This window comes from Sinohyriopsis cumingii, chromosome 7, assembly GCF_028554795.1.
Source record: "Sinohyriopsis cumingii isolate HCF-2022 chromosome 7, ASM2855479v2, whole genome shotgun sequence".
In the NCBI taxonomy this organism is placed as follows: domain Eukaryota; kingdom Metazoa; phylum Mollusca; class Bivalvia; order Unionida; family Unionidae; genus Sinohyriopsis; species Sinohyriopsis cumingii.
The window spans coordinates 114,649,343-114,793,521 of record NC_142967.1 but is presented as its reverse complement, the minus strand read 5'-3'; the positions used below and the strand labels follow the sequence as shown (position 1 = coordinate 114,793,521).

Genomic DNA, 144,179 nt, shown 5'->3' with positions numbered 1-144,179 from the left:
GCAATCGCGGTCATACTTAGCGATAAAGCCATGTTACTTGAAGGTGGTAGTGGTCGAATGAGAGTCGTTGACGCACCAGTAGAAAATCTTTAATTATTCAGAAAAAATATTATTTATATAAAAATGTCGTATAGTCATGTTAATGTTACTCTGACTCCCGGTCAGATCAAAAAAGCTTCAATCAAAAACCGCCAGCAAATGCGGAACTAAAATATCACTAAAACGAGATCAGATTAGTGGTGGTCCAAACAAATTATCGCTGACAAATAATCAGATTAAACATTTCAATAAAGCTCTGGAATTAAAAACTGGAGTTCAAATACATCTCTCTCCGAGCGCCATCAAAGACATGATTAAAATAGGTGGATTTTTCCCACTATTAGCTGCAATACCAGCACTACTTGCAGCAAAAGCAGCTGCGTTACCTGCGATAGCCGCATCTGCTGCTCCAGCCGTAGCAAAAGCAGTCGCGTTAGGTGCTGCTGGAGCAGCGGGTAAAAACATTTTTGATAAAATTACTGGTGGACGATATAGCAAAAGAAGGGACGCGGTCTAAGATTGCCAGGATCTCGTTGGGGGAGAGGCCTAAGGCTTCCAGGATCACTTCGTTAGACGTTCCAGCATCAAATTTTGATTTACTTGATGCTGCTAAAAAATTAAAAATAAAAACCTTTAGAGGTGTTTTTATGCGAGATCAATTACCGAAACAACCAAACAAGCTCGAAACAGGTATTATTAATCTTGACGAACGTTCCGGACCCGGTACTCATTGGACCGCATACGCGGTTGATCCACGTGGAAATGTTTATTTTGATTCGTACGGGTTAGCCCCACCCGTTGAATGTATCAAGTATGTTGCACCACTTCACGCAACAACCAAAGTTTGGTATTCAACGCTACCCACACAAACAATGACAGATCCGCCAATATGCGGCCGTGAAGTAATTAATGTACTCGACGCTATATCAAAATCATCCAAACCACCACATAAAGTTGTGCATGATTATACAAGTAACCAATTCGTTGCGCGTAAAGCGTTTTAAACAACAGGTCTTATTATAATGGTTGACATCTACGGAAGAAGATCTTCACGCGTTAAGAAAAAAAACCGGTGATGTTGATTTGTCAAAGTACGCGACTAAAGATGACCTGGCTGATATCATGAACCTGGCTGGAGTTGACCCAGATGAGGTTGTTATTTTTCAAGATCGATATGGTAAACTAAAAACGAGCAATATCAAATGGAATGATATAGTTCGACGAGTACTTGGTGCAGTTACGGATAATATTCCCGTGTTTACTGATAGCGGCAAAATCAGAGATTCAAGTGTATCATTAGCAACAATTAGAAATGAAATTGCAAGAAACGTTGCTAATCGTGTGAAAAACACCGGTGACACAATGACAGGTGAACTCAGCATGAACGGAAATAAAATAGTAGTTTTAAGAGATCCAACATCTGACGAAGACGCAGCAACAAAAAAAATACGTCGACAACGTGGATGGAAAACAATCCACGCTGCGAGCCGAGTATGATGTTCACGTGGGCGCGTTTACAAGACTTCGAAGAAATTTTCAAAAAACCGACGAATCCATTGATAAATTCTTTGGCACTCCGCACCCCATTGATATAAAACTCGTTGATATCAAAACTAACCTAGACACGATCAAACAAACACAGCAAAACATCGTAGCGGGAATTCCTGAGATTGTCAATAAAACCAGTCTGATTAAAATTTCAGCTGGAATAACTCCCGGACATATCACAAACATCGTATGCACGGTATCATCGGGATTTGCAACATTGTCCAAACAAAATAATACTATCAAATATACCGCAACAGTCACTGGCGTGTACAGGCTGTCTCTGTTTAGTGCTGCAAAATTTGAAATATTTACAACGTTTCCATGGCGTCATTCCACAGACAGGTTTTCCGGGGTTGTATCTGTTATATTAAATAGCGGAACCGAAGAAATTTTTATCCTGGAAGCAGCTGATGAGAAATTAACCACAACATCTTACTGGTGGTGTTTGGAATTTGTAGCTGAAACACCTCAATTGGTTACTGCATAAAATTATATATGGACGGTGCACAATACAGGTACAATCAAGCACGTGAATGGCAGGCGGCGCTAAAAGATCAAGTCGATCAATATACAGAAAAAGTAAAAAAATATCGACGACGATTAGTTATCGTTGATGTGATTGTTTATTCAGTATCCGCTGTTGTTGCTGGAACCGGTGTTATATTATCAGCGATGACAATGATGGCACCAATAGCTGTAACTATTTGTATTTTAGCAGCAACAACTATTGCAGGTGTGCTTAATATCATCACAAAAAAAATATGTACTTGCACGAACGAAAAATTATCCGATTACAAAATAAAATTACATACAGCGACGGTAGCATACTCGAAATTATCCTCGTTGTTATCAGCGAGTCTCAGTGATGGAATTATATCTGATTTCGAATTTTCAATGATGACCAAAATATACGACGAAGGTATCGGTATTAAAGATACAAGTATTAATAATGACAGAATTGTTCCAGCAGATCGTGACCAACACAACTCCGCCAAAGATAACGATGATCTCGGTAAGTTCGTCTAATCCTGAATTTAGTGTTAATTGTCCTACTGCAATTCCAGTAAAAGAAATAGCACTAGCGAAATTGCGAGTATATTACAGCTGGCCAAATATCAGATCAAAATCATTTAATGGTACACCAGCAAATAATTTGCTTGTATTTGCTAACAAGAACAAACCCAATGGAACACCTGACTGGGTTGTTGTTGGAATACCAACTGGCAGTTATGAGATTGAAGAGATCAATGAGGAATTTCAACGTAGAATAAAATCAATAACGGGAAAAGAAGCAAAAATATCAATTAATGTTCATGAACCGACCCTGTCCTCGACGATTGAAATAAACTCGCCTGATTATGCCGTTGATATTTATCAATCCACGATAAGATCCGTACTAGGTTGGCCTGATATCATGCCAGAATATCATGGACCATCAGAACCGAAGTTAGGTGAATTTCTCACGGATGAAGCAAAACTTATAACAGTTCCAGGATATCGATTTTCTCGCCAGTATCCAGCATGGAGAGATTCTGTTGCTGCTGCTGGTGGAAAACTTATCACACCAGTATTTCCTCATTTTGTTGTTGTTGATGTGACAGCTTCAACCACAACTGTTGGTGAGGAATATGTCAGGATTATATCCGACGAAATTAAGGCCGAGTTTACAAATACATTAACGACATTAACACAGTTGTTTAAAAATTATATCCTGGAGTATCCTAATAACAATCTGAAAGAAAAAATTATTGAAACAATACAACATCTGAATCAAATTATATTAGATCTTAAATACGTTAATCGATATTTTATTGATGTCATAAATGAAAGTGTTCTTCCGCTTAAGACGGGTAAAAGTACTAGACAAACCTATCTTGATCATTATAAAATAACTGAAGCAGATTTGTTAGATTTTATACTACCAGGATTTGCCACCAACGACTTGACAAAATCACTCAAGGATCTTGCCAATGAAAACTTTCCTAAAATAACCGATGCATGGAAAAAATAACTCCACCGGAGTTTTTTCTCAGATATGATAATGATCCGCATGGCGGCGGGAGACACGTATCTCCGGGAATCGTTAATATAACGTCGACGATCGCGGTTAATCTAGTTTGTGACGTAATCGAAGGCAGCTATCAAATAGATCTCGGAAGATCAAATCAGGCTCAACAAGGATACATCCTATACACGTTCACACCACAAGTTTCCCCTGGAAGTTTAATCGTGCAAGAACCAACTAATCCTGTGTATCCACGGTGTCACAATAATATGTTAACACGAATAAATTTTAAGCTCACAGACCATCTTAATCGCTTAATTGACATACGTGGAGAAGAACTTGTGATAAATCTGTATGTGAAATCTTAATACCAGCACGTGAGGGTTTTTATACACGAGGATTTCAGACTCAAATTTTCAGAAAAAAAAATATTTTATTACTAGTACAAATTTGTGTTTGGTACAAATTAATCAACCTTGTAAAAAAAATATTTTTTTTTCTGAAAATTTAATTCTGGCCCACACGTGGTCAGCGTTGACAGGGACCCCAGTTACCAAAACTTTCATTTTCATTATCACCAGTAACGAAGTTACTCTGGATCGTTTCACCAGTAACGAAGTTACTCTCTGACATAATTTTTCTTAATTGTCTTATACGAGTACTAATTGTTTTCTTTGCCTCGTACTCGTGGGATAATAGCGATTTAATTCTTTCTACGGCGGCAGAGAGAGGAACGAACTCCTTCACATGATCATCTTCTACGGTAGCTAGCGACTGAAACATTGCCGCCTGAATCCGTTTCATGAGCTTGTATTCAGATGATAGTGTGTGTGTTCCCTGGTTTTTACGTTCTTGTAAAATCTCAAAGTCAGAAACTATTTTTTCAGGATTTAGTTCATCGGATATATTAATTCCATCTTTTTTCAATTTTTTAATAGCAACAATTACATCATTGATATTTTCATGGTTCATTATATAATAAATAAGTCTTTAAAATAAAAAAAAAATTATCCCTAGAACCCCTATCGAGTCTTTAGCGAGTTCGTCGGGATGTTTCAAGGACAGCACAACATATACAATGAATGAAGAGCCCCTATCGAGTGTATTAGCGAGCTCAGATTATGAATGAAAAGCCCCTATCGAGTGTATTAGCGAGCTCAGATTATGCATTGGACGGCACAAACATATAACTTAATTAAGGAAATGGATATATACAATGAAATGGATATATACAATGAAATGGATATATACAATGAAATGGATATATACAATGAAATGGATATATACAATGAATGAAGAGCCCCTATCGAGTGTATTAGCGAGCTCAGATTATGCATTGGACGGCACAAACATATAACTTAATTAAGGAAATGGATATATACAATGAATGAAGAGCCCCTATCGAGTGTATTAGCCAGCTCAGATTATGAATGAAGAGCCCCTATCGAGTGTATTAGCGAGCTCACATTATGCATTGGACGGTACAAACATATAACTTAATTAAGGACAGTACAAACATATACGCTCAGCAAAAATCCCGCCCACAATAATTAATCTAGTGGGTGATACGAAAATGTATCAACCACCAGTCAATATTGTGGTTGAATTTTGCTGAGCGGGGGGTTTTGCGGTTCCCCCATTATTATAAAAATCGCAATTATGCGCACCACCGACAAATTGTCAGCCATGGGGATTCGATCCTGGACCGCGAGCGTCACAGTCCAATACCATACTGATTGAGCTATCAAACCTTGTTACGAACACATGTTTCGGAAGTTAATATATAGCCAAGGAACCAATATTTACACTAAAACAGCGGTTTCTGAATAATAACAGTTTCTGTATTTATAACAACAGTTTCTGAATATAAAACAGCGTTTTTCCTAAGCAGACTGCGAATCAATAATAACAGTGGCATGAACACACCTGCAAATCGATTTATACCATGACAACGGTTTATGTTCTGTACCTGTATTACAGCTTCCTTGCGGATCAATAACATTATCATGATTTCTCGTAATGTTGTATGATGGGAAGTATTTAAAAAACATAAATAATGCTTCTACGAGTAATTAATTACGATGTAATTAGTTAAACTGACTAATTACGATCATAAAAAATAAAAAATCTACGAAGAAAACTATATATTACAAAGTAATCTCCATTTTATATAATCAAAAATTCAGTAGTATACAATCAGACAGTACTGGGTCCCCTCAAATGATGATATAATTCAATGTGGTGATGATAATTATTGATACTGAAAGGTAATTTTCTGTTTATATTTTTTCGAGAAAGTAGATCTGGTTATATTTTCTGCGACGTATTTTACCACACGCGAGTCAATACCAAAATATTTAGCAGCTGAATACATTGAACAAAATATAATTTTTTCGCCAGTTTCTGTGTTTGTAGAATTTACCGCCCTTCTAGAAACTGTCTTACATCTTCCTGTATTACCACATGCAGAGTTCACGCTTCGTGTGACAACTCGAAGGTTGTGCAGGGAGTTATTTTGAGGATCCCCGTCAATATGATCAATAACAAGACCGTCTTTGATCACTCCGAAGAAACATTCGTAGATGAAACGATGACAATAATAATGTTTCTTCCTAACAGTAAACATTAGATAGCCAGTATTAGAAACAACGCCAACTGGTCTCTTCAACTTGCAGTGTCTGATGATACCATTAATATTTGATTCATAGTTTGTTATGACAGGATGTGGGACAAATTTATTTTGCTCCATTATAATAATATTATTTGTTTAAATCATTGTTTGTCTGAAATCTTGATATATAATCCTCCACGGATTTTATAGCGTTTTCACCGCTATTATTTTTTTTTTGTCATAATATCTTTTAAGTTCTCTGAACCGCTTTCCGCCGCACTTTCCACATAATTCTGTTTTTCCTCGCACTCCAATACCACACCGCAGACATGGTATTGGTCCTAGACTTCCTCGTCGTATGTTTTGTGAGTGCATCCAGCAAAATTCCTTTCTGCAGGATTTGTTGCATCGATTTACTGAGCCGATCATCAACCATCTGCATTGAGACATTGTATATATAATATTTTTTATTTTAAATATTTGTTTTAATTATATGAACGAATTTGAGAGATTATCCCAAACTAGGCCTGTTAAATATAAATTCAACCTCGACAGATTATCTCCAGACTTACCAGTGCGAGATTTGGTTGATCCGAAAAATAAAAGTCTGATCTCGAAAATTCACGACGCCAAGAAGGAATTTTGCACGGATGGTGCATCTCATACATGGTCAACGTTCAAGATCATACGCCTTGACGGAGTCAAGAAAGCTGACAAAGTCACGGACGCCAAAATGAACGACAAGCGATCGGCAACTATCATTATCTACATCGCTGAATACGAGGGCAATCAAAAATATTTCTTCAGAGTAAAATTTATTGTATTAACAGAAACAGGTAGTTGGATTATCCGTGACAAATATGATCCTGTCCTTGGCAATAATAAAACTGTCATATTAAGTAAAAGTTCCAGACCGGGTCTACTGACGGGTATTGACAAACCGTATTATGAGCGAGCGTATCCTGTAACAGCGGTTATTTATGGAATCTATGAGATAAATAAAAAACCCAACGTTGATAAACTAGCGCCGATGAAATTTTCAAGGTTAAATTGTGTAGCCGAGCGAGTAATAGAACACTTTACAAACGCGATGCGTGGAAATGGATTAACTGATTTAAGGCGTGAAAAAATAAACTCGTGGGCTGATTCAGTTAAGGATACCGGTGCTACAATAAAAGATGTTGCTGAACTAGGAAAACTATTAAAATTTCCAATAACCGTAGCGACAATAACGGGAGAAATTCTGTACGAATCTAAATATAAATCGAAAGGAGCTCCAATAAATATTATCGATCATAACGCGCACGCATGGACTAGTGCAGTAACAATATTTCCACGTGATCGAACTGTTAGATTTTACTCCGAAGGTATGTTTGATTTTATTAAAGAAATAAGTAAAACCGATCCTGTATCGGTATGGTTATTTAAAAGTAATGAAGAAGGTGAATTTGATCAGTTTGTCAGACCAAATGGTGAAATATATCGAACAGAATCCCTCCATGACGAGATGAAAAATCTCGCGAAGTTTTTAGAGTGCAAACACGCGGAAAATACTGAAAAATTACTAACTAATTGTTTTACCGTTCCATCTGTTGCGGCTCATTTCGCTAGAGAAAGAAATTCATGGAAACCAACACGATTTGATTTACTAGAGGACGTACGCGCAAGTTGCGTCGAATACGGACATGGCGGATTATGGAATACCAAATATAATTACAATGATGTTATTTCGGTTGATATGGTTGCATGTTATCCAGGAAGTTTTCTGGGATACGGAGATTGTTCTGTGTACTTTGAAAGATTTGGTCACCCAACAAACGAGATGACGCGAGTGGCAATTAATGGACCATTACCTGATTTTGATCTGACTAGATTCGCCTGTATTGAATCATTCGAGTTTAACGAAAATCTTCACAAGATTTGTTATGTTTGGTTTGGTAGACATTTTTGTGAAAAACGTTGGGCACCTATAGTTTTATTACGATATATGCTAGATTGTATGATACTGACATCGTTGGTGGTCAGTGAGGCAATTATATCATATCATGCACAGACCAAAGTTGGGTTGCCCATGTCAGATTCTGAAGTTATTAGCGAGTTTAAGGATGATATTCCTAATAAACTCAAAACAGCAAAAGATCTCGGTAGAAAAATTATAGGTAAATTTACTCAAGGTGGTGCATATGATTATAAAATACATCATGCACGATTAATTCTAGATGATGCCGAGTACGATTTTATAATCGCTGACACAACAGCGAAAAATATATTTGTAAATCGAGAAAGTGTTTATTTATCCGACGGAACAAAATTGGGTACGATCGTTAGTTACATAAATGACGTATCCCCGCAATATACTCATCTAAGATCTTCCATGTTGGCTTATGTTTCTATAAATTTATTATCGATGATTAATAGATTTCCTGAGACCGCAGTCAGAGTCGCAACAGACTCATTTTATATTTCAAGTAAATATTTAGAACTTGTTATGAAATTTACAAGTAATGATGAACGATGGGGTTCGTGGAGAATAAAAAAGGAACTGTTACACAATTATGCAGAATCAGCAGATGTTCCAATGAGAGATTTTTATCGTAAGGGTAATAAAATATCAGAAATGTCGAAAGCACCATCGTTGAGTGATCCAATAACCAGATATAAGACAGCATATCTCAATGGACCTGGTGGATGCGGCAAAACGACTCGAGCGATTAATGTTTTTAGAAATTCAGATATAATCGTGCTGACACCCACACATAGACTTGCACGTGAGATGAAACAGCGGCAAGTACAATCGTGTACGTATCATAGTTTCTTTCGGTGGCGCGGAGATACATGGACTCCTGAACGGATGGGAGAAAAATATATACCTAAAATAATTATTTGGGATGAGATATGCACGGTGTCATTGGATACATTAAAAATGTTTCTTGATTGGTTGTTGACGAAAAATACCGCTATAATAATGTGTGGCGATCATGGTCAACCGCCGCCTTTTGTTGGACCATCTCCACATGATTGGTTAAAAAATTTCGTTGATTATTATGAAGAAATAGATGATGATCATAGAGCTCTCGATGCAAATTTGAAGGAATTTAAAAAATTAATCAGATTACAATCAAACAAAATTCAGTGTGAAATAATACGTGGAGTGATCTCAGAGACATCAATGAGTGATTTTTTGAAATTATGGAGACCCACCGATTTGATCGTAGCAAGTAGAAAAATAATCAGAGACGCTTTACAACAACAGTTATTTCAACTATATAAAGAAAAATACTCAGAATTGCCCGTACCGTTGTGTTATAGACCATCAGATACACGAAAACAGAATATTAATGTTGATATTCCAGGACAGACTGAGAAGCAAAATCTCGTATTAAATGATATTGTCGCTGTTGATATCAGTGTGGTCGAAGAAGCAATACACGCTGACAAATCTCCATGGGTGTTGGGATACGCTATGACGATCCACTCGTCTCAGGGATTAACTATTTCTGATACACGAGTCTGGATTGTAGACGATCGCATCATGTGGTCAAATTTAGTTTATTTAGCGGTATCGAGGGTCAGAAATATATCTCAATTACGTAGAATTATAATTCCTGAAATCGTTGATAAATTTAACATCATCGATGATGATATAATAAGAAAAAAATTAATCGATACAAACAATCTGACAAAAAAAATAAACGTGACTTTGATCTTGATGTTGAATTTATTATTGAGTTAAAACAGCAGCAGAACAATCATTGCGCCAGTTGCAATTATATAATGTTATGGCGATATTCGAGTAATGATTCAAGACAATTTACCGTAGATAGAAAAGATAATAGTCGCGGTCATACACGAGAAAATACCATGTTAACCTGTCTTGAGTGTAATCGACGTCGGAGTGCAGGCACCCTTGGCGCTAGTGCTAGTTAAGTGATCGAAATCACTGAAGTGATTTTGGCGGTAGTTGTGTATCCGCGGAAATTATTTGTAGTTGTTCACGTGTAAATCCACGCTGAGGAGCAGCCGAATCTAATCTGTAGATTGCAGATCTACCTGAGGATCTTGTCACGGTAGATATTTTGTGTGTGGTAACACTCCAAATAGGATCAGTCGCTCTCGCTTTACCACCTTCAAGTTCACCAGGCTCATATAAATATCTAACTGTAACATCACCTAATATTTTTTATTTTTCAACATCTTTTCGTTGTGTTGGTATATTTGTTTTTGTAATTGCATTAATGGGTTTCATGTTGGTTGTTCGTGTAATCTCATTATTTAATGCAGCTATCACGCTTGGTAATCTTGCAACCCATTCGCGAGATCTTTTATCCTGAATAAATTCCCTCGCGTATTGATATCCAAATAACCGCTCAGCAAGTGTTCGATTAAATCGCTCAACAATTGCTTGATCACGGTGAATTGCAGTATGACCTCGTCGTATTTTGGTATTATGTCGTTTCATCAACGATGATACTGGACCAAGAAATTCCTTACCAGGATCAACCTGCAATAATTGTGGCCATCTCAGACCACCTTGTGGTCCGAGTCCTCGCTGATAAATTCGTTTAAACGCATCGGCTACTTCAGATGATGTTTTCGCTGATAGCGGCTCTGCTTCTTTATATCTACTTGCAACATCAACTACGGTTAACGCGTATTTGTATGTTTTTCCACGCACAGTATCATGCGGTAAAAACAGAATATCAGCTTGATGAACTTCATTAGGAACACTGACATCGAAATACGCGTACTGAATTCGTTTAGGACGTGGTAGATAAATTTGCCATATTGCTTGTTTGGATAACCACGTTTTAGCAGTAGAATGTTTAACCGCTGCTGCATCAGCAAGTTTACCAATTGCTACTTTGCCTCTCCAGTATCCTCTTGGTGAATAATAAATCGATTCCATTATTAATTACCAGCCCCAAGCGCTAATTTACCTTTCATCGAGGATCTTACTAACCAATTAGCTAATGATTCTCTAATATTTTTATTTTTTATAGAATTTAATGCATGAATTAATTTCACATCTGCAATATGTCTATCTTGTAGATTTTGACTTTTATAAGCTACATCATGAGCATGACAAGCTCGATCAATAGCGTTTATTGGTTCCTCGCCTGGTTTTGGTTGATCTTGATTATCGAGCCTGATATCAAGTCTAGTACCAGGACCGCAATAATTATATCCCGGTAGATGTTTTTCTCCGCTGTATTTAGCCCATGGAACACCTGGAAACTTTGACATCAAATTAGCAATATCACCACCGCGCTTATTAGGTAAAAACGAAAATTTCTTTCTACCGCATACAGAACATTTTCCACCGTACGCTATTTTTTTATTTTTTGTTGTAACCGTAGCTAAATCAGTAGTTGGAGTTTTAACTCTACAACGTAAGCAATATAAATTCATGTTATAAAATATATGGATATAATTGACTTCTCAGCAACAAGAAAACGAGAGCCAGTTAAACACCACCCTGCGTTACCAAATTGCATCAGAATGATTATCATAGGACCATCTGGATCGGGTAAGACGCAGTTATTACTTAATCTGATAATGAGATGGTTGAAATGGGATAAATTGTATTTAGTAGCACCATCCGCTGATGATCAACGATGTTATGATGTACTTAAAGATTTCAATGAAAACGCACGATTACTGGATGAAGGTAATGATGTTATAGAGTTTATAACTGATATTGATGAAGCACCATCCGTAGATTCCATAGACGGATTTATTAATAATTTAGTTGTATACGACGATGTGATGCTAGATAAACAATCAAATCCAGCCAGAATATTTTCCCGAGGGAGACATAAAAATACAGACGTGATCTATGTTACTCAACGATATACACAAATTCGGAAAGTGATCAGAGACAACTGCAACATTTTAGTTGTGTTTAATGGCGTAGACACACACACACTTAGAAATATTCATCAAACTTGGTGTGATGGTGACATGGATATAATTAATTTCAAAAATTTCTTCTCACGAGCGCAAGCTACTCCACATGGATTTATAACAATAAATTTACATGATCCAAGAACAAGATATCGTGTGGGTCTTGATAAAATCTTTTAACGTTTCTGATGAGCAGCAGAGAGGGGCGTCTACAATTCTGTTTGGGACAAACAATAATCGTAGACGTGGTATTGACCTCTATGAGTAGTCACTATTTTTTTTGGTCCAAACACAAGGGTGACCACTCCCTTAAGTGGTCTGTTCACCCTCTCAGCTGCTGTTGTTCTTCCCTGTTTTTTTTTTTTTTAGTTCTTCCTCTGTCACTTAATGTGCTAATTGTCGCTCCCATAGGCGTGTATATTAATCCCATATATTGGACGGAGTCGTAAAATAACGTCTTCTTACGATTTAAAGAAATCATAGCAAAGCATCGCAGTAACGGGCAAATAAATCGCTAAATATAATTGTATAAGTGTAAGGGAGATAACTTGACAGTGTATATCGATCTTAGCCCATGGAATGTGACTAGTTGGTGTTTTTGTCGCTATGAAACACTTTGTTCTGTTTATCATGAGAAGCTATCGAAGGAGTGTATACAAAAACTTCTTGCTTAATGCACATGATTATTTGGAACATTTATTAGAATTATGGATATTTATATCAGCTGGTATACCAATGTCAAGCAACAGTTTTTAAATGAAAACATCAGACAGTAATCGTATATATTATCTATAAGTACAGATATGACTCCGACAATACCACTTTGTTTTCTCACCAACAGATGATACCTGAAGAATCGTTGCAACCTCCGCCTTACTTCTAATGTTTCCATTCGTTCTTGAAGCAGCAGGCATCTGTCTGTTTTTGTTCAAACTGAAGACTTTGCAAAGCAGTTGCTGAGGTACTTGTATAGTTTGCATCTTGACATGCTGCATATGGTTATGAAAACATTAAATATTATTAAGACTATATGGTTTAAAACTGTGCAACAGAAAGAATAAAACCAATAACGTTAGCAAAATTAGCAAATATTTTATTTCATAATATTGGGAATTAAATCCCAAACAATGGTAAATATCCTTTCACAATCCAAACATTATACAATGATCCGAAAGAAATCCAATAGTCTTGAATGCACTGATGTGCTCCAACTATACAATCATTAATGTATTTGAATGCGTTCTCAATAATCTTAAAGTAGTGTTTTAGTCCAACAATTCAACCAGCATTTTAAAAATCCAATTAAGATTTTTCATTACATACTTCCTCACAAAATGTATCTAAACACAACTGCAAACTCTCATAATTGATTTCCAAAGACTGGTGTGAAACAATGAATAATTTGTTTATCACGTTGCATATGAATACAAATTTCACTTGACATAAAACGGAATATAATGTTCTTGAATTCCGTAGAGGAGATTCGTTTCGATTGAAAATACCGTCAAATTATAAACGAGTTCGCTTCCAGAACATTCTAAGCTCGTAAATAAGGTTAGGCATTGCGCTTAAATTTTAATAAACATCTTTGTACCACTTTCAGTTAGGACAAAAGTCGGGTAGGCAAAACTCCAGTTACAAGCATCCAGTACAGAAAAGAAATATACGAACGCATTATAGATATGCAAGATCAAAATTTAGGCAAAGGCTTGGTCATCTCCTGCCTCCTGTATTGCTATCCCAGCATAGGGATATGGTGTTTCCTGTATTTCTCTCCCAGCATAGGGATATGGTGTTCCTTCACAAAACCTAACCTTAAGGGACGTACAAAAATAAAAATCTACAGATAATACCAAATGGTATTATATGCTGTTTTTTTTTATTTATTCTGTCGCTGATGCTGAATATGATATGGTGCTAATGTTATCACAATAATTACAATAATGAAAATAACTAAGATGATGTGCGTGATTTTTATTTCCGATGTTACGGGTTCTAAGATAGCTGATGTCACCCATCCCCTCACTCGGGGCTATTATTAGTATCCCCCACATAGCCACCCACCCACTTGCTATGGCCTACGTTATGACGAATACCATACACAAGAAAATACGTGTATTAGATAGTGACTGGCACGAACGAGTCAACTTACTACTGACTGTGACCAATGACCACTAGCCGCGCACCTACGGTAATAATTAATACTGACCAAAACCCAAACACCTATGATAATATGCACTATTGACTACAAGCCACATGCCTACGGTAATATAAAATATTGACCACTAGCCACACGCCTACGGTAGTACACACTATTGACTACAAGCCATACACGTCCGGTAATTTACAATTTACACTCAGCCACTTAATAAGTCCCACTTTGTAACGATGGTCATGTACATGGAAATGCGTGTCATTAGAAAGTGACTAGTAAGCATTAACAGTCTTACTATTCTGACTATAGACTACCTCATTATTTAGAATTTAAAACGCACCATCCTTCCTGGATCAGCTGTGACGAAGGCCATCCATTATAAAGTAAGTATCATTTGGACCTGACCGCTAAAGTCTTGCTCATTATTACCTGATCTGCATGAGCTATTGATAAATTCAATCCGGCAAATAAATGAAGACTGAAAAAATACAGTCCAAGAAATACATCGGGATTGTAAAATGCAGTCAGACAAATAAATGGAGACTGAAAAATACAGTCCAAGTAATACATCGGGATTGTAAAATGCAGTCAGACAAATAAATGGAGAATGTAAAATACAGTCCAAGAAATACATCGTGATTGTAAAATGCAGTCAGGCAAATAAATGGAGTCTGTTGTTGTTGTTGTTGGGTTTAACGCCATTTTTCAGCACACGATAGGCTATGTATGGCGGCCAGTATTAATGGTGGAGGAAGAACCCTGGAAAACCCCGGCAAGAACCACTGACCCTCGAGAAACTTCCAGCAAGCTTTCTCACATACCCACATTGGTCTAAATGGAGACTGTAAAATACAGTCTAAGAAATACATCGGGATTGTAAAATGCAGTCAGGCAAATAAATGGAGGCGACAAGGAAAAGAAGATAAAAGAGATGAAAACAGTGAATAAGAGCTCGATACAGTGCTCATATCAACGATAAATTGATTGTGGGTATTATATGGTTTGTTGTTAATAATAGGAATTCATTCTTTAGTAGCATTTCATAACAAATTATCAAGGAATTATGGAAGGTTTAATACATATGTATATGTCGACAAACATTGCAAAAGAAAAGTATGCGAAAATTATATTAGAGTAAACTCATAGAAAGTAAAAAGGAAAAGAAGTATCAACAGCCTTAAATATTAAACGCAGGGATAAAAAAAAAACAATAAAAATTAAATAGAGTTTTATATAAAAATAAAAGATTTAAAAAAACCGGAAGAAACTGAATGCGATATAGTTCATAATTTAAATGAAGTATGAACGTTATTGACAATACCTAACTTTTGATACGGCATTACACCATCATCATTTAAAGAACCAGCTAATTAAGACATGGAACAAATATAAAATATGTATTGAGATATACTTCTACTACACGGGCAAATTTAGTCCAAATACATATCAATTACTCATAGAAATGGAATTCTGCTACAAAAACTATATTCCAAATTCGTATCAAATACTCATAGAAATAGAATTATACTACACAAACAATATTCCAAATACGTATCAAATACTCATAGAAATAGAATTCTACTACATAAACAATATTCGAAATGTATATCAATTACTCATAGAAATATAATTCTACTGCACAAAGTATATTCCAAATACATATCAATTGCTCAGAGGTGGAATTCTACTACACTGGTAAGTCTGTTCTAGATGCATATCAATTGCTCAGAGGTGGAATTCTAAAAAAAAAACGGTTAAGTCTATTTCAGGTGCATATCAATTATTCAAAGTGATGGAATTCTACTACACGGGTAAATCTATTCCAAATACATATCAATTATTCAAAGAGATGAAACTTTATTACATGAGTAAGTCTATTCCAAGTGCATATCAATTGCTGAGAAGTGGAATTCTACTACCCAGGTAAGTCTATTCCAAGCGCATATCAATTGCTCCGAGTTGGAATTTTACTACACGGGTAAATCTATTCCAAATGCATATCAAATGCTCAGAGTTGGAATTCCACTACACGGGTAAGTCTATTCCAAGTTCATATCAATTACTTAAAGATAGAATTCTACTACACGGGTAAGTCTATTCTAAATGCATATAAATTGATCAAAGAAATGGAATTCTACTACACGGGTAAGTCTATTAAAGTGCATATCAATTACTCAAAGAGATGGAATTCTACTACACGGGTAAGTCTATTCCAAGTGCATTTCATTACTCAAAGAGATGGAAGTCTGCTACACGGGTAAGCCTATTCAAGTGCATATCAATTACTCAAAGAGATGGAATTCTACTACACGGGTAAGCCTATTCAAGTGCATATCAATTACTCATGGGAATGGAAAACTGGAAAATATATGCCACATATACGCCTTTAAACATTTTTATACCTTTAATTTAAGTCTTAATTGTGATCTGTATGCTAAGAATATCCTTGTAAATACTGAAAAAATAAGAAATATGAATCTCGTTGCACGTAAGTAATGACATGGAACTAAATTTGCTTATATAAGAATATGAATATTAATATGGTTATTAATATGGTTTTATAAGCGTATTAATAATAAGGTGGTACTGGATTTGCTTCAACAGGTATATCAATAATAAGGATAGCTGTCTTTTGTTTTGACGCCGTTGCTGACGATTTAGTTTTTGTTTTCAGGCAACGCTGTGGGTTTACAAGAGCTCATGCAGAATTTGCACGGCTACTGTAATACATTGAATCTAATTATTAATATTGTTATACATTAATTATGATTATAGAAATGTTGGTTCATTAAGACGAGATGCAACATGAAATGTAGATTGGCGTGGTAGAAAAGTTGAATTACATCGATCTTGTTTTCTCGCAAAATGGAAAATTCTTTAAAGCTCAACAGTCATTGGTTGATAAAGCACTCAAGGCAATGAAAATGTTTACTTGCTATATGATAAAATGTTACTTAAATTATAACGAATGTTAGAAGCTTTTTATGTTTATGTTGTTGTAGGCTTTAATGTTTTGTATAGAATTTCACCTGGCAAATGCCATTGAAATTCTACAACACAGCTTTTAAAATGTTAAATATAAAAATAGCTACAACTAACGTCAGTGATTAAGCAGCCCTGGCCCTAGGGCAAGGCAAACGAGGCAAATACTTTGGGCCCCGCGCTAACTCGCAATGCAATTTTTTTTTTTTGTTGTTGTTTGGGGCCCCGCGCTCTACGCTTGCTGACTTGGGCCCCGAACATCCGAGGGTCGGGCCTGTGAAGGTGAACTTGGAAAAATTCAGCTTAAATATATAACGCTGGTTAAGTTAGTTAAATGTATGCTCAGCACTGCATATAAACAGTTATGTATTGAACATGAATGAAATAATGATGTCAACTGGGATACATTCCTAAATAATACTTCGAAAAACAACTTTGGTTTCGGTGAAGTGTGGGTGTATCCTGATTCTATAAATTGATCAATTTTGAACCAAAGACTTACAGATGGCTTTCTATCTGAATGGAATAATAGATTACAAAATTCTACAACACTATCTTTATATAAACATTTAAAAACTAACTTCGGTCTTGACGATAATTTTAATTTTTGTGTAATCATAACCATCAATCAACTTTGCCAATACTCTGTCTCCCCATAATTTAATAATTGAAACTAAAGGACATTTTCAAGTTTGAAGTGAGTTTCGGAATTTTTTAAGGTGGGGCTGTATTTTATAGCGTGAAAATACAATTTGGGTTTTTAAAAAAAAATTGTATTCGGAGTTGAGTGGTTTTCTCTTGGTTGACCAGTGAAAATGATGATATCAAATTAGGAAATATTCGGTACTCACAAAATGTTAGCATTGAGGGGATTCGGTATATTGACGTTTCATTTGTGATTAATTGCAATACACACACACACATCTATCATTTGTGATTTCTTGTACATTAAAGATCTTGACAGAGTTTGAACTGTCACACGTCTTGTGATCATGAATTTTTAAAATAATCGTTTTTGCCCTCCTAACGAAAGCTAAACAATGTCATTATACCTGTATCAAACAATATCATTATACCTGTATCAAATAATGTTATTATACCTGTATCAAACAATGTCATTATAACTGTATCAAATATGGGACAGGCTGTCTTTAGTGCTATTCAGTCCAGAAGAAGAAAGATAATGTGCGTGTTATAGTCACTCTCACACGTAAGGATCATCATCGACGTTGTCGTTGGACTCCTCAAAACAAATACGTTTATATTATATGATTTAGATTGTCACCTTAATGAGAGAGAGAGAGAGAGAGAGATTTCGAGTAGGAGATATACACACAAAAATATCATGATCGATAATACTAGTGAGTATGACATTACCTTTTCTGAAACATACCCTTGCTCTTAACATGCACACACCATTTGAAATGAACAAAACGCAAGCCAATTCAATGTGAACTTGTTGTGATACACCATTTGAAATGAACAAAACGCAAGCCAATTAAATGTGAACTTGCTGTGATACACCATTTGAACTGAACAAAACGCAAGCCAATTCAATGTGAACTTGTCGTGATACACCATTTGAAATGAACAAAACGCAAGCCAATTAAATGTGAACTTGCTGTGATACACCATTTGAACTGAACAAAACGCAAGCCAATTCAATGTGAACTTGTTGTGATACCAAGGCTCGTCTCTCTTGCTTTTGCATCCAAGAGTAGCAACATACAACTTTTTGGCAGGTGGAAGTAGGAATATACAACTATTGGAAGGTGATAGTAACAGTAGATAACTTTTGTGCCCCAAACCTTTTAAAGCAGACAAAGGCTTCATGTTCCGCATTCTCGCCGAATCTGGTCTCATACTTTTAAAACTGGTAGATATATATATATATATATATATATATATATATATATATATATATATATATATATATATATATATATATATATATATATGTGTGTGTGTGTGTGTGTGTGTGTGTGCGTGTGTGTGTGTGTGTGTGTATATATATTCTCTGGTCAATTTCTTACTCTATTCAAATAGTGTTTACTTGTAAATAATAGTCTGTGTCAGCTATGATAGGAGCCGCATATCTGTGGAGGTGAACATGCACAAAGTTGAAAGTATTACATTCAACTTTTCAACCGATAATATGTCAAGCTGATTTAATTTTTTTAAAAAGTTATAATTTATAATTAGTAAGAAAACAATATGATGTTATTACAAGTCGGTCGCATTCCGGCTTACACTCTATGATTACTTATTACATTTCCCTGATAATCTAAAATAGGGATGTCTGCATATATGAAACGTACGTGTTGAAATTCAAATATGCTCAGTATATTTATATCAACGATGAAGGATGTACCTGCACACTGTTGACTTCTTGCCCATAATGATGGACACATCCTGGTTTAAGAGACTTGCAATGACTTGACAGTATTTTTTCCTGTGTACAGCTGCTTTGCCTGTGGTATGTCATGTATACAGAAGCAATATAACTGTGCATAATATCTGGTAGACTCTACATGGCCCACCTACTCAATACCATTTGTAATTCGTATAAATGTAGCGGCACAAAGCCCATAAACGGAACTGTAAACCATGTGTTACTGGCAAAATGTAGGGGCACATGGCTCATACCACGTACTCTACGCTTTGTAATTGGTACAAATGTAGGGTCAATTCAACGACAGAGGAAGATTGAACAGGCGCATCAAGAACAAGTGATAGCTCAGGAAAATTCTTTGCGTCACCGGATGTCAGAGGATTCATACGATCAACGCAAATGAAAACAACTCTGAGGACACTATCTTTTCTTCAAATGGCCTAATTTTTCCGGTATAAGAAAGAAAGACATAGAAGGAAACAAGAGCAAAGACGTTACTTTAAAAAAAATATAATTAATTTGTGGAAAATCGAAGAAGAAAAAAATAAACACAGGTTTACCTGCGAATGAAACTGAAAGCATAATGACAAACGGATATTTAGGTTTTAGATTAGGATTTCATTTGAGAGAATCTTGCTTGTAGTAACATGTACCATGATAGGCAAAATATGCCACTTGCCAGCAATAGCAGAAATACTATGTAAAATTGGTCATATAGTTAAAATGGGAATCGATTTATGGGGCAAAAGAGTTTATGGGGAAAAACATGCCACCTAGTGGCAATACCGGAAATCCTATGTTAAAGAAGTCAATAGGTTTAGTATGCCAGATTCTCTTGAGGATCGAAAATGATATGGGATAAAAGAGTTTAATAAACGGGAGGGGTGGGGTAAAGTATGAGTTGAAAACATACAAACACACAACACAGAGACAAAAATACATATTTTTGCAAAAGTTAAATAATATCTTTTCTAGGCATGTGTGGGGCCCTGTAATGGGTCGTTGGGGTTAACTAAATCTTGTCAACATAATCGGCATCTCAAATTGATTCTTCATTTCCCCAGTCTTCCTCTCACAGCAGGACGTGGAGCAAGACTCTTCAACCCTCCCTATCTTTCCACATGAATTGTTGTATTCCAAATAGCTGTATCCGTAATCTTGTCGAAGACCCATGATGATTCAACATTCATCTGATAACGTTGAACAGCATCCCGATGTGAGTATTAATGCCTCCATGCTTGCTAAGATGGCATGTACGGCTTGGACTCCAGTGGTCAACAGTCTTTGCAACTGGATCACGGTTAAGAACAGACGAAACCATGAGACGTGTCGCTGGTATTTATAGATTAAGTCCGAATCTAAACGGTTTGAAATGTTTCACTAATTCAAAGTCGCGTTACAAAATTCAGGCAGAGTGTGGAGTCTATCTTCAAATCGCAAGAGAGCGCTGCGTGACATCACATGCAGTATATAGGTGCACAACATTCGTGTTTAGTGAATCGATGGGACATAGTTTGAATATGGCTAACACTAGGAAGACGATGTATTAGGGTCGATACGACGAGTGATGGCACGCTACCAGAAGAGGATGATTTTTGTTAGTGGATTTTCTTTCGTCTTCCCAAGAGTGCTTTTACCGGCACCAATGTCTTTACCGCTTTCTACCTCTTTACCTTTGGTAGATGATTTTAGACAGAGACAGAAGGAAGAATTGGAGAAATGTTTACAACAACAGAAAGAAGCAGAAAAAGGCTTTGTGATTCAACAACAGCAAGAAGAGGAAAGAGGAAAACGAGAAGAAAAAGAAAAAACAAAGTGCGAAGGATCAGGACAGAATAATTACATTGAAAACTAATGGTTTTGTGTGCAGTAAAACATTTTGACAGAATTAGGTATATGAGACAAATGTACCAGACATTTTTACCTCGCCCGAAGAGAAAGAGGCCTAAACGGGCCATTCACTCCAATACGACCGTCACTATATCTACGCTGATTAATACTGAGATACCATCATCAACACTGACTACCAAATTAGCAGAAGAAGAAGTAGGACTTGGTAAGAACTTAAGACTATCAAAATCTCTCCGTGTCATGTCCATGAATTTGTAAAAAAGGCATCGAGAGGTCATTTTCAGGGCTGCCTACACCTCTTGAAAAAGATACTACTCAAAGATTGCCAAGTCAAGTAAAACGTAACTGCTTTTCCCATAATGTTTGAAAGGTATGCGTATGTGAGTGCGTGTGTGTTTATCCATGGTATGAATAATCAAGACAAAAAGACACTTACGTATGGGTATATTTTCTTTTTTGAAAACAAAATTAAATTTCACAATATATCTCATAAGTTCATTTTCTTCTTATTTCACTCTTTGTCTCTCTCTTTTGAATTTCTATACCGGCACGGGTTTTTCGACGCTTTCACTTATTTCTCGTGGCTTGCGTCTCATCTTCCTCCTCTTGTTTCTTTTGTTTGTTCTTTTCCTTCCTTAGATCACTATGAAATCCAATGTCTGTTTTCCTTGCAATAATATCAGGTATCTTGGCCTCCTTTTCTTCCGTCTTTACTTTGGTTTGACGATGTGGGTATTCTGGAGCCCAATACTCTTTCTCCGGACAGATATAGCAAGTATCCAGACGTTTATCTTTAAGGAATAGTATGTCGTTTTCTCAAAAGTATACATTCGTATGACGCCCTTTAAAGCCTTGATCAGATGTGTTACCTCTTCCATCCTGACTATTTGATAGCTGGATTAATAATCTGACTTTTAGGCACTAGCCCTATATACAGGGCCCATTGTAAAATATAGACAAATGAAATATTTTGCAATCAAGATGCAACTTTCGCATCATTACAGTGATAAAGCAAAAGGCAACGACGTGACATGTCGCTTTACACAATGGATGAAGTGATGGTTCATATCCATGTCAGCGATTTCAAAGACGACATGAGCGAGCCCGAACCAAGACCCTCAACTTCTGCCTGAAGACTAAGATAATCTGCCTCCATTGAAAGTCACTTAGTAGCTCTCGGACATTATTACGACATTCGAGAAACGCAAAAATGCACCTTCAGGAAATTTACAAACACGGCACGCACTACACGATGAAATTCAATGAGTTCATGTGCCGCCCTAGAAAGTAATAGATTTCATCACCGATTTATGAGATTCCATTTTTGCCACATGGAAACAACGATGCCAAGCCAAAGAGGACAATCGTTTGAGATCCTCCTTTCATCACGACAGTTTTAAATCGCCTTTGTCGATAGAGTTCGACACCCCAGCAGAATTTAGACCCTTCAAAGTCATCGAAAAAATTCAAAATGTTCAGCAGCCTGACGACCAGTTTCACATCACCGATGGATATGCTATACTTTACATGACCCACGTTTTCCCTTCGAAAGGAGCGGACGCAGAAAAGTGTTATTGGTGGACGACATATGTAGCAGGAAACACAGCATCCTTCATATTAGGAAGTTCTAAGACTAAGTGTGAGATATCGTTGTCGAAGGAACATATGCTGATAAGAAAGCACTTGCAGAATGGAAAAGGATTTAGAGAATATTCGAAAATCAGACAGAAGCAAGCAAAATAAAGAAGAAGAATTACTGTTACGGCAGGCAGGCGTATAGTAATAAAATATGACAAATACTCTTTTAATCGGGAAGAACACAGTTACTGCGGAGAGAGATGCCATTATTGTTTAGCGTCCAAACCCTATCTTCTTGAAGGACAAGAGCGCATTAATTGTCCTTCTAGCCAGGAACCTTACTCAGTCCTACCTGCTTCGAAAACCAGCACATGACGAAATAACAAAATAAAAAAGTCGTTGACAATTATTGCGATCGTGTTCAGCCTATTGAGATCTCATGTGCAGCAATAACACCAAGGCTCACTTTTCAAAAGGAAAAAAAAAAACACAAAAACGATTTCATCTTTATCGCCATCTCGTGTGACTTTGAACTTCAATCATAGATCCCAGGATATAAAAAGCAACAGGAGAAACTTGTGAAGACCAATAAAAAAATGGCACAAGTGGATATCATCCAGATAAGACACTGGAGTGTTTCTGGGGATATTTTGGTCTCGTTTGCAATATATAGTTCTGTGTGAGGGATGTTTCCTTCACGTCCGAACATCATATTTATGAAGAGATGCATTCATTAATTGTACCAGCTCTAGCTATTTTCACCGGCACTCTCAAAGTACCTCCTTGAAAGAAAACAAAAAGAAGATCCTAACCGGAGAACTTGCCTATAGGCTTCGAAGAGATGTGACTCTAAGTATGCGACGAGGATTTCTATCCACGACCCCAATCACTTCCTACTAAAATTGTCATTGAGAAAGGCAACTAGCCCATTAGACATTAATTGGTCTCTAACGATCCAGGGGTCAAAATAATCCATGAACTATAACAAGCAATTGGCAGTTACTTCTTCAGAACAGAATAACTAGTTGAGCAGATAAAACTAGTTAAAGGTAGCGAATCTCTCACTCATAACTCCGGAACGAAACAACTGCAAAGTAGAATTTGTGTGATCCATCACATATCGATATTTCTGAAAATGAAAGGGCCAATAAATATACCAAACGCAGAAACATGATCACAAAGCCCTACACATATCATGTATTCAAATAACTACGGTATTATAACAAACGTAATTAATCGCAAAGAGGAAATGTAATGGGACAATATGAAAAAGGGCTGACATCTACATTCTATCCAGAAGGATGTTACCAGAAACATCACAGCTCCAAACCTTAACAACCAAAATGACATTACAATATAAACAGACAGAAATCTCGACAAACTTACCTAGTGTGTAGCTTTGAAATGATTTTACCAGCAAATAATGCAAAAGGATTTTACGGCCTCCATTGCTATAATTCTGAAAAGCTAAATTTCAGAGATAAAGAGAAATGGAAACTTTTACTCTCCTGACAGCATTTTAATCTAACTCACCATGATATCCATCTATATAATAAGACTAATTACTTGAACCCAATATTAATGTTCAGAATAAATTGTATAAATAGATATAATATTAACTCTAGACCCAGTGAGCTAGTCGAGGAGAAAGGGTGACCAAACGGCCAAGGAACGAAGCAAAGTGTGACAAGTTATTAACACCTGATATCTCCAAAGTGTATCGAACCCATCCTCATTTGATGAAAAATTCCTTGAAATGGGTCAAAGGGTTCCATATTAACCAAAATGTTAACTTTAAGTTGGAAATATATACTATAACCTTTTTTTAACGGAAAATTAACGTAGGAAAAATAGGCATTATACAAATATTTTAAAAATATATAAATAACCTATCAATATTACCCTTCGGTCTTATTAAATAGACCGCTCCGGTGGCCTAAGTGGTTAGAGTGTCCGCCTCTTAGGCGAAAGGTCTCGGGTTCCATCCACCGTCGTGTCATATCAAAGATTTTAAAAGATGGTACTAGCAGCTGCCTTGCTTGGCGCTTAGCTTTAAGACTGGTCGGCCTGGTGTCAGAATATTGTGACCTGGTGGGACAAGATGCTTCATGTCTGCAGCATGATACCCCGTGCTAGACGTTGCTATAAGCTGTCACACTGCAGATATCGTAGCGATTTGACTGATAAAATGTTATAGCAACGTTTAAAATCCAAATCACAACGCACACACACCAACACATCTTAAATAAGTACACAACTGACTGGTGGTCGGATCAAGCTAACAAAAACGTTAGCCAAATGAAACTATTTACCCAATAAAACTTACTATAACAATAAGGCGGTCCAGGCAGTACAAAATGGCATAGATTTACATTCTAAAATAACTAGCTAAGATGGTATCTTGAAATTGGACCTGAACACCTTAATAATTAAGATGGTCTTAATCCCTGACCACCATGACCTGCCGCACAAAGTGGCAATCTTTTTGATAAAACTTTAACAGTAATTGTAATGTTACCAAGATATTCAATACGATTGATAAAGTTCCCCATGTCCAAATGCACAAGGAGTTATCTAAACAACAGTTATAAAAAGGCACCAATTAAAGAAACAAAATCTCTACTTAATCCCCAAAATGATAGTCTGGATAAAAACCATAACCATCAGGGCCAGCAGCACAAAGTGGCAATGATTATTACACAAACCAATAATAAAATTATACAAAAGATATGGCGCAAGATGAGACTCCAAGACGTTAAACAAAGCAGTCAATAGACACGTGTACATCAGTTTAAAAAGCGACAACATTAGAACCAAAGATCCCTGAATGGAGTGGACTGAACCCCGATCGGACGTTAAAAAAGAAGATTGCGTGAAAGAATGAATCCTATTCTTCAAGTGTTTTTATTCCTTTAGGACAGACAGACAGTCTTGCTATTCGTGGTAAATCCGACCAGACTGGCCGCATCTCACCCTTGTTAGACTGAAAAATTTCAGGAAACAGTCGATATTATGGCTGGCCTAGAGCAGCTCCTGGAGCAAGTGTAGTAAATGTTATACTCAAAACCAAGTCAGAATAGAAAAGAACTTCAAAGAGACAAGGATCTCATTGAAAAAGTGTTGGTAGAGGATACAGAGAAGTTTAAGGTTCAAGGGCAGATAATAAAGAAAACAACATCCAAAAATGGAAGGGATTTTGAACGTTTAAATATCAGCTGGATCAAAGTCCAGGAAAAAACACTCCATGGATAATCCTGAGTGGATCCCTGAGGAAGCAAAACAATCCACCCAAAATGAAAAAAGCAAAAACAACAAAAAAAAAAAAGAAAAAAAAAAAAACACAAACGGAAAGTGAATTTCCTATTCAGTGTAAAGAAAGGGTGATATACCTGGAGATCGGGATGAAGTAAAAGAAACCCCAACGGGTCTTGCCAGGGTCCCTCACACGCATAGCAAAGATACTATTTTAACAATTGCCAAAAATATGTTTATGTCCCTGTTTTGTTTGTCTATGTTTGTGTGTTTGTGAATGTTGTCAACTCACACTTAACCATTACCCTTCTTAGACAATTTTAATCCATGAACACTTTTGACCCTCAAGTGTTACTACACATTGCCAATGGACTCCTTTTGCATGTGATTTACCGTATTGTTCCAAAGTGGAATATTTTGCACCATAAACACTTTGCCTCAGAAATTCTTTCCCTTGATAACCATATCGACCACTTTAACATGGCACTTTCCGTATTGCCATTACTTGTCATATTTAGCCCTACAGTGACAAATATTGCTACTAGTGTTGACGTGGATAAAGCGTTCGATTCGAGACCAGAAGGTTACGGTTTGGATTCGATAAATAAAAACAACACTAGTGATTGGAGAATCGCCGTGCGTCTTGTTCAAAAGGAAAGACTCTTAATGTAAGTGTGCCATGCATCACACACACACACACACACACGAACATACACACACACAACAAATCAAAGTGTCATTTGGCCGTTAACAGTTGTATCTAAACCTCAGTGCATCACCCTCCAACATTGTAGTGTGCTTTTGTGACTTTCGTTACATCCTTTTCTGTTCATCCATTCTGACTATATTTGTCTGTGATAGCTTCTAGTCGGTTGTGAAAGGTAATCCACGTTTCAAGTTTTTACACATTTTTATAACCTCTCATTTTGTTGTATATTTGTGGGGGTGGGGTGTTGGCATTATCGAACAAGAGGAAACTTAAATAAACTGAGCAAACCTTGTTTCATACGATTCTTTTTATCACATAATTTTATTTCTGTAGAAATTATTTAGATAAAAGGAAGAATGAATAATTATTCATTCTGACGGACGCAGTACCTTTCAATTGTTGTGTGTAAAAAAATGTCCCTAACAAAGCTGAAATAAAAATAGTAGATTATACAATTTTGCTAACTATTAATGAAAGAAAAAGCGTCCAAGTACACAGAACATTTTACAAAAGACAAAACATTTTTCAACACAAAATGTCCAATGCGAAAAATATCATATTGGTTGATAAGGTGCAACGTATCTGTTTGAGTTGGCCTAGACAACAGAGTGCCAGTGTTAACCTTGAAAGTCTACATTATAACTAAACATTGCATTGTTTCGATACGTTTGTGAAAAGAAGATTACTGGATGCAAAAATACACATATTTACTGTAATGTGTTTGTGACTGGATATTCGCAGTATTTGATTTTGAACATTAGATTGGACAGAATACATCAACAAATCTCTTTTGAGTCGGAATTGCATCACATATTTACCATGTAAATATGCTTTGGTTGGATAAAGTTCTGTCAGTTGGGGAGACCGATTTATGTTGACATTCTTTTGTGAACACAGGTGAGTTTATTACTTCAGCAAGTTCCCATTTAAACAAAGCTTGTATATAGGGTATATTCCATGCTACAGATAAACAGCCCAGCCAACCCCACCCCCACACTCTTAATCATCTAAGCAATATCGGTAGTTTTACTTGTTGCAACTGTTCCTGTCTTGGAAGTTTTGCCATTTTCATGTCATGATATTATATACATGACATAACGAAACCCTGTGGGAGTAAATTTGCCATATTGAAACAGACGCGACCATTTTTCCTCAATTTCCACTCGCGAGTCGAATAAAAGAATGGTGGCCAGAAATGTTCAACGAAAACAAAACTTCCAGAGGGCAGGGTTAAAAAATGTTTTCCCATCATCGCAACCAATATGTACAGAGGATACTACACAATAATGTCATGGTCTTATATGTACCAATCATGATCACATAAAGTGATATATTAACGTGTGGTAATATCAGAAATGTGAAACTGCACATACTATAGGAATACTATATCTACTATATGATAATTCAATCTAACACACATGGAATATTGCAGTATTACATCAATAATGACGTCATGACTTAACAAATTATGGTGTGTAAGACATTAGAAAGTACTTGAATGTAGATTCACTATATTAGTGTACGGTTTAGTTAAAAAAAATTGTGCATTTTTCTTCGTGTGATAAATAAAATCTTCCTTTTGTGCTATACCAAACAAATGAAATATTATCTATGTACTATAAAAAAACTAAAACTTTAACTCGAAAATCTTACATTTCCGCTATTTCAAATAAAACTTGTCAACTAAATTATTTCCTATGTTCTGTATCAAAGAAAGCTTTGACTTGTCAACTGGGATGTTACCTTCGTGCTGTTAAACCCGAACTTCACCTGGTTTGATAAAATCTTTCATTTGTGTTGTATCAAACAAACATTTAATGTTCCGGTCAGCAAATAATCTGAATCAAACATTAAAAGAAATGTTAAATAAAGAAGTTCAACTTGTCTAATTAGTAAATCTGATATTTTTAAACTGTTTGCTCTATCCTTATTAATGCTACGAGTAAAGAAAAAGTAAACAGCGTATGTTTCAATATGACCTGTAGTCTCCCCTTGTTCTGTTACCTTATGCCACACATTTAGAACTTGTGATTCATGTACGTTTCAGCATGGCAATTAGTATCACAATCGCCCTGTTGCCAGGAAGCACATAACACAGAGGAGCAGTGATGCATCCTGTCTATCAGGTTTACACGAGGATAAATCTTATATGCAAGACACAAATACACTTCTTTAAATATATAATGTAAACTTGTTCTCTATCTCTCTTTCCTAACATGTAAGATCACACGATAATGTGTATGCATTTAAAACACAATACAGTGTTATCATTTAAAAAAAAATTGCATGGACCATTTCCACCTATTGAAGCAACACCTACTATTTAATTTTTACAGTTGTATGTACATCCATCCATCTGCATTCGCCATACGATTATTTTAATTCCTTGTTTGATCAGTCCATTTGTTTTATGCCACTATGTCAATTCTCATCCTTTAAACTCTTATATTAAAGCCACGTATTAAATTATCTTTGCAACTTGATCTTTCTCCCTCTCTCTCTCCACTACCTTTTCCCTTCGCTATCATACCATCCTTTCTGTTTCCCATACCAACCTCTTCAAACGGGAGTTAAAAATGATGATTAAAAAAAACCTACGAGAGGGCCTCTTCGCAGTAATAAAACGCTAAAACGGTAAGCATGCATTTCTGTGATGGGTTTAGCTGCTCTAAAAAGTAGACAAGCAAATGTGAATTTGTTGAGTATCTCCAACTTACATATATAATACAAGTAGAAACGTGCAAAATCGTTGACTGCTGTTGTAGGATATCATATAAGTACGTCTCATTTGCATATTGAGTACCTTATAACAAGACTTTCTCCTTGATAAACTCAACAGAATTTGTGTGATAGAGGATTCAATGTGGTGATGTCGTATTTTATTTTTCTTACCTTGTTATTGACTGGATTATCAGGTATGTAACACTGTTGGTACACTATAAGGGTTTGATAGACTGATTTTCGTTTAACTGACATCAAGAAGTACAGCAGCAACAAAGTGTGTCCACATTAAATTAGAAGTCAAGAGAAGGATATTGTTGTGATATGGCATCAGTCACATCCCGATCCTCTTTTTTCATTATTAACATCAGCAACAGCAACAGCAATAGTAGTAGTCATATTAGTAGTAGTATTAGCAGTAGTAGTGATGCAATATTTGCAGAGCAATATTTTCAGACTGGTTTATTGTGAGAACGCGTATCTGTCAAAGCTTTGCCCGTCTGTCTTTCTGTAAGTGTATTGACAGAATTCTCTTCCTCTTAATTTATCGCATATATATATATATATGACATCTTTATAGTGCAATAAATGTATTCGATAAATTTACAAATTTACTATCGCATTGCTCACCTAGTGTTATGTACTTATTCGAGACCTTTAATCCTGCATTATCTACATTTTTGTCGTGTACAAAGCTTAATTTTGCTCTTTCATGAAAACCATTCTTTATTAATACAGTCGTGGAGTTTATTCACATTTTATTTGCATATCTGTCATCTTTGTGTGAGTAAATACAAATCATGATAAAAGTACAAATCATGATACGACAAGTACAAATAGTTATATGACAAATAGTGCCGGATTACCAAATAGACATAGTAGGTACCGGCCTAAGTGTCTCGCGACAACGGATGAAAATAATATTGATAAAGCGTATTAGGAGATAATTTGCGAGAGGGCCCCCAAGATTTCGACTGCCTAAGGGCCTAAGGGGCTCCACAAGGTTTAATCCGGCACTGACGACAAGTACAAATCATGATATGACAAGTACAAATCATTATACGACAAATACAAATCTGACAACATGCATCACATAAAGAACGCAAACATAAAAATATTTGTCTAATTTGAATATCTTGATCATAAGCAAACACACAATTCTAATTAATTAATCTTCCTATGAGATGACACTATCCTCATTACTGACCCAAACTGACTTGTACTGATTATTATGTTATCGCCATTATTAATCCAAACTGACCTGTAATGATTATCCTATGAGATCATATTATAGCCATTATTGACCCAAACTGACATCCGCTGACTACCGCTAACAATATGATACATTTCCTGTGAGATCATATAATCCCCATTATTGACCCAAATTGACCTGCACCGACTAACGTTAACAATATGACACGTTTCCTATGAGACCACAATATACACACTGCTATATGAAATGCAGACCTATACAGTACATATGTACATATAAGATCTTTGAGGGGTATCGTATCATTTTAGCAGCAGTGAATGGCGTGGGGAAAATATTTTCTGTTATTATTTTCGTTAGATTTTGCCCTGTTATAATAAATTTTCAAATTGCGACTTAAACTATTGTGTTATGATTCTTGTCTAAGATAACATATTTTCTCGTACTTAGCACATTCAGTCGGTGGTAGAGTAGTCATCGTCATCGAAGTTATCAATATTAACATATTTTGATAGAGACACGGTGTTGCAAGGAACCCTATTTTTATATTTTGTAGAGAGGAAATTGTAAAACAATGCCTACTTTGGTATTGGAAATGTAAATACTAACTTAATTGCCTTCTTGCACCATTTCATATCATTTGATAGCGCATATATCTATGATGGTTTGCAGGAGTACACCATTTCGTATCATTTGATAGCGCGTTTATATATGATGTTTTATATGAGTGCACCATAAGCAAACACACAATTCGGCCATATAACACAATTAATTTTACTATATGTTCTGTACATTTGTTTCTCAGTACTGACCTTTCCACTGTGTTGCAATCAATACAAATCATATGTTAATCTAAAATACCTTCAAAGATGACTTCACCGTGAAATTGGTGTCAAAGGTTGACCTGCTCTTTATTTAGACGCTTGACTGTCAACAGAGCAGCATGTAAACAGAACACAGATTTCGCTTCCGGATCATCACCAAGACCTTATTACTCACAGTGCACTGTCGCCGAAATACACACGGACAACCACACCCTGAGCTCATATTCTCAAGAATAAACAACTACCTTTAAATCTCTACCAAAAATGCATAAATAAAACGCTTCTATTACCACCAAAATGAGAGCAGAAAAATTGTTCCAAAAAATAGACTAGAACTACTTTCTATGTACTGAACTGGAAGTACTAATTGTGACCTGATTCCAAGTACAAATCATGATATGACAAGCACAAATCAGTATACGACAAATACAAATCTGACAACATGCATCACATAAAGAACGCAAGCATAAACATATTTGTCTAATTTGAATATCTTGATCATAAGCAAACACACAATTCTAACTAATTAATGTTCCTATGAGATGACACTATCCTCATTACTGACCAAAACTGACTTGTACTGATTATTATGTTATCGCCATTATTAATCCAAACTGACCTGTAATGATTATCCTATGAGATCATATTATAGCCATTATTGACCCAAACTGACCTCCGCTGACTATCGCTAACAATATGATACATTTCCTGTGAGATCATATTATCCCATTATTGACCCAAATTGACCTGCACCGACTAACGTTAACAATATGACACGTTTCCTATAAGACCACAATATACACACTGCTATATGAAATGCAGACCTATACAGTACATATGTACATATAAGATCTTTGAGGGGTATCGTATCATTTTAGCAGCAGTGAATGGCATGGGGAAACTATTTTCTGTTATTATTTTCGTTAGATTTTGCCCTGTTATAATAAATTTTCAAATTACGACTTAAACTATTATGTTATAATTCTTGTCTAAGATAACATATTTTCTCGTACTTAGCACATTCAGTCGGTGGTAGAGTAGTCATCGTCATCGAAGTTATCAATATTAACATATTTTGATAGAAACACGGTGTTGCAAGGAACCCTATTTTTATACTTTGTAGAGAGGAAATTGTCAAAATATGCCTACTATGATATTGGAAATATAAATACTAACATTATTGCCTTCTTGCACCATTTCATATCATTTGATAGAGCATTTATCCATGATGTTTTATATGAGTGTACCATTTCATATCATTTGATAGCGCATATATATATATATATATATATATATATATATATATATATATATATATATATATATATATATATATGGTGTTTATAGGAGTGCACGATTTCATGTAATTAAATATTGTATTTATCTAAGACTTATGCACGAGTGATTCATATTATATTATGGACAGTGTATGCATATCTGAGTTATACACCAGTTCATCATATTATATCGCGTGATAGTATATTTATCACTGATTTGTGAATAAGTTATTCATAATGCATAATTTTATAGAGTATATATCTCTGAGTTATACACTAGTGATTCGGTTCATTCTGTAGTGTATATATCTCTGATTTGCACACGAATCATTCATATCTTTTTGAAGTGTATTTATGTTTGACTGACACACTATTGCTCATTTATATGAATGTACATAGCTAGTTGTAAATCAGTGGATCTACATATAACATCAGTTTACTTCGTTAATTTTATCACATAGAATCATTTCTTATAAGTTCGATTCCATGCCAAAGGATTCTGTAAAAATAGGTAGTGAATGAACAGGAAAACCGGAATTAGATATTACAGCGTCCCAGTCCATAATTTTATGATTATATCCAGATGTAATATGTACGTGTTTTATTATATGCATGTATGTCATCTAACATGCTGAAATGTGTATACCTGTAGCAGCCGAGGGGGCGAACAGACCACTTGTCTGAAAACTAATTTGCTTAAAGTATAAGCTTCTTCCGAAATAAAATAAAAAAATTAGGTCACTACTAACCTGACCGAGAGTTGTGTTTACATAACGGAGGTCCCGCCCCCTTTGCTGCTATCAATTTATCCAAAAATGTTATCAAGTCAAATACGATATTTTGTTCTAGGATCATGTAAATTTATTGTTATAAACCCGTGCTGGGTTGATTGTGCTTGTGAAAAGAAATTTCTGAATTTAATTATATCCATGTCACCGCTGCACCAAGTTTGATGAATATTTCGCAACGTGTGCGTATCGACTCCATTAAACATAACTAAAATATTACATTTATTTCTGATTACTTTTGGTATTTGTGTGTATCGCTGAGTAACATAAATCAAACAGTGTGTTTACGTCTGCTACGTGAAAAAAATCTGGCAGGATTTGATTGCTTGTCCAGCATCACATCATCGTATACAACTAAATTATTAATAAATCCGTCTAAAACATCAACGCTCGGCGCTTCATCAATATCGGTTATAAATTATATAACATCCTTATCTTCGTCCAGTAATCTTGCGTTTTCATTGAAATGTTTCAGTACATCATAACATCGTTGATCATCAACTGATGGTGCTACTAAATACAACTTATCCCATTTTAGCCATCTCATTATCAGATTAAGTAATAACTGCGTCTTACCCGATCCAGATGGATCTGTTATTATCATTCTGATCGAACTGGGCAACGCAGGATCGTGTTTAACTGGCTCTTGTTTTCGTGTCGCTGAGAAATCAGTTATATCCATATATAAATAATATGAATCTATATTGTTTACGTTGTAGAGTTAAAACTCCAACTAATGATCGATCTACGGTTACAACAAAAAATGCGAGAATAGCATATGGTGCAAGACGTGCAGTATGTAACAGAAAAAAGTTTTCTTTTTTACCCAGAAAAGATGGTGGTGATATTGCTAAATTAATGTCAAATTTCCCAGGAAGCACATGGGTTAAATACCCTGGAGAAAAACATCTACCATGATATAATTATTGTGGTCCTGGTACTCGACTTGATATCAGGCTTGACAATCAGGATCAACCAAAACCAGATGAGTATCCCATAAATGATATTGATAAAGCATGTCACGTTCATGATGTGGCTTATAAAAATAAAGATCTACAACATAAACATATTGCAGATGTGAAGTTGATTAATTCGCTAGATTGCATAAAAATAATAATATCAGAGAATCATTAGCTAATTGGTTAGTAAAGTCTGCAATGAAAGGTAAACTCGTATTATAGTCCAAGGGGATACTGGAGGGGTAAAGCAGCAATTAGTAAACTCGCTGATGCGGCAGCTATTAAACAGTCTACTGCTAAAGCGTGGTTATCCAAACAAGCAATATGGCAAATTTACCTACCATCACCGAAACGAATTCAGTTCGCGTATTTCGATATTAGTGTTCCTAATGAAGTTCATCAAGCAGATATTCTGTTTTTACCTTATGATACGATTAAAGTACGTAGATGTCAAATAACATACAAATACGCGTTAACTGCCATTGACGTTGCGAGTAGATATAAAGAAGCGGAACCATTATCAACGAAAACATCATCTGAAGTAGCCGATGCGTTTGAACGAATTTATCAACAAGGACCATTACGATGGCCACAACTATTACAGGTTGATCCTGGCAAAGAATTTCTTAGTCCAGTATCATCGTTGATGAAGCAACATAATGTCAAAATACGACGAGGACACACTGCAATTCAGTTCATCGTGATCAGGCAATTGTTGAACGATTTAATAGAACACTTGCTGAGCGGTTATTTGGATATCAATACGCGAAGGAATTTATTCAGGATAAGAGATCTCGTGAATGGATTGCAAGATTACCAAGTGTGATAGCCGCGCTAAATAATGAGATTACTCGAACGACCAACATGAAACATATTAACGCAATTACCAAAAAAATATACCTGTACAACGACGTGATGTTTCGACACAGCCAGTACTGTGTAATACCACTGTAAGATATTTATATGAACGAGGTGAACTTGAAGGTGGTAAAAAAGAGCGACTGATCTTATTTGGAGTATTACGAAACACAAGATATCTAGCGTAACAAGATCCACTGATAGACCAGCAATCTACAGACTAGATTCAACTGCTTCTCAACGTGGATTTGTACGTGAACAACTACAAAGAATTCCCGAGGACACTCAATTACCACCGCAATCACTTAACTAGCACCCCTGCGTCGATTACACTCAAGACAGGTCAACATCGTGTTTTCTCGTGTATGGCCAAGATGGTTATCTTTCCTATCTACGGTAAATTGTCTTGGTTCATTTTTCAGATACCGCCATAACATTATGCAATTGCAACTCGCACAGTGATTATTCTGCTGCTGTTTCAGCGTATTAATAAATTCAACGTCAAGATCAAAGTCGCGTTTATATTTTTTATCACACTGTTTATAACCAGCTAATTTTTTTCTTATTATGTCACCGTCAACATCATCATCATTGATCATTGACTCGTCCAGGATAATCCTTCGTAGTTGAAATATTCTTCTGACTCGAGACACTGCGAGATAAACCAAATTTGACAACTCGATACGATCATCGACGATCCAAACAACTGTATCAGAGATAGTTAATTCTTGAGATGAATGAATCGTCATCGCATATCCTAGCGTCCACGGGGGTTTATTTGTTTTTAACGCATCTTCAACAACATTGACATCAACTGCGACAATATCATTCAACACTAAATTCTATTTCAAATCTGTCCTGGTATATCAACATCAATATTTTGTCGTCGTGTATCTGCTGGTCGATAACATAACGGAACTGGCAACGTTGGAAACTTTTCTCGTTGTAACTGAAACAACCGCTGCTGAAGTGTGTCTCTGACTATCTTTCTACTTGCAACTATCAAATCGTTTGGTCTCCACGCGCTCAAAAAGTCGTTCATGGGTGTTTCTGAAATCACTTCACGCATTACTTCACATTGTATTTTATTTGGTCGCAGTCTGATTAATTTGTTAAACTCCCTTAATTCTTTATCAAGTGCTCTATGATCATAAGTCACTTCTCCGAAGTGGTCAACAAAATCTTTTAGTCAATCATGTGGAGATGGTCCAACAAAAGGTGGTGGTTGACCGTGATCTCCACACATTATCACAGCAGTATTTTTTGTTAATAGCTAATCAAGAAACGTTTTTAAAGTTTCTAACGGTACTGTACATATTTCATCCCAAACGATAATCCTCGGAATATATTTCTCACCCATTCTTGAAGAAGTCCATGCGTCACCCTTCCATCGGAAGAAGCTGTGATAGGTACACGATTGTACTCCTCGTTGTTTAATCTCTCGCGCGAGTCTATGTGTAGGAGTTAAAACAATCATATCTGAATTCTGAAATAATTCGATTGCTCGAGTCGTCTTACCAGACCCTCCCGGTCCGTTCAGATAAACGTTTTTATTTCTGGCTATTAGATCGTACTCCGGTGGTGCAGAAGATAACTTTAATGTTTGATATTTTTTTTACAATAAATATCTTTAATTGCAACACCAGCGAATTCGGAATAATCGAGTATGTTTTCTTTTTTTATTTTCCACGAACCCCACTGTGCACAAGTATCGATATGGAGTTGTTCTAGCAATCCTGAATATTCTTTATTGATATAAAACGAGTCCGTGGCAACTCTGACAGCAAACTTAGGAACCTTATTTATCATCGATAACAGATTTATCGAAACATATGCGAGCATCGATGATCTTAAATGAGTATACTGAGGTGACTCACCTTCCATGTAGCTCACAATTGTACCTAGTTTAGTTCCATTTGACAAGAAAGCTATTTCTCGACTTATAAACGTGTTTTTCTTCGTTGTGTCAGCGATTATAAAATCTAACTCAGCATCGTCCATGATCAATCTTGCACAATGTCGTTTATGATCGTATGATCCTCCTTGAGTGAACTTGCCAATTATTTTTCTGCCAAGATCTTTCGTAATTTTATTATCGTAATCTGTTTCATCCGGGTTTTCATCATCAGAATACTATTTTTGTTGTGGTAACCAAACTTCAGTCTGTTTCCGATACGATATAATTGCTTCGCTAATCGTCAACGACATTAGCATCGCACAATCATGCATATATCGTAACAGTACTATTGGTACCCACATTTTTTCTGAAAAATGTTTTCCAAACCAAATATAACAAATTGGATGAAGTCCCCATAGCAAACTCGAATGACTCGATACGAGCGAATCCAGTCAGGTCAAAATCCGGAAATGGTCCATTTATCGATACTCGTGTCATTTCATGCGTCGGATGACCGAATCGCTCAAAGTACACAGAACAATCTCCGTACCCGAGAAAACTTCCGGGATAACACGGGTCCCTATCAACCGAAATGACATCTCTGTGATCGTATTTAATATTCCATAATCCACCGTGTCCGTATTCGACACAACTGGATATTATGTCATTGAAAAAATCAAATCTAGTTGGTTTCCACGAATTTTTCTTTCTAGCAAAATGAGCCGCAACTGACGGAACAGTAAAACAGTTGCTCAATAGTTCGTCAGTATCATCAGTATATTGCAGCGGAAGATTTTTTATTTTCTCGTGGAGAAGATCTTTTCGATAAATAAAGCCATTAGGTCGCACAAACTGATCAAATTTATTTTTCTCTTCCACGCATAATTCGTCATTAGAACTCTGAAATAACCATACTGACACAGGATCGTCTTTACTTATTTCGTTAATTAAATCAAATATATCTCCGCGGTAAATTTTAACAGTTCGATTTCGTGGAAACACTGTTACTGCGCTGGTACACGCGTGTGCGTTATGATCAATAATTTCGATCGAAGCACCTTTTGATTTATATTTTGATTCAAACAATATTTCTCCTGTTATCATCGCTACGGTTATTGGGAACTTTAGTTTTTTCCTTAGTTCAGCCACATCTTTGATTGACGCCCCGGTATCTTTAACCATTTCTCCCCACTCCTTTATTATTTTACGTCTTTTATCCGTTAAGCCGTTTCCACCAGTCGAAACGGTAAAATGTTCTGTTACTCGTTCAGCCACACAGTTTAGTTTTGAAAAATTCATCGGCGCCAGTTTATCAACATTGGGTTTTTCATTTATCACATAGATTCCATATATAACCGCGGTCACAGGATACTCTCGCTTATAATACGGTTTGCCAAAGTCAGTCAATAGACCTGGTTTGGAATCTTTACTTAGTACGACAGTTTTTTTCACCCTTGTGTACAGGATCATATTTGTCACAGATTATCCAATTACCTGTTTCTGTTAGGACGACACATTTTATTCTGAAAAGATATTTGCGATTATCAATGTAGTTAATGATAGTTCCTGCTCGTTCGTCATTCATCGTAGCGTCGATGACACCGTTGTGTATAATCTTGAACGTTGACCATACATGAGATGTACCACCTGGGTGAAATTCTTTCTTGGCGCCCTGAAGTTTATTACTCAAACTTTTATTTTTCGGATCAACCAGATCTTTCATCGGTGGGTCAGGAGATGTCCTGTCGAGATTAAATATATCTGCGCTCCAGGGCTTGATTCGGGACAATCTATCAAACTCGCTCATATTATATTTCAAACAAGTATTTAAATGAACAATATTATATATAATGTCCCGATGCAAATGGTTGATGATCGGTTCATTAACTCACGTAATAAATCCTGTATAAACGAATTCTGCGGACAACACTTGCAGAGCGTTCACCGTTGAAGCTTGGGACCAATACCGTACCTGCGATGTGGTGTTGGAGTACGAGGAAAAACACAAGTATGTGCACGCTGTGGTGGTAAGCGATACAGAACTTAAAAGATAGTATGATAAAAAAAATAATGACAGTGACAGATCTATAAAATCCGTACAGGACTATCTAACTAGGTTTTCAGGCAAATTATGATTTAAACAAATATTATTAGTATATAAATGAGCCACGAATTTATGAAGCATCATATAATAACAAACTATGAATCCAATCGTGATGGTCTTATCAGACACTGTCGGTTGAAAAGACCAGTTGGTACTGTTAGTTATACCGGTTATTTAATGTTTACTGGTGAGAAGAAAACTTATTATTGTCATCGATTCGTATACGAGTGTCACAAGGGGTTGATCAAAGACGGTCTTGTGATTAATCATATTAACGGAAATAAACTTAATAATAATTTATCTAATCTTCAGGCTATTACACAAAGCGAGAACTCTGCACGGGGAGGGAGGGGGAACGGGTAAACACCCAAAAATCCATAGAGCTTTTAAATCCTTCAATACACAGACTTACGAAGAGAGAGCGTTTAAATCAATATATTCAGCTGTGATATATTTTGATATTAACTCGCGTATGGTAAAATACGTTGCAGAAAATATAACCAAATCCGCCTTCTCTAACAAATATGAACATAGAATCATCTCCCAATATCAATGATGGAGATAAATCGTCAAATTACCTAGAAATATATTTATTAACTATTTATTTAATATTTGGGTCTGTAGTATACGAGTACACTACTTGCCTGAAGAAGGGGAATAACTCCGTTGAGCATACTCATGTAATTGAGTTACTTCCCTTTGAAAACGCAGACGTGTTTACCATCGTAAGTGGAAAATTGTTGCACATAAATATAAATTTGTAAATAATATTTTTTCTGTGTGTTTCTAAAGTCAGTTGAGTTCGACAAAACCGTATTTAATTTTGATCTGTATAGGGCTGGCTAACGGGAAGAATATCAGTTATTTTCTGTTGTCTTACAGGAATAGTATCAATTATCTCCCTTATAACATTGACTGAATTTTGTACAAACAATCTATTTTTTTTTATTAAATTCGTTCGGTTTTCCTGGTTCGCTACGATGTCTACAGCCTGGCAGTTAAAATCCAGTAATGGTCCATTTATCGATACTCTTGTTATAGTGATGTATGTCTTCTGCGAGCCAGAACGTTTTTTCCGGTACATATATTATCCAGAAAAATAACTAACTTTTTAAATCTGACTTGTACGTTTTATCTGTATTCAGAACTGAAAAGTTACAGAAATAGTATCAATTATCTTCCTTATTTTATATCAGAGTGACTGTATATAGCACACACAATATATTTATTTTATTAAATTCGTTCGGTTTTCCTGGTTCGCTACGATGTCTAGAGTGTGGCATATGTCTTCTGCGATAGCAAGTAGCCAGAACGTTTTTCAGGTACATATATTATCCCGAAAAATAACTAACTTTTTAAATCTGACTTGTACGTTTTATCTGTGTTCAGAACTGAAAAATTAGTTATACTGGGTTCATTTGTTTTATCGAATGATTTAATATTAAATTTGTAGCAATAAGAAATGTAGAGATAAATACCCAGTACTGATTTCTTCAGTGATGGTTAACTATATAATAACTTTTAAAGCGTATATAATGAGATTAGGAACCATGGCGCAAATGGTAGCACAGCTGACTCTCATTATGGGGGTCTGCGGTTCGAATCTCGTAACGGACATACTGTCGACGATACCTATGGTAGGGTTTCTCCTATATAAAAGTGGGGGCGGCATCAGCCCATGTACATCTCACACTACGAAACCACGTAGGGTAGATGCGATTTAGCAACCCCAGGTTTTCTCCTGGGGGTGTACATGGCGCATAGACAATCTTCTGAATATTCTAGCATTTCGTTTCGGTTAGAAAAATTCTCCGGAGATATGTCTATGATGCCCTCAAAATAAACAGTAGTGTTGATGTATAAGCTCTAAGTCACATGGGTACCCACAAAAAAAATTTAGAAAAAATGTTTGGCTAAAAGAAACGATCATGGGATGCCGAGAAAAGACCATAAGAAAGGTCTCAACCGAGACAAAGTCTCGGGACAAAAGTCTCAAATAAAGGATCCCACGGAGACACACAGGCCAGTGCAAGAACCCATGAAATTGATTAACGCTCATCTTTGCTGCTGTTTATTTATTCTGAAATATATATATTGTTTAATTCTGAAATATTTTTTTATCTGATCGATTTGAGTACCAACCACCCCATCAGAATTAACAAACTGATTGATTTACATGATTTTGAGTACCAACCACCCAATCAGAATTAACAAACTGAAAACTTTACATGATTTTAAGTACCAACCACCCGATTAGAATTAACAAACTGATTGATTTACATGATTTTGAGTACCAACCACCCAAAAAGAATTAACAACCTGATTGATTTACATGATTTTAAGTACCAACACCCCATCAGAATTAACAAACTGATTGATTTACATGATTTTAAGTACCAACGACCCCATCAGAATTAACAAATTGATTGATTTACATGATTTTAAGTACCAACCACCCCATCAGAACTAACAAACTGATTGATTTACATTAATTTAAGTACCATTTACCCAATCAATTTCTGAATCAATAAAACATTTCTGAATAAAATATTTCAGATTATAATAATTATTTCAGAATAAAATATTTCAGATTATAATAATTATTCCAATTTGCACAATTTTAAGTACCAACCACCCCATCAAAATCAACAATCTAATTGATTTGCACGCTTTTGAGTACCATTTTACCCGTCAAAATTAACAATCTGATTGATTTGCACAATTTTGAGTATTATTTACCCCATCAATTAATGAATAAATAAAATATTTCAGAATAAAATATTTCAGATTATAATAATTATTTCAGAATAAAATATTTCAGATTATAATAATTATTGCAAAACTGATTGATTTGTACAATTTTAAGTACCATTTACCCCATCAAAAAAAAACAATCTGATTGATTTACAAGATTTTGAGTATCATTTTAGCCGTCAAAATTAACAATCGGATTGATTTGCACGATTTTAAGTACCGTTTACTCCGTCAATAATAAAATGTTTCTGAATAAACTATTTCAGATTATAATAATTATTTCAGAATAAAATATTTCAGATTATAATAATTATTGCAAAACTGATTGATTTTGCACAATTTTAAGTATCAACCACCCCATCAAAATCAGCAAACTGATTGATTTGCACAATTTTAAGTATCATTTACCCCATCAAGATCAACAAACTGATTGATTTACATGATTTTGAGTACCAAACCACCCCATCAGAATGAACAAACCGATCGATTTGTACCAAACCACCCCATCAATTTCTGAATAAATAAAATATTTCTGAATAAATAAAATATTTCTGAATAAATAAAATATTTTAGAATAAATAAAATATTTCTGAAAAATCGATAAGATTTCACATACAGATTCACAATCAATTCCTCTCCCCGTAGGTCAATTAAGTGTCCAAGGTGGTCAGCTAGTTTAAAATTTATTCGTGTTAACATATTATTATGACACCGCAGATAAACAGGATTGCTTGGTACTTGCACGATCAAATATCCAGGGGGTACTTGTGGTGTGAACGTGTATAAAATGTGTCCTTGTTGAGCCTGATTTGATTTTCCAAGATCTATTTGATAGCTGCCATCAATCACATCACAAACGAGATTAACCGCGATTGTCGATCTTAAATTAACGATTCCTGGTGAAACATGTCTGCCGCCGCCGTATGGATCGTTATCATGTTTGAAAACAAGCGGAGGTGGGGCTATTTTTCTCCATGATTCGATGATTTTAGGAAAGTTTTCGTTGATAATATCGCTGAATGATTTTACTAGTTTGTCGGCATTAATCCCTGGTATTACAAATGCTGGTAATTGTTGTTCATTTATTTTGTAATGATTGAGAAACAACTGTTTAGGGGTCATTGTTGTGCGTAGTTTTGTATAATCACCGTAGTAAATCATATTCCAAATGACAGTTTTATTGGCGTATCTAAGGTCTGATATAACCTGATTTAGATGTTTTATCGTCTCAACGATTTGTTGTCTCACATCATCGATGTAGTATTTTGTGATGTCAGAAAATAAATTTTGTAGTTTGTTGATTCATTGTCTAAATTCAGAATTAACGGGATCGAAATATGACTGAATACATTCTTCATTGATGATTGGATTCATTTTATCATCATGGGTATGCAAATGTCTTATTATTTCAGGAAGATGTTCACCATCAGGAGCAACAGTAATTGCGATAATTCCAGTCGGTCTACACGGGTATTTGCCTCGATATTTTGGAATTGTTATAAATTTGTTTTCTTTTATTGTAAAATCATCCCGACGTGGTTCCGGTGGTCCATGATATTCTGGCGCAATATCAGGCCAACCTAGTACTGATCTTATCGATGATTGATAAATATCAACGGCATAATCAGGAGAATGTATTTCAATCGTTGCTGATAAAGTTGGCTCATGAATGTTAATTGATATTTTTGCTTCTTTTCCCGTTATTGATTTTATTCTACGCGCAAATTCTTCATTGATCTCTTCAATCTCACAACTGCCAGTTGGTATTTCAACAACAACCCAGTCAGGTGTTCCATCATCTTTATTTTTATTAGCAAATACAAGCGAATTAGTTGCTGGTGTACCATTGAATAATTTCGATCTGATATTTGGCCAACTGTGATATACTCGTAATTGTGCTAGGGCAATTTCCTTTACTGGAATCGACGTTAAATTCAAGATTAATCGAACTTACTGAGATCATCGCTGTTTCCAGCAGAGTTGTGTTTGTCACGATCTACTGGAGTAGCTCTAGTGATGTCATTATTTAATATATTTGTGCCTTTAATATCAGCACAGTTGTATATCTTAATCATTTCTGTGCACTCAAAATCAGATATAATTACATCATTAAGACCTGTTGATAACAACGAAGATAAATTTGAGTATGCTACCGTCGCCGTGTGCAACTTTATCATATAATCGGATAATTTTATGTTCGTGCAAGTACTTATCTTTTTTACAATGAAATTGAGCACACCTGCAATTGATGTTGCAGCTGAAATAACAGATTGTTACGGCTACTGGCTCCATCATTGTTATCGTTGATAATAATACGCCGGTGGACACAACAACAGCGGATACTGAATAAACGATTAAGTCAACGATAACTAGTCGTCGTCGATATTTCTTTATTTTTACCGTGTATTGTTCTACTCAATTGTTTAAGTTCGTTTGCCATTCACATGCTTGATTGTATCTGTACGATGCTGAGGTACTCATTATATTTTATACAGTAACCAATTGAGGTGTTTCAGTTACAAATTCTAGACACCACCAGAAAGATGCTGCGATTAATTTCTTATCAGCTGCTTCCAGAATAAATATTTCTTCGTTTCCGCTATTTAATCTGATAGACACAACTCCAGAAATCTTGTCGGTGGAATGACGCCATGGGTACGTTGTAAAAATCTCGAATTTTGCAGCACTAAACACAGACAGCCTGTACACGCCAGTGACTGTTGCAGTATATTTAATAGTTTATTTTGCTGTGACTATCTTGCGAATCCAGATGATACCGTGCACACTGGTAATATGCCCGGGAGTTATTCCGGCTGGAATTTTAATCAGACTAATTTTGTTAACGATATCAGGAATTCCACTTACGACATCTTCCAATGTTTTTTTAGTTGTGTCTAGGTTAGTTTTGATATCAGAAAGTTTTATTTCAACTGCGTGCGGAGTGCCGAAGAATTTATTTATGGATTCATCGTTTTTATTTAACATTTCTTCGAAATCTTCCAAAAGCGCCTACGTGCACATCATACTCGGCCCGCAACATAGGTAATTTACCATCTACGGTGCTGTAGCCGACGTCATGCTCGGCCCGCAACGTGGATATTTTACCGTCAACTGTATTGTAGTTGACGTCGACGTATTTTTTCGTCGCGGCATCTTCGTTGGATGTTGGATCTCTTAAAACTACTATCTTGTTTCCGTTCATGCTGAGTTCACCTGTGATTATGTAGCCGGTGTTTCTCACACGATTTGCAACACTTTTTGCAATTTCATCTCTGATGGTTATAAACGATATACTTGAATCCCTGATTCTACCGGCGTCTGTAAACACAGGAATGTTATCCGTGACCGCACTAGGTACTCGGCGAACTATGTCATTCCATTTGATATTGCTAGTTTTTAGTTTTCCGTATCGGTCCAGAAAAATAACAACCTCATCTGGGTCAACTCCAGTCAGGTTCATAATATCAGAAAGTTCATCTTTAGTCGCGCACTTCGACAAATTAATGTCGGATTTTTTTTTCTTACTGGTAGAAGATCTTCCGTAAATATCAATCATTATAATTTAAGATCTGTTCAAAACGAAGCGGTTACTTGTATAATCATGCACGACTTTATGAGGTGCCTCAGAGGACTTTGATATAACGTCGAGTACATTAATTACTTCACTGCCGCATATTGGCGGATCCGTCATTGTTTGTGTTGGTAGCGTTGAATACCAGACCACTGCGTGAAGTGGCGCGACATACTTGATAAACGCACGAGGTGGAGCTAACTCGTACGATTCGAAATAAACGATTCCACGTGGATCAATTGCGTATGAGGTCCAACGAGTACAAGGTCCTGAATTATCATCGAGATTAATAATACCTGTTTCAGCGCTGTTTGGTCGGTCCTGCAATTGATCTCGCATAAAAACACCTCTGAAGTTTTTTTTATTTTTAGTTGTTTAGCAGCATCAAGTAAATCAAAAAATTTGATGCTGAAATAATTAACAAAGTGATCCTGGAAGCCTCAGACCTCTTCCCCAACGAGCTCTCGGCAATCTTAATCCGGTTCCTCTTTTTTTTAATACTCGCCCTGTTGCTTTTTTTTAGAGCCATTCCAGCAGCGGTTCCAACATCATCTAATGCGGCTGCTTTTGCTACGGCAGGTGCCGCTCTGGAAATTAATGCTGGAATAGCCGCGAGAAGTGGAAAAATACCGCCTGTTTTAATTGAGTCTTTAACCGCACCCGCAGAGGGATTAAGTTTGACGCCTGTTTTTGATTGTTTAGCGCTGTTGAAATGCTTAAGTTCACGTTCTGATAATGATAATTTATTGTGACCGCCCGTGATCTGATCTCGCTTTAGTGATAATTTCATTCCGCAGTTTTTTGCTGAATTTGATTGAAGGTTTTTAATCTGACCAGGAGTCAGACTGACACTAACGTGATGATATGGCATTTTATGATAATACTCGTGTTTTTAAATAACATGATTAAAGATTTTCCACTGGTGCATCAATAACCGTCATTCGACCACTACCACCTTCAAATAACATTGCCTTATCACTAAGTATGACCGCGATTGCTCTGTAGGCGGCACCACCTGGCAGGTCAGTAACATGAGCTCGAAAGTGTATATCAACGACAGATTGCCAGGATAAATTAAGATGCTCCAGCGAAAAGTAATAAATCGGATACAGATTTATAAAATCTAACTGTGATATTTGCAGCCCAGTATCCACGTTTTGATCACGTCCCATAAATGACATCAAACGATGATATGCACGCGCTACGTGATTTTGACCAAAATTTAACAATATATCTTCAGCTGGTTCTTGATGTCCATTTATCCGCAAGGAAACTTCATCAACTCCAAGTTTGTCAAATATCATACGTGAACGTTCTTGACTATTCATCCGATCATTATTTTGCAGTGCAATAAAAATATGTCGTGGCGCAGAAACACCTTGCTGTGATGCTATATTCCATGTAAATAAAATATTAGCATTACCTTGAGCAGCATCTGTGGTTACTGTTAACCATGATAGCAATGATTTACCACCTTGATCCGTAAAAGAGAGTAATTTTTGTTCTTCAGCAATAGATGGAATCATTACTGGCATCCACAATGAAAGCTTCGTTATATTTACTTTATCAGCATCTGCAACACCAGCACCTCGCCAGATTGCATCATTATCATCACGTTTTCTGTGTGTTTAGCTCCAAAAATGACCTTTCTAACATTTCTGCAAAATCCAAAGATGTGAGACAGTGGAATTGCACATGAAAAATTTATATTATCTCCTGACAACACTGCTCGGAATGTTGCAAATCCTAAGTTGTAAGTTGCATTAACACTTTTTATAATATCAAAAGCAGCACGTGATCTATCTACATGTTCAAGGTCACCTGGTTGTGGATATACTGCAGTATCTCGTGGTGTTTGTGACTTAACATACTGAATATTATCGGCGTTCTTGGTAATATCCTTAGCAAACACCATTGTTGGACCAGCTGATCTTTTGTAATCATCAGAATATCTCGCTAGACCAATTATTGTTGTAGCAACATCGACATCATTCTGAATCGATTCGATATTTCTTCCATCAATCATGTATGTGGCGCTATTAAACAATGCCATAATCCCGTTGTTGACAAAACCAACTCGCTCATTGACGCCGTAGTTAGTATCATCCGCCTTTACAGGTTCACCTTCTACTCCAATAAACGCCTCAGCGGGCAAGAACTATCTTCTTGTATCCTGAACCTCTAATTCGATTCTCCCCCGCTGATTTGGTTGTCTTGCGTCATAGGAATCAAATTGATAATCACGTACTGATTCATCTTTGAGGACCGGTGCATCCATGTCAAATGCTGGGTCGGATATCCGCTTGAACATTTTATTATAATTACCATTTTTCCAAATGGTGGTCTAAATTATCGTTGTGTGACATGAATACCACTTCCCGCCATTAAATTTGCAGTTATATTTCATTGTGCTTCTTCAGATAATTCCGCTAGTTTTTGATTTGCCGCTTGATTTATTATTTTACTGACATTTGCGGGCATAACTTCAGTGCTGGCCAGTTTCATTGGTTGCTGCTGTTTTTTTCGTACTAATCGAGCTAGTCTGTTCTTGACTGTCGAGAACGTTTTACTGGCAAGATTACCAATAGCGCCAGAAATTTTATCACGAACAGCCTCAATAGCCTTCATCCCTAATTGTTTTGCAATTGGTATTGCTTTTGGAACCATCCTTCTAAATAGATCCTGAACAACATCACCAAGTCCATCTCCGTAAATTGTTTTGTAATTTGGCAGTCGTGAGTTTACTACCCTGACCATGATTGGTCCACGTTGAGCAGTGTGTAATAACCATTTTTATATACTGATTAATTAATTGTTTAGTCGCTGTGATAATCATCAGCAATTTCATCAATTAAAGAACGATAAATGCTGCGATCCATAATACCGCCTTGAAATAATCTGCGACACATATCAGATATTTCATTAACAATTTCTGAAGAACTGTTTCCAGCTTGTTTCCTCCAATCAGTATTTCTAGTCGTTCTACGTCAGAAAGAACAATGTTAGGACAGGCAATGAGACCATTTCCCTGAGTAACCAAAGGAAACCACTTCCTACAGCACTCGGAGGATCATCATCATCCTCTCCTGCCAACATCTGTTCCCTTTCTCTTTTAAACTTCTCAATTGGATCCCTTAATGTAGTACGTTGTCGGGTATATAATCGCTGCAGGGGTGAAGGTTTTTGCTGCGGTGAAAAAGATTGCTGTTGTTCTATTTGTTGTAGAGGTGGAGGAAACTGATAGGAGGCTCTTGCTGGGGGGATTGCGGTGGAGAAGATTGTTGTTGTTCTGTTTGTTTCACTCTCTCTCTATAAAGTCTTTGTACTTTGTCAAAAAGATCCATATATTCCAAATCATCATTTCTGACTTGTTTTTGTTTTTATATATGCGATATATCAACTTAATAAGATTATAATCGTTTACTTTTTCATGACCGGGTTTTAAAATACTGGATTTATCAAACATACCAATTACTATCTTTTCAGGTAAATCATCTTCTTCAGTATTTCTAATTTTTCTGATAAATTTTTCATTAAATTTTTTGATTATTTTAATGTTTTCTGTTATTGGTTTAGACGCAAGATTTTTTTCAGTACGAACTTTACCAATACCTTCAAGTATTTCTTCATCAGGTAGAGGTTGAGCTGCAGCTATTTCAGTTGGAAGATCTCGTAAAATCTTTTTTGTTTTCTTGGTTCTTTCTGCTATTTGTTTAGTCTGCGCAACAATTTGTTTTAATACTTGAAGAATACCCTTCTTCTTCTTTTTCTTCTCCTCGTCCTCGTCATCCTCATCATCCTTAAAATCTTACCATACAGCTTTTTTAGTCATTGTTGTAATGGGTTTAAAAAACTGTTCTGTGCCTTCTGTAAATTCAACATGGGCTTCTTGACGTTTATGCAATTTTTGTCTAACAGAATCCCGAACAGGAAGAAATGTTTTGATTGCTTTTAGTCTCTCTCGAGGTAATCTAGCAGTGTGAGATTCCTTAGCTGGTGGCGTTATTAATACGTTAATTTTTAATTGATAGCAGCAGAGGGGGCGGGACCTCTGGTATGTAAACATAACTCTCGGTCAGGTTAGTAGTGACCTTATATTTTTTTATTATTTCGGAAGAAGCTTATACTTTAAACAAATTAGGTTTCAGACAAGTGGTCTGTTCGCCCCCTCTGCTCCTGTGTATAGAACATGCTGACATGTGTATACCTGTTTACAGAACATGCTACAATGCGTATACATGTGTATTAGAACATTCTGAAATGTGTATACCTGTGTATATAACATGCTGAAATGTGTATACCTGTATATAGAACATGCTGCAATGTGTATGCCTGTGTATAGAGCATGCTGCAATGTGTATACATGTGTATAGAAAATGCTGAAAGGTGTATACTTTTGTACAGAACATGCTGAAATGCGTAAACCTGTGTACCGAACATGCTGAAATGTGTATTCCTGTGTATATAGCATTATGTAACATGCTAAGTGTGTATACCTGTATATAGAACATTCTGAAATGTGTATACCTGTGTATAGAATATGCTGAAATGTGCATACCTTGCATAGAACATGCTGAAATGTGTATTCCTGTGTACATTAAATACTGAAATGTGTATACCTGTGTACATAACTTGTTGAAATGAGTACATTTGTGTAAAGAACATGCTGAAATGTGTATACAGTATATAGAACATGTTGCAATATGAAATATTACATGTTGAAATGTGTATACCTGTATATAAAACTTGTTGCAATTTGTATACTTGTATAAAGAACATGCTGAAATGTGTATACCTGTGTATAGAACGTCCTGAAATATGTATAACTGCGTATAGAACATGTTGAAATGTGTATACATGTGTATAGAACATGCTGAAATGTGTATACATGTGTATAGAACATGCTGCAATATGAAACAATACATGCTGAAATGTGAATACCTTTGATTAGTACATTGCTCAGACATATATCTGTTGACCACTATATTTGCATATATTAACCTATTTTAAATATGTTCCAGTGCCTGTGGAAGCATACCTTAGGGTTTGATTCTTTTAAATTTAGGACCGAACGAAATATTGGTCTTTCGTGATCACGTGTGTTATCCTCATTATTATTGTTATTATTATTATTATTATTATTATTATTATTACTATTATTAGCTTATGCTGCATGAAATAGTGCCACATATGTAATAATGATAATGAACAAATGAATCTTTGAGTTTCATGTTTCATGTTTTATTTTGGTTTAGGTTCCACTCCTACCGTTTCATTATATAACCAATCACTGGCTATTTACGGAAACAACCTCACACTGACGTGTCAGGTTGACCAGGACGTAGGACTGGGATATGTTGAGTTTAGAAGAGATGGATCTAATATCATCCGGATTACAGATACATGCGCCATTTCGAACGAGAGCCCAGTGGACAAAAACACGTACAGCGTGATTTGTAACCTGACCCAAAGGATATTCACGATGGTGAAACGCGGCGTTAACTATACTGATCATAACACGTCCTGGAACTGTCAGATGTACTCGGCCAACGGATCAAATGGAACTTGCGTTGGGACAACTGAATCATGCATTTCAGCTTCAGTTAAAGTGATCATAGAGGGTACGTATGCATTGGATCATATACAACGATCAATTATAGATCAGAGAGAGAGAGAGAGAGAGAGAGAGAGACAGACAGAGAGAACTTTATGCGGTAAACTTGCACTCAGTAAGCACAAAGATGACACCAAAGATCCCATTATGCAAAAATATCTTGCTTTATCTGTTGATCTAACATAGCGGATCAAAACTGTTTTGTTCCTAGGACAATACGTTACTGTGCATTAAAACTCTCTCATTCCGCTGTCAAACGTTGTAAATAGTTTGTTATTACCTTAGGTATAAAAGTGAAGGTATCGCAATTTAATCTGTCAACTTGTACCTGCTTGTGCGCATGAGACTACATTTTGAGAGGTCACGTGGCTATATATTAATCGTAGTCCAGCTCTATTTTAGACTGACACATTCTTATGTGTCTAAGGCTGATCTTCTTTAAAAGCGATTTTCTGCTTTTCTTTATTTAAAATGTCTTAATTTCACCTTCTTGTGACATTCTAAATCAAACAGAGAAAACATAAGGTAAAATTTATACTAATAATTCTAGAGCAGTCTTTCATGAAGTGTCGCCAAATTATAAGCTGCCAACGTCAATAAAGACAGTTGACACAGATTTGTTTTGATACCTTAATACCCATATGTTAAAAATTAAGTAATGGAGAGGATACTCATATGTTAAAAATTAAGTAATGGAGAGAATACTCATATTGCCCTTTCAAGAATCAAGATCAGTCAAATGCTTGGACGATCTTTAACGATTCCCGTTCACTTCATTTCCTATTTGACTAAAGACTATGTTACACTATTATATAAAACTATGTTACACTATAATAGAAAGACTATGTTACACTATAATAGGAAGAATATGTTACACTATAATAGAAAGATTATGTTACACTATAATAGAAAGGCTATGTTACACTATAATGGAAAGACTGTTACACTATAATAGGAAGACTATGTTACACTATAATAGAAAGGCTATGTTACACTATAATATACAGACTGTTACACTATAATAGAAAGACTATGTTACGCTATAACAGAAAGACTATGTTACATTATAATAGAAAGACTGTTACACTAAAATTAAAAGACTATGTTACACTATAATAAAAAGACTATGTTACACTATAATAGTTAAAGTGAACTCTAAAATACTTCAATTTCATTCTCATTTGTTCAATATCACACTACCAATGTACCAATCAATATACATCAAATAACAGCTTATTCCATCCTAATCTATCTATCTATCTATCTATCCATCTATCTATCTATCTATCTATCTATCTATCTATCTATCTATCTATTTATCATATATCTATAGATATCTATCTATTTATCTATCTATCTGTCTGTCCATCTATCTATCCATCTATCTATCTATCTATCTATCTATCTATCTATCTATCTATCTATCTATCACATATCTATAGATATCTATCTATTTATCTATCTATCTGTCTGTCCATCTATCTATCTATCTATCTATCTATCTATCTATCTATCTATCTATCTATCTATCTATCTATCATTTAATAAAACTGGTGCATTACTTCTCACCTTAAAGAAAGGAAATAGGTTACAATTTGGCCAAGTAAATATAAAACACCCCAGCCGAACGAAGTTGACAAATCTGTAGTAAAACAAATGCATAACGTGTCTGAAAATAGAGTGGAATAATGATATCTCAACATGCATATCTTCATAATTTGTCTGAACAAGTGCAAGAACAATGATATGTGAAAATGTTTGTCTTCATAACTTGTTTGAATATAGTATTGGAACAAGATTTCATAATTTATATTATCATAACTTGTCTGAATATAGTGTGGGAACTAGATGTCATCATTTCTATTATCATCACTTGTCTGAATATATTGTCTGAAATAGAGTGGAACAATGGTATCTCAACATGCATATCTTCATAATTTGCCTGAAAAAGTGCAAGAACAATGATATGTGAAAATGTCTGTCCTCATAACTTGTTTGAATATAGTATTGGAACTAGATGTCATATTTTATATTATCATGACTTGTCTGAATATAATGTGGGCACAAGATGTCATTATCTATATTATCATTACTCGTCTGAAGATAGTGTAGGAACACGATGTCATCATTTATATTATCATTACTTGTCTGAATATAATGTGGGAACAAGATCTCATTATTTATACTATCATTACTTGTCTGAAGATAGTGTGGGAACACGATGCCATCATTTATATTATCATAACTTGTCCGAATATAATGTGGGAACAAGTTGTCATTATTTATATTATCATTACTTGTCTGAAGATAATGTGGGAACACGATGTCATCATTTATATTATCATAACTTGTCTGAATATAATGTGGAAACACGATGTCATCATTTATATTATCATAACTTGTCTGAATATAATGTGGGAACAAGTTGTCATTATTTATATTATCATTACATGTCTGAAGATAATGTGGGAACACGATGTCATCATTTATATTATCATAACTTGTCTGAATATAGTATTGGAACTAGATGTCATCATTTATATTATCATAGCTTGTCTGAATATAGTGTGGAAACAAGATGTCATCATTCATATTATCATTACTTAGAAAAGTATGGCAGCAGAACCATTTTCGTCAACATGTTTATCCAAATATGATTATCAATATATTCATTTTTTGCTGCTGACCATTATTTGTATTACGTTTCGCAGTAATACGTCACAGGAAACTGCAAGACAAAACACGGGACTAGTTGAGCTAATAAAATGGTCATACACTGGAGTATGTTGCAAAACAATGGGCAATAACTCTAACAAAACTTGTGAAAGCAAATGTTGATTTAATAGATACGCATATTGTTAGATGATCACCGTAATATTTAATAGAGTCCAAAGGAATCCATCAAAAGATGCCAGAACACTTGTCGTAACGCGTGCCTGGTGGAAAGACGGACGGACACAACAATTGCAAAATACTTGGTCATTTATAGAAGAGCTTCGTAACAGACCATTATAATACATGTTCCGTAAACCACAGGTCTTTAAACATAAATTCCTCACTGAATTCTAAAAAAAATGTTCAGTTCAGTTGGAGAAGGGGCGACAATTCAGGGATAGGGAAGGCGAACAAAATGCAAACTGTTTCGCCGAGATTACTTATCGATACTGACTGACTGAATAAAGACGTTCTTATATGAATTACATGACTGTTTCTACAGGAAAATATTTAAATGTATTATGTTAACATGTATTAAGTTAAAATTTAAAGGTTTCATTCCTGTAGAAACTAGCTCGTAAAGTTTTGCAGACACAACGGATTTTCTGTTTTATTTGTTTGTCCTGTCCATATTTTGTATTTGCCTTTGAAAAGACTCACTAAGAGTCGAAAGAACTCTAGCTAATTAGATACTCGTTTAGCACTGTTCGTTGTCAGTTTATTGCATTTATCTTGGTCAAACCCTGACACATATGCATACACATCAATGTAATACTTTTCAGGTCCTCCATTTGTACAACTTTCCCCGTCTGAATGTAATGTGACAGAGTGGACAAGGAATTTTACTTTTACGTGTGATGTGACCCAAGCTGTCCCATTGCCAGCATCAAACGGCTTTAGCTGGTTGTACCAGGGGTCTGTCATACAAGGACAAAAATGGTCAACTTACACAATTCCATTAGTACAGCGGTCTAACGACGGAAGTTACCAGTGTATTGCGACTAATCCTTATGGTAATGGTACCTCAAAGAAATTGAATCTAGATGTACAGTGTGAGTACAACATGTTTTAATCTAAATGTAGAGTGTGAGTACATCATGTTTCAGTTTAGATGTAGAGTGTGAGTACATCATGTTTTAATCTAGATGTAGAGTGTGAGTACAGCATGTTTCAATCTAGATGTAGAGTGTGAATACAGCATGTTTCAATTTAGATGTAGAGTGTGAGTACAGCATGTTTCAATCTAGATGTACAGTATGAGTACAGCATGTTTCAGTTTAGATGTAGAGTGTGAGTACATCATGTTTTAATCTAGATGTAGAGTGTGAGTACAGCCTGTTTCAATCTAGATGTAGAGTGTGAGTAAATCATGTTTTAATCTAGATGTAGAGTGTGAGTAAAGCATGTTCAATTTAGATGTAGAGTGCGAGTACAGCAAGTTTCAGATCTAGATGTACGGTGTGAGTACAGCATGTTTCAATCTAGATGTAGAGTGTGAGTACAGTATGTTTCAATCTAGATGTAGAGTGTGAGTACAGCATGTTTCTTATCTAGATGTAGAGTGTGAGTACAGCATGTTTCAGTCTAGATGTAGAGTGTGAGTACAGCATGTTTCTTATCTAGATGTAGAGTGTGAGTACAGCATGTTTCAGTCTAGATGTAGAGTGTGAGTACAGCATGTTTCTTATCTAGATGTAGAGTGTGAGTACAACATGTTTCTTATCTAGATGTACGGTGTGAGTCCAGCGTTTTTTAATCTAAATGTACAGTGTGAGTACAGCATGTTTCAGTCTAAATGTACAGTGTGAGTACAGCATGTTTCAGTCTAGATGTACAGTGTGAGTACAGCATGTTTTAATGTAGATGTACGGTGTGAGTACAGCATGTTTTAATGTAGATGTACAGTGTCAGTACAGTTTCAGTCTAGATGTACGGTGTGATTACAACATGATTCAATCTAGCTGTGTAGTGTGATTACAATATGTTAAGTTGTACATATCATAATGATGATGTATTTTAACTACATCTTTATAAAGATCATGTATTAATTAATCTCTATAATGATCATGTATTAACTACATCTCTATAATGATCATGTATTAACTACATCTTTATAATGATCATGTATTAACTACATCTCTATAATGATCATGTATTAACCACATCTCTATAATGATCATATGTATTAACTACATGTCTATAATGATCATGTATTAATTAATTTCTATAATGAGCATGCATTAACTACATCTCTATAATGATCATGTAATAATTAATCTCTATAATGAGCATGTATTAACTACATCTCTATAATGATCATGTATTAACCACATCTCTATAGTGATCATGTATTGACCACATCTCTATAATGATCATGTAATAATTAATTTCTATAATGAGCATGCATTAACTACATCTCTATGCTGATCATTTATTAACCACATCTCTATAATGATCATGTATTAATTAATCTCTATAGTGAGCATGTATTAACTACATCTCTATGCTGATCATTTATTAACCGCATCTCTATAATGATCATGCATTAACCACATATCATACAGATAATGTATTAACCACATCTCTATAATGATCATGTATTAATTAAACTCCATAATGATCATGTATTAACCACATCTCTATAATGATCATGTACTAACTAAAATAGTATAATAATCTTGTATAAAGTACATTTCAAATTACATGCGAAACACACACGAAACGTAAGCCAATAATAACAAAGACAACTATTCTAATGAAATAATAAATGTTCTAAGTTAAAATATTTTTAGATACAAGAATGTTGCCAGCATGTTTAACATTACATGAATAAAACACTCGTTCCACGGTTTATGATTATTTCGCCAGAAGCTTTAGTCTTTTTGAGAAATAAACATGAGATAGAATTTATGACATCAGATGATCACTAGTATTTTAAACGTTGCTGATATTTTGCCCACAAAATATGATAGTAGTGAATGGGGACACCCTAGGGACTAGGGGAGTTCCATGTTAAAAAGGCAATATCCACTCTGGGGACTATGGAAAATTTAACATGGGAGAAAAAAATATCCATTCTAGGGACAAGGGGAATTGAACATGGGAGAAAAAAATATCCATTCTAGGGACAAGGGGAATTGAACATGGGAGAAGAAAATATCTATTCTAGGGACAAGGGGAAATGAACATGGGATTTGTTTTTTCTTGTTTTTTTTATAAAAAAAAGAGGGTTGGCAATTGAACGTCAATCTCTTTTCGAGACCTATGAGTGCCCTGAAAAGGGCCTTTGGATTTATGTTAATATGCCCTTAACATAAAGGGCATCTGCGGCATCTTCTTGTCCTCAAGCTGCGTCTTACTCGAGAGTCATAAATCAGTGTCCTCTTGAGGCAACCTTGTCTTTCCACGTACACTCTTCGTATCCACAGACTGGTTTCTGACTTGTAGACAACGGTCCACTTGGATCGGACATACATTAGCATGTCCGTCCTAAACATCACTGAAGACACAAGCGTAGAAGATTGCACATCGGTCCACATCTTGAGGCACCGAGAACAGGTGAATCAATGCAGTGAACTGCACTTATTTATAGGTAGAGGTAGGATTGAAACTGATTGAGTTTGTTGACCAATCCAAACACGCGTTACAAAATTCAGTCAGCCCGCATCCAATCCCAAGAGAGCAGTCTGTGACGTCACGTGGCCTATATAGATTCGCTAGCGCCTGTGTGCAGTCAATCTATGCGACAGTGATTCAACATGAAGGAAACTCAGAAAACGATCCATTGGGGTGCACCAGCAGGGGAGACCGCCCAAGGGAACCCGGACTTACTTTCAGAAGAGGTGAATTGGGATTTTGTGGATTTTCTTACCTCGCAAGAATTTGTTCCGGAACCTTCGTTACCTTCTTCATTACCGGAAGTGGAGAATTTTAGACAGAGACAGAAAGAAGAATTGGAGAAATTTATACAACGACAAAAGGAAGCGGAACAAGCTTTTCTCCTACAGGAACAGCAGCAAGAAGAAGAGGTAAGAAAAAAACAACAAGAAGAAGTAGCAGCAAAGAAACAAGAGGGTGAAAATCAAACGGTCACATTACTGTTGCACATTTTAGCGGAGTTAAGAAGTCTGAAACAAATGTATCAGACTTCTTTATTACGACCGAAGAGAATACGACCTTCCCGAGCTAAACACGTCAACCCTGTGACTAAGCCTACCGTACCACCCTTAGTGATTTCAACCAAATCATCATCATCATCAACAGTACGCAGTCCAGAAGTAGGTCTTGGCCGTGGCAAAGGCTTAAGACAGTTAAAGTTAGTTGATTGCTTAAACTCACCCATACACCAAAAACCAAAGGCCCTTTTCAGGGCCACCCACGTCTCTCGAAAAGAGATACACTTTCAATTTGCCAATAACTAAGACATTTTACCCCTATAGTACGTGTCTGTGTATGAGTGCGTGAGTCTACGTTCTTATTTTAAAATCAAAACCCAAAGACACTTACCTTATATAATTAATTTATTCTTTTATCAATAGTTACAATCCAGTTCACAATTCACAACATAACACTTTAAAAAGTTCATACACTTCTTCTGTCTCATTGTTTAGTCTCTCTGTTTTTTAAATTTCTTCACCGTCACAGTCTTTTTCTCTTCTTCCTCCTCACTTTCTTCCCTTCTTCTTTTCTTCTCCTGTTTCTTTTTCTTCACCTGGCTGCTTTCTTCCTCTGAAGAATCCCTCTCTTCTTCTGAAGAATCCCTCTTTTCTTCTGACTCCTCTTGTTTCTTTTTTGGGCAATCTGGAGACCAATGTCCTTTTTCTTGACAATGATAACAGGTATCTTGACTTTTGTCTTTTTTAGCTCCTGTTTTTTTTTTCTTTTTTGACGGTCTGGACACTCTGAAGACCAATGCCCTTTCTTTTGACAGATATAGAAAGTTTCTTGACTTTTATCTTGAAAGGAAGGAGAATAGTCCGTCGGCTGGTCTGAAGAGAATTTTCTAATGACCCCTCGCAAAGCTCTGATGAAACGTTCGATTTGGCTAGTCTCTTCCATCGTTGTGCTCGGTTTGACAGTGAAATGAATAGTGAAAGGACAAGACACATGCGCTTTATATACGCTGGTCTGCCATGACTATATATTAGTCCATGGTGTTTAAACTTGAGTCATTTGACGTTTTGCACTCAAGATGAAACGATCCAATACATTTGAGAAGAAAGAAGAAGAAAGTAAGAGGCAGAAACGTGATCTATCGCCTCGTACCAGGGCTGAAGTCTTGGCACAAATTCATGCCAGTGTTTTGAAGAGGACATGAGTGAACCAGAATCCGAACCCTCTAAACAAAGTTCACCACCCTTAGTCAACCCTGAAAAGTACTATTCCATTAGAGAGACGGAAAAGCGCTCCTCTAGAAAATTTAGAACTACGGCTTACAAATACACGGTGAAGTTTCAAGATTTCAAGGCTGAAGTACCGTTAGAGAAAGCAGAAGGGTTCATCACCGGAGTGTGGGATTCTTTGCTCACCACACTCAAGCGACAATGTCAACCCAAAGAAGACGATCGCTTGAGACTTTCCGTACAACACGACGGTTTGAAATCCCTTGTTTGGATCGAGTTTAGCACCCCTGCAGAATTGACTGCTTCCAAAGTCATGGACAATATTCAACACTTACAACAATAGAATGACCAGTTTGACATCACCGATGGAAAAGCCACACTGGACATGACCCACGTCTCTCCACCTCAAGGGACTGGCCGCAAAAAGGTGTTATTGGTGAACGACCTTCGCATCACCAAAACGAGCCTCGTCCGAATTCACAACCCTCAAGACCAGATGTGTTTAGCCCGAGCCATCGTGGTGGGACGAACCTATGCCAACAAGAACGACACGGTAGAATGGAAAAGAGCCTGGGAGAACATTAGAAAATCGAACCGAGCCAAACAACGAAATGAAGCAGACCTCCTGTTACAACAAGCCGGACTGTCCAAAGACACACCCTGTCGCATTCCTGAGATGCAAAAATTGCAAGATGCCCTAGCTCCACGATACACCTTGAAATTGTACCCTCAAGAAATGCGCGGGCCTCTGTTGTTTCGAGGGAAAGACTTTAAGGATGGAAAATACATTCATGTATGTTATCACGATGACCATTTCGATACCATTACCAGTATCACCGGATTCCTGGGATACAAATATTACTGTGAGAAATGTGACCGTGGTTATAATAATCGAGAGCAACACAAACATTGTGGATTGAAATGCTCAGGATGTTTGGCCTCTCCACCCTGTCTGAGCGAAGGACCAGTGCATTGTTCAACTTGTCTGCGCACGTTTGTCAGCCCTGCCTGTTACCAACAACATCTGAAGACGGAAGGTTCACAGCAGAAATGTGCTTGTCAACTCCTGAGATTGTGCCCTACGTGTGGACAAGGATTACGTACCAATAGTGCCAAGGCACACGTATGTTCAGGAAAGAAAAAATGTCACATTTGTCACCACATCGTGGACTTGGAACACCAATGCTACGTGCAAAAATACCAACCCCCACCAGGGAAAGAGGATGGACACAAGAAGAAAGGCAATTTCATCTTTTTCGATTTCGAATGCATGCAAGAGACTGGCATTCACATTCCAAATTTCTGCGTGGCTCATCGAGCCTGCGAGAAGTGCATTCTAGAACCTATCTTCAGTCATTGCCCTCACTACAGCAAGATTCCTGGAGGACGTGAAAAAATCTTTCGGGGACCGAACACGCTAGCCGATTTCGCTCGATGGGTCTTGGACGCCATCGACAAGACGTGGAGCCAAGAGGACATCGAACGTTACGGAGATTGTCATCGTCATGCCACGGTGATGGCTCACAATTTCTCCGGATACGATGGACAGTTTCTTTTGAGATACCATAGCGAACATGGCACCGAGCGTCCTAAAGTGACTTTGAACGAAGCCAAAATCATTTTCATGCAAGTGGGACAAGTACAGTTTAAAGATTCGATGAGCTATTTGGCCATGCCTTTGAGTCGAATGCCTAAAACGTTTGGAATGACAGAAATGGCTAAAGGGTACTTTCCACACTTTTTCAATACGGACGCCAATCAACACGCCGTTCTACCCCATTTACCCGAGGCTCACTATTACGACCCCGACAACATGCGTACCGAACAACGAGAAGCTTTCTACGCTTGGTACCAGGCTCACGCCTCGGACCCTTTCGACTTTCAGGAAGAAATGCTAAAGTATTGTCGTTCCGACGTGGACATTTTACGGCGTTGCTTTGGAAAATTTCGAGAACTGTTCATGGAACACGGAGGGGTCGATCCTTTGAAAGAAGCTTGCACCATTGCCAAAGCGTGTTCCTTAGTGTACCGGCAACGATTCATGCCTGAAAACACCGTAGCTGTCGTACGTCCTCAAAAGACCAACTATGTCAGACGTCAATACTCGGTCAAAGCCCTACGCTGGTTGCATTACTTGTGCGACAAGGAAGACAAATGGATTCAGCATGCCCGCAACGGAGGGGGGGGGGGAGAAAGACCATCGGAACGCATTCGGTCGATGGCTGGGACTTAGAAAACCCCAAGATCGTGTACGAGTTTAACGGTTGCTTATTTCACGGATGTCCCGTCTGTTACCCTGACCGTGGCACTAAAAATCAGTTTTTACAACGAACCATGGAAGACTTGTACCAGGCCACTTGTCAGCGACGCCTAAAGTTAGAACAGGAAGGATACCAAGTGGTGGAAATGTGGGAACACGAGTACGATCACCGTATGAAAACCGATCCCGAGTTTAAACGCCTCGTGGAAAGTTACCAGTTCATGGACCCGCTGAACCCGAGGGATAGTTTGTACGGAGGAAGGACCAATGCCACCTGTTTGCTGTACTAAGCCGACGAAGAGAAAGGACAAGAAATGAAATACTTGGACGTGTGTTCGCTGTATCCCTACGTGTGCAAATATTGTCAGTTTCCTGTAGGGCACACACAATTGTTGACGGAACACATCGACCAGAAAAACATTCGACAATACGAAGGTCTGATCAAGTGTAAAGTTTTGCCTCCCACGGACTTGTACCATCCCGTCTTACCTCACCATTGTCAAGGCAAACTGATGTTTCCCTTGTGCCGTACTTGTGCCGAAACGTGCAACCAAGATCAGCCTTGTCAGCACACCCAGGAAGAACGGGCCTTGACGGGAACCTGGGTCAGCGTAGTATTGTTCAAAGCTATGGACATGGGATACCAACTGTTAGAAGTGTACGAAATTTGCCACTTTCCCAACACAGAACAATACCACAAGGGTGACCCCAGTCAGAAAGGCATTTTCGCAGACTACTTGGATGCCTTTTTGAAACTGAAGCAAGAAGCCAGCGGCTATCCTTCCTGGTGTCACACTCCCGAAGACCAAATAAAATTCAAAGAGAAATACCGGGAACAAGAAGGCATCTCTTTAGACCACATCGAGAAAAACGAAGGCAGGCGATCGTTTGCCAAAGTGATGTTAAATTGCTTGTGGGGTAAAATGGCACAACGACCGTGTTTACCCAAGACGGAGTATTTGACAGAACCTTCCCGCTACTTCCAGATGATTCACGACAAAACCAAATACATGAAACACGTGGACGTCGTTCGAGAGAATTTGATCTTGGTCAATTACGAAGAAGGTCTGGACTTTGTACAAGACGACCCCCTTGGAAATGTCATCATTGCGGCTTACGTGACAGCCCATGCTCGCTTAAAATTGTACGAAGCTTTAGAACTGTTAGGGGAACGCGTCCTGTACTTTGACACGGACAGTTGCATTTACATCCATGACCCGAGTCAACAGCACCCTGACATCGAAGGAGACCGTTTAGAAGCCTGGACAGACGAGCATCCCGACGACAAGAGTCTAAGTTTCGTCAGTGGCGGTCCACAAAATTACGGCTACGAATACCGGGACCCACAAGGAGAAGTGCACAGGAAGTGTAAAGTGAAAGGATTGACTCTGAATATTCGTACCAGTCGAGTGGTCATCTTTGGGGTACTGAAAGAAGCCTTGCAGTCTGGAAAAGTTCAACACTTTAAAGTGACCATCTATCAACCGAACAAGATTGTACGTTTACCCACTCACCACATCGTCAGTCGACCCTTGGAAAAAGTCTATCAAATCGTGTACCAGAAGCGAGTGCGACTTCCCAATCATTTCACCTTACCGTATGGACACGTCGGTATTGGTCTGTATATAAAAAGGAACCCTAGGCAAGATCAATAGTTCATTGTGACTACCAAGACCAAGCGAACAAGATGAATACTTTCAGAGAAACACAAAACAAGTTTAGAAAGGCACAATTCAAGTGTGGGGCTTCTGAAGTGGAATGCGATTGTGAGCCTTGCGATGGGTACGATGCTGTACGTTGTGACCTTAGCGATGCCGTAAAGCATCATGGGAACTTTGTTCTCACTACCCCTATCATGGAAAGTGATGCTGTGCGTGTCAAACCTGAGGGATGCGAAAGCGATGCCGCTCGTCCTCTTGGACATTTTACTGGGTTTCGTTTTAAAGCTGGATGTTCACCTTCACGTCTGCCCCCCTACGGATGTCATCCAGCTCTGAGCAAACGCCTGTCCATGTCACCCAACCCTCATCGAAACGAACCTGTGAAAGATGAATATTCGTTTCCTTTGCGTTTGTCGGAATACTGCGACTATGAAAATCGTCTTCAATCGTTCAAAGGAAAATGGCCTAAGTATCTGGGAGGCCCGACCCCCGAAGAATTAGCCAGAGCCGGATTGTTCTACTTGGGCGAAGGAGATAAAGTCAAGTGCTTCAGTTGCGGTGTGTCACTTCACCACTGGGAACCGCAAGATTCGGCCTACGTAGAACATGCTCGATGGTCACCGAATTGTCATTACTTACCCTTAGTGGGACTGAGACATTAAAGTAACTTACCATGTCGTTGACTAAGAAGAAACCAGTTTGGCTAGGAGTCAAATGTTGGACATCACCGAGACCAGTATTTAAACTTCATTTCAAAAACGACATTGAATCATTACCTAAAGAACTGCAAGAGAAGATTTACAAGGAAGTTTGGCAGGGGTTTGCCAGAGTGAAATCTCAATGGGTCACTGTAGAACTTTTGTGCTGAGAAATTCACAAGAGGAAAGTGAAAAAGGTCAACCAGTGTGTTAGATTTCTTTGGGTCAAGTGTGCATTCGTCCTATTGTATTACTCTAGACCGTTTACATCAAAAGAGTTCAGTGACATTCTTGGACGTTACCCTGAATGGCAGTGGTCAGAAATTACTCACTATGTTGATTACTTTTGCTCTAGGAGAAGATTGTGAATTGTACGGACTGACTATTCATGGATACTTTACAAGAGAACACTCGTGCTTTGCCTGTGGAGTTGAGAGAAAGGATTTACCGAGAGCTGGTGAAAATACAAGTGAAACGTAAAGAACAGTTGCATCCGTTACGTCACCGGTGTTTGAACCACTGGCACCTGAATGCTATACAAGGACTGATTGAGTTGAAAGTGTTCCATTGGACAGACATTGATCAACGACCCCCTGGTTTTAAAAAGGAATGGTTTGGTATGGATAATTCTATCTACTACATTGTAAACGTACTGGATCCAATTTCAGAGGAAGAGTTAACGAATTACCAACATCTTTTACGCAATGTCGACTTAGTGAAAGAGGAAACTTCTGAACGAATTGTAACGTGTAGATTAGTGTTTAAACGATTTAGATTCGGCAATGAATTAAAACCATGTCTGTGCAAACAGTACATGTCTTGTGTCAGACAAAAGAGGATTTAGCATGACCTATTCATGGATACTTTACAAGAGAACATTCGTGCTTTGCCTGTGGAGTTGAGAGAACGCATTTACCGAGAGCTGGTCAAAATACAAGTCAAACGTAAGGAACAGTTGCATCCGTTACGTCACCAGATCTTTAACCACTGGTACCTGAATGGTATAAGAGAACTGATTCGTCAGAAATTGTTTCAGTGGTCAGACCTTGTTCAATACTTCCAGGGCCGCGATGATCGACGTGTTGATTATTTTGGTTACTTCTTTATTCACCTACAGCAATGCATTGAGGAAGACAAGGTAAAGGATTACCGACATATTTTACGTGGAATCTACTTAGCGGAAGAGGAAACGTCTAAACGAACTTTGACGTTTCGGTTACAGTATGCAACATTTACATTCCCCACTGGAAAACGAAGATCTCTGGCTAGAAAGTATGTGTATTGTTTCCAAAACGCTGAGACTATAAAAACAGGCTGCCATGCCACGACTTATGTCACTTGTAATTGAACAGATTCTGTGGAAGGAACTCAATGACCATATTCAAACCGTGGATCATTACCATCGATTATTACAAGAACTGTATCCATTCAATTTGGGTCGACAAGTGGTGTGTGTCTTAGTGACTTGTTTTCTGGGATTTCGTTTACCAGCCGATTCCTTGTGGACTCTTTACGAACAGTATTTACCACCCATTCAACATGAAAGTGGTGCCTTTAAATGTTCACGAGAGACTCCTTTTGCTCAAAGCCTTACGGTTTCATCTGGATACTTCTCAACCTCTACGGCAAAAAGAGATTCGTCAACTTTTAGCTACCCAAGACGTGTATGACGATGTGTGTGTAGCTTGTGACTTACATCCCCATTGGACAGATGTCCATACCTGGAAAGAATGGGATTTTGAGGCTTGGACCCAAGAAGTGGCCCAGTATGCACGAGAGTTGTGATCCTTCCTTTCAACGTCCAAAGAAAAAAGTTACTTTTCAACCTGTGTTAGTGACGGTGCCAGAAGAACCCGTCACCCAGGACAGGACTGTCGTGGACAGGCCTGAAAGACCCTTTCGGGAGGACACTTGTGTGACCTTACCCCCTATAGAACTGGTCAGAACTTTACCCAAAACATGTTGTACAGACACTTGTTTTTATTCCACGTTAATGGTTATCATGTGCCTTTTATCCTTGTACTTAAGCCTTTGGCTTTTATGTATTTTTGTCTTTCGTATTCATGTTTAAAACAATTAATAAACGTGTTCTGAAAAAAAGCATATAAACTCTTGCCTTGTTTGTTTTCGTGTCACAAGTGACATTCCTAACACTATGGCTACCTCTGCTGTCTCTGCTCCCTCTTCCTCTACTGTCAAAGTCATCGACGAACACTTAGATCGTGCCAGTTGGGAGGCTTTGTATCTTCGCCATCCCTTTAACATGCTCATTGCTGGACCTAGCCGTTCAGGCAAAACCGAATTCGTTAAACGTTTGATCGAACATCAACATCATTTGATCGATCGACCATCTCAGCGGATCGTGTGGTGTTACAAAGAGTGGAAATCGGCGTACAGCCTCTTGCGAGAAAGTCAAGGCGATTCCATCGTGTTTGTGGAAGGCATTCCTAAAGAAGACGATGGCATCGTCTCTGACTCCCGTCAAACCCATTTGGTCATTTTTGACCACATGTTAGGAGAAGACGAAGAAGAAATTAAACTGTGGTTCATGCGCAAAGGGCATCACCGTAATGCCAGTGTCGTTTACATCACCCAAAATTTGTTTCAACAAAGTAAAGCCCATCGCACCATCAGTCTCAATGCGCATTACGTGGTCTTGTTTAAAAGCCCTCGAGATAAATCGCAAGTGCAAGTCTTAGCCAAACAGTTAGGAACGCCTTGGCTGACTCAGGCGTACGACGATGCCACTCAAACTCCACTCGCATATTTACTCGTTGATTTGAAACCTACGACCCCCGATGATTTGCGATTTCGTACCCACTTGTTTCACCACTGGTGCCAAGACGGAGGGCCTGTCCTGTACACGTCTCCCTCCTCGACTTAACTTCACGCCACAAAAAAATCTAGAAAAACCTCAGACCCTTTTCGTCTGTCTCAAACACATTTTGAACATGACGTCCCTTCAGTCGCATCTTCCCGTCAAATTCATTCGTGCCTTGTATGGCATCAGTCGAGAAAAAAATCCACAAACACGAGCTCGTGTCTTAGAAGCTAGTCTCAAAGAAGTCTTACGATGGTTCACGGTGACGGCACGTCAATTACTCCAAGGAATCATTCAGATTCCTCATCAAACCAAACGCTGTTTTGATCGAAACAAAGTCGCTTTGACCCAACTGGCCGATCGCCGCATCGACACTCAAACCAAAAACAAATCATTTTGAAACCTGGAGGGAGCGGTACTCTAGGAGGGGTCATCATTCGCTCTCTCTTAAGATGGGATCCTAATGCCCCCAAACTTCTCCCCAAGAAAAAAGTCAAAATTAGCTCCAAGAAGAAGAAGAAAAAGACCAGGTCCCCAAGGAGAACTTCTCCAGTGGCGGGACCCTCCTCTTACCAGACACCACCCCGGAAAAAGAAAAGAAGCCCTCAGAAAAAGAAACAGAGGTAAAGTCCCCAGAAAAAGAAAAGCCCACAGAAGAAAACTAGTCGCAAGAGAGGCACTTCGGCCAGTACGCAACCTTACATTCTTAAACCAAGACCTGCCACGGCGGTGACTCCGTCTCCGGCAGCCTCACGTTCATCCACTTCTCCGTTGATGACACCAAGAACTGAAGAGTACTTGGAGACGTTGATCACACCAAGAACTTCTCCGTTGATGACCCCAAAAAGAACTTCCCCAGTGGCAGGACCCTCCAATTTAGTGGCAGTGGCTGCTGCTCACAAAGTACCTTCTCCCAAAATCAAAGTCCAAGAAAGATCGGGCATGTTACAAAGTTTACTGGATTTGTCCAAGCAAGAACTGGCTCGATTTAGTCCGTTGCGTACCCCTGCACGACGTGTCATGCCTGTCCTCAAACTGATACGACGTAAAGACAATCAGTGGCGACGCGCTCCAGTATAAAAAAGGCCTATGACCAAGTCGGGGTATCAGTGTTTTTTGTGCTTCTGAAGACTCAAAGATGTCACCCTCCAGAAAACATCCCTCTTCTAAACAGCCCCAAGGAAAGAAAAGAAAAGGACTGCCTCCTCGTTTAGTCTGACATGGGGACATGTTATCTGTCCTGTCCAAAGCTTCTCCACCTCTACGAAAAAAACTCATTCAATCAGCCTCCAAAGAGGTCATCGATACCGTGTGCGAATGTTGTTTGAACGTGTTGAAAGGCACGATCCCTTTGTCCAAACACCAGAAACAATGCTTAGGCAAACATCGTCACTTTCTTCGCCAAATGGTTCAAAAGAAAATTCGCATTCGTCAAAAGAAGAAGATGTTGGTCCAACGTGGAGGCATTTTACCCTTCTTGTTAGGTCCCTTGCTGAAAGGAGTCTTGGGAAGCATGTTGGGAGGACTGGTGGGAACAAGATAAAAAGGCCCTCGGAAGTCCCAAGATCTCAGAATCGACCCCTCACAACCCCATGGAAGGACGAGAACTGGCTTTAGTGCCTTACAAACGATGGATGGAATACCATCGTTGGCAAGAACAACGCACCCCGCATTTACCTCCCAATCCCCATTTGAGCGAGATGTCCCAGTTACAACACGAATTGCAGTCCTTGATGGATCGCCAAGATTTGTCCGAAACAGAAAAATCGCAAAAGTACGGTCAACTCTTGCAACGACTGCAACTCTTTCACCAGAAAGCTTTAGACGAAACAGCTCTACCCACTCTGAAAGATTTTAAGACCTTGATGAAAAGTCCAGCACCATCACCAATACCAGTACCACCACTACCAGGGACCAAGGCAGAAAAAGGAGAAGAAGAAGAAGAAGGGTTTCAAACTCCACCAGAAAAGGTACGCAAGTTAACAACACCACCTACCTCCAGAATTGGATGGATTAAAAAGATGATGGCCACCCCTTCTTCATCACAAGAGAAAAAGAAAGTGAAGACAGAAGAAGTGAAGACAGAAGTGAAACAAGAACCGATATCCCCCGCTCAGACATCCTCCTCTTCAACACCTATTGCCCGTCGCACACGCAAAGCATTGCAATCCAAGAAAGTACCCCAAGAGAAAAACAGTAGCATCCTCCAAGAGTGGGTGTCTTATTAACACACAAACACAAAAAATGGAAAAAGTCTTAGCCAGCATTTACTACGATCCCTCTCATCCTGCAGGTTACGCAGGAGTTCAAAAATTGTATCGTGCTGCCAAAACTCGATTGAAAAGTCTCCGTTTACCTCAAGTGCAACGATGGTTACAAGAACAAGCTACCTACAGTTTACACAAACCCATTCGACGCAAGTTTGCCAGAAGTCGCACCCGAGTGGAAGGCATCGATCATCAATGGCAAGCCGATTTAGCCGATGTCTCTCATTTGGCCAGCTACAATCGTGGCTACAAATATTTGTTTTGTGTCATCGACGTCTTTTCCAAATTTGCCTGGGTCGTGCCCTTGACTTCCAAATCGAGCAGCGAGTTAGTGCGACGCCTGCAACGAGTGTTGAAACAAAGCGGTCGTCACCCTCTTCGATGGCAAATGGACAAAGGCACCGAATTTCTGAACCAAGCTTTCCAAAAAGAATTAAAGAAACGTGACATTCATTTTTTTACCACCGAGAATCCCGAAACCATAGCCAGCATCGTGGAACGTTTTCAACGCACTTTGAAAGAACGCATGTGGAAATATTTTACGCATCACCACACTCTGAAGTACATCGACATCTTACCGCACCTGGTGCAAGCGTACAACCAATCTTACCATCGAAGCATCGGACGTGCCCCGCAAGAAGTGACTCCCGAGAACGAAGTGTTGGTGTTTGAGCGCCTGTTTGGTACGTCCCTGACGAGGGCTGTCCCCCCAAAAAGTGGAGAGTTGGCCGTAGGAGATTGGGTGCGCATTGGCAAAACCAAACGCACTTTCAATAAAGGTTACTTACCTAACTGGACGACCTAATTGTTTCGTGTCACTGGACGAGTGCATGGCCGTCATCCTGCCGTCTAAAATTGGAAGACATGACGGAGAAGTGCTCAAAGGAACGTTTTATTTGCCCGAGTTACAACGTGTCACCAAAAAAGAAGACGACGTGTACGACATCGAAAGCATCCTCGAACGCAGAACCCGTAAAGTGGGCAAACGACGTGTCAAAGAAGTCAAAGTACGCTGGAAAGTATATCCACCCAGTTTTGATTCTTGGATCGACGCTTCGCAAGTCATCGACTATAAAAAGAAATGACCATCATGCCCTTTCACACGGACTCAGCTACTACGGATACCAATCCTTCACGCAGTTCTTCTCTACAAGATTTGCAAAAACAACCCTTGTGGGTGTGGTGTGGAGAACGTGTGCCTAAAACGCAAATCGTCTTTTTTCTGCCAAATCTTCGTGGTGTATTGTGTCATCGGGGCAGCCATTGTCAATTTGAGTTTGCAACAAGGAGACAAACAATTGTGGACCATTTTATTGAGCAGTTGCATCGGTTACCTGCTTCCCAATCCCTCCCTGAAATTCTCCTCGAACGGGAACCACGGGAACCTTGTGTCCAGTGCCAGTGCCAGTCACCACTCCAATAACAACAACAACAACCCCATTTTAGGCGGAGACACGCCTCTGACGTCCAGTAACCCCTCGGACAGCCACAGAACTCTGGAATTATGAGTTACCGAAACCAATTTTACTTAACCTTACCCAGTGACAGTTCCATGGAGGTGTTTCCCCACCACACGTTATGCTGTTACACGGCCAAATTACCTCAGGCCATCCAGTTAGATCACGAAGCCCATTGGGAAGTGGCTTTGGTAGAAATGATTCACCCTTCACAAATACAAAACATCACCGAAAAGCAAAACACTTTTGAGGTCGAAATCCTGAACCAACAATTGCAAGAAACCATGAATGACATTGGGTTTCCAGGGGACATAAGACCAGCCAACAATTCACCCTTCAATATCTACACCTTGAAAATTCCGTCAGGGTTTTATTTTAGTGGCCAACATTTAGTGGACACCATTGCTTCCAGGTTCGAGTAAGCCTTTGGCAAAGCCCTGAACAGAATCAAAAAAGTGTCACCCTGGAGTACTATAAAGTGGCTCGTCGCTTACTGATGAAATTTCAGGATACCCAAACGTTGTCCATCAGTTTTAATCGTGACTTGTTTGATATTTTAGGTGGAGACACAAAAATGGCTCCAAATTTTACACCGAAGATCAACAGCAATACGGAATTTTACAAGTTTTTTCGATTCCCTGTAGAACTGAACCAAGGACTGAATTTGATGTTTGTGTATTCCGATGTGGTGGAGTACAACGTGGTGGGACACACCTCCGTACCATTACTGCGTGTCATTCCTTTCAAAGTAGATAGTACCACGACCAGTGACCAGGAAGGTGGGAACACTTATCACGTCCACCGTGAATTTGTACATCCTCACTATTTGCTTGTCAGTAAGTCTTATTTGGACACGGTCAACATTGCCATAAAAGGAGATCTGGGACAAAATATTCCATTCACCAAAGGAAATGTCACGGTGAAACTCCATTTTTCGAAAACGGTTCTCTCACGACTCGTAAGTCATGTATCCAGTGTACCGAGGGGTTGCTCGACAGCGAGGACACGGTTTAGGAGATATGTTAAAATCAGCCTTTCGTTCGGTGGCCCCAGTCTTGAAACCGATGGTGACACGCGGATTGCACGCCTTGAACGATGCCGCACTGACGCACGGCAAAGAATTTCTCCAAAATGTCATCATCGACAAACAAAATCCCAAAGAAGCCTTCATGAGGGCAGGCAAAAATGTCTTGCTGCAAACGGGTAAAGACCTTTTGGGCCGACGCGAAACACCTATAAATGCCCTGCACGCTACCGAGTCAGGCATTCAGCAAGGACAAGGCAGAAAGAGACGACGAAGAAAATACCCTTTCACCACACTTCACACGTCTAAAGCTAGAAAGACAAAGAAAAGAAGAACCGTTCGAGACTTAGACGTTTTCGATTATTGAGACACAGCAACAAAAAAATGATGCACCGAGAGTCTTGCGCTTGTTCCAAGTCGGAACTGGATCTGTTTGCCATGCCACCCACCATGATGACCATACAAGAATCCCAATTGGTAGAATTTCACCCCGTCTCCTCACTGGCCGATTCCGCTTCCATCGAGCTTGATATCAAAGGACAGCTCGAAGATTACATCGATCTGAATAGCAGTTACTTGTACCTGAAAGTCAAAGTTGTAGATAAGACAGGAGGTGATATAGACACTGAAGCAGTAGCTCCCGTCAACAATTTCATGCATTCCTTGTTCAGTGGAGTGGACTTGTACTTGAATAACAAACTAGTCAGTAGCAGCATGGATACTTACCCTTATCGTGCCTACCTGGAAAATCTCTTGACGTACGGAATAGACGCCAAGAACACTCATCTCAATGCCTGTGTGGTATGGGAAGCTGACGAAGCAGGCCAGCTTGAATTATTGGAAACTGATACATCTGATAAAAAGAAAGAATACAATGAAGGATTTGTAGAACGAAGAAACAGAATCATGAGACCCAACAAAAGTTTAGAACTGATGGATCGTTTGCATTTGGACATGTGGTTGCAAGAGAAATATTTGCTGAACGGGGTGGATGTCCGCCTGAGACTGAATCGTAGCAGTACCGCTTTCCATTTATTGGCTGATACTGACGATTACAAAACCAAAATCCAAGAAGCCAGACTCTACGTACGCCGCGTGGAAGTGTTACCTAAAGTGGGAAACGACATCAGTCAGACGTTGTGCAGAACGACCGCGAAGTATCCGATCCGACGCGTGGAAGTGAAAACCTTCACCATTCCCGCTGGACAGCGATCCATGATCAAAGATCATCTGTTCCAAGGACAGCTACCCAAATGTTTAATCCTTGGTATCGTCGAGAATACAGCCTTCAACGGAGCTATCACTAAAAATCCTTTCTACTTTCGACACTTCAACGTGTCCAAGATCAAAGGCAGTCTCGATGGCAAGACCTTGTGTACCCGACCTTTTGAACCTGACTTTGAGAAGAAGAATTACTTGAGGTCGTACTTGTCCTTGTACGAATCTACCGGACAGTTAGGAACCAACACCAGTCACGGCATTACGTACGAGGATTATGCAGGAGGTTATGCTTTGTGGGGTTTTGATTTCACTCCAGACCAAGGCAGCGACGAGGAACATTTCCACCCTATAAAATAAGGCCAGATTCGTGTGGAAATTCAGTTTGCAAAACGAGACCCAGCTGATGACATAACGTTGAACGTCATCCTGTATGCAGAATTCGATAATACCATAGAAATCAACAGTTTGAGAGAAGTCATTCTAGATTATTAGAAGCTATGGAAGATTGTTATCCCTCTTTACCTAGTGGAGAAACTTTAGACATGAAATGTGAGGAGACTGTGGAAGAAGAAGCTATCATGATGAAGTCAAGATGGCCAGAACAAGAAGCCCATTTAGTCTCCTGTTTTGCCAAACACTTGGTCGAGAAAATGACGGAATTGATCAAGAAAAATTGCCATGGATGTCAAAACGATCATCCCAGTCAAATTCAACACGATAAATGCCTGATGTTGAGTCAAGAAGAAAAATTGGACGAGTATCTGGACGAAGCTTGGAGTCTCATCTCGGAGGAAGTCGTGTTGCATCAGTGGTATAAAGACTTGCTTGAACATTCTTGTCCACCATTAACCACTCAAGAGATCCATCGTATCGAAGCTCTCCTGAATCAGAGTGAGGAGACGAAGCGAAGAAACGATTATTTGTCAGACATTTTCAAGCAAAAAGTCAGGATCGAATTGATGACTTATTATTACCTGAGAAGAAGAAAAAAAACAAAACATGGATACCTGGGAACTTTATTACCTTTTGAACCACAGTTCGTATACGGCTTCTTGGAATCCTGTCGTCTGTGCTAAAGATGAACTCCCTCATCGCAAACCTCAAGACCATCTAGCTTATGTGATCAACACGGACGACAGTCATCTCCCAGGAACCCAGCCGTCTACTTTCCTCAAGAAGGATGTGTAGAATATTTTGATTCGTACGGATTGCCCCCCTTGGAAGACGATATCATTGACTTTATGAGAAGAAATGTTCAGACCACCCGATTCAATAATGTGAAATTACAAGGCACAGATTCCTTGGTGTTTGGAAAATCATGTGTGTATTTTCTGCATCATCGCAGCCTGGGCTATTCCTTAGAACATTTAGTGACTCATTTTGATCCTCGTTCTTCTTCTAGAAACGATGTGAAAGTAGATCGATGGTTTTGTGACCATTATGCTTATCTTTTGTCTCAAGCTAGGAAACGTAGTAATGACTTCCAACAGTGGAAATCACAATTTCGTTCACGTTGTTAGCCCTGTTTAAAGTAGAGTGTGAATTGAAAAAAAAATGTTTGTGATTTAAAAAAAAATGTTCGATGTTATATTGTTGGATTATTATTAAAAATGTTAGAGTTGTTTGTTAGTGTTAATTGATTTTTGAATAAAAAATGTTGTGTTTTGAAAAAATGCCTTTGTCTTTTGTTTGGCTATAAGAATGTTGAATCATGCTCTTTGACTTCTCTCTATCTCTCTCATGACACTCATTGATCGTTCCGGCTCGAAAACCGTGGAGGGATGTTTTCCTTCACGTCCGCGCTTTGACTTTAAGAACCGGGGCAGTTTCCAGTCAAACTATCCATTGTCGACTCATCCTCCTACGAAGATGTGCTCCAAACTAGCTAAGCTAAACGAAGCCTACGTGAATTTGCATAGGGTCAGACACAGTCTGATACCGAAGCCAGAAGAGATAGAGAATGTGAGAATGTTAAAAGTCACTGAAGACCTGATAGAAGAGCTCTTCAGAGAAGAAGTGAACAGGGAGAAAGAAGAATGGACAGAGAAGTACAGACTTCAGAGACAGCAGCAACAGCAGCAACAACAACAACAGCAGCAGCAGCAGGAACCTGAACCTGACAGAGGCTTTGTCGATTGTCGTATCGACACCAAAGATTTCTTCTTCTCTTTCCGAAGAAGCAGACCTATCGTCAGAAAGTCTCTCCTCAGAGGACGTCGCATTCTTAGAAACTAAAAGATTGCCATAGCAAACAAAAAAAAAAAAAAACAGCCCTTTTCAGGGCTACCCAATACTCTAGAAAAGGAATAAAAATCGATTTGCCAATGTGTGCATGTAAAGTAGTATGAATATAAACACTAACTCTTTTTTATAGTGTGAGTGTATGTGTTTGTGTATAAGATTGTGTGTTTGTAAGTGCTCACGTACGTTTGTGTGGATAGTAGATTAAGATCATGTTTTTTTGCTGTTTGACGTGTGGGGAGAGTAGATTTGGGGTTTGATTGATTTGCATATGTGGATAGTATATTGAAGTGATTAATGAAAAATTTTAAATTAGTAATGGGTAGTATAAAAAAGTGAGTGAGTGTTTCTTTTAGGTCCGCGCGTTGTTTGGTTATGATCTAGCTAAGATCACTTTTGTTTAGGGGATGTTTTCCTTCACGTCCGCGCTTTTAGTATAAATTGAAAATCGCTTGGCAGTCTAGCTACCCTTCTTGATTGATCAAGAGAATGAACACCAGACTAGCAAAACTGCTTGAACTTCACGTACACCTGGAATATGCCAGGCGTATAGTGAATGAGCTGGCTGCAGAGGCCCTAGTAGAAGAGGGAAGGATGAAAGAGGAGGAGAGAAGAAACAAAGAAGAGGAGGAGAGAAGAAACAAAGAAGAGGAGAGAGGAAATTTCAGAATCCCAGAGACAGAAAATTGGGATTCTGAAGCCACTTATCCCGCCTCTGCTCTTCCCCCAAAACGAGTGAAAAGAGACTGGGGAAGAAGATGTGTGTGTGGTGCCAGACCTGGAAGGTGCCATCATTAACCAGGTGTCATGGAGTTAAAAAAAAAAACAAACAGCCCTTTTCATGGCTATCCCAATCTCTAGAAAAGATATAGTAATCTATTTGCCAATGTGTGTATGTAGAGTAGTGTGAATATAAAAACTGACTCTTTTTTCTTAGTGTGAGGGTATGTGTTTGTGTTTGTGTTTGTGTGTTTGTGTTTGTAAGCGCTCACGTACGTTTGTGTGAATAGTAGATTATGGGTTTGTTTATTGTTTCTTAGCGTATGTGGAGAGTACAGTTTGGGTTTTGTAACCGCTCACGTACGATTGTGTGGATAGTAAATTATGGATTTTGTTTTAATGATTTGCGTGTGTAAATAGTAGATTTGGGGTTTGTTAATTGTTGCTTCACTTATGTGGATAGTATATTATATGAAATGATAAAGTGGGGGATGTTTTCCTTCACGTCCGCGCGTTGTGTGGTCATGATCTAGGTAATATCAATTTTATGTCTTAGGGGGATGTTTTCCATCACGTCCGCGCTTTCAGTATAAGAACCCACAGTATTCGTCGTTCAAACCATTCTACAAAGAATAAAAAATGAAGATGGCTTCGAACCAGCTTGATAAAATGAAAACATTGCAAGACGTCCTGGACAATTTGGGTATGATGGAGCAAATGTTAGTGAGGTTAAACGAGGATCACTATTCTTATAGCCCACATAGAGTTAAGATGGAGATTAACAACTTAAGAAAAGTAAAGGAAATGATAAGTGCTGTGATGAAAGAAATAAAGGAGAAGGAGGATGAAGAGGAAAGGATAAGGATAAGAGCATGGAATGAAAAAATTGAAAAAGAAGAAGAAAATGAGAAGAGGAAGAAAGAAGAGGAGGAGAAGAAGAAAGAAGAGAAAAAAAGGAAGAAACGAAAGAAAAGAAGAGAAAGAGTGTAGGACAGAAAATAAGAAGTTGGTGGAGAAATAAAATAAATTAGAAGAAGAAACCCAAAGACCCTTTTCAGGGCCACTCATAGGTCTCGAAAAGAGATTGACTTTCAATTGCCAACCCTCTTTTTTTTTGTAAAAAAAGAACAAAAAAAACCCAAATCCCATGTTCATTTCCCCTTGTCCCTAGAATAGATATTTTTTTTCTCCCATGTTAAATTCCCTTGTCCCAAGAGTGGATATTTTTTTCTCCCATGTTAAATTTTACATAGTCCCCAGAGTGGATATTGCCTTTTTAACATGGAACTCCCCTAGTCCCTAGGGTGTCCCCATTCACTACTTATGATTATAGTACATCATGATTCTACGGACCTATCTGTATCGAGAATTTCCATCAAATCTTGATTCTACGGACCTATATGCATCTGTGTTTCCACTGTTGACTATGATTTATGTAGGTTCGAATCGGGTTTTAAATTCATTTCCGAAAGTGCTTAAATAATTCCAGGAACAAGGATTTAGGGAAGCAGATAAGCGTATAATTAGACATATCTCTATAAAAAACAAAACCTTTACACTAAGATTCTTTCAGGTACAACTCATTCCCGGATGTGACTGCGATAGGCAACGAATAATGTTAAATCAGTTTTAAAAGCTGAATATTTGGTATAATTTATTGTCTGTTATATTAAAAAATATAACGATCAGGACTAACTCTGTTCCAAAACAAACTACCCAAGACAGTCATGCCTTTCTAATCATTCTGGTCGTGTTAAGTCTGCCTGTTGTATAAATTGGTTATCTGATATCAAAGACAATATAATCATCTAGCAGTTAAATAGATTATAATTTAAGTAATAGACGAAAAATGAGACATATTTGATGATGCAATTCGTTACGTAACTGTTGACATGAGTGTGTCCTTTGTATTTTTTGGTGGAGAGAAAAGGAGACTGTCTAAAACCATGAAAACATAGGTTTAATTTCACGTCTAAAATATTCACAAACTGAAAGACACGTGATTTCGCCAGATCAAAGGTTACATGTACGTCCTGCTGATTGAGCATGGGAAGAATCATGACGCTGTTAACAGGTTTAGAAGTTGTTCTAAAATACACGCATTTTTCTCCCTTTCTCCCGATAATTGTTTACAAATCATAGAAAATAATGTATTCCCTACGCCGATGTGTGCGTAGTCGCTCCTCCCCATAAACCTGGCTAAAAATTCACCAAACTTGGTACATTGGAAGTTTATGTGGCTAACATCCCCAAGAGTGGTATAAATTTGTAGCCTTTCACATGGGGTCAATGGGAGGGGTGGAAAGTTGTTTATACAATAATAAAGACATGTTTCAAAATATGTTTCTCATCCTTCTTAGGATACGATACATTATTTTATGAGTTTTGGACTTACCACCCCTGGATTAGGGGTTTGAAGCGAAAGTTTCCTACGTGAACTTTACATGACATTGTTTTTATTTTGCAAACATCAGTATCATTCAAGAAGATGTCTCCATTAGGTAATGGATTTTGTTTGGAGAAAATGCTAATTGTGACACGATGTCAAGTAGAAAGCTATATACATAGTAACATTATTTTATCATTCGTGCTTTAACGTCTAGCACTTTCAAGTTTTATTATGTTATTTTCAGTTGGGATGGGTTATTTATTTTTCAAATTATTTAATTCAGATGAATTTTTTCTCTGGAAATACAAACGTGCCCGCTAAAAATCTTGGACAGACACATTCACTGGAATTTGTAGTGTATTTAAACCTGGAATTATATTTATGTGATTCAACAAAAGACTGATGGCACATTAACATACTACGAGCTGTAAAAGACACGCCATTGCCTTCAGTTGTTTGATTTATTCTGGACGTGTAATGAATTTTATGTATGACTTTAAATTATTAGGTATTGGGTCGGTAACTCTTGGATTATTGTGCAATGTAATTTTCAATAATGTAACTTCTTTATTCATTTTCTACTTTGCATTCTAGGGAAGTCAATTATTTGTTAAATTTTACAAAGCTTGTCATCTTTAACTCTTCTCTGTTACTTATTTTAAGGGCATAGACTCGTAATAGAAAATTGGGCTCTCGTCCTTTGGAATCCGAGTTTCGCAAAACATATTTCAAAAAACTTATTTTGGACGTATAAATTCTTCTTGTTGCTGAATTTTTTAAATCCCAGGTATTGTTTCACATTTTAGAAATCTTTAGTGAAATCTACAAGCTCTTATAATGTCATCTAAAGTGGAGATCCTTATTTCGAGTCCTACCCAGGAACAGTTAGACTTCTTGAGAAAAGATGAGTTGATTCAGCTTGCCAGAAAATATGATCTAATCGAGGCAAAAGCTTCATTAATAAAGCAAGAAATACAAACAAATAGTTTGGTCCAATATTTGGCGGAAAATACTAGTTTAGATAAAACTGCCTTGCATTTGATTAGTATCAGACTCTAACATAAAAGTAAATGAATTAAAATTAAAATACAACATGGAAATAGAGTTAAGCAAGCTTGAACTTCAGAAAGAGAAAGAAGAAGAACACATGCAATTCGAGAAAGAGGAAAGAGGGAGGAAAATGCAATTGTAGAAAGAGAAACGAATGCAAATGCAATTAGATAAAGAGGAAAGAGAGGAAAACGCAATTGGATAACAAGGCGAGAGAGACAAATGCAGTTACATAAAGAAGAAAAACAAATGCATTTGGAAAAAAAGGAAAGGGAATCAATTACACATACAGAGAGACAGTGAAACGGACGAAAGATAATTTCAATTTAGATTAAAATAATTAGAGCTGGTAAGCGAAAGCACATTCCCACTTTACATATAAATTCAAGGTTTTATGTTTCTCATAATATAAGTTTAGTACTCCCTTTCAGAGAGAAGGAAATATAATAATATTTTTCTCATTTTGAAACATTGCCGAAATTTCGAAACGACCAATACAGCATTGGACGAGCCCGAGACATATACGTTTCCTGTCATTTCAGCAAAGTTCTGTTTTTGATCTGGTTCAGGAATGCCTCTATGAAGGATTACGAGTAATTCGCCGAGGCTTATCGACAAAAATTCAGGAATTATGAAACTGGACCAATTCGTGTCGACTTTGCAAGAGCAAATGAGTAGTTATTTGATAGATTGTGCTTAGCCAAGAAGGTTGATCAGCCAGAACACTGACTGTAACATGACTGAAACCGAATGGATGCTAGGATTGAATGATAAAGCAACACAATATGAAGTTATGAAAGTTTATGAAACAAAGGAAATATGAAAATAAATAAATGTTCACTACAACACGTATGCAACTTGACTCGCACACCCACCCACTACATACGATAGACTAATATAATACTGGATATGTTACAGATACAAGCATGTGTAACGAAAATAAGAGTATGGTTCTCACATTCACAATGAAAGGGATATGATTTACAGAATCATACGAGACAAACGAACATACCCGAGTATGATTCACATAATCATACGATGCAAAACAAAAGAAGCAAGTATGGTTCACACAACCAAATGCCACAAGGTACATTAAATATAGTTCAAATAACCACGTGTTGCAAAGCAAATTAAGTATGGTTCAAATAACCACGTGTTGCAAAGCAAATTAAATATAGTTCAAATAACCGCGTGTCCTTGTATACATTACACAACGTAATGGTCCTTATCCAGGAGTTGAGAATTCAGTCATCATAATTCGTCCTTCTCCATAATTCTAAGTCCATCTTAAATAATTACCACCATGAAACAGATACACCGTCTGTAGAAATAGCTTCACTGCAACACTATTGATATTAGCATCACCATCCTGGTTAGTATAGTCTGACAAGATCCGAGCTAGCACTGTATTGTACAGAACAATAATCATCCTATAAATACATGAACAAAATTCACACGACCTAAGGTAAAGTACCCGTGCACACCTTGGTATACGAGCATCTAGCCACGAGTGACCTACGACGAGATGCTTGTATTATTCAGTCAAATGAAACAAAACAAAAAAGTAAACACCTTAGATAACGCTGTGTGCGTCTATGAAGTTAATAAATGAAATTTTTCTTAAGGCATACGAAGTTATTTTCTTGCCTTATTCCGTGACACACATATCAGTTGTTGAAGAGTTCAATAATTGTGTCCACAGTGAAGTTAAAAATTATCTTGATGTGCATAATGTCGAAACTTTAGAAAATGCTGCTAGTACTGCTGACGAGTATTCCTTAACTCATAAAGTTTCTTTTGTCTGTGAATGTTCCACTCAGCTGTCTTCTGGTAAAAGAAGTATCTCAGCCTAATACAAGCCATTCCAAATTTCAATATGGCACAACTGTTAGAAATCAAATTTTTGATAAGATTGATCAGAAGTCCTTGTTTCTTTCTACGTGTACCTATAGCTAGAAGAAAGGACATACTATTTCTGATTGCTAAAAATTAAAAAGTAAGCAACATAATCAAGATAGACCTATTCTAGAAGTTGTAACTTCTAAGAGGTCACTGTTACATTGGTGTATTGAGACTAATAAGCCACAGATTGATTTTATTATGGAGAGTTATGAACCATTTAAGCCGAATGGCTCTACATCACGCTTTGGTGATTCGGACAATTCTAACCTTATTAAAATTTTAAAGGACACAGGAGCTTCTCTGAATTATTTATTATCAGGCACTTTGCCTTTTTCTGAGGGGTCTTCTTCAATTGAGAGTGTTCTTATTCAGGAATAGAGTGCGGCTTTGTTAATGTTACTCTCCTTTACGTAAATTTGCACCAGACTTAGTGTCAGGACCCGTATCAGTCAATACAGTTTCTGCTTTACCTATTGATGGCGTTCATCTATTACTAGGCAATGGCATAGCTGGAGATAAGATTGTGGTAATTCTACTTGTGAATGACAAGCCTTGTTTGTATCAGAGACTCAGTCCTATTGAGAGAAAAAAATCCCTGATTTATACCCAGCTCGTGCAGTAACTATAGCTATGGCATAGAAAGCTCTTGAGAATGTCGTTGATTAAGAAAGTATTCCTTTAGCTGACACACGTATTTGTCAGGCTTTGGATAAGGTCACTTTCACACCTTGTATTTTATCAATAAAAGGATAGTGATTACAGTAATCCTCTTGTAACTACTCATTCTCTTTATTCTACTCAGGGTGACAAAAACAGGAATAAGAGCCTGGAGTCTCCTGTTTGTTTCAAAGGGCCATTGGTGAAAGTAGTTTCAGTCGTTATCCCTTTAAACCCTTAATCATTCATTTGACCAACATTGCGAGAGACAGAGGTGTGTGTTCAATGGATGCATTACTTGTAATAAATCTTTTTTTTTACCACGACTGTGAGAAACGTTTGTTGACATGAGATACATTAATTTGTTAGTTTATTACATACAGGAATATCTGATAATTTTATTTACTAATAAGGTTGATAAATAAATGAAATGATGCATCATTACATGCATAAAAGAAACAAGACTGAAATACTCTAAAGCAGGTGGCATCCAGGACCTGATATTGACAAAATAACTAAGAAATATGGTATGGGAAGTGTTCTTTTAGACTATGCAGAAAGAGTACAAACTGAAGAAAAACTCATCTGGAATCGACATATTATTGATATTATCCAAAACCATGAAGAAACTACCTGGAGAGCAAATATGGAACTAAGGGGTGATTTAATTCACTTCAGAAGCATTCATTTGGACTTAAAACCAAGTAATATATGGTTTCTCGGGCGTAAATTTCCATCCATGTTATGGCCTCTCTCTGAAGTAATGAAACTATATATCATGCCTGTTGGTAAAATTATGGTATGCAAACTCTGTGGAAAAGAGACTGACGACAGAGCGAAACATCTTATTTTAGGTTGCGAAATGCTGCTTGAGGAACGAAACGTTTTCTTTGAGAGAGCGATTGACTCTTTAGAAGTGAGAGACGGGGTTAACTTATTCAATCAAGAAGACGATATATTGTTGGAGACACTTCTTGGAAGCAGGGTTGACTGCATGTCGTCTATTGACGATGACGTATCAGATACGCTCATGTTGGTGACCGCAAACAGCATAGCTTCATTCTACAATAAAATGTGTGCCCTGCTATCAACTAACATGCCCTAACATGATATTAAAAGTAAGTAGTAAATTAACATTAAATATAAACAATTAAAGGCCAAAGTCTTCTTGTCTAATCCGCAAATTTTGTTGTATGACAGCTGTTTGTGTGTGTGTTTATGTATTTGTTTATGTATTTGTTTATGTTTATTTCCAAGAGATTTCTATATGGTTTTCTGTATTTATATATCTCATTTTGTAAACACATTAGTTGACGATGTATATATCATGCTTGCGTTCTCGTCTATGATGTGTCTCATAATCCTATGATATGTATAATATGTATCTTAGCAACCTGATATACTCTTTGTTGTAGATGTAACTAAGTCATTTAGACAGTCAGTCATAGATAAATGCATGCACGCACGCATACGCGCAAACAAGTATATATATGCATAAATACATGCGTCATATAAAGAAAAAAAAACTACATATAGAATTACACTGTTAAAAGTTTTTCATTTCATTTTCGTTACTATCTCGAACTTAATGTTAAGCACATAACACTATAGACGTATTAACTTTTCGAAATATTATCATCATCAAGCAACTGTTAAAAGATTAGTGCCTTGCTCCGCCAAATGACTGCAGATTTGCATAATTGCAGGCAGTGAGATATTTCGTTTTGTCAATACGGTAGCTGACACAGTATTACTATTGTATTTTTGTCAATTTTCTGTTTTATTTTATGATCTTGTATTATCATGAATTTGTTTATTCTGATGTAATCTCTTTTTAAAGAGGAAATAAAGTCAGTCAGTCATACATACATACATACATACATACATACATGCATGCATACATGCTATTACGATTATATGGTATTAAACTAAGTAATATAAATAAGGGATGACAAAAAGTATTTTAACAATTAAACAAATTATTTATTTCCCTAGAATACACAGTCAAAATCTCAAGAGAAGTTGCAGTATTATAAATTATATCCCAAATAATCGTAAAGGTTACAACACAAGAAAAAGAAAGCATGAAGTGTTACGAATGAAACTCAACGCTGTTTCGATAGAATTCCAATCTTGAATGTGTTGATGGGAGAATAGCCTCGAAAGTGATAATATGTCAACAATCTTCAGGTATAATCCCGAAAGCTCTTAGATGAATTCGCAATAATCCAATGTGGTGATTTTATCCTGAAGTCAACAAGCAATTTATTTTTCCAATGAATAACTGAAATAATTAAATTCGCTCAAATAATAATTTAAAGCAACTTAAAATGATCCCATTACAGTTGTTAAGATTGGAAACATAATTCTGCATATCACCACCTTACTGTAACACAATTAAATATAATAAATGAACCAGTATGATAGTCGTTTTCCCATCAAAGTCGTCGACAAGAGCATTCGTAAAAACTCGTTAAGAGATCTGAATCGATGCAATGCTTGTTTTGTTTCTTCAACCGATCCCAGTTCTAATGAGAACACAAACATTATTAGTGAATATGAGATCAGTTATACTGACTCCGGCCTCAAGTGTATGATTGTACATAACATTATCTACATCATCATACGCACTATCCATATCGGAAAAATCAAATCTATTTTATCACGATCTATATCGGCGTGATAATATATCACTCGATATCCTCGTCATTGTAGTGTTTCTGCAAGATTTTCTACCGAATAATCTGTACTGGCTTTATAATGCGCAAATACGGGTATTATTTCGCCACACGAAGATGTTTGTTTTATTTTATCTAACAAAATCATTAGATTATATTTATGATAATTTTCAACAATAAATCTTTTATCATGATCAGGCTTATAATCATTGAGAATAAATATCATATTAGGTCGGTATAATCTGAATAAATTTAGGTCATCATTGCTAGTATCGGCATCAAGAACAATAACACGCCTAGATGCGTTAATTAATATCGAAAACTTATCCAATATTTATCCAATATTTTTTATTTTAAGTATGAACGTTTCTGAATTTTCGTCGTCGAATTCATTGCCACTCATCAATTATCATTACCTCAGGAACGCCCTGTAATCTATGAAGTGATTCTACCTAAACAATAACTCTGACCTTACTGCCTAGTTTAAATATTATATTACTGGCGATATTCATATAAGAGTATAATCTGCTTTATTTTTTCAGTATATGTTTTTCTAAAACTGATTATTAATACAGATTGATCTTCTGGTACAGATTTCCACGCAGCCTCATATTTTCCCATTCCACATGTTGATCCATCGATATAATCCATGTTTTCGTCGCACATTATACGCATGTTCGCTACCTGAAACTATACCCAGTAATTGATCGGCTTGTCAGGTTAACTCGTCAGATATTATCTGTAGATCTTCATCCGATATATCATCAGAATAATGATTGTAGGATATATTCTCTTTTCGGTGTATTTTACTTCTTTGTGCTGAATGCGAGTTGGACATTCCAGTAATTCAGATTTAGGAACATTTTCATGCGAAATACATCTTTTACTTCTTGTTATTTTACCTCGTTTGTCAGATCTCATATTTGTTAATTTTATACTATGAATTCGAGCTTGTAAATCTACACGCCATTCTGGATTATCATCGCTTTATTTCTTAGTAAGCTTTTATTTGTTGTTGTTCTAGTATTACAGGCGCTGAATTACATATAATGTGATATCGAATATTAGTTTCAAAAAGATAAAACTGTGATCGCGAGTTTCATAAAATAATTAATAATATCTTCTGTATTTATCTTTTCATCAGTTGCGTAAATGTTCCTAAGTTATCCTCGTAATTTATGTGTTCGATTCTGCATTTGTAAAACTAGTCAATATCGAAGATCTGATATAATCTAAACTCTGGTATAATCTAAACTCTGGTATAATCTAAACTCTGGTATAATCTAAACTCTGGTATAATCTAAACTCTGGTATAATCTAAACTCTGGTATAATCTAAACTCTGATATAATCTAAACTCTGGTATAATCTAAACTCTGGTATAATCTAAACTCTGATATAATCTAAACTCTGGTATAATCTAAACTCTGGTATAATCTAAACTCTGGTATAATCTAAACTCTGGTATAATCTAAACTCTGGTATAATCTAAACTCTGGTATAATCTAAACTCTGGTATAATCTAAACTCTGGTATAATCTAAACTCTGGTATAATCTAAACTCTGGTATAATCTAAACTCTGGTATAATCTAAACTCTGGTATAATCTCTGTGACTGAATACTCATCATTAAAGTCATCAGCAACTCGTCAGTCATCATCTGACGCTAATATAATTTTTTTAATTAAAATGCTGAATTGATAATCCGCGAAGAACATATTCGTGCATAAACTCACTTCTCAGTGCTTTTGTTGTCTCGGACATAAACAGATATCTCCAACGAATTTATATTCATCAAAAAATAATAATTCATGAGCATAAAATGATCATTTCTGGTAATATCAGTACTTTCCTCAATCAAAATAGAGTAGCACAAACAAAATCAAGGTAATTTTCCAAACAAATATAATATTCATCGTTTTTATTATTGTTGATAATTTTCGTGTTATCGACGTCGGGAGTTTTATCAGTGTGAACTGAACAATCCTCTGGGATTATGTCAAATAAAAAGTCACAAATATAATTATTCGATGCCATTGTATATATGATTATAAAACCAGATTTAGGTCTAATTAAAATATAAATAATTGATTTGTTTATAAATTATAGACATGCCTTTTTAAATCGGCGTGAATAACTGTAAATGGCATCCATAAGGATCAACAAATTAATTATTTAATTTTTAATTAAACAAAAATCTGGTAGAGTTTAATGAAAAGGCAAAGATATTAAATGAGGATAAATAAAATGTTATTGATTTTATAACTGATATTAATGAAGCACCGTCTGTAGAGGAGTTAAGAAGGGTGAAAAAAATGTTTAGTTGTACACGATGATGTGATGCTGGATAAGCAATGGAATCCAGCTAGAATATTTTCACGCGGCAGGCATGAAAATAAAGCTATTAGTTATGTTACACAACGTTATGCACAAATTCCAAAAGTAATTAGAGATAATTGTAATCTTTTAGCTGTATTTAACTCCGTTGATACACGTACTTTAAGAAATATTCATCAAATTGGGTGTTGCGGAGATATGAATATCATTAAATTTAAAAACTTCTCTTCAAAAACGTTAGCAACACCATACTGATTTATAACAATACATATGAATGATCCTTGATCACGACATCGTATAGTTCTGGATAAAATATTTGGTTGAGACATTGACTCAATTACTCATATATGTATAGCAGCAGGGAGGGTGTGACAACAATAACACGTCCAAATTTAGAAAAACACTAACGACAAAAATAAAGTTTAAAAAAGCGTTGGTTTGACGTTATTGAACTTATCTTTAATCGTTTTTGTAGGATGCTTTTTTTTACTTCAAAAATGACTTTTCAGCAAAATGTCTGTTCACCCTCTCTGCTGCTAACTTAGATGCTTATTTTGCATCTTCGCTGAAAAGAACCAATACAATCTTAGAGAGAAAGTATGGTACATTTTGTGCTATTGTTGAAATGGACTCTTGTGCTGTCAACCCTTTTAAATTCAATAGCGTCTTTGGTAGGAAGCTTGATGAAAATATACATTACATGATCAATGTTGACTGAGTGGTCTCGTGCACTCCATGTAGCAGTTGTTAAAGCTGATTGAGCGGTCGCGTACATTGCATGTAGTGACTGACAACGTTGACTGTGTGGTCGAGTGCAATGCATGTCGAGATTATTAATGTTGACTGAGTTGTCGAGTACACTCCCTGTAGTAACTGACAATGTTGACTGAGTGGTCGAATACACACCATGTAGCAATTGACAATGTTGACTGAGTTGTCGAGTACACTCCCTGTAGCAATTGACAATGTTGACTGAGTGGTCGAATACACACCATGTAGCAATTGACAATGTTGACTGAGTTTTCGAGTACACTCCCTGTAGCAATTGACAGTGTTGACTGAGTGGTCGAATACACACCATGTAGCAATTGACAATGTTGACTGAGTTTTCGAGTACACTCCCTGTAGCAATTGACAGTGTTGACTGAGTGGTCGAATACACACCATGTAGCAATTGACAATGTTGACTGAGTTTTCGAGTACACTCCCTGTAGCAATTGACAATGTTGACTGAGTGATCGAATACACACCATGTAGCAATTGACAATGTTGACTGAGTTTTCGAGTACACTCCCTGTAGCAATTGACAATGTTGACTGAGTGGTCGAATACACACCATGTAGCAACTGACAATGTTGACTGAGTGGTCGAGTACATTGCTTATAGCTATTGTCAATGATCGACTACATTGCATGTCGTGATGTATATAACGTTTTGGTGTTTTTATTATATACGTCTGAAAGTTGTATTAATTGTAATATTTAATTAATTACACCATTCACAGCTTTACACCGACATGCAAAACGTTTAAGTTCTAATTTCTAGCTTCATTGAATAAATAGCTCCGGTTTCCATAGAAAAATAACATAACATGTGAAACATACATTTATGTACATATATTGATTGATTTTACTGAATTTGTACATGAAATTCGAACTTTTCGCTTTTCCGTTCTTAGTAGCAGTGCATGAATACAATTCGGTTCTACTGTAATAACTTATATAGATAATATTGCAGACGCACCAATAATCTCCCTTCCGAATAGTAAAGAAATAAAAGAAGGGGAAACCCTCCAGGTCACATGTGATGTATCAGCAAATCCTGAACCTGTTGTTGTGTGGACCAAATCAGGTGTGAATGTGTCCGTATCCGCCAATCTTACAATAACGTCCATTAAGAAACGCCAAGAAGGGAACTACACTTGTACAGCCAAAAACCGTCTCCACCCGACAGGACAATCATCTGTGTTCAATACAACATCAAAAATACTCAAAGTCAATGTTTTATGTAAGTATCTATTTGTGTCATTGCATGATTTTCACTTGATGATCATTTCATGGTTTTAACAGTCTTTTGGTCATAGATTATACAAGTACAATATGCCCATTTTCCTAATTGTTTTAGAGGAGGTTCTGCTCTTGGTACTTGTATAATTCATGTATTGTGTTTGGCTGTCCGAATTACATCGGATAATTGACGTAATGTATGGCTTGGCCCTGCACCTACTTGGTATAATTTGGGCCAAGGGACGAAACGAATAAAAATCGCATAACTAGAATCTCGACCCAACGTCCGTATATATTGCTATATCATTTCTATTAAAATACCTTTCAACATATTATATGAGTTTGTAAAACGGTAAATCAACGGAAGCATATCACGTGCAAAAGAGTACTGTGTACAAATCTATGTAGATCATTTCGTTCAACAGTATGTGAAAATATCAGACATGGCAAAACGAAAGACCTCAGTTATGACTTGATTGCTAATTGGGATATATATATATATATATATATATATATATATATATATATATATATATATATATATATATATATATATAATTCTTGGGTGCAGGCAGTATGACTTGTTCTTACTTCTGAAATGATTTAAATTGGACCAGGTAACTTGACCAGTCTCGGTGTTTCCCCTTTGTGTATAAGGTGAATGTAGGCAAAATACCAAAAGTCATTGTTCGCAAAGTTTTGTGTAAACCAAAGTGTTCCTAGAAATCATACAAAAGAGGCACAACAATAAACACAACGGACATACTGTCCCCGGGAGTTGTTCACAGAAGTAGTGAGGCGAATTACACTTGTTAGGCTTATACAATAATTCAACATAACACCACGAAGATATCCAGAGTTTTCATATATATCCGTGTTAAGTGTGAGTGCACGGATTGATGCAATGACGTGTACACTGTCATATTTACTTACAATGCTGTAAATATTAAAATATACTCATGTTAAGGAACTCGCTTGCTGTAGGATGAAAGGTTAAACAAATAATACATTTATCGGGTAGAATATAGAATGGCAAATTTCTCTCAACATATTTTAGATATAGTCTATTTCATAAATGTCTTGAGATAAAAAAGGGAGATAATTCCTTATTAAGATCCTGAATGACATAAAAATGTACCAAACCCTACAACGTACGCATATATGTAAGGGAAAATAATTTCTGTCATCATATCCATTACGTATATTGTATGGGGACATGTGTCCCCTTTATCCATTCTATATATATAATATTGGGGCATGTGCCCCTTTTATCCATTCTATAAAATCTATTGGGACATGTGCCCCTTTTATCCATTCTATAAAATGTATTGGGACATGTGCCCCTTTTATTCATTCTGTAAGAAATATTAAGACATGTGTCCCCTTTAACCTCTCTATATAATGAATTTAGACATGTGCCCCCTTTATTCTTTCTAGTATATATAGTAAGAAGAACTTGTACCCGCTATCCATCCTGTATAAAGTTATAAGATCATGTGACCTCTTACCCATTCTGTATAAAGTAAGAATGGCATGTGGCCTGTTATCCTTTCTATATGAAGTAAGAAGATCATGTGACCTCTGTTCCATTCTATATAAAGTAAGACCATGTGACCTCGTATCCAGTCTGTATAAAGTAAGAAGATCATGTGACCTCTTATCCATTCTGCATAAAGCAAGAAGATCATGTGACCTCTTATCCATTCTATATAAAGTAAGAAGATCATGTGACCTTATCCATTCTATATAAAGTAAGAAGGTCATTTGACCTCTTATCCATTCTATATAAAGTAAGAAAATATGTGACCTCTTATCCATTCTATATAAAGTAAGAAGATCATGTGATCTCTTATCCATTCGATATAAAGTAAGAAGATCATGTGACCTCTTATCCATTCTATATAAAGTAAGAAGACCATGTGACCTCTAATCCATTCTGTATAAAGTAGGAAGATCATGTGTCCCTTTATCGATTCTATAAAATGTAAGAAGATCATGTGACCTCTTATCCATTCTATAGAATGGAAGATCATGCGACCTCTTATCAATTCTGTATAAAGAAAGAAGATCATGTGACTCTTTTCCATTCTGCATAAAGTAAGATCATTTGACCTCTTATCCATTCTGCATACAAGCAAGAATATCATGTGACCTCTTATCCATTCTATATAAAGTAAGACGATCATGTGACCGCATCCATTCTATATATAAAGATAGAAGATCATTTGACCCTTTATCCATTCTATATAAAGTAAGAATATAATGTGACCTCTTATCCATTCTATATAAAGTAAAAAGATATTTTGACCTCTTATCCATTCTATATAAAGTAAGAAGATTATGTGACCTCTTATCCATTCTATATATAAAGTAAAAAGATCATGTGACCTCATCCATTCTTATAAAGTAAGAAGATATTTTGACCTCTTATCCATTCTATATAAGTAAGAAGATCATGTGACCTCTTATCCATTCTATATAAGTAAGAAGATCATGTGACCTCTTATCCATTCTATATAAGTAAGAAGATCATGTGACCTCTTATCCATTCTATATAAAGTAAGAAGATCATGTGATCTCTTATCCATTCTATATAAAGTAAGAAGATCATGTGACCTCATCCATTCTTATAAAGTAAGATCATGTGACCTTATCCATTCTATATAAAGTAAGAAGATTATGTGACCTCTTATCCATTCTATATAAAGTAAGAAGATCATGTGACCTCATCCATTCTTATAAAGTAAGATCATGTGACCTTATCCATTCTATATAAAGTAAGAAGATTATGTGACCTCTTATCCATTCTATATAAGTAAGAAGATCATGTGACCTCTTATCCATTCTATATAAAGTAAGAAGATCATGTGATCTCTTATCCATTCTATATAAAGTAAGAAGATCATGTGACCTCATCCATTCTTGTAAAGTAAGATCATGTGACCCTATCCATTCTATATAAAGTAAGAAGATTATGTGACCTCTTATCCATTCTATATAAAGTAAGAAGATCATGTGACCTCATCCATTCTTATAAAGTAAGATCATGTGACCTTATCCATTCTGTATAAAGTAAGAAGATCATGTGACCTCTTATCCATTCTATATAAAGTAAGAAGACCATGTGACCTCTTATCTATTCTGTATAAAGTAGGAAGATCATGTTTCCCTTTATCCATTCGATATAAAGTAAGAAGATCGTGTGACCTCTTATCCATTCTATAGAATGTATGATCATGCGACCTCTTATCGATTCTGTTTAAAGTAAGAAGATCATGTGATCTCTTTTTCATTCTGCATACAAGCAAGAAGATCATGTGACCTCTTACCCATTCTGCATAAAGTAAGAAGATCGTGATAAACAAGCACAGAGTTGTACTCGTTCTTTCCCATTTTTTTGTGAGCCGCAGTGGTTAGCAGTGACTCACGACCGACGGAGTGCGAGTTCTAATCGTATCATCAGACCAGTCTGAGACAGCTGCCTTGTTGTGTCCTTGGGAAAGGCACTTTACTCCAGTTGTCTCCGCACTAAATAACTTAAATGTGCCGTAAAGAACCAAACCAATTCTTCCGCATTAGCAAATAAATCTCTCCAACAATTTATGTTTAATTAAACTAAGTGTTCTTGATTTACTTTACAAACTTTCACCCCAAAACAGACTCATCTACCTTATAATACCATCTTCTCCAAAGTGGCTGAAGTAAAACACTGAAATAAAAATAGCTTCGTTGAAAGTTAGGCAGGGAACGATGTGTCTTAATACATCAAGTATTTTACCAAGGCACATATTAGATATGTTTTTTATAATCTTAAATTTTCTTTTACTATATTTTGAAAACATGAATACAAAAGAATAGACGACAGAAACTCATCCAAACAATATCAATATGTTTATGAGACTACATTTTTCCAATAAAAAACAAGCAGACTCAAAAACTTTGAATCTATTTGCAGATGCTCCTGTGGTAAAAGTAAAGCCGTATTATCATGTTAACCCTTTCATTGTTAAGTTAGCCCAGAAAAATGTTGAATTCATGTCGCATTACGACATCATATGGTACATGGATGAACCTATCCCAATCGACTGAATCTGAACTTGTCTTAATGGTTATACCCGTTATTTACAATTCACAGGGGGCCCCGAGTTGCCGAGTGGTCTAAAGCGCTCACCGTTCCAGATCACTGCCATCTCACCTCTGTCTGCGTGGGTTCGAGTCCAAGGCTCGGCTAGCGTGGGTACGTGGGAAAGCCTGCCAGTAGCTTCTCGTGGGTCGGTGGTTCTTCCCTGGGTTTTCCAGGGTTCTTCCTCCACCAGTTATACTGGCCGCCATGTATAGCCTATCTTGTGCTGAAAAATGGCGTTAAACCCTAGAACAACAACAACAACAACAATTCACAGTACCTAACGATAGGTACATTCAAGGCTTCACACGTGTAAGTAGCAAACGATAGGTAAATTCAAGGTCTCACAAACTATAGCTAACTTCAAGGCATCACACGTCTAAGTAACAAACGATAGGTAAATTCAAGGCATCACACGTCTAAGTAACAAACGATAGGTAAATTCAAGGTCTCAAACGTCTACGTAGCAAACGATAGGTAAATTCAGAGTCTCAAACGTCACATTAGCAACAGTATGTAACTTCAAAGCCTCACACGTCAAAATAGCAAACACTAGGTAACTTCAAGGCCTCTCACGTCACAATAGCAACCGATATGTAACTTCAAGGTCTCACACGTATTTTGTTCTCGGTATTATTCTGTTATAACCTATTTATTAATGCTGATTCACTGCCGCATACATTGCATTTTTTCGATGCATATTACACCTATCAACCACTAGCTTACATAAATATCTCATTTTAGGAAGGAAACAAACATAAAAGACACACACATTCAAAAATGTAATAACTAGTGAAGTAATGGATTTATACATAACCAAACATACTTGAGCTAACTACACACGTTGTTGATTATTTATTACAGATGGACCGGTTGTAAATATTAGCGAGGATGTTACATTAAACGAGGGAGAATCCTTGAAAGTTGAATGCACTGTCGATGCAAATCCACCAGCCTTTGAGGTATATTGGAGTAAAGATGAGGACGCTGCATTTTATAGGAACTCTACCAAGCTGAGCTTCGATCTTGTCAGCAGACATGACAGTGGGACATACAGATGTACAGCTCGGAACCGGATTCATCCAAGTGGACAAAAAGAAGAGTTGATGAATGGAACTATGTTGTTTCATCTCGATGTTAAATGTTAGTAACTGTTATGAACACTATTGCTTCATTAATTGTATTCACATTGTACATGTCAACGTGTTAAATGGTAATAGCTATTGGAGATAATATTACTGCGTTAATTGTATTCAAATTGTACTTGCAACCGCCTTTAGGAGGGTGAAAAGCTCAAGACATCAGACGTGTCAACACTTAATGATGACAATTAATAGGATGAAGTTGATAATTAAGGGAATGATGATAATTGTTAAGGGGATGAAGTTGATCAGCAAGGGAAGAATGATGATTAAGAGGATGATGATGACAATTAAGGAGATGAAGTTGATCATCAAGGGGCTGGAGATGATAATTAATGGGATGTTTGAAAAAAGTTAATAGGGTAATGGTACCAGGTCAAAAAAGTGAGTTTGTTTTTCCTTTGATATCGCGAATAAATAACATTGCAAGCATAACGAAATTACGCATTTGTGAATGAAACATTTATAATCGTCAAAAGACCAATATTTATTTAAACTATTTAAAATAGCGTAAATCTTTTCATTCTCCATAGTTCTCTTGTGCGTGCATATATATATATATATATATATATATATATATATATATATATATATATATAAATGCACATACCTATCAATTTCGGTTTTTCTGATTGATTATTTCTATATTAACTATCTATTTATCTTCCCGTATTCATTCAGTTGAGGATGCTTCGTTACTTGGAGAAGTAGTCGGAGGAACTTTGGCGGTCATTGTTGTCCTGACTTCGGTGGCTATAACCGTTTTCATCGTGAAGTTAAGAGGACGCTCTCACCGACATTTTAGTATGCCGGGCAAGTAACGTCACCTATATGTTAGGCATCGGAATTCTGTTGAAAATGATAAATTATATAGAAAGTGCCAATGTCAATATTACATTATTTTGAATATTTCCAAGTTTAGAAACTGTATTTAATTCATGTGCATAAACGCAACATCTTGATACTGGTGCATACGTATAAATCAAACAATATTTACCAATGAGCTATTTAGCAAAAATAAACAGATGAACTGACAATGACTGACTGAATGTTATAAAGTGCAACATACAAATCCACATGTATGCGAGGTTTTGGTGTTATACGTTTTGCACACTGTTACAACACTTACATACCTTTAATGTTATGTTCACGACTTCAACATGTGTTTTATACAAACTTTAAAAGTGTTATAGATTCCTTGCATAAACAACATATACTCATTTTATTACTTTTTCTTACATTTTCAGTTACAATGTCAAATCAAATGGAGAATGCCGGGTAAGATAATTCAATAAATATACATTTCCCTTCTCTTCATTTATCTTAATTATTTATATATAGGCCTTACACGAGAAAAGCTTGCAAATTAACTATTTAAAAATATCTTTATATAGCAAACGTACCTGCAGATCTGAATATCCATGTTTTTTTATTCGTTCTTAGTTATTTCATACGAGTGATATCGATGTGATAGTGTAAACATTATTGATCATTTTTCTAAACATGGAAGGAGTACCACCAAGAAAAACAAAACAAAATAATATTGTTTTATATCAAGCTTGTTTGAATTTGATGGTTCATTTTCTTTTGTTGTAGTTGTTGGGGGGGGGGGTGCGTATGGAGGTAGGCCTTAGTCTTGCAATAACGTACCGACTTGATATCATATTCTGAAAGAGATCAAGAGAAAAGCATGCTAAAAGTTACGTCAAGAAAATGATCTAAAAGAGGCAAGAAGTACCAAAACATGATTAGAACGTGCGATTTCTCCATCGGATTCAAGGCGTACCAAAACATGATTAGAACGTGCGATTTCTCCATCAGATTCAAGGCGTACCAAAACATGATTAGAACGTGCGATTTCTCCATCAGATTCAAGGCGTACCAAAACATGATTAGAACGTGCGATTTCTTCATCCGATTCAACGCGTACCAAAACATGATTAGAACGTGCGATTTCTCCATCAGATTAAAGGCGTACCAAAACATGATTAGAACGTGCGATTTCTTCATCAGATTCAAGGCATACTACAACATGATTATAACGTGCAATTTCTCCATGAGATTCAAGGCGTACCAAAACATGATTAGAACGTGCAATGTCTCCATTATATGCGTGGCGTAATAGTATATGATTCAAACGAGCGATTTCTCCATCAGATGCATAACATGATTAAAACTAGCGTTTCTCTGTCAGGTGCAAGGCATGCAAGAACATGACTAGAACTAGCGTTTCTCTGTCAGGTGCAAGGCATTCCAGAACATGATTAGAACTAGCGTTTCCCAATCAAATGCAAGGCATACCATATGATGATGAAAACAAACGATTTCTGCATCAGAGTACACAGCATAATTGCATGCAAACACACAATATGTCACTTTCAAAACATGAAAGGTTATGTGCATTACAATAATTGCATATCAACAAATAAATACAAGTGTTCTCAGAAATATGAGCCTTTTTATTTTGTTTGTTTGTTTTTCGTTTAACTGAGAACCTCCGATCTCATTTATTTCAGATTTGATAGCTACTAGCCCAGCACTGACAAATATTATTATTTCTTTCTTTTTAAATATAGATCGTTGTCAAGTATAGGGCGGGATCCAATATACGCCAATGCTACCCATGACCTTAATGAAAGGAGTGTGGAATATGACGATCTGCTAGTCAACAGACCGAAATCAAATCTATATTTACAGCTTACAGTTGTGCCAGGTAAAGTGAAATACAGCTGTTACGGATATGCATAATAAAATGCTTATACTTTTTTTGTATATTCAAAGTTATTTTTGTAGCATAGATCTCAGGAACTTAATAGTCTGCAGTAATAAATAATAAACCAATGATTCATTAGGTAGAAGTGACTGGCTGGCTTTAAACTCCATAAATATAACGTAACTCACACATCCATAGATAATACGTCGAACGTTTTGGAAACTGCAAGTTGCTGAAACGTTCATGTTTTAAATATAATACGTGAGCCCATCAAACTAATATCGATGTCGATGAGTGTCAAATATAACTCTGGACTTAATATGTTTGATGGAGAAGTTTATACGTGGTTGCACGTGGAAAAAGAGTATCATTTGATTTAGAGAGACACCGAAATGAGTTGATTATGAGAGACAACGTCAGGCTGATCATTTAAATAACTAGATGGTATACCAGTTTATTTGTTCTGGGTAGTTAAACGATAGCAGACATTTTTAGTGTCCTTTTGAGTTAATAGTGGTATCCGGTACAACTTGAAATATGATATATTTACTGTTTAAAATCATTTTAAAGCCCCTTGGCTCTCAGAGTGATAGGCAGAAGATATGACATTTTGGTTGCCTAATTCTTACATGACTTGCTGGACAATTCCAGACATGAAATTTGACTCTTGGCCCAATTGGACAGATTTTGGAAGGCCAAACTGAGTTAAAAAAAAACTGCATCAATGCTTTTCTATTGTTTTAGATTTAATATTCCTCAAAGGCATTGCCTCTGGTAACCTATTGTCGCACACATCATGGTCAACAACTACTGGCTACCTGACTTGATCTTAGGTAAAAGATGAACACAATCTAACATTATTCTGCAAAATGGTTCGTCAAATGCAGGAATCGTTCGCAAATGAGCCTTAGGTATCTTCTGATTGGGTTTTTACCATTTGGCACGTATGACAACGTCTGCAGTACTTACAAACATCGGCTTTGATTTTCGGCAAAAAAAAAGTGAGTCAGGATCTTATGACAAGTCATTTTTATCCGTAAATGTGCAGCCAGAAGAATTTCATGGGCCAGGCTAAGTATTTTCTGTCTGACAGATTTTAGAGCTGCAATTTGATGGTTCACGGATCACTCGTAACAAGCAGGTACCTATGGAGGTCTCCATTTTCTCATAAGAATTCCATTTTTAATGAAATAACAGACATGTACTTTAGCGGCTTCAGTTTCACTAATGGCCCCTTGAAACGAACAGGAAATCTCTGGATCTTTTTCCTGTTTGACGACACAATGATTGTCGTATGTAACCCTGATTATAATAAAGAGAATGTGTAGTTAAAAGAGAATCAATGTGATCACTACTCTTTGATTGATCTAAACAAGGAGAGAAAGTGACTTCATGGAAAATTTGACCAATACATGTGTCAGTCAATGGAATACTTTCCTGATCAACATCATTCATAAGAGCTTTCTTTGCCATAGCTATAGTAACTGCACAAGCTGCGTATACATCAGGGATTTCCTTTTCAATAGGATCGACTTTCTGATCCAAACAAGGCTTGTCAGATACAAGTGTATTATTTACAATTTTACTTCAAGCTAGGTCTTTTCCTAGTAATATATGAACGTTCTGATTGGGTAAAGAACAAACTGTTCCGACTGTCACTGTTCCTCAGACTATCTGTGATGACACATTTAAACAATGGAGAGGAACATTAATAAAGTTGCACTCCACTCCCTGAATAAAAAAGCTCTGCTTAGAAAAAGATTTTCAGAAACACGCAAAGTACATGATTATAAAAGGCTTTGAGAAGCTCCTCTCTCCCATTACAATTTTAAAAGGGATATGATTGGCCTAATCACCCAAGAGTGATATAGAACCCTTCGACATGATTGGTTCATAATTCATAATAAAACCAGACTTGGGATTATTAGACCCACCAAATATATTCTTTTAATACATGACCATGACCTTGACCTCTTAGAAACAAGAGCATTTGGAATAGGTGCGTCTTGATTCTGATACTTGATTTTTAATTGTAGCAATCAAAAATAACTTGTCTTTTCTTCTAGCAATAGTTGCACGCAGAAAGAGACTACGATGTTTTTTATCAAGCTTATCAAAACTTGAGTTTCAGAAGTTGTGCCAGATTGAAATTTTGAAGGCTTGTGTTATGCTGAAATACTTTTCTACCAGTTGACTTCTGAGTGGAATTCTTATTTACAAAAGAAACTTTATGAGCTAAAGAATACTCGTCAGCAGTACGAGCAGCATTTTCCATAATTTTGACCTTATGCCCAACAAAGTAAATTTGTATGTCAGTATGGACAGGTTATTTGAACTCTTCAAATAATAAAAGTTGTCTAAGACTTTTATAATCTTGGTCAACTTTCTTGGCTAAGCACCGTACATAAATAATATCTTTTTTTTCTCTTGCGAATTAGACTATGTTTTGTCCAGCTTCATATTTATAGTTTCTGAATTTTAGCCGATAAGCCTCAGGGACTAATTCATAACCCATTAATATATAAACCCTAACCACATCATAGCCAGCACTCTGCTCTAGTGACAGTAAATTGTAATTATCACTAGTTTTATCAGCTAATGCCAATTGTTGTAATATAGTCCAGTGCTCTCTTGGCCACTTCAACGTTTTAGAAATTGTTTTCAAAACGAAAAAATATTGATCTACTTCTTTTTCACGAAAAGGGGTATTAACTTGATATTTCTTAAAACATCAAAAGTTGGTGAGTGGTTTCCCATTTGTCAGCTCTAATTCTCTTAACGAATTTGAAATTTCATTTGTCTTACTTCCATCTCTTTCTAAAACTGCATTTTGGGTTTCATTTTTTCTTTCTGAACCTGCCTTTGTCTTTCCTCCCTTTTCTTTCCAACTGTATCTTTTCAATCTGAAACTGAACCTGTCTGATTCCAACGCTTTTAGACGTGCTTCCACTTTCAAAATTTCTAACCACTCCTGGATAAAACTAATATAATTATCTGCTTTTGATGATGTTGAAAAAAACTTTGATTTCACTAAATATATCAAAAGTGAAAAAAGGGTTCTGAGATATCTTAGACAAACTTCATATATCCAGTATGAGCCACCAAATTTTCTTTATTGCGTGTTCAGGCTCTTTCAAATAGTAAAACGAAAAGAGTAAACTTAAATAAAATGAAATAATAAAATAAAATAAAAATTCTTAAAATTAAAACATAGAAGTCTAAGTAATAAAAGGTCCTGATGAAACTGAGTTTGAGTCCAGATGAAATCCGAAATGGAAGGCGATGACGCCAGTTGCAATCTTCACAGTGAAAATTGTGTCAACAGTTCCTTGTTAAATCACAGAAAATAATATTCCAATTTTTAGTATGTGCAAATTTTATAGCCCGACTGACTAATTGTTATCATAACATAAGTTATAAGACTAAAATCAATGGTTCCTTCACTTAAAAAAAATGTTGTTTACCAGAAAATATAACTGTTTCTAAATCATGGTCAGATCTAGAAAGAGTGATTATGTTATTGGCTGTTTCTCACCAAACTAAATTTCGGGACATTGTCAAATCCAGTAAATAAAATTACATTACAATAACATATAATAGAATAAACAAATAATTAATACAAGAAATATAAATTAAATCAAACATACATAAAACACAAAGAAAAATAAAGATTTATAGAATAAAGCTTTTTTTTACCATATATTAATTATATATGAGGTTTTAAAAAATTACATAAGAAGAATTCGTATGAATTATACAAAGTGTACATTACATGAATTAATACACTCGTATATACGGGAAAATTAATCTGTCATTATTTTCTTTTTCCTTAATGTGCCTGATTTCAGTATTATATTCCTGTGCCAACACACTCCACCTAGTAGTCTTTGATGTTTTTTTTTCCGTCTTGCAGATCAAAGTAACGGGGAAGTGATCACTAAACGCAATAATCCAAGAAGGAGTTTAACTAATGTAAACTTCAAAATGTTGTAATGCTATATAAAAGCCAAACATTCCTTATCAATTGTTGAATAATTTCTCTGTCGATTATTTAATTTGTTAGGAAGCTAGCACACTGGATGATTAACACCATCTATTTTTTCTTGAATCAATACTGATCCAACCCCAACATCACTTTCATCGACCGATATGTGTAGCTGTAAGAACTGTCGCGCTTTTGAGTATGGCTCTTAACTTATGATGAGTCTCCAGACATGAGTTAGTAAAAAGGAACTTGTTTTTCGTGCTCAATACAATTTGTCAGGAGTTCAGCAGTTATGGAAAACTTGGAAGCAAATTTCCGATAGTATCCAGCCATACTTAAAAATCGCATCAGTTGCTTTTTAGTGACAGACATAGGGAATCCAGAGATTGCCTTGACTTTAGCATCTATATGTTTGCCTTGACTTTAGCATCTATATGTTTAACTTGTCCAAGTGCCACGTTATGTCCTAGAAAGGTTACACTAAAACGAGAACATGTTGGACAGGAGCCTATCTATTGCTCGTGTTCGATGAGATATTCACTGTTAAAGGGTGAGAACCAGATGTACCATATTATAATTGTTTGCATTTTATATCAAATACTGATGTACTGGCTCAGTCTGCAGCGGTGTATCTAAATCGTTTCATTTTCATAGTTGTAATACTGTTTAATAATGAACAAGACTTTTCTGTTCCACCTTTAAAATTAAATAATGTTATAATTAGGACTCTTGATAAATTGTTGCGGCGCTTAGTACGATCCCAGTGTAAAGTGTTCAATATCTTGATAATGTTCTTATGAAAAATTCAATGCAGCACGTACATATTGATTGAACACAGACCAGTCAAGTAAAACGGCACCACATGTTCATGCATAATAGTTTTATATACTTTATAGAGAAGTGTTGCTATTATGGCCCATTGTCTTATTTATGTTATATGGTAATGTTGTCATTAAGGCTGATTGGTTTGCTGACGTTTCATGGCAGTGCAGTTGTTAAGGCCCATTGTTTAATTAGCGTTACATGGTAGTGTGGTCACTGAGGCCTGCTACTTTATTTACATTACATGGCAGTGCTGTTTTTAAGGCCCATTGTTTAATTTGCATTACATGGCAGTGTGGTCATTGAGGCCTATTATTTTGTTTACATTACATGGCAGTGCTGTTTTTAAGGCCCATTGTTTAATTTGCATTACATGGCAGTGTGGTCATTGAGGCCTATTATTTTGTTTACATTACATGGCAGTGCTGTTTTTAAGGCCCATTGTTTAATTTGCATTACATGGCAGTGTGGTCATTGAGGCCTATTATTTTGTTTACATTACATGGCAGTGCTGTTTTTAAGGCCCATTGTTTAATTTGCATTGCATGGTAGTGTGGTCATTGAGGCCTATTATTTTATTTACATTACATGGCAGTACTGTCATAAGTGTCCCTTGGTTCGTTTACATAATGAGGCTGTGTTGTTATTAAGGTCCGTCGTTTTATTTACGGTGCCTGGTAGTGTTTACATTAAATCCCATTGCTAATTTATTATCTATGGCAGCGATGTCATTAAACCCCATTGGATTACTTACTTTATTATGCAGTGTTGTTATTAAGCCATTTTTTATATTTACGTTACATGGCAGTGTTGCTGTCAAGTCCCATTTTTACGATATGTCATTAAAATACAGGTGATTTATTTACGCTACCTGGAAGTATTGTTGTGAAGGCATCGGTATTTTATTTACATTAAATGACAGTGTTGTCATTAAGGACCATTGATTGATTAACGTTACAAGGTAATGCTGTTAGAAAAGCCTACTATTGTCTACATTACATATCAGTGTTGTTTGTATGGTCCATTGTATGATTTACATTAATGGACAGTGCCGTTATTAACACCCATTGTTTTATTTACATAGCATAAAAGGGTTTTTGTTAATTCACAATTTTTAATTACATTGAAGGTCAGTGTTGTTATTAAGGTCTTTTGTTTTGCTTACAATATAGTGCGGTATTGTTTTTAAGGCCCATTTTATTAACAGTACAAGGCTGTGTTGTTATTAAGATCCAATGTTTTATTTGCATTAAAGATCAGTGTTACCATTTAGGGCAATTATTTCACATTACATGACAGTTTTATTCTTAAGCCCATTGTTTTATTTGCAGTATATGACAATGTTGTCATTAAGACCCATTTACTGATTTACGTGAAATGCTGTGTTGTTTTTAAGGCCAATTCTTTATTTACAGTACAGGGTAGTGATGTCATTAAGGTCTTTTTTTTTAACATTATAGCAAGTGGTGTCATTAATGCCCATATTTTTATTTATATACTTTATAGGGAAGTGTTGCTATTATAGTTTTATTTATGTTACAGGGCGGTGTTGTTATTAAGACCCACTGTTTTATTTACATTCTAAAGCTTTGTTGTTTAGGTCCATTTCTTTTAACATTGCATGACATTATCGTTATGAAGGTCCATTGTTATATTTACATTACAGGATAGTGTTTTGTTTAAGGCCCAGTGTTTTAATTGCGTTACAGGGTAGTGTTGTTGTTAAGGGCCTTTGTTTCATTTACACTGCAATGAAGTGTCGTTAAGTCACATTGTTTTTTCCATAACGGGACAGTGTTTTAAGGCCCATTGTTTTATTTATATTACAAGCCAGTGTTGTTGTGGCCCATTGTTTTATTTATATTACAAGGCAGTGTTGTTGTTAAGGCCCATTGTTTTATTTACATAACAGGGCAGTGTTGTTAAGGCCAATTGTTTTGTTTACATTACAAGGCAGTGTTGTTCAGGCCCATTGTTTTACGTACATAACAGGGCAGTGTTTTGAAATCTCATTGTTTTATTTACATTACGGGGCAGTGTTTTGAAATCTCATTGTTTTATTTACATTACAGAGCAGTTTTTTGAAATCTCATTGCTTTATTTCCATTGCAGAGCAATGTTGTTGTGACCCATTGTTTTATTTACACAACAAAGCAGGATGATGTTGTCCACTGTTTTATTTACATTACAGGGCAGTGTTGTTACGGGTCATTGTTTTATTTACATTATAGACCAGTTTTGTTTTCAATGTCAATTGTTTAATTTACATTACAGGGCAGTTTTGCTACGGCTCATTGTTTTATTTACGTTACAGGGCAGCGAGGTTGTGGTCCAATGTTTTATTCATTATACAGAGCAGCGTTGTTGTTAAGGTCCATTCTTTTATTTATATTGCATGGCAGTGTTGTTGCGTTCCATTTGTTTGTTTACATTACAAGGTAGTGTCCTTATGGCTCATTTTATTATTTACATTACAGGGCAGTATTGTTGTTAAAGCCCATTGTTTTAAATGTAATAAAGGGCAGTGTTGTTGTGGCCTATTATTTTATTTATATTAAAGGCAGCGTTTTTGTGGCCCATTATTTTATTAACATTACAGAGCAGTGTTGTTGTTAAAATCCACTGTTTTTTTTTTAACATTACAAGGCAGTGATATTGTAGCTCATTGTTGTATTTATATTACAAGCCAGTGTTGTTGTGGCCCATTATTTTATTTACATTACAGGGCAGTGTTGTTGTTAAGGCCCATTGTTCTTTTTTAAGTCATAGGAAAGTGTTGTCAAGGCACATAGTTTTGTTTACATTAAATAGCAGTAGTTGTAAGGCCCATTGTTTTATTTACATACCAGGGCAGTGTTTTCAAAGCTCATTATTTTGTTTACGTTACAGGGTTGAATTGTAAAGGCCCATTGTTTTATTTACATTACATGGCACTATTGTTAACAACCATTGTTTGTTTTATATTACAGGGTATTGTTGCTAAAGCTTATTGTTTTATTTACATTACATGACAATGCTGTTGTGACCTATTGTTTTATTTACACCACGGGGCAGTGTTGTTGGTAAAATCCATGTTTTTATTTAAATTACAGGGCAGGGTTTTTAAGGTCTATTATTTTATTACATTACAAGACAGTGTTGTTGTGGCTCAATGTTTTATTGCATTACAGGGCAGTGTGTTTATACAAAAATCTATTTAGTTTATTTATATGAGAGGGTAGTTTTGTGAAGGCCCATTGGTTTATTTACATTACTGAGCAGTGTGGTTGTGGTCCATTGTTTTATTTGCATTAGTGCAGTGTTGTTGTTAAAATCCATTCTTTAATTTACATTGCAAGGCAGTGTTGTTGTGGTTCATTGTTTTAGTTACATTACAAGGCAGTGTTGTTGTTAAGGTCCATTGTTTTTATTTAAATTACAGGGTAATTGTCTTGTGGCCCATTATTTTCTGTTTGCCCATTGTTTGTTTTACATTACAGGGTATTGATTTTAAGGCCCATTGTTTTATTTACATTACTGGGCAGCTTTGTTAAGGACCATTGTTTTATTTGCATTACATGACAGTGTTGTTAAAGCCCATTGTTTTATCTAACTTAAAGGCCAGTGTTGTTAAGGCGATTGTTGTATTGATATTACGATGCAGTGTTGTTGTAGCGCATTGTTTTATTTACATTACTTGGCAGTGTTGATGTGGTCCATTGTGTTTTTGTTATATTACAGGGCAGTGTTGCTACGGCCCATTGTTTGATTATATTAAAGTGCAGTGTTGTTGTGTCCCTTTGTTTTTCTACATTACAGTGCAGTGTTGTTGTTGCCCATTGTTTTATTTACATTACAGGACAGTGTTTTTGTGTGCCTCTGCGTTATAAACTTATTCATATCTGCTTTCAGATGTCACAGCGAATAATATCGGAAACACCAATGACAGGTTCGCATTTTTTATCATTTTATCTTTGAAAGTGCTCGCTGAAACGTTTTTTTATACCTAACTGTTTGGATATACTCCAGTCAAGTGTTAGTGATAATTGAATAAGAAGAGTATGTCAAAGAGATACTTAAATATTATTTACTAGTACAAAGTCAATGTGTAATAATAAACTGATGTAAATTCGAGTTTTTTCTTCTTGATGGAATCTGTAAAAGCAGAGGTTGTTGTCAACGCATTGTTTATTGTGTCGTGTGTAGTAAATGAGAGCAAACTACCTTCGTAAGAACACGCCGATGCAGTCAATTCAGGCTAATATCGGTACGTTTGGAACCCGAGACCTTGAACTAGAGATTTCGATTCTACTCCAACTGAACTACATCATTTCCTATACGTAAGTATAGAAAAATGTTCAGTACAAGATCTTGTAGAAAGGAAAAAATACTTTTTTCTTCTAATGTAAACAGTTGTAGCAGCATAACAGGTTTCGTAGCAAGTTCTTGATTATTCCAGCATTGTTAATTTGAATTATCAGTTAATTTTGAACAGTCTCTGTATTGTTCAGATCCGATATAACTGAACGTTTATAGTATCTGCAACCACCATCAACATTTTATCCAGTGACCTCCTTAGCCTCTGGATAAATAGGGGTCACTTCTGTGAATGATTGCTACTAGACAAGGAATAAACGATGCCGTCTGCCAGGTGACGAATTCATTAGCGGAGAGCCTACCCAGATCCGAATTCTTCCAAATCGGATTATCCACCACTGACTTTGGAGCCTGCACGAGACCATAAATGGCATACAGTAATTGTCAGAAATTAAAGGATTTGTTATGTTTGACGGCTGGGTTGCACTTGTTTAACCGTATTTGTGGATTTTATTTTATTTTCAGCTATTCTGTAGGGGATGACTATCTGTTGTGGTTTTTATTTCATTTTCAGCCATTCTATAGGGTATAACTATGATTTGTGGATTTGATTTCATTTTCAGCCATTCTACAGGGGATGCTTATGATGACCTACATTTATATACAAATTATCAAGTCCAGACTGACGTCACTCAGTGCCCAGAACATCAGACTGAAGGTAAGAACGAGATTTAACTTGAATACCTTTTGAACATTTCTCAGGTATAGTCATTTATTTTGGGGGATATATCCAATTGCTGTGTTTGCTAATGTGTTCGTATCGTATAGGTCAGTTGTTCTGGTATATGTATCTGATTGCTTTATTTGGCAATGTTTTCTTATCATCTGTTCAATTGTTTGAATGGATGTATCTAGGGTCTGTTTTTGGCAATGGTTTACTATTAAATAAACATTTACAGGTCTTTTAGTTTTAAATATCAAGGGATAGAAAAGAAACGCAATCTTAAAACAGGCATATATTACAAGTTATTTTATGGATTTTGGATATATTTTATTTCAGTCAGAATATATATAATTACTAGTTTAATGGCATCCTGACTGAATAAGCAGACATAATTCAACTGATTATGTATTGCAAAAGTTACGTTGTGGGTGTTTTTTTTCTCTTCCATATATGATATATTGTAAATGATGTTTATCCATCACAATATATTAAGCGTTATTTAAAGAAGAGATAGTGCGCGGAGGAGTGTACGTGATCTCTTCAAAGTTGTTAATCAAAAACGTTTAATACAAAACTCATATGATAGGGAGATAGAGGGAATTACTCCCAGGTATTAACTGACAGTCATTATATCCGTTGATCATGATCATCGATAGCAACTGTATTGCGATATTATCGGACTTAAATACACTAACAGATACATATGAGTCCATACCTGTAATTTTTTTAAATCGATTTTATCATTACAGAAACAAATGTATGACATTCGAAGTCATATCGGTGGTAGTTTTATTCTTGTAAATACATACATACATACATACATACATACATACATACATGGGATTTCTTTTTATAGGTGATTACCAGATGTACGCCAACCTAGAGACTAGAACAGGAAAGAAACCATAGTTACCAACAGTTTTTCATCCTTCCGACCTTTCGATCCTTGTTTTGACGTCACATAATGACATTGCCGAGCATTATATGTGTCACGAACTATATAGTTCATTTTTTGTTACATCGGAAAGGAATATATGGTTGCCATCTGATTCGCATTGAAAGCTGAGATGGAAAAGCATATATGAAATTCCAAGAACTAAATGGACGGACATTTCTTGAAGTTTGTAAGCGGATTTATAAATGAGTAGGTACTATTTGGTAAGGGTCATGTTAAAGTAAGGGTGTAATACCAATGATTTTCGCCATGTCATAAAGGCCATATTTCCATACGGATGTGATAAGACATATAGCTAACGTTGCATCAATGCAATGTTTAGCTAAGGATTGGATGACAAAAGGTTGACAGATTATATGATGTTTACGATACCCAGCACGATCTGTAAATGATGTATTTTGCAATCAGAATAAACAAACCTATTTATCTTACCAAACTTGTTATTTACATCGTTGTTGGAAATCGCAACATTTGTGATATGTTTCTTAAATTATGCAATGAAAGATTTTAGAAAAGAGTAAATTACTGGACAATCGTACTTAAAGTATTCAATATTTTGTACTTATCTTGTACGAAATGTACACGTAGTATCATCAGTGAAGTTTTCTTTTCTTCTTTTTAAAAACGCTTTGTTACAGTAATTCTTTGCATGAATTGTAACTAAAAGACAAGTAAATTTGCATCATTGGTGCACTTCGTAGCTAAAGTTAAAGAAATATTACTTCTCCAGTTTTGTTCAATTTTTCAGCTTCATAATTATGTCAACCAAACATGTTGTTCCCAATATGATTTATTAGTCGTATTCTTTACCAAATATGATATTACAGAATTTAAAATTCTGTTTGTCTGAATTTACATTTGTAAGAGTGTTACCCTTTTTATGGAAGTTTTGATTTTTTCTTGTGACCAGATACTTTTGGAATAATTAATAAATATTCATAAAAGCTACTTGTGTAAGCGTGATGTGATGTGATGTGATTTTGATTTTTAACGTAGCTTTAACAATTTTTCAGTCATATTGCTACGATGTCTGCAATGTGGCAGTTTATAGTGATGTCTAGCACTGGGGCATCATGCCGCAGACATGTAGCATGATGTCCCACCCAGTCACATTATCCTGACACCAGGCCGACCAGTCCTAACACTAACCTCTTAATGCTGAACGCAAAGCGAGGCAGCTGTTAGTACCATTTTTTAAGTCTCTGGTATGACTTGGCCGGGCTTGTGTAAGCACTTTTGATGTAGAAATGCAAAAACTAGTAAGGATCTTTATCTATCGAAGAGATGTTATACTTCTATTTTTAATTGGAGCTGAAGTTATTAATATCAGCACATTTTTTAATTTATGTGACAGTTATAGATTCACTCACAATGGTTACATTTTCCACGTTATTGGACATGAAAAGCATATAGCCAAGAGTGTGTTACTTATACATTTATCAACAACTGGTAACTTTGCTCCCCTTGATTTAATATCGGGATATAGCTCCAAATATTGAAAAGTTAGTTTGGAACCATGTTCTGTAAAGATCCTACTGGATTTAACACAAGCCGTTTGATCCAAGTGATCTCAATGTATTGAGTAGAATAATGGGTACGAACCATGTACAGACCACCATCTGCAGATGGGCTTTAAAGGGGACCAACATGCAAAATTGATATTCGCGCAAACTTCATTTATAATTTACTACATGTATAAGGTTGATTTTCTGAAAAATTTTACCTTTTATTCTTACTCGTTACAAAGAAATTTAAGAAAAACCGATCATCTCTCCCGATCCGTCTTGAATAGAACAACGCGCTTCCGCCCCCCCCCCCCCCAGCCTCGTAAAAATAGCGGGTGTGATATTATTTGACTCACTGTACACATTAGCATTGTAGGTCATCATTTATGGAGAATTCGCCCTAGTTGTTAAGGCTTTATTTATTGTTCTTTTTCTTCAACTAAATAACATTAAATCTATAAAATGAGTAACTTTTCAACTTTTCCGTTTGATCAACTCCGCTTCTGTACTTAACGAAAAAGAAGTGGTATCTGTCCCTTTTGCTCTGCTCTTCAAATCATTAAATGTATTTTAACTGGCAAAATAGAGCGGGTGTAAGCATGATGTGACATCTGCAGTTTAATACATGGAAGGGCTCCAACCTAATAACTAAAGTCATCCTGAGACGACTTTATGGCATGGATTTCTATAACCCGAAATCGACTGAATTCTTGCCGTCAGTAATCCGAAGACTTATAGTATCATCTCTCTAACTGAACAATTTAATCTGATTTTTCATTGAGATTTACTAACCATTGACGAATGATACTTGTACTGGATAAAAACCTTCTTTGACGCCTACTCAGGAAATCCGGTCGCTATTGAGTTCAACATCATGGCTAAGGCACATAATTCGGACGGTTTCTGAAAGCTATCATGTACTACACCCATCTTTTACTTTATTTCTTTGTTTTTGTCAGTGTTCGTAATTTTATTATTTCTCAATAAAACAAACTCTTTAAAGTTGAACGAGAAGTTTAAAAATATTTCACTACTAAATAAACAATAAACATTACGTTACTTTATTATATATAACAATACCATGATCACGCGTACTAACAGGATTTTGTTACTTTAAATGCATATTTGAACTGCTCAACGTACTTGGGACATAATGAGGTCATCTTTAAAAACAAATTTAAATGTCACAGTTAAATCCTGGACTAAACTGAATAATATTTCACATGGTCCGAATCAGCTTGGAAGTTTGGAGATTCCGCCAGATATATGGGCCGAATCAGTCTGGTCCGAGTTTGAGAGTAATTACCACATTAATGAATAATGTTAGTATAATAGATGTATCAATCAAGAAAGTTAACAGCAACATTTGTTTAAAAAAATTGTATCATGGTGTTCCAGTGTGTGTAGTCATAAGAAATCTAACGAGTTTATATGAACACAAAGACTTTCAGTTATAAGTGATTTATTTTTTTATTATCGACATTACACAAAAAAGATGAATGCATAATGGGAAGGAGTGGTTTATTATATAACGAGTGGAGAACAGTCTTGAACGTAAGTATGGAAGATAAAATGCATATTAGTCCGATGCAGTAACATACAAAATCAAACGTGCATAATAAATTGATGCTGGAAACATTAGATGAAAAAGCGTAGACATTTCTTTAATGTTATTTCATTTGGTAGATAATTTCTTACTTTTCAAATATGGAGGAAAAAAAGAGCAAAATAATTAAGGATTGTTCCAGAACGGATATTATTCAGTCGATTTAGAGCTGCATATTGAACAATCTTGTTTCTACATGACACTTCGCTGAACAAATTGAATACAACTCTTATACGCTAATCGTCGCAAATGACGTCAATCCTGCTTGTATGGAAAAGAGCTAACGAATTCGCGGCAGGTTCTTTCCGTTTGATCTCGGAATATAGGACGATATTTTGTATGAAATGTTTGTGTAAATACAATAGATGCAAAAAATATAGTCCGGATTTTCGTCCCCTTTAAGTGTATCTCATTATACCATTTCGGTTTCCCACGCCCCCAACAAAATCACAAATATTTTATTTGATTTCATTTTTTGGTTGATGAAATGCTAGCAAAGCTCAGAATAATTGAATGCACATTTGGCAAAACCCAAGAGTTAGATACAATTTTTATTTCTTCCGAAAAGGAACAGATGTATCCTCATCCAGCAATCCTGAAGTTTGTTTTCTTTAATTTCTTTTGCATACGTTAACTAAAACGTTATTTCTAAATGTAGAAAGGAAGAAATAGACAATATGATGTGAATGTCTGAGCCTAATTTCGTTCTGAAAATGTATTCCTTCGTATCATTGACTTTGAAACATTAAAATGCAAACCAGAAACCGATAAAAATTATGTTAGGGTTGTGATGGTAGATTATGTTGTAGATCGTCCAGTCAGCTAACTATTTTATTATCGTTTGCTTTTCTCTGCTCTTCTATTATCGTTTGTTTTCCTCTCCTCGTCTATGTTTATTATTTGGACTGGTTCTCTTTTTATCTACACTCATCCTGCACTAATTTCCTCCTTTTTGTTTCCAACATGTAATGTTTCTCTTTGTGCCCAGGTTGTATTATTTTGTCTCGTACTTTTGTTTTTGTCCCCGAAGGTTTATCTATGAAGAGTCTCGTGTGGAAACAGAGGATTTTCTTATATCGGTGCAAACTCTGTCATTGATTCTATTATTTCATTGCTGCTTGATTTAATGGTGGTTGTTTCCTGGTATATATATATATATATATATATATATATATATATATATATATATATATATATATATATATATATTTATGATGTTGTTGTGGGCTGTTTATCAATTTTCCCCGTTGGTTCTTTTCAATAGATATCTGTTTAAATTGATTCTCTTTTGTTGGCGTTCTTGAGTTCCAGTGTTTCTGGTATTGCTCTTTGAGTCCATGTTTGTTTCGTTTTCTGTCATAGATACATTCTCAGTACCAAGCAGTTTACGCAAAAACCGCACATATAGATAAAGGTGTCATTTTGATTGTTTTATTTGGTATTTATAGCACTGTCGCTCCAGTTTGTATTCCCGGGATGGTTTGGTAAGGTGCCATTTTGTGTTCGTTGTTTTAAGGTTGAATGTTTCGAATGTCTCCACTGCATCTTCCATTGGTATTTATATTGAGATTCCTGTAATGTGGACTTCTACATTTTTAATTTCTATTTCACATTGTATTTACGGTTGTTTTGTAACTTGAAATGTTTTCCCGTTTATTTCTATGCTGACATTTTCCTAGATGACTCATCGTTATTGTTTGCAGGCTTTATAAGCCTTTTTCCGATATGTTTATTATTATTATTATTATTATTATTATTATTATTATTACACTATGTAACACAATGTTTGTTCTTGGGTAGTAAGTGTTATTTCATAATTGCGTATGCATAAAAAGTATAGAAATGGCTATTATTCCCTATAAACTTTGCCTTTGTGATTAGGACAGTGATATTTACAATGAGTAGAAAACGGGCGAATTTGTGTCTTTGTGTTCACGTAAAGTCAGAAGAAATAAAAACATATGAATCAAAAGTAACATGTATTTGTACTAAAATAATACAAAAATGACCACAACAGATTTAGAAGTGAGTGCTTTTTTTTCAAAATGTACGATTATACTGTAAATCACTTTCACGAATCAGCCCCAAAATGTTGTCTCCTATCATGTGCTCTTTATACTGTCCTTGGTAGCTGCGTTCAATGTCCCGTATATCCTGCTGTAATCGCTTGCCTTGTTCCTCCGAGTACGCTCCCATGGTTTCCTTGAATTGACCAAGATGAACATTAAGGATATGGACTTTTGGGGACATCCTGCAGCCCATTTCGCCAGAGTCTCAACCAACTCCACATATTTTTCGGCCTTGCGATTGCCCAGGAAGCCCCGAACCATTGCGACAAAGCTGTTCCAAGCCGCTTTCTCCTTACTAGTGAACTTCTTGGGGAATTCATTGCACTTCAGGATCTTCTTTATCTGCGGTCCGACGAAGACCCCGGCCTTAATCTTTGCCTCCGACAGCTTAAGAAAGAAGTCTTGATGATACTTGAAGGATGCCGACTCCTTATCTACATCTCTGACAAATTGTTTCATAAGGTCCATTTTGATGTGCATTGGTGGCACCAAGCACCTTCCGGTGGTCCGCCAGTGGATCCCACTTGATGTTGTTCCTCCCCATATAGAACTCGGTCCGTTTTTGCCAGTCCCGCCTGGTGTAGTGCGCTTTGGTGTCCCTGCTGTCCCAAAAGCAACGATAACAGGGACCCTTGGTAAAACAGCCTTGGAGACCCATCAGGAATGCCAACAAATCAAAGTCGTTGATGACCACCCAGCCGTACTCATCATACTTCAATGCGTCTAGCAAAGGTCTTGATGCTAGTGTGATCCCCTTTGAGGGGCACTGAGTGAGCCAGGGCAAGAGACGGGTACTTGTTCCGACTATGGAGTAGCACGGCTTTGAGGTTCCTGGATGAGCTGTCAATGAAGAGGAGATTCCGATTACCTAGAACAGACTGGTCATATTGCCCCAGAAACAGAGCCCATCTTGACGGGTGGAGAAGCTGCTAAAAGCTTGGTGATGCTTCCTCTGATCTGATATTTTCACACCTTCATCCAACAAGTTCCACTGCTTGAGATTAGACGTCAAAATCTCGGAATTCGACTTGGTGAGACCAAGATCCCTAATCAAGTCGTTGTATTTTTGGTTGGGGTAGTATAGATTTATCTCCTCGTGCCTACCTCTGAAATTGTCATCTGGATCCACAACGTCTTAATCGCTCTCTCACTTGCTGCTCTCTTCTGAAGACGGTTGCCCACTCTCCGGATGAGTGGGTACGGAGTGTTCAAGTCAGTGTGGCAACTGGGCAATGGATCAAAGAAAGTCCGAATATGTGATAGCAGGTACATTCTTACCAGTCCAACGTTTGGAAGGGTCCACTATGCAGAAGCAGCAGTTGCTTTGAGTGGTCAATGGGTTCCCGCCAAATTCTTGAGAAAGCAAACTTCATTGCTCTATTTTACCCTCTTCACCATTCTACAAAAATACATTTATTTCACCATTACTAATGTGTAAGAGATTCTCGCAACATTTTTCACACATTGTATATTTTTTCATTAACATTACAAATTGTAAAATATTTTAACATTAAAATCCATTACAATTTTAAAAAATTTAAAAAATATTTATAACATAAAATTCCGAGCAACAAATGTTCATCTTACCTTCCAGAGATTTTAAGCAGTGCTCGCGGGTGAAATGAGGTGCCCAGGGCTTGTTTTGATCCCCTACTGGCATGCCGAAATATGTCTTATAGGCCTCACATATCTTAGCAGCTGCTTCCACGGAGTACGTTTTCGCTCTTGTCTTGATAAATTGTCCGCAGGCATAGCAAACTGTGACTGCTGGATGCTTTCAGCCTCTTGAAGCCATCTCAGAAAATTGCAGATATGTATTTACTTTGGCAGATAGAACTAAACTGAACTGATTGGCTGAAGGCACCTGTATTTATACTAATATTCATATTACTGGAAAGTTCTAGAAGTTATTCCAAGTTTACTCAGCATTGACTCTATCTGGAATGTTCTGGAAAATAGGAAAGTTTCAAATATCATTTTTGGGTCACAAAATCCTAGTTTGTGGGAATAAAACCAATTTCAATATTTTTGAGGCATATGCAAATTAGGAAATAAGATTTACTAACCAGGAACGAAGAAACAATTGTTACACGATGTTCTAATTATTATTATTATTATTATTAGGTAAAATTACTTGTTCGTATGGTTTTGCTATGAATTATCAAATGTATTGGCCAAAACGTAACATAAAGCACAACGTATTGGAAAGTTAATACAGTGTTAGAGAAGACCAGGACAAAAACTAACCATTTCTTTTAACTTAAGCAGATATTTTAAGGACTGCTATTTCAGGCAAAATGATTTTCTGAATTGAATATTCTTTTATATTTTCCCGTGGCGTGCATGTAAAAAGTTCCTTCTGTTGTACATTTCACCTTATTTTATTTTTCATTTAAGAGACGAAATGTTGGACTGTTACGCAATGATAATTACGCAATTATATATTTCTCAAGCCTTTTTAGACTAAAATTTAAATCGCCTATACTTCTCCAAAGAGACATAGTATAAATATATGGATTTAATGACACCTCCGATAAATATCAAGTTTAACTCAGCATTGACATTGTCTGGAATGCTCTGGAAAATAGGTAAATTTCAAATATCACTTTTGGGTCACAAAAGCATAATTTGTGGGAATAAAACTATTTTCTATATTTTTGAGGCATATGCAAATTAGGCTGGCTGATTTTGTCGTATCGAGTTATTGCACAAGTTCGCAACGAAATGCACATATATATACGAAATTACTGAACTGTTAAAATACAAAAATTAAGCCTACTGAGGCTAAATTAAAATGTTCAAAGGCTGATCAATACAGGAATGTCTTTCTTTGTTACTCAGCAACATGACATGCGGTGGAGTTGCTGTGTCAGAGACTTTCGTAAGGCGGTATCACACAATATCACATAACACACTTTGCACATGTTATGTTGATAAATGATTTTGTCTTTCGTAAAATGTTTTGTTTATTTGGATTAACGCGTATTCTTTTATTTATAGTATGCAAAAATGTATTATCTACTTTTACTATTTCAACATTATTCGGGACTACTTTTTATGCACAACAAAGGAAAGGTACACAGTCTGTCAAAATGAACGAAATTATTAATTATTTCTTCTATCTAAATAATTTATACTGAAAAAACACTATGGGATAAAACGAATCTCAAACGGGTAATGATTTAATATTAAAGTTTTGATACTCTTTAGATAATGTATAGCATTTGAGAGCCAAGGGTCACAAAAGCTGGACATTATTCAACTCATGTCATAAATTCATTATTAAATCATTACCCATTTGATATCCTCTGTGAATTGCCCACTGAACTTAGACACAAAGACACAGTGATCCCATTCAAGAGTGCTCTCAAAACTCACTTATTTCGACTGCAAGAACAAACTTAAAGACCTAATAATGTTTCCTACCTTAAATATTCTCAGCATGGTTTTTTATGTTTTCTAATTTCATGGTGTTTGTTTGTGTAATCATATCATTATATGTTTGTTTTTTTTCTTATAGGTGTTGTCTAATGTTGTAAAGCGCTTAGAGCTTCTCACGATTTGGCTCTATACAAAGTCTTCATTATTATTATTATTATTATTATTACTATTTGCAATAACGAAATGATAAGAAACATTACTTATTCTATTATGATAACAACAAAGGCGAGGATCCATGTTTGTATTTACCGAGATGGATAATTATTATTATTATTATTATTATTATTATTAATTTGTACTTAGGTAGACGTTATTTAAATGTTTAACATTTTAACGTAAATACCCAATGTACAGCATTACTCTACATCATCCTGTATATTAACATTTTGGGAGTTTCTCAAGTCTCCTTTGATGATTTCATTTTATTTGAACCAAGAAACCCAATTCATTAAATGATCATTACAATAAAAAGTCCTATTTTAAGATGATTGTTTTTATTTTTATTGATATTTTATCATAAAGAGAACATTGATGCATCAAAATGTGCATTAATTTTGATTATATAGTTGATCGAATTCAAATAGCAGGCATCTAACAGTGATTATGTTGTAGATCGTATAGTCAGTTAACTGTTTTGTTATCGTTTGCTTTTCTCTGCTCTGGGTAATTATGACGCATTTATTGTACAGAACAGTATTTAGAAGACCAACGTTTTATACATGCGTCGCCCTTTACTGCCGTACAGTCGTGAAAAGGGAGCCAACTTCAAAATGACTATTACAGTATAGCAATCAATGTTATGTTGAATGTTATGAAATTGAAATTGCAAATTCCTCAATAGATGACAACTTTAACTAATGGCATGCAACTGAATTTGCCATAATTGCTCCTCAGATGTCAACGTTAAATTTTTACAAGTTGAATAGTGATTGAATAGACCCGTGTTGCAGACTTCAATGGTCAAAGGGTTAAGAGTTAGCTAATTTTTATCGCACAATTATGTTATGGGATGAGGTGCTTTCTATGTGCCTTATTTTGCTAAATATGAATTAAAAGGAACGATTTTGCGCTATTTTCTATTTTTAATTTAACGATTCACTGTCCAACTATTTAAAGTTCCTCTAAAGCAGATACATTTCACTTATTATACTATCTTAAGTAAATTTGAATCATCAGGAAGAACAAAATTGGCAGTTAGCTAAGTGTCATACAGAAAATCAATATTAATGTGCCATTTTATAATGAAAATCAATATCAATGTGCCATGTTATACAGAAAATCAATACTAATGTGCCATGTGATACAGAAAATCAATATTAATGTGCCATGTTATAAAGAAAATCAATATTAATGTGCCATGTTATAAAGAAAATCAATATTAATATGCCATGTTATAAAGAAAATCAATATTAATGTGCCATGTTATAAAGAAAATCAATATTAATATGCCATGTTATGAAGAAAATCAATATTAATATGCCATGTTATAAAGAAAATCAATATTAATATGCCATGTTATAAAGAAAATCAATATTAATATGCCATGTTATAAAGAATATCACACATGATCATATGAAAAATAGACAGGTAATTGTGCTAAAATTAAACTTCGTCATAAGATTCCATTCGCAAGTTTAATAATTTTGCACAGGTTTTCAGATTTTCAAGAGAAGGTATTCAGTCGATTTTACTTACCGGATAATTCTTGTTAAACAAAATGTATATATCCTACGGAAGGTTTAATGAATCTACAGTGTACTTTACTTTGATATCTGAATGAAGCAGGAGGATTTTGGGGGTTGACAGCCCACATCTAATCCTTACTTCTGGTGTGCATCTTGAAAGCTTGATACAGCTGCAAGTCTGTTTTAACTTCCTGAACTTCAGGTGTATCCAATAAAAAGTAAGCCGATAACCTTTTTATCTTTAAGTGTATGTTAATATTTAGAAATGATATAAGCGCAATTTCACAAAGCAGTAATTGATACTCTGTGTACCTATGTGCCTATATTTGAAGGACAGGCAAAATTAGTGCCTTTGGTGACTCAGAAAGATCCACTTTTTTCAGTTGTCGTCACATAGACCAAAACTAAATGTAAATAAACAAAGTAGTGAAAGACACACACGCCTATTTTACGTTTAATTACATTGCAAGAGTTGCAGAGCTAACACCTTTCCTCTGTGATATTCCTCCATTCAACGGTGCTCCGGAATTCCCTAAGCGGAACGAAAATTTTCCTGAAGGTCCTCGTCGATACGACCGTTAATCTCGGTCATCAATATATATACAGTACTTCAGGGAAATTTACGCCGTGCTCAGCATTGGGTATTGTTGCCTTCATGCAAGATTTACGAAAAGCTACCCACCTTAGAAACTGAATATAAGACATCAGAAGTGCCCCAATTCGCTTGGTAAATTTTACGTTTTGCAACTCACGTTTACGAAGTTTTTTTTACTTGGTTCTAACATCAGGCGGGATATATATTATGCTGACTTTAGTAAGTCATCGTAACAAATACGTAATGGAGCCAACTTCTGGAAAATATTTTGTTCAACTCGTACAATATGTGTCTGCCTAACTGGTCTGACTTGGAATAATATTCAAAAATTAATAAATAGCCGTTGTCTTTTTCGCGACGAAATTAAAATGATCTAACAATCTCAAACGTTTTAATATCATCATAAAATTTGGTAAAATGTTCTGCTTTCTAAAATATAGGAGACTTGGTGGCCCTGTGGTTAGTGTAATGGTCCTACGACCGAAAGAGTGCGAGATCGAATCCTGCCATCGGAACAGCCTGGGTCAGCTGCTGTTGTGTGACTTTTTGCTGCAATGACCTAGTCACTGAATAAGCTACTCGTCTTGCTCTACCGCAGAGCACCAAACGATACCAAACCATTAAAAAACATATGGTCACATAGGCCAAATGTCGTGGGTAATTTTTTTCTTCTTTCAAAATTGGAAACTGTTGACTGACAGTATGTAGACCTATACAACTGATTGTTACGCTCAAAACTAGGTTACCCCAAATCTTGTAAAGGTGGGGTCTAACAAGCATCAATTTTGATGTATATTACCTACATGTAGTTATTGAAGGTGATTTAAAACTAATATTCCAATCACACTAGAATTCCCTGGGACGACTGTTGCATCTTGGTTCAATACACCGACCAGGACTTGTTAATTGTTTTCCAAAATAATTGCAAATAACAAACAGAACACCAGTTCCTACTGGGGTCATGATAACATTCAAAGGTCAATCAAAACATAGGTTTTGATCATATTTCTCACTGACTTTACATGTCCACTTCCGCTGTCATAAAGTGCACTCATTCTACATGAACTTAACAGGAGGCGCGTTTGGCCTATATATAAATAGATACCGAAGAATGAACGGAAAAATAATGCACGAACTCTTCCAAACTTTCTTGTAAATATATCTACAAGCATTAGACTAACTTACGTTTAATATATACTTTATACAACCTAGAAATCGCCTGATGGAGCCACTCGTTGCTAAGAGATAGCTATACGCTTGTTATGAGTCAATTTTAATATAATCAGCTACCTTTCAAGTACGGAAATGATGTTCATATTAAAAGCAGTTATGCCGATAGTGTAACAAACTTTGAAATAATGCTGGATATTTTGCCTGGATATTTTATTGTCATTTTTACGGCCTTCAGACCTGAAAGAATTATTTAGTGAACTTCGCCTATCTGTAAAAATATGTCACATTTACCGCTTACAACCCTCACTTGACGTTGCTCCCAAGAGGTCTACAAGAACTAGACTATATGTTAAGACATTAGTGTGCAACTACTGTAATGTTATTGTTAACGTTCCTCATTGTTCGACAAAATTCAAATAAATAAGTGAAGTTAATCACGGGGTCAAACGGCCTGTGCATCATACATCACTGGAGAGCAGTCGGTAGAAATTTGCACCTTTGTTAATCCATAATCGCCCGTCGTTCATCATGCAAAGCACGTTGAATCACGTTACTTCAAACTGGCATGAGTATAATTGGAAGAGGATTTACCTTCATATTGATGTTTCGTTAAATTTTGTGAGAAGCAGTTTAAGAATTGTTTATTATGGAAAAACATGGGGGTACTTAATACATGAATAACAATGCTCGAACTTTTGGCTGCAGTGGTCAAGTCTGAAATACATTTGACGGCTAGTTCTCTCGACGTACTTAGTTCTCGCTCATAATACAACAGTATACACATTATAACACAACATTATGCTTCTATAGGTAGTTCTGAACTCCTTATTTGGTCTTTCTCTGTTCAATTTGTAGTCTTTATGTTATAGATAATTGTAAATGTGTAGAAGGATTTCAAAATATTTGCATTTCTATCTCCAGTTTCAATGAGTATTATAATATGCTAAATGACGTAGGTTTTCTCAAAAAATCTCCATATTTCGCAAAGTCATTAATTTAGTGGAATATATTAGCTTATCCAGTATAATCAATATCAATAAAAGAAGTTCATGTGGTAGTACACTTTTGGATTCCTACCCATCCAAATACTATATGTTAGCCATTAACGATACAATAGAGTCGAAGTTATTTCAAAATAACGTACATAATTGAAAACGTACATAGCCAATGGCAAGGAGTCTGTGTGAGTGTGTGTGTAATTTAGATTTTTAACATAGCTTTAACGATTTTTTCAGTCATATCACTACGATGTCTGCAGTGTAACAGTTTATAGTGATGTCTATCACTTGGCATCATGAAGCAAACATGTAGCATGATGTCCCACCCTGTCACTTTATCCTGACACCAGGCCGACCAGTCCTAACACTAACTTCTTAACGCTGAGAGCCTAGCGAGGCATCTGTTAGTACAATTTTTGTAAGTCTTTGGTATGACTTGACCGGGGTTCGAATCCGCGACCTCCCTCATCCGAGGCGGACGTTTTAACCTCTAGGCCACCGGCGCGGTCGGCAAAAAGTCAATCCATTGTGTCAAGTCGGGTGTGTAGTTGAAATTTTTTATTTTATTTAAAACAACAAATTGTCATTTACTGAATAATAAATTAGAACATGAAGATGTAAAACAGACTTACTTAAAACATTGGGTCTTTAACCATTGCTATAACTATAAACCCCAAATGTATTTAATTCAAAAATAAACATGACTAGCTCCTTACAGATACCAACTAATGGAGAATTGTGTCTATCTTTACATGAAAAGCTTCAATCATTTAGGGATACTGTATAAATTGATGCTAGCTGTAGCTCTCGGGAGGCAGATCTATATAAATATTTAACATGTCAACCTTGGACAGGACTCTGGCTAGCTTGTTCATATAGGCAGACCGCGTTGACGGTAGAAAATGATCATCAGTTCCGACTATTATAATGCATTTCAAAATTAGTTTTAAATTTGGCAAACAACAACAAAACAACATCCTAAGTGACCTTGGCCTATTGAACGTACTAGGTATAAATCTCACCAGGGCTGCACATTGCCTCAACATTTGAAAATCTCTAGTGAGAATAACCAAAGTGAGATTTATCTATAGTCCCCTTGAAGAAACAAAAACAAAATTTGCACCAAAATGACTCAGTATTTTAGTGGTAAAATATGGAAACTATAGCAACGCATGATTTGTATAAATTATTAGCTTAAAGGGTTTTGGAGCCAAGTCGCAAAAAAATCCCACTTTTATTAAACGTCTCAGCAGTGAGTACCATTCCAGCACATGTATGTATGTATGTATGTATGCATGTATGTATGTAGAATGAAGCTCTAAAGATTGCAGTCTCCAGCATAAGTCCATTCCATACATCATCATCATCAATAGACGACAAACAATATATCCCGCTTGCAAGAAGTGTCTTCAGCAAATATATCATCTTCCTCATAATTTCAAATCATTGTACCAGATGCAATGGAAAAGCGATTCGAATGAAGCCATGAGTAGCTCTATGCAGTTTGGTCAAAACGACGAATGTGGGTGAACTACTTTAGTTCGGCCATGCTATGTATCACTCTGACATTCGATCGTACATGCTGGGCCACCTTTTCCTCATTATGGCCACCACTATCCGAATGCTGCCCACCCAGTACGGTATCAGGATGGATGGTCGATGCTCTCCAACTTGCCGAGGGCAACTCTGCCTTCAAGTTTGCATCAGAAGGAGGAAATTCCACTTTATGAAGGATTTATTCGCTCTAAGCGATAGTTTCCCATAGGCTCTAGCCGTCTATGAGCGAACATTTGTTCTTGTCTGTAACTGTACACATTTGGTTGAGCTTTTGCTGGAAACTAGATCTAACCGGGAGGATCCCCCAGCGCGGCTTCATATAGTCACCTTGGGTTTTATTTCCACCTCGGTCTTTTTTTTTTATCTATCACTGTAACCCTCACCGACTAACACCCAAAAGAGTTACGACCATATCAAAATAAATAAAAGAAAAGGTAGATCTTACAATACGCACCACCAAGACTAACTTGCAGCTTTATAGCTGGCAACCAATATACACATTTTGTAGAGGTTAATTTTGAGCTTGGTCATGGACTAAGGTATAAGGAGGAAACAATATTCGTCAAATATAAAAAAACAAAATTTTTTAAAAAAAGAAACAAACGCGCCAACCCCAAACGGATACCGAGTTCAACAAAATTTGATTTTCCAGTCCAGTATTGACTCTCACACATGAAAGCAATCTTGGCTTGGGAATAAATCCATCTACGGCATGCTCTACGGTTTGTGGAAATTCGCTAACAATATTCGTCTCCGTAAGCTCTTCGCGGCTGATAGTCATAGACAAGGGCTCCCAGCGCATGACATTAATCCCAGATTAAAATGATTTGTATATTGGATCTATCCCTCCGAAAATGCTATTCAGCCTAAAATCTTGCTTATTCTAACTTATAAGTACACGTTCTTAAAAGCTTTTTTGGGTTTGTATTGATTTCGACCTTAATGTTCCAGGCTACAAAGATTAAAACTCATCGTAAGGAACAGCTGGAGACGAGTGTGACATTTGTGGTTAAGTAATCAAAGTATGAGTATCGCGGTACTGAGCCAAAATGTCATCCTTCTCAATTACTCATTTTTGTAAGCTTCTTTTGAAAAACAAATGAAAACTTTAAGAAAGATAACGAAGGCAAAAATATGTCATGATAAATAGAAAACTTTTAAACTTCAACATAATACTTCGTTTGTATGAGGTAGAATACTAGATAAAGCCACGGTATAGGTCCGCTAATTCGTGTATTGAATAACAAATAGACTACTGAGTAGTTTTAGATGCACCTGATAACTAATAAATAGATTTAATTTGTTATGTTATACATTTCGTGAACTTCAGTATATGTCCTATAGATGACAATTTACTTTCATTTGAAATATCCTGCGTTTAATTTCCTACTGACAATATAACGCATGGACTCTTAGTGGTGTCGTTAGTTACAGGAGTACGAACCTTAAAACAATTGATGGACGAAACCTGTATATCAAGGCGAAAACAATGGACTAACTAAAGTGAATGGAAGCATGAAAGTAGTTTGCTATCAATGCGTTGAGATTATATTCTGTGGAAGATGATGTGGTTCGATCCCTTTTTGGGGTGGGAGGTTGTGTTGTAGTAAAATTTGAATTATACGACTTACGAGAAACAGAAATTACAATACCAAATGTCATGTGTAGAATACTTTAGTGCAGACATAAGTAAATTTGAAGATTAATGTGGAAATTTACCCGCATGAAGTTTTATAGCTGTTTTTGGCTACTACTGTCTGGGACAATTGTCACGTTGCTTTTACACCCATCTTTATGGACCACGACATTTTATTACCAATATCCATTGAACGGTTTTATTTGCACCATGGTTAAAGTTACCATTATCCACTATATGTATGAAATTTACCTTGGCGGCAAAATTTGGTTTTGGCCACCATTATAATATCCGTGTTGAGATGCACTTTGTACCTAACGTATAAACAGCCATGAGTGATGTTTCAATGGTGTTTTACCAGCCCTAAATGTACTTCCCTATTGTGCATGTCACATTGAATGCCAATATGATCTGTATCAACTCGTACCAATTCATATCAGATCTGTACAACGTATTTCTGGTATGTTTCCTACTTACTCGACCTAACATAAATGTATTACCATTATTGTCACATAGAATATAACATGCATATTGTGTGATGTTGTACGGCAACTTCTAAATAGCTTAATTTCTAAATTATTTCATAACTCACTCTGCCGTGATATTAATTGGAGTGGATCGGTTACCTCCCCGTAACCATGTGTCCGATCTTGAAAATGTTACATGCATTTTGCAATCCTTAAATTGCAATTATGAACTCTTTGAAGATCTTGAAAAGATCGTGGCTTCGATTAGCGCAACCTGTTGGTTATAACCCATACACACTGAGTATATTTTAGCTGTGTAACAGTTGTTTACATAATCAAAAAAATTAATTCCAGTAGAAAACAAACTTAATTTGGACAAGGTTTAGTCCAATATAAAATGTTACATTGCAATAGCATATAATGAAATAAAGAAATTAAAAAAACTAACTAACAAACAATGCAAATTATAATCGATCATAGGATCAAATTAAGTTTTGGACACAATATTAAATCGCCGTGTTATTGTGAGAGACATTTTGTATCTGAGTGTAACAGCACTGAGTTGTATGGTTGTATGCTATTTTACCACCTCTATATGTACGGCCCTATTGTATATATCACATTCAATGTCAATATTGTCTGTATCACAACGCAACAAAATTCACTTTCCTTCATTAATCTCAGATCTATGCTACGTTTTTCTTGTACGTGATCTTATTACTCTACCTGAAATGAATGTATCACCGTTCTTGTCACATATTATGTGATGTTGCACTGGAAGTTTATAGACTGCTTAGTTTCTAATTTCATTTCTCTCTCTCTCTCTCTCTCTCTCTCTCTCTCTCTCTCTGCCATGATATTAATTGGAGCTGATCGGTTACCTCTTCTAAACCATGGCTCAACTTTAAAATGTTATAGACATTTTACAATTCTTAGATTGCAATTAGGAACTGAGGAAAAAGCCATGTCTCTCAGACACATGACATTTAGTGTGTCTTGTGAGCTGTATGATCTATCAACATGTATTGCACAGAAGCTTGTTGTCCATAACAATTTCTAAGACTGCTTAGTTTAAAAGAGTGTAATTTCCCTCCGTATTATTTTATTTTGTGCTTTTGTTTCACCCTTCTCTACAATGTTGTGACTTGTGAAACACTTGTTATGAGCAATATTGTCTGGCCTGAAATGACAGTGACTTCGATTTAACAGCATGTTTTTCCTCTTTACTTTATCATTTGGCTTATATTGATACTAGTAAGCTTTCTACTGCTATTACTGATGTTGTTGTTATAACTACATTATCACTGCCAGCACCAAACACTACAACAACAACTACTACTATTAACTTATATTATTTCTTACATTTACATTTCAGTTGATGTGAAACAAAACACACCAACGGTCCATTTCGGAAAGGTACACGTGTGGGTAAAGCACGTGAAATAACAAGCCTAAAAAGGATTTTCACCAGGATAGTTCTAGATCAATATTTATTGTTATCAGAGTCTGTTGCTGAAAGGAAGTTTCTTTGTTGGGAAATTAGGAACGTCGTTATACTCGTTTAAGCCATACTTAATTATTATTCAAGAACGGTTCGTAATCTATTATTATATAGGTGAAAGATTGTACACATATTATTGACGCTAGACTTCGCCTATGCTATAGTTTTATCAAAACGACGATCTATCTTTCTTTTTTACCAAAACTTAAACGGAAGAAAAAAAATACCAAATAGTTATTTAGCAGTGGGTGTTAGGGAGGTAAATAGGACACTGCAAGGCCATTTCACTTAAATTGTTCAAAACATTATACTTTCATAAAGGTAACGATATGAATGAATCCCAAATAATGTATACCATTTCTATATTAATGGGAAACCATTATAATCATTTGAGATCAACGAGAATGTTTATTATTGTCTATATGTATGTATTTGCAATTGTGAGATTTAGTTATTTTCTATTTATGTCATCACAGTTAGATGTTATATCTCTGGTACGTATTTTGGTTACCGCATTTACAACACCGGAGCTGAAGCGTTAAGTGCCTTACGTTCCTCTCCCTTCTTCTAAAACGCAATCATCGTAAGATTTTTCTTAAAATTTGTCTTTTAAGAATAATGTTAGATGTTTCTGCTATAATGTTTCTCCTATACGTCCTTGTGGGTTCTGTTTGACATTATAACAATATTTTATGTTGAATTTTATACTAAATATCAGCCACGGTCCATGATGCTGATTTCCAAAAACAGGCTACTGTTTATGGGGTCTTTTTGTCAATTATATTTGTTATCCAGGATAACGTATCAAAAAAAATGTATAAATTAAGGACTCGTGCATTTCATCAGCAACTCAGTCGTCTAGATCATAGTGTGCCGGTATGATCTGTTTCAAGTAGATATAATTAAAAATTCATTTTCATCATTGCAGTATCATACACCACACACACGGCAATTATCAGCACTTTTCATGCCAGCACGACCATATTCATTGTAACGGTGATTTCGTTTTTTAGCTTCACCACAAAGTTGAAGATCGTGGATTGAAGCCTAATAGTAAGATATGTTATTTTTCTTTCTTGTCTTACAACACATTTCCGTATCATTGATCTTTTTCACAACATTATTGCAGACAGTGTTTGTATTTTACTTAATGTATTCAGAAGAGACCTTACTATATGGTGTATTAAAAATCTTCATTGAATTATAAGGAAGTAGGAAGAATTTTGATTTAATTGTGTTACGAACAATGCAGATAGTAAGGTTAGGATCAATTATATGAGTAACTGGAAATGAAACCGAAACTCATGAGTCAGAATCACATAGTGCTTACGCAGGTCAGTTAGCACAAATGCAATATATATATATATATATATATATATATATATATATATATATATATATATATATATATATATATATATGTGTGTATGTATGTATGTATGTATGTATGTATGTATATTACAAAATAATACTATCATACAGGCTAAACAATGATAATATTATTTGTATTAAATAATAATTCTGCCTAGTATAATCAAGCATTCTTCTATAGAATCCAGAGATAGCACGTTCCGTTATGTCTGGTGTATATTTATAATTTTCTCTGACTGTCTGAAAGTCTGTATGTCTGTCTGTCTGTCTGTCTCTCTCTCTCTCTCTCTCTTTCTCTCTCTCTCTCTCTATATATATATATATATAGAGAGAGAGAGAGAGAGAAAGAGAGAAAGAGCTAGTTCTGGTATGATTAGTCATCATATCAAACATGTATCCTTTCTGATCCTGATCGTGCTTGAACACTCTGCATTTGGCGAACAAGAAATTGGCGCAGTGGTCCATGTGATTGACAATAAATGATGTGTTACTGGGTAATGTCTAAAAAATAGACTTGTATGATTCTTCTTATACACTTTCGGTAAAGGTAGCGCTCTAAAGTTTCCTATTATGCGTTAGATCGTTAAAGGCATATAATTTCTGTTGTTTTGTATATTTAAATACATAAAGCAAGAATTTGGTACAAATGGCATTAAATTTTGACTGGTTCATTTATTTTATTTTTTATGAAAGCGTACTTGATTAGGTTCCTTATCAGCTCACTATTATTTCCGCCTTCTGGCCAAAGAGTTATGGTCTGTACTACTTCCCCTACAGTATTACACATTGCCAGGGTTCTATTTATGTCCAGTGTATGTTATATGTTTATGCTATATTGATGTGTTGATGCTATATCCCGTGTATTTATTTGGACTGGCTGTGTAGGATCAAATATTTTAATCTGCTGTACCTATTTACTAAGTAACTTGTCTGTAACTATAATTAAAAGGATGAATTCGTGCCTGCTCCATTCGGCCCTTGATCAAATCAGGGACGCCGTTTGGTAACCAAACCATAGTTAGGATGATTTTCCTTCCCTCTCCATCTCGGAAACATCCCTTCTCTTCCTCCATCTCTTTTGTTATAAATCTTATGTCATGCGTGTGTCTCGAGGTAGTTTCTAAATAACGATATAAAAAAGAAATGGAAGAAACACAACAAATCGTGATTGTGCCGTAAGCCTGCATGTTATACGGATTTATCTAGGTGCACTTCATTTTGTTAGTCTTGTGTAGTTATTCCTATTGTGTTTTGTTGTGAAAAGTTGTTTATATTAAGCTCTCATTTTCTGGAATTCCTATGTGAAACTTCGCGTAAACCTGATTGCATTGGTGTCAAACCGTCTTTATTCCTTATATTACGGGACACAACCCATGTATCCCTGTGTTTTTTTGTGCGCTTTTTCCCTAAAACATTATTACATTATATTAGCTTCATTCAGTACACCTTGTATGGTAGCTGTTATTTGTTTGTAGTGATCCTGTCTCTCGTTGTTTTGTGAGGGTGGGTACGGTAGGCCGTTGTGCGGCTCTTCCTTCCTAGCGGGAGAACCTTTCGCTCTTGAACAACCCCAATCGGGCCGCTACCACTGCTGGCAGAATGAGTCATTATATTCTGTTTTCCACTTCCCACGCCGTTCTAGTATGTTTTCTGCATGATTTATTACTTTAAACTTTCCTTGAGTTGGTTGTGTATGTTACTTGTTCTACGTATGTTTCTTTATCAGTGACATTGTTGGTGTACAACATTTGTTTTTCGTGAAATGTCACATATGTGTTCTTTATCATATTAATAATTTCTTTCATTTCCTTTTCTAACATCTTGCAATTTAGTAAAACATTTTTGCTTCTATCTCGTGTTGTATCAGTCTGTTTTTCCTCTTTATTTGTCATATTATAAATGTTTTTGTCATCTTCTATCCATAAGGTGGGGCTTTGTTGTGGGGTTTAACGCCATGTTTCAGCACACGATAGGCTATGTATGGCGGCCAGTATTAATGGTGGAGGAAGAACCCGGGAAAACCCCGGGAAGAACCACCGACCCACGAGAAGCTACTGGCAAGCTTTCTCACATACCCACATTGCTAAGGTGGGGCTATCTATCTATCTATATATATATATATATATATATATATATATATATATATATATATATATATATATATATATATGCTACAAATACAGCTATTCTTTCATGCTCTGAACATACGTCCCATTCAAATGAAAAAATGATTCATATATTCATATGTATGACGGTAAGATTCATACAATCTCACGTAATGAAAGTTAGATTCAAATAATCTCATCGAATGAAAATAAGATTCAAATAATCTCATGAAATGAAAATAGGATTCAAATAATATTATGGAATGAAGTTAAGATTCAAATAATCTCTTGTAATGAAAGTGTGATTCACATAATCGCACGTGATTGAAGTAAGATTCAAATAATCTTATGTAATCAAAATGACTCAATTGTATTTATTTGAAACAACAATCAATTGAAACAAAATATAACCAAGGTCATTTGTGTGAAGTTATATGTGACTTACTGTTATGCGTTGGAGTGGGATGCTCCCAATATTTATTTGAATTACTAAGGAATTCCCACCCTGGCTCGTTTTTTTAGGAAGTGAAATTAGTGATAGAGAGAGGTAAAGCTCCGAGCCCCCAGTCAGCAGTACCGACAATTAAATTATTAAGAACACAAGGGTGAAATCCAAAAGAATAAACAATTTAATACATAATACAAATTAAACGATATTAAGTTCTCAACCAATCTGCTTCCTCTCGACCATGTGACAACCTATTTCATCACGTGATTTTAGTGTGAGACGGCTTTCCCCTGTACTTGCTTTCTACTCATCTGAGTTTACTACGCCAATTGCTTTCCTCCTTCCGGCGTTCTCCGATTCTTCCTGTCCTCCTCCCCTTTTTTCTTCCTTTCTCCTCCTCCTTTTCTTTCTCTCTTTCCTTCAACGAAGCTTGTTCCCCGCCTAATTCTATTCTCTATTTCTCTTTCCGGCGTTTTCCACCTATTTCTATCCTGTCTCTCTGAGACTCGGGACTTCACTACTCTGTCCCCAAAAGCTTCCTTTACGAAGCTTTCTGTCCTTAGAATGTACTAAGAGTATTCTTTTTTTTTTTTTTATTTGGGGCACCAGACAGATGCCCCCCCTTTCCTAATTACATAAATTATTTATGTGTTTTTGTATTCCACCAGATATGTTGTAATGTATTATTTCATCGTTTTTGTAACGTGAATTTAGGAGTTAGGGTATTTATTTAATCCCTAGTGTATCTATAGAGGAGTATCTCCGAGAGTGATTTAGATTATCCTCTCGGTTAAACTTCCTCTTTTTCGTTTTCTCTGTGACCTTGCTAGGGTCTCCTACATCCCATGTTTGTTATATGTTTGTGCTATGGGTTATGTATGCTATAATGTGTTTTTGTTGGGATAGCTTGTTGGATCAAATTCTTGTAGTGCATAAGTTTTCCTATTATATTCCGTATTCATATACAACGGAAATTCTTTTTATACGTTTTGAATTTTGAAGAACGGTGATATCCCCTTATTTTTTGAATCTTATTGATTCTTATGTATGTGTTAAATCACCTTTCTTAATAAGATTAGGCTGAGCTCCATGAAGGGTTCACATTTTTTAAAATTATTATGCTTCTCCCACATGGAACAGGTCTATCTTTTAATTAGAAATATCTCCAAATTGGTTCAATCGTAGAGAGAAAAAAAAAAAAAAAAAAATTATATATATAAAAAATAATTTTTTTTTCCCTAATATTGATTTGAGTTGCAAACCAAAATTCTGATTTTATACATTTCCTTTTTTTAAATTTTAGATTAGTTTTAAATTTAAATTTAAGTTTAAAATCCAATTTCAATTCACATAGATTTTTTGTTGCTGTTAGTGATAGAAGAGATAGAAATTCAGTTAAAATTTATTTTTTCAAGAGGGGTTCCTTTCCAGATTCTGCCATGGGCCTGTTCACTTCGCGTAGCGCCATGTGACATAGCCCCATGGCATCATTATCTGTACTTTCCCTCTTGAGGTATTCCCTAGGTTAAAATTTGATTGGGCCACATTTCTTAATATTATTAACAATAAAACTTGAAATTTTATATAAAGTTGCTTTGCTCAAATCACCATCAAGATATAATATACATTGTGGTTTAAATTTACTCTTTAAGTTAATTTCATCAATTATTTTTTTCCTATCAACTTCTGTTTCCTTACAATATAACATTACGTGTTTTTTATTGTACATTCCTATTTTACACAGCGGACATTTAGGCGGTACTCCGACCATGTGCCGTCTCGCTGCAACCTCTCCCGTCAACCACGCATCATGCATGTATTTGAAGGCGAGGCTTTGTATTTTTAAAGATCCTAATTGTGACCAGTGCCCCCATGCCTTTTTCCAGTTCACATATAAATTTTCACGTTCAACTTTACTTTGTATATTTTTGGTTATGTCATTCCGAATCCATTTATATAAGAGTTTTTCGTCCTGGTCCCAAAATTCTTTTGTGTCCCTATATTTCATTAATAGATCTCTTATACTCTTATATTTTCTAGGTGTTTCTAAAAGTTTCATTAATTTGTTATTTTTATATATTCCCTCCCTGTTCCGCAAAACGAAACCAAACCAATATATATATATCCCCTCCCATGGTAATTTAAGTTCGTCACTCAGTCGTTTAAATCTATTTAAAATATTGGTAACTTTTAAAATTATGGGGCTTGGTAACCCTATTCCCCCTGATTCTTTCGCCTTGTATAATGTTTCTTTTATAACATAATGTAATTTAAAATCCCATATATATTTAATTATAAGTTTATCTATATTATTTAAAATTATGTTACTTATGTTAGTAGACTTCATAATATAATTCAAATTTGTATACATATATGTTTTGGCCACCTGTGCCCGTTCCATTAAACATAACGGCATAAGTGCCCAGATATCGATATTTCTTTTTATCTCACCTTCCATTTTTTTACAGTTTTCCTTTTCTTCATTTTTGCCAAAGTACACACCAAGTGCTTTAACAGTATCTTTAAACATATGGGCTGGTATGCTGGAAAGCCTACCGCGCCAGTTGCCTATCTCTAAAATTTCTGTTTTATCATGATTTATTTTTGACCCCGATGCTCTTCCAAATTTTTCATATTCCTTTATAAGGTTCTCAAAGGATTTCGGGTCCTCTAAAAAGTTAGTGCAATCATCTGCATGTTGTAACATTTTCACTTCCTCTTTGATATTTGGAACATTTATACCTTTAATTCCTTTATTTAGTTTTACACTGATACTGAGCATTTCGATTGCTATCACGTATAATAGCATTGATAGTGGGCATCCTTGCCGCACCGATCTTTTAATGTCAAATTATTCTGTCATGGCTCCGTTATTTTGAACTCTTGAAGTTATGTTATTATATACAATTTTTGTCCATTTCCGGAAAGGTTCTCCGAAGCCAAATTTTTCCAGGACTTTCTGTATATAGTTATGCTCTATTCTATCAAAGGCTTTTTCTTGATCAAAAAGTACCATAGCAACTTTCTGTCCCTTATTTTGTACATGTTCTAAAATTGCAGTTATACTTAATATGTTATTTTGTATGTCCCTATTTTTGGGCCCACATGTTTGGTTTACATTTATTATTCCACCTATCCCCTTTTTTAGCCTATTGCTTAGAATTCTACTAAATATTTTGTAATCCGTATTAAGGAGGGAGATGGGCCTCCAATCTTTTAGTTCTTCCCTATCCCCTTTGCCTTTATATATTAAAATGATGACCCCTTCTTTCATCGTTTCCGACATTTCATTATTTCTTAAAAATATATTGTTATATAACCATTCAAGAATGGGCAACAGCTCTCCGCAAAATGTCATATAGAATTCTGCAGAGAGTCCATCTCCCCCTTGGAGATTTTCCCTTAGTCATTGTATTTATACTGTCTAAAATTTCTTCTTGTGATATAAAATCATCACATATTTGTTTAAAATTATCATTAATTTTTTCACATGGTATATCTTGTAAGTAATCATCAATTTCATTCTCTGATATTTTTTGAGACGTATACAGTGTTGAATAATAGTTTTTAATATGATCCATAACTTCCTGTTTTTCCATTATTGTTGTTGTTGTTGTTGTGTTGATTTTGACCTTCTCCATAAATTTATCTCCCCCCATTATTTTCTCTTCTCTTTTATATAATCCCTCTGCTTTTTTATATATCCCCGTAAATTTCCCTGCCCTAATTTCTCTACCCCTACTTTCTATTTTATTTATTTCTTCCAATCTGTTTTTTAAATTGGTCTCTATATCCTTAGCATTTGTTTTTTGTAGTTGGTATCTGATCGCTTCTCTTTCTGTTTTCAGTTTCCTATTTTTTAAATTACAGTGTTCAATCGCTAGTTTTTTTAGTTTGACTCTAAGTTTTTCCCATTCTAATATTATATCAACATATTCCCTATTCTTAAAATCTTCTATCTCTTTCTTTACCCTTTGTATAAAATCTGTATCTTTTAAAATTGAATTATTTATCATCCATCTTCCATGCCCCCATTTTATTCTATTTTTAAAAATTACAGTCATATTAATAAGTTTATGATGGGATATTTTGAAATCTGTGATATTCGTTTCTTTGTATACATTTACATCATAGTTGTTACAGTAAAATTTGTCTAAGCGGCTTCCTTTATTTATTTTATAATTATAAGTATATTCTTTCCTTAGTAAGTTCTGTACTCGGTACACATCCGTTAATTTATATTTTTTGATAAAAAAAGTCCATATCCGGTTTGATCCTAATGTCGTTTGGTGCTAGATCTCCCTCCCTATCTATATTTTCTCCCACCCAGTTAAAATCGCCCCCTATAATTATATTTCCTGTTGCATATTTCTCTATATATTTATTTAAATTCTCTAAGAATAATTTTTTATGTTCCCTATTTGCTGGCATGTATATATTAATTATGTGCACATCCTCTATTGTAATATGTATCATCCTACCGTTAAAAACCTTATCTACTTCTATTCTTTCCCATGTCAAACCTTTTTTATTTTTGATTAAAACTGCCACCCCTCCTTTAACATCTGTGTGTTCGTAATCACTAATTAATAAGATTCCATTTAGGTAACTTTCCATTATTATTTTTATACTGTCTTTAAAACCGTTATGCGTCTCTTGTATTAACAATACATCATAGTTTAGATCTTTAGGGAATTTAAAGATTTTTTCCCTATTTATACCATTTGTATTTATAGACAAGAACTGTAAGTTTTTTCCTTCCATTCTTGTCTCTTCCCAGGGTGTCGCTTTTTTTTTTCCTTTTTTTTTATTGTTCTAAATTATTCTATTCTTTTACAAATTATTATGATGTTTGTGTTATAAACTTGTTTGTGAACAGTCTGTAGGAGGGGCACTGGTTTCCCCACCCCCCCTCTGATGTAATTGTACTATTTTGTGTTTCTCCTGCACTTGTCACTGTTGTTTGAATTGTACTCTCTGACTCTGTGTTCAAAGTTTGCATCGATTCTGTTGTTGATATTACGTTATCTTTCTCCATTTCCGTGTCATTTTCCGTTTCCAGTTCCGATTCGTTTCGCCCCATATCATCTCCCTCACTTTCAATTTCTGAGTCTTCTTCTTCTTGAATTTTCTCTATTTCGGCTTCTACAGTTTTCTTTCCCTGTTTATTTTTTTTACGTTGTATTGACTTTTCCTGTGGTGATATGGCTTCCGAGTTTCTTTTCGCCCTCTTCCTCTTGGGCATGGGCGTCGATGTCAGGGGGGTATCTGTCTGTGGACTATCTTCTATGTGTATGTTCTCTAGGATGGCAAATATATTTTGTGTAGTTATCTCTTCTTCATTTAGTACACCCGCTTTTGACGTTTTGTTTGGGCTCAGGTAATTCTCCCACTCCAAAGTCTTGTGCCCATCTATTTTTGTGATTTCTAGCTCGGGTAGAACTTGTATTTCCTCTTCTCTTTCTTTTTCTTTTTCCTCTCTAACCTGTCTTATCAGATTGAGGATCTCTTCCTGTTGCTTTTGTAGTTGTTGTTGTTGTTGTTGTTTTGGCTGCAGGGGTGTGGTTCTCTGCCCTTGTCCTGATGCTTTACTGGCATATGTTTCTTCTTGTTGTTTGGGTCTCTCCATTCCCCCTTGGCAGTCTCTAGGTCCGTGTCCTTTTTGGTGGCACAGGGGGCAAACTCGATCTTGTTCGCTCCCCCTGTACCATGTTTTCAGACGGAAGCCCAAAACATAGAAGAAGATCTCAGATCTATGCTACGCCAAATCACGAGTGGCTCCCTCGGAGTGAGTATATTCTGCTTTACCAGTACGACAGCTTACAAATCACTAATTCGTTATCAGTTCAAATGACTGTTAAGTTCTCATTCGAATTAATGGCCCCACCCTTCCTCAGTTCTGATTGGATATCAATTCTACCCGCATTCGGTCAAGCTTAACAGACGTGCCTCAGGCCATCTGTCAAGCGGAGAGATTTACAATAGCATTGAGGGTCCTTTGTTCTTAGATCAAAGCTTTTAACATCCATATGCGAGCGATAACACCTAACGAAGGGTTCTTGTACAAACAAAATCGCCGTAACAGTGCAGGGTCGACATACTCATTGCGCTAACCCATTCCTTTGTTCCTGACTTACGTAATCGCGGGCAGGCAAACGTGACAATTTGTACAGCCGTATCATTCATAAATATGTATAAAATCTTGCAAATGTGTCCACTGACCAAACCTCACAGTTCTCCCAAATTCTTGAGTTGGCCCACACTTGTAATGGCCGCTCACACCCTTCATGGATCCATCATGCGCAAATGCTTACAAATCAGCGGTTTCGTCTTTATATGGCATTGATGGTTACATCATCTTCCATATCCATACAGAGACACAGACGGCCAGACAGACAGCCTGAAATACCCGCACACACATACGTACAAACATCACACAGTTCTCCTGAATAGGGTTGGTCTACTTGTATTGGCCACACCCGCCTTTCACGGATTAAAAAATGTCGTTTAGTTAGTAGCTGTTACTATTGATTGCTTGGCCTGTGAAAAAGTTGGGGTACTTGATTTCAATGGAAGCCAGATAACTGTGAAACTGAGCTGTGTGGTTTCGAATGATGTTAATCCCAAATAAATGTTTAGCGAGTAGTACAGCTTTTTCCTTATTGGCGACCGATCGTGAAATGTTAGTGACACATGGACATTTCTTTTCCATTACTTACATTTTCTTTTTCCCAGACCTGTTTTGCATTGCTTTTAAAGTTCGGTGATGAGCAATAGTTTTGCCAAATGGTTTCTTTGGCTGGCCTTTTTACTCTTTTTGGCAATTTGTTCTTTCTGTACATCATGATGTCAGACGCGCACTTGGGCAACATTGCTCAGATCGGTGTTGATATTTCTTAAGTCTTCTAAAGTGGTGTTTTTGAGAGATGTTCGGAAAGTACCTAATTCTCTTTTCTCCAGTTTTGATTTGCAGTATCTTTGGTGTTTTAATATGAATTATAATGACATTTGGAAAGTGGTGGCTGCCTTGTGTGTTGTCTTATATAACTTCCCAGTTTGATATTTAGACTAATTTTGGTGTGCAGATTGATAGATCAGTAGCTGATAATTTTCCACTTTCCGGATCAAGTCTTGTGGGGATCCGTCATCTAGGATTATTAGATCCGTAGTTCTATGAATCTTCCTCCTTTACCTAGGTATTTGCCCCTCTATTGTTCACTATAATGTGTTGAAGTTGCCACATATTATATTTTCTTTTAAGTTTTTAATATTACTTCTGTAAGTTTTTAAGGCGGACCTATCATGTACTCCTGGTTCATAGACGTTATATAATTTCAGTGAGGTTTGTCTATATTTGATGTGTATAAGTTCTTATTCTAAGTCAGTTATATTGTTATGTTCTACGTTCTTCTTTTCAACGATGGCAATGGAGACTGAATCATTGACAAAGATGGCAAGTCCTCCCCCTTTATTCCATTGCATCTGTGCTGGAAGCAAACTATATTATATCCAGCAGTTTTTGGGGTAAATATAGTGCTTTTCGGTCATGTGGGTTTCTTGTAGGCAAATAATTTTAGCCTTCTTTGTTGCACGGTGTAGTGCAATAATTGGTTCAGTTTGGTTCCTAGTTAAACATCGACAGTTCCATTGTCAAATTACAATCGATTGCTTGTATTTTGTGTCGTCTGCAAAAGACGTATGCAAAATACGTTGTATATTTATGATGGTTGACTTTCATTAGGTTAATTGCTTCTTCAGAAGTTTTAGAGCAGGTTTTTTACTAGTATGAACAATGGATGTATCGGGACCTGATTGCTATCTGTTATTTTCAATATTACCGATATTAATTCATTAATGTATTGTAGGATGAATACCAGGTCAATATTGTCCATAAATTAATATTGCAGTTTATGTTTACAAATTCAATTGTTTCATTTTGTTTTTGTTTTGGCATTAACTATTGCTAAGTCCGGATTCCATTTGGAGCTTTCTATATTGGTTCTTTCTCCAATGCTTTATTCTTTCTGTCGTGCTGCTTATTGGACGATTATTTACTTCTCGGTTTGATTATGGTTGGTATGGTCCTGTTTCCCGTCTTTTTCCTGTGTAACTATGGTGTTCTATGTTCCTCTGATTCTTCCTTCGTCTCGGATGTCTTTTTGTGTTTGTGCTGGTACTTCTTGCTGCTTTTGTTAATGGTTTCCTTTGCCTTGTCATATGTTATTTTCATCTGGTCCATTAACATTATGTTCTCGTTCTCTCTGGTTGCGTCTAGGATTTGGGGTGATGTTCATCTTTTCAAAGGGCGCATCTTTGACCTTGCGTTTTAAACTTACCGCTGTATTTGCAATCGAATTTGTTGAATCTCGTCTTCGTCGTTCATTTTGAAATGTAATGGCCTTTACAGTTAAATCATGATCTTGCTTCGTCGCAATTGAGATAACGTTTCATTAAATTTAGTCAGAATTGTGGATGTCTTGAACTCTCGTTCCTTTCTTGAGTTAGATTGCTCTTTTGATGTTGGCGTCGTAGTAGATGAAATCCCAGTTTAATTTGTTCTTGTGGTATACCGATATTCTTAACCTATCTCTTGGCCTTAGCTTTGGCTTGGTTCCGTTTTTTCTATTTTCCACGTTTGGAAATGTTTACATGTTTTTCTCGATAATATATATTTCCATGAATTTAGATAATTGTTGTGCGGTACTGTACCATAATATTAGATAGTTCGCCTAATAATAGTTTGGCCTAATACTACTCGATTCTCATCCGTATTTCTTTGTCACATTTTACGATATGCTTCTGCTACTTATTGTATTCAGTTTTGAAATGTTGCTATTTATGAACAGTGTTAGTTCAAATCGGGTGATCGGGGTTGTTAGTTGGGTATTTTCTTTCAGTCATGCTATGTTTCCTGTTTCTCTCCTTTTGCTGTTCCTGTTCTGTCTTCAAATATTCAAGAGACTATGTTGATGTTATTGGTGCTGCATATATTCTTATATTTTCATTGTTCTGAAATTTAGTCTAGTGGCTTTGGGTGCATCTTCCGTGTTACGATTAGTAACATTGTTTTTCGCTTTGTGTCTTCTATTGTTTCCTTTAGTTCTAGTTCTCCTAAGTTATTTGTTTCTTTAGTTCAAAAGTCAAACCTAATAATCCTAACTAGTGTGAATACAATAAGTCGTTCCTTTTTATAGAAACAGATTATTTTATTTTGTAGAGTATTGGAAGTACTCGTGGTACGCCAATTCTCAACGTATATAAAGTAGAAGAAATAAAATCAATATCCAGGACTAAAATTGTACAAAAGTCATACCTAAAATGGCAATAGGATTAATCTATAACTGCTACTAATTTTATGAGCAGTCTGTGTTTCTGGAAAAACGTAACCACTGAATTAAATAATTTGAAGAAACAAACCACTTTTAATTTTTGGCCAATAAAAGTAATTCAAGATTTTGTGATACATCTTATTGATCCCAAAATTACCAGCCATAGGAATTTCATTGGTCAAACAAAGAACATTCCATCTCTTCTCTATGCATTTGGAACTAAACTTTTATATTTCGCCGATCACTTGTTACCTGCAGGTACCTCAGGTGGTCACCATTTTCTCATACGGATGCATTTTTACACAAAAAAAACATGTACTTATGTGGTTTCATTTACATTACGGGCCCTCTGAAACAAATAGGAGCTCTCATTATCATTTGTCCGTCCGACGAAAAGTGATTGTCGTTTTTTTGTCGTCCTGATTCGAATAAAGAGAATGAGTAGTTAAAAGAGGATCAATGTGATCATTACCCTTTGATTCATCCAAACGATGAGTAAAATTGACCACATCAAAAGCCTGACCAACAACATGTGTCAGGTGATTGAATACTTTCCAGATCAGCATATGCTCGTGCCATATTTCTAGTAACTGCACATGCTGAAAATATATCATTGATTTCTATTTCAATAGGATCGACGTTCTAATCCAACCAAGGCTTGCCAGTTACAGGTGGAATCCCCACATACTTATCTACAGCTAGGTCAATGGCTAGTAATAAATATATACCTCGATGGGAAAAAGGCGACACTACCGATTGCCATGGGTCATGAGATTAAACCTGATAACAAAATTTACAAAATGGAGAGGGACATTAACAGAACCGCATAGTACTCCATGAAAAAACCACACTATCATTAAACAAAAATTTCTCAGAAAAGGCAAAATTCCTGATAATAAAAGGCTTTAAGAAGCCCCCTACCCATAAAAGTCCAGTTGGGATATTTTTGACCGAGACTCCAATGAGTGATATAGAACTCTTTGACATGATTGGTTCATAATAATCCACAATAAAATCAGACGGGTATGCTTGATCCAACAAATTTGTTGCTTCAATACGTGACTGTAACTGTCACCTCCTAGAAATAAAATCATTTGGAACAGGCCTTACTTAATGCTCTTGCTTATTTTTCAATTTGTTGCAATCAGAAATAACGCACAATTTCTTCTTGCAATAGGTACACGTAGGAAGAGAAATTGACTTTTGATCAATCGTATCAGACAATTGGAAGTATTCATATTGAATTGGAATAGTTATTTTTTTACAAGAACACTGCTGAATGGTAGACTTGCCGACAAAGTAAACTTTATGAGTTACATAATCCTTGTCAGCTGAACGAGCGGCATTTCTAACGTTTCGACATTACGCTCATCAAGTTATGTCTTAACGTCACTATGGACGCAATCCTTGAACTTTTCAACTAGTATGAGTAGTCCGAGACTTTTGCAATCTTGACCACCTTTCTTGGCTAAACACCACCTAGCAAATGAGGGCTCTTTTTCTCTTGCAGATTCGACATATGTTTATCAAATTTTCTTATTCATAAAGTTCCTGAAAGTTTGTCGATAAGCCACACGTATCAGCTAATAACCATTCATTCCTTAACCAGACCATAATCAGCATTTTATCGGAATGACAGAAGAGTAGATGTCACGAGCTTTGTCAAAATGTTCTCTTTGCAATATTAGAATACAATCCTCTCTTGGCCATTTCAAAAGGTCATCACTTTGTAATGAGGAAACAATTTCTATACTTCCTTTCTTTAAAGGTTGATACTAACGTAATATTCTAAGTAACATAACAATCTTGAATTTTTTGTAATGTGGGGTCTTTCAGTTTACTTGGCTGACTTTATTTATTTTAATCTGAATTGAAATTCCCTTTTTTCTTTGTTTCTTTCTGTCTGAATTTTGATTTGCTTTTCTCTTTACTCTTTCGACAAATGCATTTGAAATTGTCTTTCTTTTTCTTGTCACTGCATTGTCTCGTGGGTCGGTGGTTCTGTTCGGGGTTTTTCTGGGTTATTCCTTCGCCATTAATACTGGCCACCACGTATAGCCTATCGTGTGCTGAAAAATGGCGTTAAACTCTCCAATAACAACAACATGAAGCATTGTCTTTGTTCTTTTTTATAACTGCGCTTGTCTTTCCTTTGTAACTGTATTTGTAGTTCTTCTTTCTGAAGCTGAAGTTTTCTTAACTCAGTTTCATTCTTGTGTTTTAATTTCAATTTCATAACTTTTACGTCAAAGCAAGTTTGAGACTCACTAATCAAATCCAAAATGCTTTCATCCAAAACATTCTTTTCCATCAGATAATGGACCATAATAATTTGTATTTCTTGCTTCGTTAAAGAAACCTTTGCCCGAAAAGATCGTATTATCAGGTATTTGTCAAGGAGTCTAGCTGCTCCTGGATACTATTTGAAATAAGGATCTCCACTTAGATGATATTGTAAAAGCCTGATAGTTTCACAATATATTTCTAAAATGTGAAATAATACCCGGGACTTATGAGATTACAAAAAAGTGAATTGAAAATAAGAACAAATAGTTTCCTGAAATATTCCAGAGAAAAATGAATATCCCGGACGAGCCCCCAATTTTATCTTGCGAGTTTATTTCTTAAAGCAAGTAACACAAAATAGTGAAAAGCAAAAGGCTTTGTAAAATTCAACAAATAATTTATTTCAAACGCTATAATGCTCATGCTCCAATCATCCATCTATACTGCATCACTTTTTCCAACTGCATTATTTACATTCTCCCTGAAAATGCTCAGAACAGTACGTGAACAAAGGTTTATTTTAATGTTAATATTTAACATTTGTTTAAAATGTGATGATAAAATATATTCCATCTATTGAGGGTCAGATTATGGTTGAAATATGATAACATAGATAGATAGATCTAATCAACAAATTCTGAATCACTGAAGGATTTTTGAACAATATAATTAATGTTATTATAAATAACTTAATAGCCCTAATCTGATCTTCTTATTTTGTTGAGCGAATCAAACCTTAGGGCGTGCATTATAACTCAACATTTTCGTGACCTACAGTGAATCTAAATCCGTGGCTTACTTGTCTGAAACAGTTGAATCTATAGACAATTAAAATATAAAATTTCAAATACGTCAGTGACATTCTACATTCGCAAGACTGCTTTGAAGTACAAACGTTTGGTTTTAGAACAGTGATTCTTCAGTCGTCCTAGCACGTTAGCCCATAAACCCATTAGAGTCTCATTCGGAATACATTTGGATAGTTTCCAGATTCCTATGAATTCGATAGCACCGTTTAAGATTTTATAAGAATTCATACACTAAGTTATTTTTTATTCTTTCGTTTGTTTGATTTTATAATTTAGGGAAATAAATTTATATTTTAGAAATTTGAATGATTGTTGACTTTTACGTTGTCATCTTATTTACGGTTAAGCCCTATACGTAACAATATTTTCTACTGTGTTTATGTAGAGAATCTTGCACAAATATAAACAGCGACATCAATGTACACCGCATAGACAAAATGGAAATGTTTGCATCGTAACTGTATCGCCGTTGTTATCGCTTACATTTGTAAAGGTTGCTGTAATTATATTTCGAAAATCTAATAACAACCATGTCGCAAAACAGTAATAATGGAACGCAAAATCTTTCACGCTAGCGTTAGCATTATATTCAATAATCACTCATCGCATCGTGTCTTGATCGTGGTAAAAGTATTATGGTCATGGCCACAGCAATAGCTCACCATTATAAAATTTAAAACGCTAATTGTAACGCTGCTTTAATGTTATAAGGAAATAGCTATTTTGATTAAAGGCGTTTATACCATCTGTTCAATATTTGAATATGTTCTGTCTCGCCTGCATAAGCTGAGGTAATGATATTGCTTTATTGATTTATACAAGGTTGTGTTTTGTCTGACATTATTAATTATTCCTGGTTATTATATTCCCTGCCTTTAAGTCCAATCCTTACACATCTGCGTATATGTTTATGTGGATCAGTCAATATGGGAGATGGTCACAAAGTGTGGGTGTCGCAAAGTAGATGTTAACATCTCTCAGTTGGTATGGACACCGATTGCTAGGAGTGGACGATTGTGAGTAAGTCTGTGAATGGGTCAGTATGTATGCGGATGGTGTTCAATACAACTGTATTGTTCTGGGCGGTTGGCATCGGTGATGGTCAGTCAGACTATGTGCCAGTAGATGTAGGTAATGGTCAATAAGATCTGTGCTGGTTTAATCAGTATGTGTGGGTGATGGTAAGTAAGACAGTTAATTGTCTACTATATGTGCTTGTTGATCAGAATGACTGTATGCGTCATGAAGTGTGAATGAGTAACAACTAGTCTGTGTGCTGCTCTTTTCAGTAGGTATGGGCGACTGTTGATAACATTGTTGATGGGTCAGTAGGTGTGAATGGGCGTTAGTAAGTTTAGTTAACATAAATATGTGGGTCAGTATGTGAGGGTGATGGTTAGTAAGACTATGTCTTGGACAGTAGGCGTACTCGATCGTTAGTAAGTTTTTGATAGGGAGGTGTCGGTGTTTTGCACTGAACGATGTTCAATTCCCCAAGAATATCATATACATATGGGAATTTTATCTTTAATAAACACCATTGCCTGTGCAGAAAAATACTTTCAATGGGATGAATGTGTAGGATAAAGAGGACAATATATATATATATATATATATATATATATATATATATATATATATATATATATATATATATATATATATATATATCTATATATATATATATATATATATATATATATATATATATATATATATATATATATATAGTATAAAGTATATAAAAAGGCAACTGCTCATAAAATCAGTTTTGCATATGTAGAGAAAAT

At 36.2% G+C, this 144,179-nt stretch overlaps 1 protein-coding gene across 1 annotated transcript; it reads left to right on the top strand.

Moving 5' to 3' along the window:
- Positions 1 to 29,784: 29,784 nt before the first annotated feature.
- LOC149795965 (kin of IRRE-like protein 3) lies at positions 29,785 to 116,912 on the top strand. Its single transcript, XM_089965884.1, has 11 exons — positions 29,785 to 29,941; positions 51,245 to 51,610; positions 55,101 to 55,370; positions 88,780 to 89,049; positions 94,036 to 94,314; positions 94,995 to 95,126; positions 95,561 to 95,591; positions 96,890 to 97,026; positions 105,725 to 105,761; positions 106,753 to 106,847; positions 107,710 to 116,912. Exons 1-11 carry the CDS (start codon positions 29,896 to 29,898, stop codon positions 107,760 to 107,762), a joined length of 1,716 nt encoding a protein of 571 aa, XP_089822010.1. The 5' UTR covers positions 29,785 to 29,895; the 3' UTR covers positions 107,763 to 116,912.
- The last annotated feature ends 27,267 nt before the right edge of the window (positions 116,913 to 144,179 follow it).

Coding starts and splice junctions, on each gene's coding strand:
- LOC149795965 (XM_089965884.1), top strand. CDS start 29,896: ATGTCGTATTTTATTTTTCTTACCTTGTTATTGACTGGATTATCAG. Junction 55,371..88,779: donor ATTGAATCTAGATGTACAGT/GTGAGTACAACA, acceptor ATAATATTGCAG/ACGCACCAATAATCTCCCTT. Junction 95,127..95,560: donor CCGACATTTTAGTATGCCGG/GCAAGTAACGTC, acceptor TTACATTTTCAG/TTACAATGTCAAATCAAATG.